A 142,241-nucleotide genomic window follows, 5' to 3' on the forward strand; every position below is an offset into this window, starting at 1 on the left:
ATGGGATAATTTGATTCAGAAAGAGTCCAAGGCTTATGAATTTGTGATTGGATAAGAGAGATAGACTCACGTTGGAATTCATAAGAAGACTAGGCAAAGAAATTTATTAAAAAAAATAAATATAATAAAAGTAGGTTAGAAATTTATTTAATTTTGTGTAAAGGAGGAAAACCAAGTAAAAATGAGTTTAAAAAATAATTTATGGATTCTAAGTATATTTTTTAGTCAAAACAAAATTGGTGGAGGTCCGTAAGTGAGACGCGCCACAAAGACAGGTTCAAAATTCAAATGCGCCTTAGTTTGGTTCATTTTCAACGGTTTCAGCCTTCCCAGAACTAGAAGAGCCTGCCAACCTCATCTACCACTACATTGACTGACCAACAAATATGAAAGCAAGAAAACGTAGACAAACAAAAAGAAAACATCTGCCCTCCATTTCACAATTTATTATTCTTTGCTTTTTAAAGATAAAACGGCTTTTCTAGCTAATTCAGAAAAAATTTTAAAAATATGTTCCAAAATAGGTTGATTTTTAAAACAAATTTTAAATTATTTTTAAGTAATAATTGAAAACATGAAGAATGTTTATTTTATTTTTATTATACATAAAAAAAATATCTATATTTTATAATTGAGTTGTTGAATAAAATTTTATTATCAAAAACTGTTTTGCTACCTATGAAACAAGCTTAATTTTTTCACACATATTTACTTTAAAATAAAATGATTTTACGTATTAAAAAAAGGCACCTGACAAATAATGACTTCACCAGAACATGACTTAAATTATCTTCGTGAATAATTGTCGTGCAGACAGTAAACATTTCACAAAAATATTAATTTAAATTAATAGAAGAAGTTGTAACCCTGTTGTTTGAGATACGCATTTTATCAGACTTATTATCTAAGGTGGTTAGTAGTTTATTATGATGTCAGTTGACGTAAAATGATATTATAATTTCATCCATTACTTCAGATTAATCATTAGCCAGTGAATTAATTGTTGTCACCTCGCGTATCCTGTGGTCCACGTTGCTGCTAGATGGATGGACACGCGATTCTCAACACACAAAGGGTTCTTGATTCAGCGGTTGTACCTGCAAAAGGCATCCGGACAGGGTGTCCGGACACACCCTCCGATGATTTTGTTAGCCATGGTAAGAGAGAGAGATATAAATCAGTTGGCCTTTTACTAGGTCTCAAGAGGTTACCAGAGGATCCTTTTCTTCTTCGTGCGAAGGCATATATATACAGCTTCAGGGGTACTGTTCCTCTCATTAATGGTGAGGAGATATTTTATGTTGTGATGATGACAATAGGTGTCAGTAGGAGCATTATCACCCTACGAACAACTGTCAGAAACCATGGTAGGTGATGCGGCTGTCAGAGATTGTGGGAAGGTGATCATGTAGAATGATCGTGGGAAGTGACTTGCTATCACTTCATCTTGTCTTCTCTCTCTGCAGGTGACAAGATGTGGGCCATGGCTGCTTGTTGTGATTGCGTGTAAGACTCGCTTTACTTTAATTGACCATCCAGACGATTTATATCTGGATGGCTCATGCTGATTATCCGGATGTGTTGTGGGGACTATCCGGATGTCTACGCTCTGCCAGCGTTATTTGCTCTTCCTTGGATAGGAGAAGCTGAAACGTCGTTTGCCTTTCCTTGAGGCGGTCCGGATAGGATAACTGCACCATGCATATCCTTAGGGGAATCCGGATGATGAGGGTCCGGCTGATAACACGTGTCACGCGTCACCATGAGTTGCGTGTCACGTGTTTCCCAAGGGGAGGGGTCCCTACATTAATGTGTATTAATTTATGGTGCATGGGGTTGGCACATGCCCAGCTAGCCCACAACGAAAAGTAGATGGGTGACACCTTCTGAATCTGGTTTCAGATGAAAGATTCAAAATCTGTTTGCTGACCTTTTAAAAAATGGTTTTCACAAGCTCATCATGAACAACTGAATTTATTAAAAATAATAATATATTTTTAGAACAAATTTTCAAAAAATTAAACTAAAGTTCATCAAATATCTTCAACTTGTTGATGCCACAAATGTCCGGAGACATAAATTTCCCCATTTATATTTTATATTGAATATCCCGCAACAAAGGGAGCAAATTGTATTTTTTAAATTAAAATATTATTTTTTGTTTTAAAAAATAAAAACTATTTTCAAACATGCTCTGGGTTTTCAAATCAGGCAACCGGATTAGAATTTTTTTATGAGTAGTGCTCTTGTATCAAATTGAGGGTGCCTTGACTAACTACAATTCCTATTCAGACGTCGTTCTCTAGATTGGTGGCTTTTGTGGGGGAGGTTGTTCTTGACTTCTTGTCAAGGCATACATGACAAGAGTGGTTCAAATTCAATGGGATAGATAAATTGACTTTTGAATTTATTAATTTAATTCTAAGATAATTAATGAACAAATATATTAAAATTTTCAATTTGGCATGACTTATCATTTTTATAAACTTGTGTGATATTTTGTTCTTTTTTTATGTAAAATTTGAAAAACTTTTAGTCTATTTAAAACCTAAATAAAAATAGTTGTAAAAGTGTTAATTTAAACTTTAAAAGCACATAATGAGATATCCAAAGCCTCTTTTAAGGTTCGTTTAAAAAAATAAAAAATCCTTTAAGACTATGTTGTTTATTTAAAATTTTAAAGTAAAATGTGGAAAAAAAATTTAGAGGAAATAAGTTAAAATTAATAAATGATTTTTGTATATTTTTTCAAACATATTTTACTTATTTTTCTTTATTTATATAAAAATTAAGTGCTTTAAAAATATATGGATTTTAATTAATTTTAATTATGTTTAATTTTTTAACTTATAAATAAGAAAATTATAATTTTTTCCTTCCCTTATTATTTTATAGTAACCAATTATTGTGTCCCGATGAATGTCTTGTAAAAATGTAATTATTATTATGAAATGATATTAAAAAATGTACCATAAATTGTTAAAAAAAAATCCCAAACATGGATGGGTCTATATATATTTAAAGGCTTTTATTAAAAAAAAATGTTTGCCTTTTTAACTTTAAATTTTGGGTAGCATTTAAAGATACAAAACCCATCATGGAAAATAAAATGATCGTAGGAAATAAGGAACCATCACCATAATGATGACGTAGGATGAAATTATATAATTTCATACCAATTGATCCGTGTTGTGCTTTTCACCTGACGCCTCATTGTAACACATGCTCAGTGCTCCCCTTCCATTCTCACCATAAAAAAAAATATGGGTGATAAATCCGCAGAAAAAATAAAAATGGGTCGTTGTATGATATTTGATTAAAATCTCTTCATTTTTTTTTTTAAATTTACATATAAATATTTAAAATAATTTAAAATATTTATATCAAAAATTAATTATCCTTTAAATAAAAACATAAAAAATATTAAATCCACCACTAAATCATAAAAAATATTAAATCCACGAATATTTAATCAACGTCATCTAATTCCATTTAAAAATATTTATTCAACGACATGCTTTTAAAAATACTTTTCTTTTTTGGGGTCAAAATCCCAGAAAGTGGCATCATATGAAAAGCAATTAAACGGTGCTGGTGGATACGATGATCTAAAAAATCCTGAGGTTTAGATTCTCACATACATAATTAATTCACAGAATGAAAAATTCAGACTTGTGCAGTCACTGCAGTGTCGTTTCACTTTCCCTATATTTTTCCTGCCTTCCAAACAAAACTAGTAGAACCCGTATATGGCCAGAGCAGTTGAGGCTACTATCTCCTTCTCCCATATTTCTCTTTCTAGAAGGAACGCGTGACATTCTCTCTCTAAAAACGCGGCAGAAGCACACCGTAGCATCCACTATGATTTTATTGCACAGACCCAACAGTCAGGTATAATGAATATGACCCTTTAACCCCACGTTTAAGCATTGCTGTTTCACACCACACAGCAACCCCCAGATTTGTAATAAGGCTGAAAAAATCAGTTTGAAAATTGGGTTTAGGGTGGTTTTGCTTTTTGACATTGAAAATTTAGAAACAGCGGCTGTTTTCGCTTAACTATAAAAAGGGGTGCTGTGGGCTTTTGTTTTGGCACACCAAGAGGTTGAGTCTTTGTTTCTGTTTTCTGGGTTTTTGGCTTTTCTTTTTTGTTGTCGTTTTAGCTGCTCTCATTGGCAGGGAAAAGCCTTGCTCTGTTGGTGAGTGGAGGAGGAGAAAGAAAAGTCAGGGTTGCAATGGCGAGTAATGGTGTTTCAGGGCTTGATATGGAGAAGAAATCCGGTGGTGGTGGAGGTGTTGAAGACATTTACGGTGAGGATAGTGCCACGGAGGACCAGCTTGTCACTCCCTGGACTGTTTCTGTTGCTAGGTGAGCTACTGATGATAAATGCTTTAGGAATTGCTTATTATTATTATTATTTTAAAAAAGAAAACAATTGAACCTACCTTTTCTTTCAATTGATGTATTTTAATTACATCTTCTGATTTTGCTCAGTCGGATTCAGATGTTCATTATATATATATATATATATAATCGACGGTTTATTTTTCATTATATTATTGGGGAGTATATTGGTTTTTTCTCAGTTTGATTCAAGTGTTTTTGTGATTTTCTCATTTTCAAACACATCCATTTTATTAGTTGTTTTATGTTAATTAGCAGCATTTTTCATTATGTTCTTTCAGGGTATGTTGATTTTTGCTGCGTTATATTCTTTCTTACTGTTTTATGTTTTCTTTGGTTGTATATTTCACGTGGGGTTAGTTGATTTTTGCTCAATTGGATTGGATCAGGGATGGGTTTGGCTTTAGATATTCTTTGGTTTTGAAAGCTCTTTATTTCATACCTGAAAAAGATAATACGAAAAAGGAGAAGACTTACGCGTTGCACTGGATTGTAAACCCTTATTCGCCGTTCTGTGCTCATCTTATTTTTGGGTTGATTTCCAAAACATGAGAAGGAAAGAAGGGAATGATAATTACTTTTTCCTCTCTTTTTTTTGGTATTTCTGTTGAAACTTCTTCTGAAAAAACAAGTTGTATGGAAGTGGATAATGATCTCTTTTATATAATGCACGTGTCATCATCCAGTTGATGCTGTTTCTGTTGGAAGATATGGAACTAATATTTTGTCCATCTTGTGATTCAATCAGTTTGTATTATGCTTATTCCTTCCCTTTAATTTCAGCTTCCAGGTTTACTAAGCACCCATATAAAGTAATAGCACAGCTTCCCAAATTTTGCTTGTCATTTTATGATATTTAATTGTTCATTTCATTTTTAAAAAATATGGTTGGCTCTTCCCCTGTTGCTCGTCACCATACTGCTGACCACTATAAATTTTCTCAATGGAACTTGTCATTTGTTACCTAAAGGATTGATAGTCTTCTTTATTTGTGTTTCAGCGGTTATACCCTGTTGCGGGATCCACACCACAACAAAGGGCTTGCCTTCACTGAGAACGAGAGAGATGCCCATTACTTGCGTGGACTTTTGCCCCCAGCAGTCCTGAATCAGGATCTTCAGGTAATTTTTAATGACATTGCCTTGAGACTTGAGAGTTCAAACCTATATATTTAATCATCTTCTTTTCATGCTTGACCATTCTTGCTCACCATTTCACAATTCTGGAACTCAGGAGAAGAGATTGATGCACAATCTTCGCCAATATAAAGTTCCGTTGCAAAGGTACATGGCTATGATGGATCTTCAGGTATATGTTAATCTATACTAATTATCTATATATTCTGGAGTTGGTATATGTACTGAGTTTAGTGAAGCAGAGCAACTCCCCTTCAACTTTGCCTCCGTTTATATTTTGCAGGAGAGGAATGAAAGGTTGTTTTACAAGCTTCTTATTGATAATGTTGAGGAACTGCTCCCAGTTGTCTACACTCCAACAGTTGGTGAGGCTTGCCAGAAATACGGGAGCATTTTCAGGCGTCCTCAGGGTCTTTACATCAGTTTGAAAGAGAAGTAGAGCTCTGATTTTGCATTATGAATTTTTCCTTTTGTGGGAAATTGGATAGTATATTACTTGCATGTTATGCAAAGGAATCTGAATAGTTGACTTTTTCAGGGGAAAGATACTGGAAGTGCTGAAAAACTGGCCTGAGAGGAGTATTCAAGTTATTGTCGTAACTGATGGTGAGCGTATTTTGGGGCTTGGGGATCTTGGCTGCCAGGTATATGCTGGTTCCACTAGTTTTAAAATCTGCTATTGTATTTGACTTGTGAGATAAACACCTAAGCAACTATCACTTCTGCATTCATCACTGAGTTGACTGGTGAAAATGTTTGAAATATTGTCAGGGAATGGGAATACCTGTGGGAAAACTTTCTTTATATACAGCACTAGGTGGACTACGTCCTTCAGCAGTAAGGACTATTACAATCACTAGCCTTTCTTATTTGATCAATTCCTTTTCTTGTTTTTATGCTGTCTGTTTTATTTTTATTTTTAGTAGTCTGGCACAACCTTTCCCTATTTTTAATCGAAGAAAATTTACAATCTTTGTTTTATTTGCAGTGCTTGCCTGTAACGATAGATGTTGGCACAAACAATGAGCAGCTGTTGAAGGATGAGTTCTACATTGGACTCAAGCAAAGGAGGGCAACTGGGCAGGTTTGATGGTTTTATTTTACATTTTCCCATATTTGATACCTGTCATTTGTCTTGCTGGCAAGATTGCAAACTTTTTATGGTATGAACAATGTAATTATCTGTTATATTTGGATGGTTATTTGTTTGAAAATTTAGGAATATGCCGAGCTTCTACATGAGTTCATGTGTGCAGTTAAACAGAACTATGGGGAGAGGGTCCTTATACAGGTCAGTGATCAGTCTGAATGTGCTAATGATTTTGGTTTCCTAGCTTTCCATTTTGTTCCTCATGGTTCTCTCTAATGCACTCTTCCATATTTTTCAGTTCGAAGATTTTGCAAACCACAATGCATTTGAGCTGCTCGCAAAATATAGCAAAACTCATCTTGTTTTCAACGATGATATTCAGGTAACACAAGTTTTAATGTTACTTCCTCAGCAATTATATGTGCATTTTTTTATATATATTTTGAGGAATACTTTTCCAATTTGTGAACTCTTTTCTCCATTGCAGGGTACAGCATCTGTGGTCCTAGCAGGGCTAATTGCTTCTCTGAAACTAGTAGGCGGGAGCTTAGCTGAGCATACTTTCCTGTTTCTCGGTGCTGGAGAGGTGATGCTCAAGTACCATTTGACTCAGAAAGCTTTCTTTTTGTTTCATATCTTGAAAAACTTTCAAATAACAAATAAAATCAATTCAGAAGGATATATTTGTTGTTTTTGTGCACTTTGATTCCTCATTCTAGATTGGTATGTACCCAATCTAGGCACAACCTCAATTGAAGCATCTCCTATGGAGACTGTCCCTCCTCTATATAATCTGCAGCAATACCAATTCTTTTGCAATACTTGTTTTTTGAAACTCCACATTTTCTACAATCTATCAATTTGTGAGGATGAATGAGCTGTGTTTAGTCAACATGCATGATTATTTATTCCTTTGGTATTTCTATATTTCCATTTTTTAGTCTCCGCATTGTGGTTGCCTTTCATTTTCTTAGGAGCCACCTTTTAATATCTTCAAATTTTCTTGTTCATATGCATTATTTGGTGTGTTTTCCTTTCTCATGTTTTAATTTTGGTGCTTGAAGGCTGGAACTGGCATAGCAGAGCTCATAGCTCTTGAGATATCAAAACAGGTACCTGCTTACTAACTTTAATTGGTTTCATCTTCTGTTTTCTTCAGCTGAGCTTTGTGATTAATCATGTAATTTCTTTCTTGGCAGACAAAAGCTCCATTGGAAGAGACCCGTAAGAAGATTTGGCTTGTCGACTCAAAGGTAGTAGAAACTTGATCTTAATTCCATACTGGGCAAAGAATTTCAACCTCTTGGTTGCAATCTTTTCTTCTTTCCCTATATTTTCTTTTTTTCATTGTTAATGTTTGTTTAATTTTTTTTTTGCAGGGACTGATTGTTCACTCTCGCATGGAATCACTTCAACACTTCAAGAAGCCTTGGGCTCATGATCATGAACCTATTAGGGCACTCTTAGATGCAGTCAAGGTTTGGAAATTCCATCTTAGACTCCAATTTTACAAGAAAATTCAAGTAAATATTTGTGTGGTTTTCTCACTATTTTTTCCCAATTTTTCAGTCTATCAAGCCGACAGTGTTGATAGGATCATCTGGAGTAGGGAAAACATTTACCAAGGAGGTGGTTGAGGCCATGACATCCTTCAACAAGGTTCTATCTCTTTCTATCACAGATATACACATACCATCCAACCAAAGCATATGAAATTAACTTGCATAGTTTGGCTGGCTTGTAGAAACCTCTGATTCTTGCACTTTCCAACCCAACCTCACAATCTGAGTGTACTGCTGAAGAAGCTTATACATGGAGCAAGGTAAATGTAGTGTCTTTGAATTTATAAACCGAGATACCTCATGTTGCCATCTGATGTCTAAAAAAAAACAAAAGAACCTCCTCACTGAGCATCTTTATTTGCATTTTGTTTCAATCTGCAGGGTCGTGCAATTTTTGCTAGTGGAAGCCCATTCGACCCAGTTGAATACAATGGCAAACTTTTTGTGCCTGGCCAGGTCCTAATTTGTCTAGAGCACTTCTTATTGTAAATCTTCATCCTCTTTAGTTGAATTCATTCAACAGTAGAGACTGACTTCTGCTCTCTTATCATGGCATTCAGGCAAACAATGCTTACATATTTCCTGGATTTGGTTTGGGTTTGATCATGTCCGGTGCAATTCGCGTGCATGACGACATGCTTTTAGCTGCTTGTGAGTATACAAATCAACATATTTGAATCGGATTTAGTGATTTTTGGATTGAGTTTTGACCATTTCATCTGAAAAGTAATTGGTGTCTAGTAGGGGTAGGTCAAGCCTTTTATGACACATCGCCGTCATTTGGATGACTCGTCCAGATGAAAACCAATTGGTGTTTGTGGAGGTCAAGTCTTTTATGGCACTAGACATCATTAACATGAGACCACCATGAGCTGAACTCATGATCTTTGACTCTGATATTAATTCTTGAATCTAGTTTTGATCATCTCATCTGGAAATCAATTAATATCTCCTTTTATAATAGTGGACATTACTATCATTTGGGTAACCTATCCTTGGACTTAGTAGCAGCATTGTTGCACCACAACAATGAGTTTAACCACAATTCAGTGTTGAAAACCTGTCTGAAAATTCATGGGAATTTTGTCATAAAGCAATAACTCACATCTCAAATCCAGTGTCCTCATTGATCCTATTAATGGCTGATATCAATGGGATGAATACCCGCTGCTCATTTACTTTTTCTTCTCTTCTTATTGATGGTAAGGAACAAGGCACTAGGCTGTGGTTAACTAATTCATTCTTGTTCCTCTTGCTGCAGCGGAAGCTTTGGCTGCACAGGTGACACAGGAAAACTATGATAAGGGACTGATTTACCCACCATTCTGTAATATCAGAAAGATATCAGCTCACATTGCTGCTAATGTAGCTGCTAAAGCTTATCAACTTGGTGAGTTCATATCTTAAAAGTCCCAATCCTTAAAACAATGTTTGCTAAAATTTATTCATTCATCCCTTTCGTTTTTTCACTATTACAGGTCTTGCTAGTCGTCTCCCTCGACCTGAGCATCTTGTCAAGTATGCAGAGAGCTGCATGTACAGCCCTGTCTATCGCAGCTATCGCTGAAATTGGGTCATAGTCTTCAACAATCCTGAAGTTTTCATTTTAAGCTACTAATCAATTTTTTATCCTATGTATCACTTTTTATTTGATTGTTACAAATTGTTTAAATTTACTTTAGTACTCCAAGTTCTAGCATGCGTTAGGAGCCTGGTTCTGTACGAGGATGCTTGGAGGTCTTTAGCTGAAAAAATATCGTCATTTGAAATATGAATCTTAATATACAGATTTCCTTTCACTAGTTCAAGGTCCCGCTACAATACCAATTAAGTACCTATCAAGAGCACACCATCACTTAAAAGGATGCCACATGTGTTAATTCAGATGCTACCATTGCTTTACGCCTAAATCACGTTGTTGATACCATTAATTTATACCCAAATCGTGTTGTAGATCCCATTACTTTATACTCAAATCACATTGTATTGTTCTACAATCCAGATTCCACGTATTCAGATTTAAACTCAAAACTATCGATTCAGTGGTTCAGATTTTTACTTTCCAAAGATCAAACTCTTCAAATAGTTAAAGATTTTTTGAGGTAGACAGGTATGCACTTCCTGACCTTGACGAGCTAAGCAACCAAAGCAGGCGAAATCATGTGATTATCCTGCAAACCGTTGATTATGCAACAACCTTCAAACATTCCCTACAGATTATGCGTTAGTTGTTATGTCCTTCGTATCTTTCAAACCAGTGCCTGACCAAGGAGACAGCAAAATCTCAGAGGGTAGAGAGACCATTATTCCCGCTTGATTTCTGGGCAATCTTTGCAAAAATTTCTACCCCTGGGTAACCTTTGCAAAAATTTCTACCCCAGCACACAAAAGCTGCCTCAATTTAGAATTAAATACACCCAGAAATAAATCTCATGTATTTTGTGCTTGCCTTCACTTTGGCACTGAGACGGACTTCCATAGAAAATTCACTGAAGCAACCTAGTAAAAATAAGGCCTCTTATACTTAGAATGAGTACAAGGAAGAAAGGCCAAAAATGCTACTTCAGAACTACCTTCTAAGATGTGAATAGTTCTCCCAAACTGTTGAAACACGAGCATAATTTCAATATGTAATTACCACACACTAGCATAATGCCTAGATGTCATTACCACAGTCAGCACTGAGAATTATCCATGGGTTAAGATGCAAATAGCCATATACAAGTAAATTGATCACATGGTGACTGCAGGTGATTGAAATCAAAAAGTTTAATTTCAGCGCATGTCATCAGCAACTTGGGAACTCCGAATGCCCCAAAACAGGGAAGGCTTCAATTTCTTGTTTGTGGCTGTGAAGAGCCAACCCATTTGGGTTTCGCAAGTGGCACAGTTTGAAATTGTCCATGCATACCTGCAAAAACAAGGAAGGAAAAAGGAATTTGATACAATCATGATCTCTCTAAGAATAGCATCACATAATTATTGACCCAGATACCTCTCACAGATATTTTTTTTTTTTTCTATCTTGATCTTTATTTTTTTGGTTAGGCAGTCGGCACTCTTACAGCTCAATTGACTGAACACAGTAGTAAAGACATCAAAAGCAGCCAAAATAAGAGAGTCCAACTCATCACCAATTATAGAACATGAGTAATAAAAAAATTCTTGATTCTCTTTTGTTATCTGGCATGCTTAATCCAATTCTGTAGCATATAATATTATAGTACCAAGTTACTCCTGGATAATGCAAACTATTACTAAATTATCTTTCATTTTCTAATCTGCATCCCATTTCCCCTGCTAATTAATTCTCGAATTTTCTGCCTTATTTGAGGTGTCTATCTGTTCCTAAATTTCTAAATTGTTTCCAACTGAAAATAATTCTGGATTCCAAATCAGTACTGACAGCAAATCCTAAAATATACAGGTTCCTTGAGTAATCTTTCTGAATTATCATATATAAACATTAAAAAGTATGATTGGTTGGACTATCCAACATGTTTTTCGCTACTATGGTTTATTTTTAGCCAATCATCAACTGTGCAACTTCATTCCATCTTCAAGCCCCAAAAAAGAGCTTACCTGAGCTTCAACCAAACAGAGAGAAGAGATGGTTCTAAGGAGTTATAGGATAGCATTTCATCAGATAGCCATATGGTCAACATAGACATGGTGAACTCAAGAAATCTTGGTATCATCAAATGGAGAACAGTATCTAATTAAATGGAGTGATTCTGCCAGATGAATACCCAAAATCGACAGTGGGCACCTCAGTAAAAAGCAATCTAGGTCAATCTGTTAGATATCAACACTTGCCTACTTACCTTCTAATTTCCAGGAAAAACTTAGAAGTTCTTGCTCACAATAGAATCACTTCGCTAATGCGAGGAAGAATAACACTTAGTTCAGATTCTTCAGAAGAGTCACAGGTTCAGATAGAGAATGACGGTAAAGGACATACCCGGGAAACCAGCTGTATTCTTTAATTGGACGCCCAGTTAGTGCTAAGCCATTTGCCTTGTAAAGAGTCATTATTTCATGTACATAACCACCTGGGTTCACATAAGCACCAAGAGGACCTTCACTAGACATCATCAACATATCACTTCGCTTTGCAATTACAGTCTGCAAACAAAAGGGAAAAGGAAAAAAGGTAAATAGATAGGCTTTTCAGTTTTTATACGTCATATTAACAAGCCTGAGTATTACCTGACAATTCTTACATCGAATTCGATCAAAACTTTCAAGTAACTCAATTTCTCGACGTAATCTATATGAGGTACCATCAATCTCAAGAAGCTCCTGTCTAATAGATTCAGACAAAGGAATTTTGCTGCCTATGTGAAATGACAATAGATCAGGCTTCTTCACAAGTTCATCCATGCTTGGTGCACCAACTATCTGTTTCCACATACCTGGGAAACATTAAAATGTTACCATTTCTATAACTGACAGATTAAGGACAGAAATAGCAACAGGTCCACATGTAATTGACTAATTTCCTAGAAAAGAAATAGAAGAAGAGTTAGTTCTACATGCTCCAACAACAGAACATAAGCCTAGTAATCACCAGAATATTAACAAACCGATAGGCTTGCAAAAATTGGGGAAAAGAAAAAAAAAAAAAGAGGTTAAACTACCTGCAGCCCTTTGAGCAAGATGGTAGGAATCATACATTCGATAAACCCAATAGGGCCAGAATGCTCTAGGAACTCCATATGACTGGTTTAACTTGGTAACCATCTGTCCCTCTTTCAGACCCTTCCCTTTGCAGGATTGACTTCCTGAAATGGATTTGTTCCTAATTCCCAAGTTGGCTTTTTTGTTCCTTCTCTCACAGTCTAGATGCATTGACCCTATTGGTTCATTTAGATGAGATCTTCCCAACTGGAGTTCTGACTCACACACAAACTTGTCATCATCACTGCTTGTTGATTCATCAATTGTATCATATCCATAACAAGAATCAATTGCAGATCGATGCATTCTCATTTCTGCCAGAGAGAGCTCACTATCAAAGCTTTCCTCTGAATTTGACTCCGAAGCACTGTCTTTATCCCCATATCTAGGCCGTTTAGCATGAGAAGTATTTGACTGTGATGTATGGGGGTGACTAAAGCTTCGTAAGTTACTTAATGGTGCCAATTTTCCAAATGCATCCCGTGGAGTTCTTAATGGCAAATCTTCCTGGATAATTTGAACCTCTCCATATGGCTGAAAAATGTAAAATTCATGGTCAGCCTTAACCTAAGGTAATAAAAATGGTATTAACATTATTGAATATCTTCAGAACGTAAAATTATGCATAAAAGATGGTATTAATATTTTTGAATATTCAAAATGTAAAATTATGCTAACCACTCCATCATCATCAATCCAACCACGTCTCAAATGGAATCTCTGTTGGCCTCGAGTAACCACATTTAATGAATGATCCTCCAACCGTCGGTATTGCCGAATCTGTAACATTGCACTTATCAAGTTTGGCGAGCTATTGTTAACAAGAGATAAAACAAACTAAAACCCTGATTCATCCAATTATAACGGAGATTGAAATTGCAAATCATGGAATAACAGAAATAGCCAAAATACACAAGTGAGATCAGACATCACTCCTCTGTTGGTGAATTACATGCTCAATTTGACAATCCTTTAGTTTTCATAAACACCACTTGAACAGTCAAATCTATGTTTGGCAATTTGCAAACCTCTAGCTCATAAGTTCAAACCAATGGGCAAAAACTAATCTGATAGCTCAGCAATGAGTTTTTATGAACAAGAATAAGAATTGTTTCTATTCTTCATGTTACCAGACCTTTGCCAGCAGGCTGTAATTATTAGCCTTGCAAACTGCATTTAAACATTTTAAGTGTTGCTGGTTCATATCTAAAGTGATGGTTGATGAAACAGATCATTATCATGTAAACCCTCATGCTTTCATTCACAAATTTTTAACTTGGGAAATTTCATAAGTGTGGATCATCCAAAGGTTTGTTCAGATGTCTTGCCTCTTGCCTTTGAAAAAGCTAAAAATCTAGCTAAATTAGAATAACCTCTAAGGCTTGACTCTAGTGGCAAGGAGTTAGAATGGGATGATGGAGATTCTTTGTTCAGTTCCATGCAGGAAAAAGAAGTTACCTATAGAAAAACATGATTAACAAACATGGGTCGAGTAATTAATAATTTTCTTTTTTACTAAAAATGTGAATTTACAATACAAACACAAACAAAAAACAAGATGTAAGACTTGCCATTTATAAGAAAAAGGTCCAATCATTAATTAAAGCACGATATGGAATCTCCTTCATGCTTTATTCCCAAAGGCTCATGGAAAAGTAAGAGAAAGCACCTTATTAGCCATAACTATGTTTGCATGACTAATTCAAACACTTTTTTCAATCCTAACTCATAAAAATAATGTCCTCCACACTTACACGGGAAAAAGGGGGGAGGGAAGGGAAGGAAAAAAAATCTCAACTCTTCAGCATCACAGTCTATTGTGGAGGTTCACAAATTAATTGACATCTGAATTCTAAAAGATAAATGTCACACCTAGGGATTTACATATACAACATATATCACTGTCAAGGGTGAATTTATTATCATTTACATTTAGATATTTCGATTCAGAAAAAGAAAAAGTAAGGAATTAGAAACTTGAAAAACAAAGATTGGGTTGTGCCATACATATGACAAAGTATAAAATAATAATGTACTTGGTGAATTAAATACCATGATCTAATAATGAACCATTCTGATTAGTTGATAATATAAGTTGAGAATTTTGTGAAAGATTCTTGTGAAAGGTTTCATTAACACCTAATTCGGGTCGAGTAGATCTTATTTTGTTGTTGTGAGAATTCTTAATTCATGAGTTAACATACTGTCTCCGGACCTTGTTATATTGCAGTTACTATTTTTTCGTAAGGATGCTTCTCTATTGCTCCACTAGTCCATTCAAGCAACTGGTTTTAGCATAGAAACAACAATCTATGAAGCAGCCCTGTGTTCGGAAGAAGTCACTTCTAATATGTTTTGGGTGTACAAACCTAACCAAATAGAAGCATGTTTATACTAGAACTAACCTATACACTAAACTTCTCCCAAAACATAATTTGGCTGTGCAGGTTGGTTCTATACAACAGAAACTATTAACTAAAAGGGCTTTGTGCCTGAGTTTCATTTAAGGCTTAAAAGCAGATCCATGGACCATTTGCATATCATCTGCTCAAATTGCATTGCCAACAGATTAAATTTGTTGAATATAATGTATGTATAGTATACTATCTTTCCTTGTTAATATAGGTCACATGTATGGTAGTTAGGACTCCTAGCCTTGTATATATATATCTCTCAATTGTAAGTAGAGATTACAATGAATGTGAATAAGGTTTTTCTCCTTTCTCTCTCTCTCTCAACATGGTATCAGAGCCAAGGAAGAAAACCTAATTCTTTCCTGTTTTCCGTATCATCAACTCCGGGAAACCTTCCGGTGACCGTGTTTCTTTCCGGTCACCTTCCCCATCTCCCAATACTTTCCGGTCAGTCGGATCGTCATTAGAAACCACTCACCGCTGGCAAATTTTCCGGCAAAATTTTCCGGCGAACTTTCCGGCGAACTATTTTTCCGACACCGACCATACCAGAAGGAGCGCCTGGAGGAGATCTCCAACTTTTGTGAAGGCACCAGCACCAAAAGAGCAGCCACGCGCCGGCCACGCGCAATTTTCCGGCCGGCGGTTGAATCTCACGCGCCGGCGCGTGGGGGCGCGTGAGAGCTTTTCCGGCGACGCGCCTCCTCCTCCAGCTTCGCCTGACGCCGATCAGCCTTCCCACCTCCCTGGTTCTCCCATCCGAGCCCTGCACGTACCTCTTTTGGGGATTTTTGTCTCCGTCGGCCCTCCAAACAGTCTTTCCGGCGAAGCTCCGACCACTTTTTCTCCACTCCAATCCCTGCACGTTCCTTGGGAAGTGTTCTTCTCCCTTTCTGGTGGTACCACACCGCGATCTGAGGCCGTCTCCCTTTTTCGGTAGTGCCACGCTGCAATCTGAAGCCGTATTAGGGCTCTCTTCGATCCAAACATACTTCATTCTCCAGATAAGTGGATATGGCTACTAAAGCTTCCATTTTTTCCTCTGTCATATCTGGATCTCCTATGATTACTTCGGAGAAATTAGTTGGGAGTGAAAATTATCTTTCCTGGTCTGCCTCTGTTGAACTTTGGTTTATGGGTCAAGGATATGAGGATCACTTGATTACACAGGAGACAGATATCACTGAGGTCGACCGCGTACAGTGGAGGAAGATAGATGCACAGTTGTGTAGTGTATTATGGCAATCGGTTGATCCCCGAATTCTTCTTCATCTTCAGGCCTATAAAACTTGTTTTAAATTTTGGACTCAGGCCAAAGGATTATACACGAATGATATCCAGCGTCTTTATAAGGTGGCTTCTGCTATTGTCCATCTCAGCCAACAGGACTTGGATCTATCTACTTATATTGGCCAGATTGCCTCTCTTAAGGAGCAGTTCTTGACTGTGATGCCTCTTACTCCTGATGTTGGGGCTCAACAAACACAGCTTGACAAGTTCTTCATGGTCCTTACTCTTATCGGCCTCCGTCCGGATCTTGAGCCTATTCGTGATCAGATTCTTGGTAGTTCATCAGTTCCGTCCTTGGATGATGTGTTTGCTCGCCTCCTCCGTATCTCGTCCACTCAGACTTTGCCATCTGATAGCGCTTCAGATTCTTCTGTGTTAGTTTCTCAAACTACCTCTCGAGGAAGACGCAGTGGTACCCGAGGTAGAGGCCAACGTCCTCATTGCACCTATTGCAATAAACTTGGCCACACTCGCGATCGTTGCTATCAGTTACATGGAAGACCTCCTCGCACTGCCCATATGGCCCAGTCCTCTGATTCTCCGCTGCCTCAGCCTCCGAGCTCCTCCGCATCTCAGACATCTCAGGCTTCTATTGCCTCTGTTGCCCAGCCTGGTAATGCCTCTGCCTGCCTTACCCACACATCTTCTCTTGGACCCTGGATTCTAGATTCTGGAGCATCTGATCACCTATCTGGTAATAAAGATCTTTTCTCCTCTATTACTACTACCTCTGATTTACCTACTGTTACCTTAGCTAATGGTTCTCAAACTGTGGCTAAAGGTATTGGTTTGGCCCTTCCTTTGCCTTCTCTACCTCTCACTTCTGTCCTTTATACTCCTGAATGTCGTTTTAATCTTATTTCCATCAGCAAAATCACTCGTACTCTTAATTGCTCTATTACCTTTTCTGATAAATTTGTGACCTTGCAGGACCGGAGTACGGGGAAGACGATTGGCATAGGACGTGAGTCTCAAGGCCTCTATCACCTCACCTCAGATTCATCTCCTGCAGTTTGCATTTCCACTGATGCTCCTCTCCTCATTCACAATCGTCTGGGCCACCCTAGTCTCTCCAAGTTCCAGAAGATGGTTCCTCGTTTTTCCACTTTGTCGTCGCTTCCGTGTGAGTCATGTCAGCTTGGGAAACATACTCGTGTCTCGTTCCCAAAGCGTTTGAATAATCGGGCAAAGTCTCCTTTTGAGCTTGTCCACACTGATGTTTGGGGTCCTTGTCGGACTGCGTCTACTTTAGGATTTCAGTATTTTGTCACTTTCATTGATGACTATTCTCGATGTACTTGGTTATTCTTAATGAAAAATCGAGCTGAGTTATTCTCTATTTTCCAGAAATTTTATACTGAAATCCAAACCCAGTTCAATATTTCTATTCGTGTGTTACGCAGTGACAATGCCAGGGAATATTTTTCAGCCCAATTTAATTCGTTTATGTCTCATCATGGGATTCTTCATCAGTCTTCTTGTGCTCATACTCCTCAACAAAATGGGGTAGCTGAACGCAAGAATCGACATCTTGTTGAGACAGCTCGTACTCTCCTCCTCCATAATCATGTTCCTTTTCGTTTTTGGGGGGACGCTGTTCTTACCGCTTGTTATTTGATTAATCGTATGCCCTCCTCTGTCTTACACGATCAGATTCCTCACTCCCTTCTTTTCCCTGACCAACCACTTTATTTCCTTCCTCCTCGTGTCTTTGGTTGTACTTGTTTTGTTCATATTCTCACTCCTGGACAGGACAAGCTTTCCGCCAAAGCCATGAAGTGCCTCTTCTTGGGATATTCCAGACTTCAGAAGGGTTATCGTTGTTATTCCCTTGAGACTCATCGGTACTTTATCTCCGCTGATGTCACCTTCTTTGAGGACTCACCATTCTTTTCCACCACTTCTGAGTCTCTTCCTGTTTCTGAAGTCTTGCCCATTCCCATTGTCTCCCCACCTGATGCTATGCCCCCTCGACCACTTCAGGTTTATCATCGTCGCCCTCGTGTCGTTGCTCCTCTCCCTTTTCCTGAGGCACCTGCTGACTCACTTCCTATCCCTTCGGCTTCACCTGCCCCGGCTCTGCCTTCTCCTAATGACTTACCCATTGCTGTTCGGAAAGGTATTCGCTCTACTCGTAATCCTCATCCTATTTACAATTTTTTGAGTTATCATCGATTATCTTCACCCTATTCTGCTTTTGTTTCTGCTATATCCTCTGTTTCTCTTCCAAAGAGCACCCATGAAGCTCTTTCCCATCCAGGCTGGCGACAGGCAATGGTGGATGAAATGGCTGCTCTGCACTCTAATGGCACTTGGGATCTTGTTGTTTTACCCTCTGGTAAATCTACAGTTGGTTGTCGTTGGGTCTATGCAGTTAAGGTTGGTCCTGATGGTCAGGTTGATCGCCTTAAGGCCCGCTTAGTTGCTAAAGGCTATACTCAAGTTTATGGTTCTGATTATGGTGACACATTCTCCCCTGTTGCCAAGATTGCTTCTGTCCGCTTGCTTCTGTCCATGGCTGCTATGTGTTCTTGGCCTCTTTATCAGTTGGATATTAAAAATGTCTTCCTTCATGGTGATCTTGCTGAGGAAGTTTATATGGAGCAACCTCCTGGTTTTGTTGCTCAGGGGGAGTCTGGTTTAGTGTGCAGGTTACGCCGCTCTCTATATGGCTTGAAACAATCTCCTCGAGCATGGTTTAGCCGTTTTAGTTCTGTTGTTCAAGAGTTTGGCATGCTTCGCAGTACAGCAGACCATTCAGTTTTTTATCATCATAACTCCTTGGGGCAGTGTATTTATCTGGTTGTTTATGTGGACGACATCGTCATTACAGGCAGTGATCAGGATGGTATTCAGAAACTAAAGCAACATCTTTTTACCCACTTTCAGACCAAAGACTTGGGGAAACTCAAGTATTTCTTGGGAATTGAGATAGCTCAATCCAGTTCTGGTGTGGTCCTTTCCCAAAGGAAGTATGCTTTAGACATCCTGGAAGAAACCGGTATGTTAGACTGTAAACCGGTAGACACACCTATGGATCCGAATGTCAAACTTGTACCAGGACAGGGGGAGCCTTTAGGAGACCCCGGGAGATATCGACGGCTCGTAGGTAAATTGAACTATCTCACCATTACTCGTCCAGACATTTCTTTTCCTGTGAGTGTTGTTAGTCAATTCCTACAGTCACCATGTGATAGCCATTGGGATGCCGTAATCCGTATTCTTCGATATATCAAAAGTACACCAGGCCAAGGTGTATTGTACGAGAACAGAGGTCATACTCAAGTTGTTGGTTACACAGATGCAGATTGGGCTGGCTCACCCACAGATAGACGTTCCACTTCAGGGTACTGTGTTTTTATTGGAGGTAATCTAATATCTTGGAAGAGTAAGAAACAAGATGTAGTGGCCAGATCTAGCGCTGAAGCCGAGTATCGAGCTATGGCTTTGGCAACATGTGAACTCATATGGTTGAGACATCTTCTTCAGGAGTTGAGATTTGGAAAGGATGAACAGATGAAACTCATCTGTGATAACCAGGCCGCATTACATATTGCATCCAATCCAGTCTTTCATGAAAGGACCAAGCATATTGAAGTTGACTGTCATTTCATTAGAGAGAAGATCGCATCAGGATGTGTTGCTACAAGTTTTGTCAATTCAAATGATCAACTAGCAGACATCTTCACTAAATCTCTCAGAGGTCCTAGGATTAAATATATTTGTAACAAGCTTGGTGCATATGACGTATATGCTCCAGCTTGAGGGGGAGTGTTGAATATAATGTATGTATAGTATACTATCTTTCCTTGTTAATATAGGTCACATGTATGGTAGTTAGGACTCCTAGCCTTGTATATATATATCTCTCAATTGTAAGTAGAGATTACAATGAATGTGAATAAGGTTTTTCTCCTTTCTCTCTCTCTCTCAACAAAATTTAATACTATAGGATGACACAACTACAGTATGAGATGTTGGAATATTTGAAGAAAAAAAAAAGAATCCATATATTAAATGAACAGGAAGTTAGGCTTTAGTCATCATTAAAGCAAGAAAAACTAACAAGCATTAAAGTTCAGTACCTATACCTCTGCAGTTGTCCCAATGGTTGAGAACCTTATCCTCCCACTATCAGGATCCCTTTCGACATGGACCTGAACATTTCAAGTTGCATTGAAGCTTTCAAGTAAAGGACTAGTTAAAGAGGCACCGGATATGGACAAAGCAAGTGACCAGCTGTCAAGAGGAATTTACTTACAACACCTATAGTATAAGGAGCATCAGCTTGGTGCAATGCTTTTTCAACAGCAGCTACAAAATTGGACTTAATAACTCTCAGAGGAAGGGTGGCCTCTGGGAATAGAACAGCTCCTGACAAAAATATAAAGAAATTCAAATCTCCCGTTATTAAGACTATAACACTACTAACCAATATCATTACAGAAATTGCATAACTCCCATTACAAATCCATCTTACTTATAATGACAACAAATTTTTCGGGGAATCCATTTTTCATTATTTTGGATAAGTGCAGAATCTTTTTAACAAACAACAGACTGTCATTCGCCCAGAACAACAAGAATTGTACCAGTTAAACTTAGATGATGATGAATATATGCACGGGCAAGCTATCAAAACTAAAAAGCAGTGCCAAGAACAAGAAAATGAATAATATATACCTTCAAGATAGAACAATGGTAAGGCCCAGACAGCTCCTCCATCTAAGAAAGCTAGCCTATGGTGAGTGTCTTCAACCTCTGTTATAAGCAAGTGAGATCATTAAACCTTTGATAGTTTTGAGTTCCATAAAACATCAAGAAATACCATAAAACACCATGTGCCTACCACCAAGGTATGTATGCAAGGAAGCCAAACAGGTGTCGAAGGTAAATTCACTGGATGAGGCAGCACCTCTATAGCCATGATCACTTTACCAGTAACAGAATATGAGCAACAATAATGAAAACAATATTAGTTTTATTGGAAAAACTACTAATAAAACAAACACGACATACATATATTATAATTTTCATATCATATATTATAATTTTCATATCCTTCTTCTTTTTTGGCCTTGGGTAACTTGTATACATCGTGCATATTTTTGTGCACCCTTCGCTAGGTGCTTTTAATACAATTGCTTTTACCTAATATATATACATACACACACATATTGGTGGCCTATGTTAGTTGATCCATCATCATCTTTTAATGTTTTTTGGAAACCCAAAAACATTAAACATGATATTTCTTATTTTTCTTGAAAACCTAAGAGTTATAAGATTAAATTATTCTAATTGTACTCATAAATCTTCAGTTTTCTTGACAACCAAACGAAGTTTTAGAATCAAGTAAAAGATGAGTGTCATATCAATTTGCAGCAACTTAAATTACCAATCAATAATTTACATTTTCATTCAAATGGAAACTATAATACCAAGGCCTGTTTGGTTGCTGCGAAAACTGATTATAAGGAAAAAAATGAAAATAAAGAAAAATAAATTATTCCATTTTCTATCGTTTGGTTCGTTCCCCTTAAAGTACAAGGCTACAAGTTTTCTTCTCTTTCGTTCTTATTTCGTTTCCCTCCATTTTCTCCGTGGCCAAACAGCACATACACAAGGAACCAGATTTAATTAAACAAACAATAGAGCTTTAACAGCTAGTGCAGAACTGCAACTACAATAAAAAAAATGTTGGACAGAAAACAACTCCGAATTCCACAGTAAGGCATTTCTTATTTCGAATGATTTTAAAAAACCATAAAACCCAGAATTAAATAAACAAAAACATTAATTAATTAATAGAGCGGATGAGACTGGATAACGAATATGATTGATTACGTGGCAGCATCGTCGTCTGATTCGTTAAGGTCATCGACTTCCTCGATCTGTAATTCCTCAAATTCCAGCTCTCGAATCTGCTGGATCTGATATCTCTCTCTTTCCAGTAAACTATCGCGATCCATCCCCTTCTTCTTATTCTTCTAGGGTTTGGCCTGAATATGAAACTATTTTTATGATCAGGCCGAAGCTCTCTCGCAGATCACAGGTGGATCGGGTGAGTGCCAAATGGCAAAAACAAAATTGAGTCAAATAATGGACCGGACCCGAAAGATTGGAACCATCTGCAGATCCGACCCATATGCCGCTGCGGGGAAGGGAAAATCCAAAATCGTGCTTTGGAGATAGATAGACTTTACAGTTGGGTCAATATACACGCAACTTACGAATTTGGCCTCAAACGGTGGAGGATGAGGCAAAATTGTAGGGGAAAGAAAATATCAAGTAAAAGTAATTAGGATAGAAAAAATTAAGAAAAATAAAAAATAGGTTAAAATTGATAAATTATTTTTATTTCTTTCTTTAAATTCATTTTATTTATTTTAATTCATTTATATAAAAATTAAATAATTTCAATATACATAAAATTTTAATTAATTTTAATTATATTTTATTTTTTCATATTTTTTATAAGACAATCAAATATGAAAAAAATATTTTTCTTTCCTTAAAGTTAAAATAACTAACTTATACTTATGAAAATATAGCATAAACATATTTTAATTTAACTTTTTTTTGAACACATATGAAATTAAAATATAAGATTGCTTTCCATAAAATAAAATATAGAACTTTATGAAAATATATTTATTTATTTATCTATAAACTATAGGGAGAATTTTGTTTTGGGCCCAAAAATTAACATTTGGTCCATATAACTTTCATAATTGATGGAAATGATATGAGATGTTAAAAGACCAATATATCCTTCAAATTTCTATACATTATCTTTTAAGGATATAAAATAGCGATGGACTAAAATACCCAATGACTTTTCACATAAGCTTTTTGTTTGTCTTTATTGCACCACTATTCATGCAACCATAATAATTCTATTTTAACAATTTGGATTTTTCATTATTTAAATTTTTTTATATATAAATAATTGAAAATCAGCATTATTTTCTATTTTAAATTATAAATAAAGAAAAATTATGTTCAAAAACTATTTTAAAAAATACTTTCTAAAAAATAGTAATATGATTTATATTTTTTATATTTTCTTTTTGAAAAAACATTTAATTAAAAAATGAAAACTATTCTTAAAAATAAAAATTGAAAACCTTATTTAGTACTATTTTTTATATGAAAATAATTAAAAGAATTAAATTTCATTCATTGATTATCCATTTTTATTTTTTTTCCATTAGTTATTTTAATAATAAAAAAAATATAATATGTTTACAATTAAACAAAGAAATTGATCAATTATGTGTTTTTTGTGGGACTATCTTTTATATGAAAAATAATTAAATAACTAAATTATATATATTTATTACTCTTTTTAATTTTATTTTCTTTATTTTTTTTTTGTCTAATAAAATTTTTTAATATATCCATAATTAACAAAGTAATAAATCAATTGTGCACATTTTAATCTATTAAAATAAATTACTTTCTAATTTAATAAATAAAATGAAATAAGTAAATAAATTTGGGGTTATTTCTATTTTTTTAACATATCTTATATCGATATTTTTTATGATTAAATAAATTTTTTATTTTTTATTTCTTTAATTCCAAAAATAAAATGAAATAAATAAATAAATTTGAAATTTTCCAACTGATCTTATATTCATATTTCTTATGGTTAAATAATTTTTTTTTTCTTTATTTCCAAAAATAAAAGGAAATAAATAAATAAATTTGGCTTAAATAATAGTTTTTAAGTAATTTCTTTGTCTTATTTTTAATTATATTTTGCATTGAAAATAAAATAAAATAACGTTTTATTTGAGTCACTGTACATGGTATTTACACTAAGTGTACATGACAAATATATTAATTGTACAAGAGTGTACAAGACTATTATTTGTGAAGGATTTTAAGTGATTTTGAAAAACTTGTTTGTTTATTTCCCCTAACCGATGATAAATGACATTCCTTACACACATTATTAAGCATACATTCATCTCATGCACTTTATCTAACTTGTATATGGTCATTTTAATAGGTACCTCACTTATGATGATTGTAAAACAATATTATACAACAATTTTTCTTCTTTTTTAAAACCAAACCAATGCAAACATGGTTAACCGACCTATTGTCAGATATTCATGAGATGATGTATAAAATTTGAGTTATTGTACAAGGGTATTACACTAACTGTACAAGACAAATTTACTAATTGTACAAGGGTGTACAAGACTATTTTTTGTTCAGAATTTCAAGTGATTTTGAAAAACTTTCCCATTTTTTTCCACTCAAATATTTTTTTCCCACTCAAATTCTCTCACTCAAGAATTGTTTTGAATTTTATTTTAAAATTTCATCATCAAATTTTTGTAATTGCATATTTTGTTTCTGTAGTTTTAGCAATGTTCTTTCTTTCCGCAAATTTTTTTTTTTGTGAAATTTTATCCAAATTAATCTATATTTAAAATTATAATCATATTTATCAAAATTTTTACTAAGATTATCTTTAATTTTTTTAATATATTTATACTCATTTATTTAAAAAATGAAAAACTAATTTTTTTTTGTAAACATGTTCTATTACCTTTCAAGTAAAAAATTAGAGAAGTTTGAAAGTCAATAAAAATAAATAAATACCACTTTCAATAATTTTTAGATAAAATTTTATATAATATATTTTATTTGAAATTTAATTTATAAAATTTTACTAAAAAATTGTACTGACAATTTTCTTGTTGTGAATCAAAATACTTTGCATTAGTCTATATAGATAAGAAAAATTATTAATATAATATTAGAACTTCATATCTTAGTTATTTTTTTCAATAAATTTATATTTTTTAAAATTTTAAAATAAAAACATTAAAAATTAAAAAGCTAAAAGGATTTTAATTTTTTTTAAAATATGGTTAATGTAGATAATAGAGTGAAGTGATAGTCAATTTTAATTTTTTTTTTAAATATGGTTAATGTAGAAAATATAAAAAATAATTAAAAATAAGAGAAAAATATAAATGAAAGGGTAATATAAATTTAAAATAAAAAATAAAAAATAAAACTAAAAAATAAATACAAAAAGATAAAAAATATTTGGATGAAAAATCCCAAAATTTTTATCATTGCTTATAATAAGAGCAAAAAGATTCAATATATATATATATATATATATATATATATATATATCAAATAGAGTGAAGTGATAGTCAATTTTAAATTTTTTTTAAATATGGTTAATGTAGAAAATATAAAAAATAATTAAAAATAAGATAAAAATATAAATAAAAGGGTAATATAAATTTAAAATAAAAAATAAAAAATAAAACTAAAAGATAAATACAAAAAGATAAAAAAATATTTGCATGAAAAATCCCAAAATTTTTATCATTGGTTATAATAAGAGCAAAAAGATTCGATATCTTTAAAAATGAAAAACAAAAAAATATTATTACTTTTTATTTGACATAAAATAGAAATATAGATTGGAAGAAAAAAAAAGTTAGAAATAAATAATACTTAATAGGGAATAGAAAAAGGAAAAAAAAACACAAAAAAATTGAAATTCACACTAACTTGTGCCTATGTAAGGGTTAAGGGTATTTTAGGGATTAATGAAGGACAATATCCTTCATCTTAATTTTCATACTTTGTTTGGGTCTTAGACTTAAATATGCATAATATATGGACCAAATGTTAATTTTTGGGCCTATCTAGGCCCAAAACACAATTCTCCCAAAACTATATTCATTTCAATATTATTATAATTTTAAATGAGGCAAGTTGTATGGGTATATAAAATTCCTTAACCTCTTCAAACACATCTTAATACAAGTTGAGGGATTGGGATTTAATGAATTTTAGATAATGGAGACTGCTCTTGATGGGATGAACTATCTTAACGATGTTAACAATTCTTATGCATTTTTTTTTCTCTATATATATATATATATATATATTAGGCAGGTTAGGTTAAGTGGACAAGTCAATTAATTATATTGGATTATATTTGGGTTGAGGCAAAAAACAAATCATATAAAAAAAAAAGTTGACAATTGTTAAATTCGGATATTATGAACTTTGACATACATATGATAACATTGATAAAGAGTTAGGTGGTGTTTGTTTTTTTAGCTTTTTGCTGAAAACCATTTAGTTTTAGAATTTAGGTTGTTTGTTTTTTTACTTTTTCATGACTTATTATAAACTTTTTACTAAATAGAAAAAGCCAAAATATGTGACTTTTTTTAAATAGAAAAAAAATAACACAATGGTTTTTTTTTACTTTTTAATACTTAATAGAAATAAAATACTACAAAAACAAACAACCTAATATTTAATACTATTAAGTATTAAGGTTCTATTTAGAATTAAGTAAAAAAACAAATACCACCTATAGTACCATAAAAATGCAAGAAATAAAGATCACCGTATGGCTCGAGGGGGGGAGTAGAGCAAACTTCAAAGGAGAGTGGAGAGAAACAAGTGTTTTCAACTATAAAGCATTTAAGAGAAAATATCTAAAGATGTACTTGATGATTTGAGCTCTTCAGTATCATAAACCAAATATAATGTCAATTTTTTTCTTCTTGTTGTATTGGATATAAAATAAACCTTTGTATCCTTTATATAAAGACCTAGAAGTTAAACCTGATTGGTTGGTGAGACCCAACCAATGAAAGGTTTTTGCAAACTTGTACTGTTCAACTTTTAAATCGACACTCTCATGCTTATTATGCTACATAACATTTGATGATAGTAGTCCTTCACATGCTATTGCAACCAAAACCCTTAAAATATCTCAACAACTTGATGATGGGAATGATGGGCTTACAATTAATATAGCTCAAGTCTTATAAACCATCATCACTTGAACAAACAAGATAGTATAAAGGAGTTATACCCTATGCGAGATTTTTTTAAAAGAATTTGAAGACCAAATGGAGAGGTCTTTAAATAATATAGACTTAAAAAAAATGTATTTATGCCTTCATAAAATTAGAAGTGTGTTTGTTGGATACCTCCCATACAAAAGGTGAGTTTGACACCACCTCATAATAGATAAAACAAATACAATCTTAGATGAGAAATTATATTAACACCACTCTGTGGGAATAAGTTAAACAACCTTGTGTGACCTCACATGAAAGGGATGAACCGCTCCCCTCATATAAAGCATGATTTATTTAAGTATCTTCCTAATAGTAGTTATGCTTTCTTAGCATACATCATAGGGAAACTGAAGACGGTCATGTAAACTTAATATTTATATTGCTTTCATTAAATATTTTATTAATCAATCCATTTAACAAATAAAAAATTATAGGGAATGTACATCTACTTGAAGTTTAAAAATTTTACAAGTTAACATAATAATATGTTACTTTATAAACACTATTTGATTAATCAACCTAATAACAACAACTCTATTCTATAATCAATTGAATAAATTACAAGCACCAAAATAAAAATAAAAGTACATATTATTACTAAAAATATATATATAAATATGTAATTTAAATTTTACCAGCCCAACCCAAAACCCTACCAATCAAGTCATCAGTGTCTGACGGCTGCAAATTCGGAGTAGTGCAACACAACGTGCACCGCGCTGTAGGCTGTCAGAACCCTGGATCACGTTAAACCCCTGTTCGTGCATCTAGCATAGTGCGTCGGATAGAGTCATACGCTGCAAGGCCGCAAAATCGTAGAAGGATGGGCCGTTCAGTTCTCTCTCACTTTCTCAATCTCTCGAACCCCTCTCCACGCTTCACATCTTCACTGTACTCACTCTCTCCCAATCTTGAAGTTGCGTTTGGTTGTCGAGAAAAGTCGGAAAGAGAGAGAAATCAAGGTTTTGAATCCCTGGACTTTAAATGATTTTTGGAACTCGAGGAAACAAGGAAAACAAGTATTTCAGTCCTCAACCTTGCGTAGTAGTAACTATTTGGAAGCTATAGCAGTATAGCATAAAATTCAAAATTTTACTTCCCTCAAAATTTCTGGCAACCAAACAGTGGTGCTCTCTCTATTTCTCTTTCTCAAAAATTTGGTTAAATTTTACATTGTAGTGTAATTTCAAGCAGGTCGTCTGGCGCAATTCCAAGTAAATTATTGAAAAAATCTGGATCAATTGATCAGCATTGTCTTCTAAACAGACAAATCAGGACAGGTTTTCGATGCTGTTGCAGTATCTCGGTTTCGCAGCCTGCTGGCCAGGAGAGTTCTTCAAGCCCTCTGAGGTAATCTCCACCTTTAATTGCTTGCTAATATAAGATTATTTCGTTGAAAATTCCAGTTGTATTTTAGCTGCTAAATATATGGATTTATATTTTACCGTTCAATTCATCTGTCCGGTGCTTTTTAGAGCATTGATATCGTCAGCCAATTTAGTCGAGTTATTTTCACTTGAGTTCATTTAGAATATTGCACTCTGCCGCCTAATTTTGATATGAAAAGAGCAATTTAATCTCCTAAGAATCCCCTTCATGGATTTCATTAATGTTAAATTATAAATTTGCCAGTGCCATAATGGCACATCAAATTTTGTTGAAGAGGATTTTTAAAGAAAATTATGCAAAAATGTTTGTTGTTTCTTTTTAAATTTCAAATTTTGATTTATTATTTAATAATCCATGCATATTATATTGAGCATGATTGTAGAAAATGCAGGATGTGTGGTTTGTAAGCATGGTTTTCCATCTACATACACACGTATATAGTGCATAGTTTTCTGCAGTCTGGTTGGGTTTTGTTTGTATATTGCTTGTATACATAGGGTTCACCCCCTGTTTTTAGGCATTTATTAATTCAATCTGCCTTTGTCTATCAAAAAAAAAAAAAAAAAAAAATGTATATAATAGTACATAGTCTCGGTTGTGTGCATGCTTATTAGGTTGTGGGAATTGGGAACACACTGATAGTACTTCGAAGAGATACTCCACCTTGATGAAATACAGTTTTAACGAATTTATTTATTTATATTTTTTATTCCATTGGGATTTATGTTCTTTTCTTAACTTCTTGTTTGCAGGAAGAGGATAGTGTCTGGGGTTCAGCCAACTGGGACTATACACCTAGGAAATTATCTTGGTGCTATAAAAAATTGGATCCCACTTCAGGTTGTTTTGGCTTTCCATATCGTGTTGTATAACCAACCATGTTATAACTAAGTTTCTAAGATAGAATTTGTAATTCTGTAGCTCTAATGATACCATATTGATGAGGTTGTCACTCTCTGGATTCATTGCTTGAACATGAATTTGCATTTCATAGGACATGATTTTGTTCTTCTTGCTGTTGCACTCAGTTGTACTTTGATGATCAATTTTTTCTTGAGTCTTATTTCATTGTTCTATAACTTCTCTTGTAATGTTGTATGATTAGGAACAGCTTGCTGCTTTTTTTTTTTTTAAATTTTTATTTTTCATTTTTGTTCTCTGTCGTTATTGGTCATTTTTTACTATGTACATGCCTGATATGATAGTATTTAGAACTGAACCTGTTGGTCTAAATCCTGATTGGTTTAAGGTTTAAACCAAATGAATTAGTATGGACCAATTGTTTTTTTTTTTCTTTATATTTTTTACATCTTATGTTGTCTCAGTTGAATTGGCAATCAGACTTGTTTGAACCAACATGTCTCTCTTAGTGGTCTGACCTTTGCTTAGGTTTTAAGACATTATGTTGCAATGATGTTTTACTGTATCAATTGTGGCCATATTGGAGCTTATCTTCTGCTACTTCGTTGCTGAGATATAATTATAGGTCATGAGATATGTGAACTGATATCATGGACTTGCATTTACATTTACGTTTGGCTTATGCCATGCCATGCACCTTAACCAAACACACCTATGCACTTCTGCCAGAGTTTTGAGCATAATGGGATTGATTCTCCCCACCTGGGAATTCTTTTGCTAGTGAAACACCTGTCATCTCATCTTTCGGGTTGTTTACTCTTTTATCTCTCTTATCACTTGCAGTTACATTTCTGTCAAAAAAATTTTCCCCTCTCCAAGAAAAAAGTATTGCCATTTCAATCAAAATCAATTAAAGTGGGAAGCACAGTTTTCTCTATGATTGCTAAGATGATTGCATCCCTTCCTAATGTGGAAGGACTTGTTTTTATTTGAGGTGCCAAATTGTGTGATCAGCTCAAACACCACAGAGACACACAAGCATCTTTGACAAGTATGATGTAGACATATCCATAATTGGCAAGCATCAACATGGAATACTTTCAAATAAAACAATGCCCTTTAGTTCCTAGTTTAATGGCTTTATATCTGCTTTACTTTTCTTTAATGGGATAGTTTTGGTTGAGGAACACGAACTGATAATACACAACAGGGGAAGGAATTTAATCAATTCACATACAACTTAAAATACTGACTTTTCATATTTTCACATGATTTAATAATCCATGCTCTGGTTTCCCTTTTGCAGAATACATATGATACTTTCTTCTTTATTGTGGACCTCCATGCGGTAGGTTTATGAGCTCAGTTGATGGTTTAAAGTTCAAAATTCATTTATTGAAGCTATCTTTTTTTCTTGCTTCCTTTGATATCATGGTACAGCATTAATTCAAAACCATTTTCCTTAATGCATAAAATTAGAAAAACATCCTCAGCTTTTGTGTCATTGACATTCTTTGAACTGGCTGGATGCCAGTCGATAGTTTTTATAGCATGGTGTGCTTTACTTACAATTGCTTTTTGGTTCTCTTTGACTTCTTAAGTTCATTTCACACTGGACATGACTGAGATGGGTTCTTATACATTCTGATCATGAGAAGGGGTCACTCTAGCATGCCTCAATGCATAACATGCCTTCGTAATATCTTTTTTGCTTTTATTTTTTGGGGGTAGGATTGGCATTCTACTTAGAGAGAGGATGAGTAGTGAGACCCATTTAATTTGGAAATCAGTCTTAGGAACTGGGAATTTGAGATAAATAGCATCATAGCATGTATGGTTGTAATTTGTAATTGTCAGTGACAGGAAAGATTGTTAAAGGAGTTTATTAGTAATCTCTCCTCATTTGAAGTGAGATGATGAAGACTACTTGTATGAGTACCTAACTATATTTGGTTATGACTAGTTGAAATCATTCAGCATTGCAAAATTTGTGATTGCCAGTTGTTTCTAACAAATCCAAGCTTGTGGTGCATATTTATGTATAAAAAGGATGTCAGATATCACATTATGATGGCATATGGTGTATAATGGAAATGTTTTCATGTTTGTTGACCCAATATGCTTTATGTGTTGGTGCTTACTTCGCATGTATTGTTTTGCATCCATTGGACTTGCCGAGAAAGAAGTGCTGATGTGGAGGCTGAACTTGTTTGGTGAAAAGGGGTATATGAACATTTTTTTGTGGGGTGGGGAAGTAATTCCTTGCTCATTTTGGTTTTCCCTTTAAACGTATATTTTACAAAAGAAAATAAAATTACATGAGTGAAAACAAGAAGAAAGCCTTGAATCTGAACCATCCCAACTATTTTGAGTTGACTACATGAATCCTTGTCTCCCATTCATCTCTGAGATTCAATCTAAGGTCATGTCCTTTGTTAGCAGATGCCCTGATAAGTATTCTACAGAGATTCATGCCCTCATTGGTATGACAAATGGTTTATGCTGACTGTCAGCTACTTAACAGGATCCTTCTCTTTTCTCTGGGCTTGGGTTTGGCTGTATGAAAGTTAAGACACTATGCAACACGTAGGTAAAAGTTACAAGAAAAGAAAAGAAAAAAAATGGAAGAAATCTGTTTACAGTTATGGTGCTTTTTCTAGCAGGAATTTCAATTTGTTTTTTGTTTATGTTTTGTTTTGTTTTTTTCCCTATTTAATGAGTTTTGTTGTATCTAATAATTTTAAGCATTCTGAATTGGTTCCGATATTTCTTTCCTCACAGATAACATTACCTTATGAAACACAACAATTATTTAAAGCAACGAGGGATACAGCAGCGATTTATTTGGCATGTGGTGTGGACACCTCCAAGGTTTAGTTTAACTATTCATTCTTTATTGTGTGCCAAGGTTTATATGCATGCTTGTTATGACTCAGATCTGTATGGGCAGGCCTCTGTCTTTGTTCAGTCTCATGTTCGTGCCCATTCAGAATTGATGTGGTTACTGAGTTCTGCTACTCCAATTGGTTGGTTGAACAAAATGATTCAGTTCAAAGAGAAATCCCGGAAAGTGGTGCGTTTTTGCTGTATGCTGTTCCATTTCTATTTAAGTCTTCCTTAGAGTTCAGCTCCACAAATAGGATTTCTTAGTCAAGATACTCTCATGCAAGTGAACCAGGTCTTTGTTGACCCTACCATTCTGTGGGTCCAACCCTGCATTTTCAAACCAAAAACTGATAGAAGAATCCAATTGATTAACTTGTTTTTTGGTCTCTAAAAATGAATCAAGTCTCGTATATAATTGTACTTGAACAACCTGGACGTCCATGTAAGTGTAGAAGTTATATGAATGGTTTTATATTTTGTATTCTTAATTGTCATTACCTATTTACCACCCATAGTTCTATTTTGCACTTGTAATGTTCAATCATGGTTTGAGAATGAGCATTCTTCTAACTTTTCCAGTGCCATTACACAAGATGTTCTTCAATTTCTGTTTTGTAGGGAGATGAAAATGTTGGGGTTGCCCTTCTGACTTATCCTGTTCTCATGGCTTCTGATATTCTTTTATATCAGGTATACATACAGTTTTATGTAGTACAACTTGCTGAACATTTATTCTTTTGGGATTCATTATTTGGTTCTGTAGACATGCCTATACACTCAAGCTCATATACAGTATAGATGTGTGTATGTATGGACACACATTCATATTAGACTGAGAAAAGAAAGAGTCAATTATTGCTGATGTTGTTGTTTTTGTCTTTTGCTTTGAGTGAGGTTATCACAACAATTAGGAGACAATTCCAAATGCTCTAATGATTATTAACAGTTACAATTCCTTACTAAAGGTTTAACTGCTCTGAAGTCTCTTTTAAGATCAATTTCACAATTAAGTTTCAGATTTGACTCCGATCCTTAACTGATCATAGTTTGTAGTTCCCAAAACCAAAAATGAATTTAATAAAAAGAACTAATGGCAAAAAATGGCAGTATAGTTGTCGCCACTGGGATTTGATTAGCTAATTCCAAGGCCTTTGAATGAAATTTACTGAAAATTGATGATTAAGCCCTAGTCACAATCGAAGAACACAAAATTTTATGATTTTGAAAAGATATTTGAGTGACTTCAATTGTAAAATACAGATAAAAATGAATGAATCTGAGGTAAAACCCAATCCAGATGGATTTGTGTCCTTGGATCAGATCTTAACCTAAAGTCGGATTCCTCCTCAAGACAAACTCATTTGCATTCTTCAGAATTCTGGATCTCTAGAATTTTAGGAGCTAATTCATCCTATGATCTAGTCAAGAGACTCAAGACTTTGGTCATAAGTGATCTAAGCGAAAATCATTGAATTCTATATCTTGAACAAACACTCAATGAATCCACGAAGCATCACCTAGGCCTCATTAAGAGGAATTTCCAGAGAATTCTTCCTTAAGATAAAGAAATCTGTGAGAAATGCACTTTTTAGACTTGGTCATCACGTTGGAGCGCTCCTCCTCTGGACTTGATCATCACCTTGGACCACTCCTCTGGATGTAGAAGTGTTTAGCCACTAAATATGGAGAACTTAGCCTTCATCCCCTTTAATTGGCGGCTGAGGAAATGATGAAAAGTAGAGAGAGAATGAAAGAAAAAATATTCAAAAATTGAAAACTCAATCTGATTGTAACTACAATGATCCAAAAAGCTCCCTACTTCTAACAACCTAATCTATTTTTAGTATCGCATGATCCAAGTGGCAAGATCTCATGATGCTATGTCATCCAACAGTAAATCAAAGCCTAAGTGTTTAAACTTAGTAAAGAAAATTACAACAAATAACAAATCTCATCAGCTTGAGTTAAAAAATAGGCAGTAAAAATGCCCTAGTATGGAAGCACTTCGATACCACAGTACAAATTTCAATGACATCTCGACATTCAGCTTCAGAATCCAAGCAAGCCTTCCATTATTGAATCATTTCGACACCCTGACTGAATGCATTGAAAATGGTATTGATACTCTGTTGATCCTATACTGCAGCTGTATTGAAACCTGGTTCCTTGTATCAAAACATGGAACTGAGGTTCTCCACCCTTTTGACAAAAATCGATACAATATTTTGGTATCAAAATGGCTTTGATGTGTCCCATGTTTAATCAAAATCAGCATCAAGCCTCCTGAAGCCTGCTATTGATGCTCTGTTGAATTTGGTATCGAAATAGAGAACATATTTGACTACATGCTCAAAAATCCTCTCTCTAACACCTGCTCTGTTGCTTTCTCTCTGGTTCTGACTATTGCCATTCTCTCTAAGTTCAAAATCTTGGGTTTTTACATCCCTTTGCCTGCAGAGACCCTTAGATTTCTTCATTGGCAACCTAATAAGTACTATCAAGAATATAAGCCAAGTAGAGTAATTTGTGCTCTATTTCATTGTAATTATAACAACCAACAAAACTTGATTTGTGCTAATTAACTTTATGCCTTGATAATGAAATTGATAAATATGCTGGGCATGATTCTTACAAATTGCAGTGTGCCTCTGCAGTCTGATTTTGTCCCAGTTGGGGAGGATCAGAAGCAGCATCTGGAACTGACCCGTGAGCTGGCTGAACGTGTTAATTATTTATATGGAGGAAGGAAGTGGAAGAAATTGGGAGGGTGAGAAAATATTTTTCCTCCTAAAATATGAAAAGTATTTTCTATGAGACTCAATTTTGTTCAAAACTTTTTTACCTAATTTTTTTCTGCATCACTGACTTGATTGCATCTTTTATTTTTTTCACAGGCGAGGAGGTGCAATTTTTAAGGTTGATCCTATTACTTGATACTTGGCTGAGACCCCTCATATGGGCTCATGGAACTTAGTAACCAATCAAAATAACTTATACTTACATGGATTTATTGATGTAGGTTCCTGAGCCCCTTATTCCACCAGAAGGAGCACGTGTAATGTCCCTTACAGATGGTTGTTCCAAGGTTTTTGACATTTTTTTCCTACAGATTATAATAGTGTAAACTTATTGTCCGTCTCTGAACAGATTAAAGATGGTAAGCAAAGATGTTTGATGGGTTGTAGCCTCTCAAACATTTTTTCTTGTGTTGAAGAGTCCATGCAGTAATTTTTTTTTTTTTTTTTTGATAGGCAAAATAGAATGTATATTAAAAGTATCTAAGAGGAGGCATAGCACAGTGCACATGAAGTACACAAAAAACACCCAGTATAGGCGAAAATGTTAAAAAACAAAAAACCCCTCTCCTTACTTTAAGATCAACCAATCTACAAAATCCAATATAGATGTTGTATGGTCCTCTATATACACCCTAACCTAATTCACAAAAGTTTTGATAATATAAGATTTGGTTGCTTGGTTGAACCGCTCAACGTCATTAAAAGTCCTTTCCTTCATGTTTTTTTTCCGTTTTTTTCCAACAAAAGAGCCATGTCAACCTAATAGATTCCTTCTAACGGAAGAATGTATCACCCAAACTACTCCAAAAAGAGAATAAATCAAATTTTACACCATTCTTGCTTTGGAACATTGTAGAAGCAAGTGGTTTGACGTTTCCTTTTCACCTTTGCACAATTAACACTTATTTGGGAGAGTCTAACCCCTCTTTTTAAGCTGGTCAAGAGTTAGAATTCCATCCCAAGATGCTTCCTAGGCAAAGAAATTGATCTTCACTGGTCACTACACTAGCTAGGAAGACTCTCCTATATCTCCTAGAAAAGGAAGAATAAAGGGACCTAATTGAAAAATTGCCGCTCTTGGATTCATTCTAATTGAGTTTGTCCTCCACTTCTCTTTTAATTAACAACAACTATTATTTCCAAAAGAAAATCTCCACTTCATCACGCTCCTAATCATTAAATTGTCTTGAAAAACGGGGGCTCCAACCACCCCCTTCCCTAACCTGCTCCCATGCCTCTATCACTCATCTATCTTTATTAGAAGCAAAAGAGAATAAGTTCAGGAAGGTTTCTTCCAATGTTAGATCCTCACACCACGAGTCTTTCTAGAATTTAATCTTTCTCCCATTCCCAACTGAAACGCATGACTTGTTTTTTATCCCCTCCCATTTGTTTTTGATGGCTTTTTACACCCCCAATCCATTCCTGTCTATTGCCTTCTTGAACGTTACCCCTCTTCCTCCTCTCTGAACTTCTCTATTATGATTTGCTTTCATAAGGATTCTTTTTTTATATAAGATCTCTAATTCCACTTACCAAGCAATGGCTTGTTTAAGACAAAGAAAGTAAGATTTGATTGAAATTTGTTTCTTTTTCTATAAGGTTAACTTGACTTACTTCCTGATTTATTTCCTGTAATTAGGGGCTGATTAAGCAACTAATTTCTTTCATGTAACTAGTGACTAATTTAGTGGAATTGTTCTAGGCGTAAAATAGAGTAACTTCCTTTTCCTTTTTCCATTGTTAAGATTATAAATGGGCTGTAAATTTACCTAGTGAATATGCAAATATTATTTGGAAATCATTCTCTATTTTTATGGTATTAGAGCCTTGCACTTAGTAAGTCCAAAACGCATTTTTTGATTTCCTTTTTCTTTTGATGTATGCCCTCATTACAGTAATCTCATCTCCAATCAGATGACAAATTTTGATGCCTCTTGCATTGTTACTCAAACAACCATAAACACAAAAAATCCAGTCTTAATCCTAGGATAACTCCAGAGTCTTCTGCACACACTTAAACTGAATGGAGGGAATTACCTAGAGTGGTCACAATTGACAAAAATGTACCTAAAAGGAAAAGGGAAATCGAATCATTTACTCAGGTTAGAGATGAGTAAGGAAGACTTGAAATTCAATAATGGGGATGAGGAAGATTCTCAAATAATGTCTTGGTTAAGGAACTCAATGCAGTTGGAGATTAGTAGAACTTATATGTTCCTCTCTATAGTAATAGAGATTTGGGGGGCCATTCATTAAACTTATTTAAAGGTTAGAGATGCTACTCAGAGTTATTAACTTGAGACTAGAATTCATAGGAATTCTAAACAGGGTAATCTTTTAGTACTTGAATGCTACATTGTTAGATCGGTATCGATATTTACAAAATAGAGTATGAAAAAGATGGCACAATGTATCAAGAGTTTATTGAAAAGAAGAGAGTTTTTGATTCTTGGTTGGATTGCATAATAATTTTGATCATATCATAGTCCATATTAGATTAGAACCCTATAGATGGCTTAGCATTAGTTATTACCTAGCCCAAAACCTATGTTGTCACCATTGCTAGCTAGACCATATGTACTACTATTGCTACTTTAGCTACAAGCCCGAGAAGGAATGAGATAGAGGATCAAGTGACAAGGACTCTTGGTGGTGTACTTACTGCTAAAAGCTGAAACATACCAGAGAGTCATGTTGCTAATTCCAAGGAAAGCCTCCAAATGTTTTTTGAAGAGGAAATGGAAACCGAGGAGGAGACTAGGGGAAAGATCCTCAAGCTAATCTTGCCAACATTGGTGAAACCCCCTAGACAACAATGTTAGATGAGGGAGAGAATTGAATAGAGAAGATATCAAAAAATTGAAGAGACTCCTATCACGACGTGAGAAGTTAGAGGGAATAACATGTTTTTCTTAGACTAGTAAGTATTCTCCTCACCTAAATGTCTTAAAAGTAGAGTTTTTAAGCCCCTTGGTCATCGATTCAAGAGCTTCAGACCATATGACCAATTCTTCAAGTTGCGTTATGACCTACAATTCATGCCTGAGAAATCAGAAAATTAAAATAGCAGATAGAATGTTTTTCACCATAACTAGGCTAGGAAATATCTCTTTAGCTGAAGATATCATCATTGAAAATGTTTTACATGTTCCATTGTTTTCTATTAACTTGTTGTTCATTTCTAAAATCACCAAAAATTTGAATTACTTTGTGAATTTCTCACAAATTTGAATTGCTCTGTGAATTTCTCACCTTCTAAGCGTGTTTTTAAGGAACTTCATATTGGGAAGATGGTTAGGTGTGCTAAAGTGGACTATACCTCTTTGAAATTGAAAGTAGAATAACGTGCTCAAGTCCTCTCTCTTATTTATCCAAGAGTTCTAGGTCCAATAAAATTGAAGTTTGGTTATTCCATCTTTGTTTTGTTTATCTACCATTTAGATTATTAAAAAAATGTTTCCTAATTTGTTTGAAAAATTAGATATCTAGAATTTACATTATGATGTCTATGAACTTGCTAAGGACCATTGAGTATCTTTTCCTTTGAGTAATAAAAGGTATTTTATTCCTTTCAGTTTAGGATGTTTAGTTAATACTAATGTTTAGGGACCTACAAAAATCCAAGTATTTCTAGGGCAAAGTAGTTTATGTCTTTTATTGATGATGCTATAAGAGTTACTTGGGTCTACCTTATGAAATAAAAGTTAGATGTTAATACTACATTTCCCGTTTTCCATAAATTGATGAGCACCCAATTTAACTCAAAAATCCAAACTTTGAGATTTGATAATCGAAGGGAATACTTTAGCCAATATCTTTTACCATAAAGGAAGACATTTTTCACCTATCTTCTTATATTGATACCCCACACTAGAATGAGATAATTGAGAGAAAAAACAAAGATTTGCTTGAAATTACTTGACCTTGATTTTTCAAAGCCTATTGGGGGAAGCTATCCATATTGCTATTCATCTTATTAATACTTTACCGTCTTGAGTTCAACTTTCAATCACCCATGAGTCGACATTGTAAGTTGTACCTCAAATTTGATGGCTACAATTGTGTACCTCCTAAAATTTTTGGTTGTGTAACCTTTGTTCATATTCATGCTCACTAAAGAATAAAACTTGATCCTATAGGCCTTAGGTGTGTATTTGTAGGCTATTTACTTTAAAAAATGGGATATAAGTGCTATTCTCCTTTGTAGGAATTTTTTTGTGTTTATGAATATTACCTTTTGTGAGAATAAGCCGTTTTTCCCTTAACCTTATCTTCAAGGGGAGCCATTTGCAGGAGTTGGGGAATTTTTTTTCTTTTGAGTTTCTTTATCCCATATGCTAAAATTGCTTTTGAGTCTAACTTTGGACCTATACTTGTTCTTGTATCAAGCTCTCCAAGTTGTTCTCTAAGTCATCCTTAAGACTTACTTGAGCTTACTGACTTTGAACTTGTTGTTCCTCAATTCGTTATCTTAGTTCTATCGTACAAAGGAGAAAGGGGAAAGATATGCTATATTACTCAAGGTTTACTCTAGGAGAATACAGTTTGCTCTTGAACCTTTGAGTGTTGCTCCAACTATTAACTTGGAAGAAAGTATTGAAACTCAATTTGAGTCTAGTTCTAATGTGTGAATGATCTTCATTTACCGATTGCTATTAGAAAAGGCAAAAGACATTGTACTCAATACCTTTTGACCAATTTTGTTTTATTTGATAACATTTTTGCATGTTACAAAGCATTTGTTACCAAATTGAACACCATTGACATAGCCTAAACTATTCAAAAGGCATTAGGGGATGAGAATTGGAGGAAAACAATGCAAAGGGAGAATGAGTGCTTTGAGAAAAAAATAGTAACTGGGCGATTTTTGATCTTCCTGTTGAAAAGAAACAGGTTGGGTGTAAGTAGGTATTTATAGTAAAATATAGGGCATATGAGATACTTGAGAGGTATGAAGTAAAATCAATAGCTAAGTGATATACTCAAACTTATGAGATAGATTATAAAAAAACTTTGCTCTAATGGCAAAGATGAATACTATTCATATATTGCTATCCCTTGCTACTAATTTTGATTGATCTTACAATAGTTTGATGTAAAGAGTGTATTTTTCCATGAAAATTTAGAGGAAGTTTATTTGGAGATACCACATAGTGTAGAAGAAAATTTCAAGGGGAATAAAGTCTGTTGATTGAAGAAGGCTTTGTATGAGCTTAAACAGTCTTCCAAACCAAGCTTTAGAAGATTATTTTATTCATTGATTTATTTATTTTACCTACAAAAAAAACAGCCTTCTGAAGCTTGGTTTGGAAATTTTGCCAAGGCAAGGGGATTATACACTATTTATTAAACACTTTGGAAATGGGAAAATAGCTGTTCTTATTTTGTAAATTGATGATATTGTTGTGATAGGGGATGATTTAGAAGAACGAGGAGATTAAAAGAAAAGTTGGAAAAAGAGTTTGAAATTAAAGACCTAGGAAGGCTTGAATCCTTTATAAGGATTGAAGCTGCTTGATCAAAGGAGGGAATTGTGATTTCACAGTAGAAGAAGATTTTATATCTCTTTACAGATTTGGGTTGTTGGGGTCTAGGTTGATAGATACACCCATTGAAGCTAGTTATCAACTTGATGAAAGAACTAGAGAGTCCTTCGGTTGAGAGAGAGAAGTATCAATGCTTGGTAGTTAAATTAATTTACCTATCACATACTAGACCTGATATAGCACATGCTATTAGAATGGTGAGCCATTTATGCATAATCCTAAGGAGGTACACATGGAGGAAGTTATTAAAAAACTTAGATGTCTGAAGTTAACTCCTAGCAATGATATTTTGTTTAAGTAATCTAGGAGGATGACACTGGAGGTTTATATAGATGCTGATTGGGCAGAATCAGTCATTGATAGGAACTCAATATTTAGGTATTGTACTTTCTTGGTAGGGAATTTGGTGAGGGGTGAGAAGCAATCCATGGTTGCTAGGTTGAGTGTTGAAGCAGAGTTTTGAGCCATGGGGTATGGACTATGTGTGCTTCTTTGGAAAAAAATTATTCTTAGTGATCTTAAAATAAATTGGAAAGGTCCTATGCAGCTTTATTGTGACAACAATTTGGCTATCGGGATAGCCCACAATCCAGTTCAACATGACCAAACTAAGCACATTGAAGTTGATTGTCATTTCATTAAGGAGAAATTGGATAGGGGGTTAGCATGCATCCCCTATATATTCTTAAAAAGACAGTTGGTCGGCATAGTGACCAAGGGACTTACAACTCAACCATTCTAGTCAATCACAAAAATACTGAGAATTAAGATCATTTACTCACTAGATTGAGGGGAATGTTGGAGAATCGGACCAATAATTGTTGGATTATACAACCTAAATAGGCTAAGATTTGATTGGAATTTGTTTCTTTTTTTGTATAGTTGACTTGATTTACTTCTTGATTTATTTCTTGTAATTAGGGATTGTTGAATTAATTGATTTATTTCCTATAATTAGTGGGTGCTTTAGTGGAGTAATTCTAGGCCTAGAATAGAGTAATTTCCTTTCCTTTTCCCATTGTAAACATTATAAATACACTATAAAATATAATTGAAGAATATACAAATATTATCCATAAATCATTCTCTATTTTCATCCTATTTGATTGGAAAGAGGTTCAATGAAATATGCAAGAAAATTACCTAATTTATCTTGTCTTTCCATTTGTATGGTGGCATTGAATAGAATCCGATTTAGGATAGCACACATATGATGTCCACACCATTTCATTGTTGTGCTTTGGCTGAGGAGTTTGATTTGGAACTATTATTTTGCTTCACTTAAGCAAGAGTTTGAAGTGGCCAAGTAGAAGCTAGGTCATAAGTAAAGAAGTATATGAATTGGCTTAATAAAATTTTTCTAATTTTCCTATTTACAGATTTTTAAAGATGGGTCCTGAATATATCTATCTTTATAGCTATAAACACACATACGCACACACCCACACACACATGTTAACTATTTTGGCTACCAAATTCACCAACATTACACTTCTGATGTCTATTAGACCTCTCTTTATTTCTACTTTTGTAAATGGGTTTCTTTTGTTACCGAATGACAATTCCTTTTTCATTTTTCGTTTGTCTGTAGATGTCCAAGTCTGCTTCTTCAGATCAGTCTCGTATCAACCTTCTTGACCCAAAAGATGTGAGTCGATGACATTTCTTGTCTTTGCTGTCACTATTTTTTGGTATCATTTTTTTAACCTTCCACTTGGGTAGATAGTTTAAGTTTATCCAATGCAAAACGCAAGGTGGGTGGTGTGTAGTATGCACTTTAACTACTGTTGATATTATGGAGTGGAGAACCAACATGATAAGCTCATCTAGTTTGATGAAGTCAATTATATAATTAATCCTGATTGGTTGGTTGCTCCTGAAAAAACTGTGATTAATTAATGATTAACTTACTGCTTACTTGGTCAATTTGCTTTGATCTTCTTGTGTAATTATGCCTCTCGTTTAGTTGATTACATGTCTTTTGATATTCTAGTATTCTGTTCATGTATTGGCTAGCTTACCAGAATTCAGAATTCTCCAAGGGAACTATAGTGCAATAGAATATTAGAAACAAAAGGAGTGAATCTAGATCACAGGTTTGATTAGTGAGGGAAGAGATGGGACCAGAATGTTTCAGTAATTCTTTTTTGGTTTTGTGGTTATCCACAGTGATTTCCTGTTCTCCTGAGTAAATGGGGCTTAAAACATTGATGACCAATTTATTTGTATGTTGTTCACATCAAATCAAGTGAATACAGAAGTCCCAGCAGTATTAGCTTCCAGTTGAGCAATGTAGCAAGAAATTAGTACTGGATATGAGCTCTGAATTTACTTAAGCATCAGCCTATATTTGTATTTGAAAAGTTTTGGTTTTGGTTTTGATTTTTAGTGGAGTTCCATTGTACATGAACTAGTGCCACTTCTATTCTTAATTAGTGAGTTTTCTGTGCTACTAACAAAGAATTAAGTGACTCTGAGATTGGGGAAGGGGTGTTGAATATTTTTCTAAGTCTTCTATTTGACATGGAGGATTGGAGGCCTAGCATTAGTATTATGTCTTTTGAAGCCAAGCTGGACTTTCTATGAGGCTGTCCAAGATTAGTTATTATATCTAACTGGACTTACATGTGGTTTGAAGTTATTTCTGGATTGAAAATCAATATGGAGAAGATTGGGTTCCTATAAAAAATATGGAGAAGAGTGAGTTAATACTAGTTGGGATGGTCGATAGTGTGAAGGAGCTAGTTTCCTTAGTACATTGTAGGGTGGGGCGGCTTCCTTCCACTTATCTAGGTCTGCCTTTGGTGCCCCCTTTAAATAGTCAACAATTTGGGGTATGGTGGGGGAAAGAATTCACAAAAGGCTTGCTATATGAAAGAGGTGATATTAGTCAACAGGTAGGAGGTTAACTCTGATCAAAAGCTCCTTGTCTAATTTGCCTATTTATTTTATGTCTTTGTATGTCATCCTAAGGAATGTGAATTTGAGGCTTGACAAGATTCAAAGAGATTTGGAGGAGGGGAGTTCTTGATAAAAAGCCCACTTTTGGTTAATTGGTTGATTGCTTGCATGGAGAAGCAAAAATGGGGTCTTGGCATTAGACATCTCATTATTCTCAACAGTAGGCATCTTGGCAAGTGGAGTTGGAGTTTTGCTCTAGAAAGTGAATCTTTTTGGAAGTGGGTTATTATTGGGAGGTTTGGGGTAGGAAACGAGGAATGATGTTCTTGTGAAGTGAACGATGAGTTTGAGGTGGGGTGTGGAAGGCAATCAAGAGACAGTGGGACATTTTCAAAAGTAGAACCTGTGTCTTCTTTTGAATCTTGAATCTTAGTAGTTTAGTAGAGTAAGTGAGACTCATAGACAAGTGACATACGTTAGAAAAGAAAGCAAAGACCCTAGTTTGTGCGCTTAGCTTCTAGAAGGCACAACTCACAAGCCTTGTGTTGAGAATCTGAAATCAAATCAGATCATACAGCTTGGAGGAGTTTGTTGTCAAGATAAGAAGTCAAACTTAGCTGAATAACCTAAAATTCTGGGATTGATTAGGCTGATTTGTTCCTGTGTTTAGATGTAGCTGTAAATTATCTATAAGAATTTTACATATATTTTCCCATTTTTTCTTCCTACTTTTTAGCCTTGAAGCTAGCCTTACTCATGTATTTATTTAATAGCAACCATGTACACAATTGAATGAGTCAGGTTAATGGAAATTTTTTATCTTTTCCCTCATGGTATTGAAGCTCCTTTTTGAGTTATGGAATTTTTTTTAAGTGGCTCTCATTGTTGGTGTTGCTAGAGGATAATGTCTGAAGCTATGTCTAAGGGGAAGTCTAAGGGGAAATCAGTCACAATGGAAATAGTTTCTGGGTCCACAGAAAGTAACACTATTCAGATTACAACTCATTGGCTTAATGACCTAAATTTTTTGCCTTGGGCGCAATCGATAAGGTTCTTGATTAGAGGTAGAGGCAAGATGAGATATTTGGATCACTCAAAGAAGGCTCCAAGTGTGACTGATCTTGATTATGCTATTTGGGATGCTGAAAATTTCATGGTGATGTCATGGCTATTCAATTCCATGGATACTGAAACTAGGATGGATTGTGTGAGTGGTTAGTCATGCTGTTTGGACTGACCAATGCTCCAAGTACCTTCATGCGGGTTATGATGCAAGTATTGGAACCTTTTATTGGACAGTTTGTTGTTGTCTATTTTGATGATATTCTTATCTATAGTTGATCTTGTGAAGATCATGAGGAACACTTAAAGCAAGTACTGCGCACTCTTAGGGCTGGAAAATTTTACATTAATTTGATAAAATGTACTTTCATGAGCCCTAGTGTTGTATTTCTAGGCTTTGTTGTGTCTTTTAAGGGTGTTGAAATAGATTTGGAGAAGATCAAAACTATTGTTGATTGGCCAGTACCAACAAATATCCATGAGGTGCGAAGTTTCCATGGAATGACTACATTCTATCAACGATTTATTCGAAATTTCAACTCTATTATGGCCCCGATTACTTAATGCATGAAACCTAGTTTATTTATTTGGACCAAGGAGGCCAACAAGGCATTTGAAGAAATCAAATCCAAGATCGTGAACCCTCCTATCCTACGTCTACCAAACTTTGAGAAAGTATTTGAGGTGGCCTGTGATGCTTCCCATGTAGGAATTGGAACAATTCTTAGCCAAGAGGGACATCCTGTGACTTTCTTTAGTGAGAAGCTTAATGGGGCAAAGAAAAAATACTCCACATATGATCTTGAATTCTATGCAGTGGTGCAGACAATTAGGCATTGACAACATTATCTTAGTTACAAGGAATTTGTTTTGTATTCAGATCATGAAGTCTTGCGATATCTTAATTCTCAAAAGAAGTTTAACTCTCGACATGCAAAATGGAGTAGTTTTCTTTAGCTGTTTACCTTCAACTTAAAGCATTGTGCAGGAATTGAAAATAAAGTAGCCAATGCCCTTAGCAAAAAGACCCTTCTCTTAGTAAACATGTTAGCCACTACAATTGGATTTGAAGAATTAAAGCATTGTTATGACAATGATGCTGATTTTGGAGATGTTTATTCCTCTCTTTTGAGTGGTTCAAAAGCAACACATGTTGATTTCTAGATTTTAGAAGGGTACTTGTTTTATAAAAATCGTTTATGCTTACCAAGGACTTCCCTACGTGATCATGTCATATGGGAACTTCATGGAGGCGGAATGGGAGGACATTTTGGACGAGATAAGACCATTGCTTTGGTGGAAGATTGCTTCTTTTGGCTTAGTTTAAAGAAGGATGTTTGGAAGGTTATCAAACAATGTCAAACATGTCAAGTAGGAAAAGGTTCAAAGCAAAATACAGGGTTATATACACCATTACCAATTCCATCCAAACCTTGGGAGGACTTGAGCATGGATTTTGTACTTGGATTACCAAGGACACAACGGGGCTTTGATTCTATATTTGTTGTGGTTGACAAATTTTCCAAAATGACACATTTTATCCTATGTAAGAAGGCTTTGGATGCTTCTTACGTTGCTGCCTTGTTCTTTAAAGAAGTAGTTTGATGGCATGGATTACCACAATCCATTGTTTCTGATCGCGATGTCAAGTTTATGAGCTATTTTTGGAAAACCTTATGGGCCAAGCTAGGTACTCAATTAAAATTTTCAAGTTATTTTCATCCTCAAACTGATAGACAAATAGAAGTTGTTAATTGCAGTCTTGGTAATCTTTTGAGATGCATTGTGAGATATCAGTTGAGAAATTAGGACAATGTCTTACCATAAGTTGAGTTTGCTTTCAATAGCTCCACTAATCACACTACTGGGTACTCACCTTTTCAAGTGGCATATGGGCTGAAACCTAAGCAACCTGTTGATCTTATGCCATTACCTACTTTTTTTCGCACCAACTAAGATGGTGATGCATTTGCACGTCATATAGGAGATATACATGAAAAGGTACGAGTAAAAACCAAAATAAGCAATGAGAACTATAAAGAGGCAGTAGATGCACATTGAAGATATATTCAATTTCAAGAAGGTGATCTAGTGATGGTTCATCTACGTCCAAAAATATTTCATCCGAGCACATATCAAAAGCTTCAAACTAAGAAAACGGGTCCATTTCGGTTACTGAAGCGGTTGGGTGAGAATGCTTATTTGTTAGAGCTCCCTTCAAACTTGCATTTTAGTCCAATATTTAATGTGGAAGATTTGTGTATCTACCACAGCCATCACAACAATGTAAGTGAAGAGTTGGATCTTCAATTACCACCTACTCTTAGCCCACGTCTTGAGATCGAGTATGTTCTTGATGATCAACTTATGTCTACTCGACAAGGTGGATACCAAAATTTTTTGGTGAAATGGCAAGGCAAACCACACTTTGAAAATACATGGATTACAACAATAGATTTTCGGAAGCTTAACCCCGATTTTTATGAATTGTATCAAACATCTAACTCGTTGGAGCCGAGTTCTTTCAAGCCGGGGGGAATTTATGGGGGAAAGCCTTTTAAAGTTTATTCAAGGAGGAAAGAGAAGACCTAAGTAAACTTTAAGTAAGATTAATATTAATTAGAATTGAATTATGATTGGTATTTGTTGGAGTCTAATTAGGATTAACTAGTTGAGTTATAATATAATTAGAATTTGAATCATGATAGGTTATTAGAGTCATAGTAGACTTTGGATGTTATAATTATAATTAGAATCATAATAGGTTATTAGAATCCTAGTAGACTTTGAATTTCTTAGAAAAGCCTATAAATAGGCTAATCAATGTAAATCAAAGGGATGATTGATATTAATAATATTAAGTTTTCTTTCATTGCAAGGTTGCAATCCTCAATGGTGAGACTCCATTGATCTTTTAGGTGAGACTCTTAGAAGGCCTTAGTGAGACTAAGGTTTTTGATCTTTTTTTCGTTGTTTTTTCTTTCTCTCTATTTCTTATCTTATATTTTTCTCAATCATAAAATTTATTCCTTATTTCTCTTCTTACACCCTAAAAATAAAACCCTAGTCCACCTACCCTTGAGTGTAGGCAACCATCCTAGGGTTGTCCTACATCAGAAAGTCTGTCATAAAATTATGAAATAAAATTAGAATAGGAAATACAACTATATTACTACTGTGACCGATGTTTTTCAAAATCAGACCGGTTATTGAATCAGAAAAGTTACTGGTTTACGATTCACTGGTCGGACCGGCGGTCGAATTGGTAACATCATAAATATATATATTTGATATATTATTAAAATTTAAAATAATTATAAAAAATTAAAATATATAAAAATAAATTAAAAATCAATAATATTATTTTTTTATCTTTGATATTATCAAATTAAATCATGCATAAGTATAAAAATATTAATATTTTAAATTTTATTAAATGACACATGTATAATATTTAAATGTGAATATATTGAAAATGAAAGAAAATTCAATTATTTTATTTAATATTATATTTTTTTTAAAAAGAATATATTTTCTTTTGTTTGTTGTATTAAGCATAAACTGGCATGTAGCCGAGTGGTGCCTATATGCTCTCCTTAACTTGAGATCCAGGGTTCAAGTCCTTTTGGGTGGGTTTTATCATTTGTGATTGTTTTTCATTAACTAACATCATCAATCCCACATTGGAACTTGATGAGAATAAAGAGGTCTATAAAAACAAGACTCAGATGTCTTCCATCTAGGCTCAAGATGCAGCCTAGCAATTGGGTCAAGGTAAGTTGGGCTTTTGTAGGGTTAGGCCTTTTGCCAAAAAATTAATTTGTAAAGTGGGCCTAGTTTGAAGGTGGTGGGTTTAAATGATAAAATTGGAGGCCTAGTGGTGGGCTTGAATCACAGAATAAGGGGGCTCAGTTCATCAAGAATTGCCCGGTTCGTTCGGTTTACTGGTCCGATCGCCGATTCAGGTGGTTCGTTACCGGTCCATTTGTTAAACGGTTCAATATGGAGAACCGGACCGGAAATGCCGTTGGTTGGTGGTTGAACCGGTCCGGCCTTTAAAACTATGGCTGTGACACAACTCTAACACAACTATACATTCCAGATTTCCTTTGGGTTTTCACAAGAGGACTTCTAAGCAGTCTTCCAATTATTCTTGGAGAAGGTGGCCCATCTAACGTGACAAAAGGGGAAGCTGCAACTCATGTTGATGAGGATAAATCTCCAAAATATATATCAAGATAGAGAATGAGTATTAGTTGAAATTAAATTGGGATTAGTACTAGTTATAATTAGATTAGGATTAGTATTTATTGGAGTTAAGTTAAGACTAGACTTTGGATTTCTTAGAGAAACCTATAAATAAGGCTAATTGATGTAAACCAAAATTGATTGATGATTAATATTATTACGTTTTTTTTTTGCAAGTATTGCAATCCTCAATGGTGAGACTCCATTGTTTTTTCTTCTAGGTGAGACTTCTAGAGGACCTTAGTGAGACTCTAAGGTTCTTATATCTTTTTTTTTGTATCTTCTTTCTCTATATTTTTTTATTTTATTTTTCTTTATCATAAACTTTATGCCTTGTTCCTCTCCTTAAACCCTAAAAAGTAAAACCATAGGCCAAGTATTTGATTGTAGGCAACCATCCTAGAGTTGTCCTACATCATGTGTCCTTTTAGATGGTAGCATTTGATGGTGTCTATCACCTACTAGCTATCCTTTCTTCGTTCTTTCACTTTCTTTCTCTGAGATTTTCTGCTCCTTCTGCATTATTCCTCAATAAATTTGTGGTTCTTATCTTAAACCTTGATGAATCTTACATCAATGCCTTCTTTCTTGTATCTTTTTTATTTTTTCTGAAATTTCTTCCTCCTTCCTATGTTTTATTCCTCAATAAATTTGTGGTTTTTATCTTTAACCACAATGAATCATACTTCAATCAATTAAAAGTTGATTCTAGTTGTTAAACATGAGGGTTGCAAATTCTAGTTCTAGTTCTTATTGAAAAGGAACTAAAATGTGAATAGAACTAGAATGTATCTAGTATGTTATTTTCTCCCTCATTTTTTTGTTCCCCTTCTTCAATTTGATAATTTGAGTTTGTTTATTTGTTTGTTTTGTAGGTAATTGCAAACAAGATCAAACGTTGTAAAACTGACTCATTTCCTGGGTTAATACTCGATCTTTCCACGCATAAACTCATGAAGTTTTTGTTCTTTTGATGCTTTCCTGTGCTGAAATTCTGCCGTTCAGAAAATTTGTTAAATTCCTGCTTCTTCTAACAATTTTCCCACTTCCTTTCCATAATATTTGATATGCTCTGCCATGTTATTTTCTACTGTTTTCTAAATTTTCTTCTGGAAATTCTTACAGCCTGGAATTTGACAATCCTGAGCGACCTGAATGCAACAACCTTCTTACAATTTATCAGCTAATGTCAGGCAGGACAAAAGAGGTAAAGTGAAATTACATATGGCCTCTTTGGTTTTTAATGCCTATCCCTATGTCATATTGCTGTTACCACATGCATATATGACTTTATGTTTCTTTATTTTATCTGTAATAATTCAACTGTATCCATGTGAAAAAGGGGAAAAAAATTAATTATCTGAGGTTTCATGAATTTTTATGCACTAATTATCATTGGGGATGGTTCTATGTCGTTACTAGATTTTGTGGATTGGTTAGGTTCTTCTTAGGGTATGGTTGCTAGTTTTTGTGTATTTGCACCTCTTTGGTTGCTTGGTATATGTCATGTATACTTTTTATTTTTAATACAATTGCTTTTACCTATCAAAAAAAAAAAAAAAAAAAAAAAACAAAAATCATTACTTATTGATTTAACTATTTCATACATAACCTAGGTTTACACTTTATAGAGATGCTCTGATGTTTCAAAACTCAACCCAGAAATCTAGCCCTTGAGGGTTGTTCAGAAAATTGTCAGTTTGTGTGTACCCAACCACATCATTTCTCACAATGGTCTTTCCTCCAGTCTCCTGCTACTGTAACACATGTATTATCCAAGAAGGGGTGAAGACTTGATATATCCTCATACTTGTGTGTGTTGTTATTATCTAACACATTCTGAACTTAAAGGTGGCAACCACACATCAGTTCCACTTCACCCACAAAAACATAAAAGCACCTTCTGGACGACAGTCATATGTTAATTTACATGTTAAGTAATGTATTCTAATTGATATTCTCTACCTTCATTAGAAGTATCATTCTAAAATCCTTCACAATTTGGAGCTTGATGTAAAGATTCTAAGAAGTGCTTCCAGTGTGGCATTGGCTGGCTATTCTAATATAGCAGATGAAATTTTGAATTTGAACTTCTATTATACAAACCTTCCTATTAGGAATACTAACCATAATTTAAACAATTGAATGATCATACAGTAATTATTATCTGTTAGCTCTAATATACTCCAAGACAGAAAGTTTGTCTGCTGAACATTTTTGTACTGCAGGAAGTTGCGCAGGAATGCCAAGGTATGAACTGGGGTGTGTTCAAGAGAATCCTAACGGATGCATTGATTGATCATCTACATCCCATCCAGGTTTCTCCTTCTAAATATGATGTCATTTGAATAACTTTATGGTGCCAGAATAGCTAATGTAAATTTGTTATGCTGATTTACCTACATTCTTCTTTCTATTTGTTACCATAAATCATACATCTGTTGCTCTACCTATCTGATACCCTGATTAGACTTTCCATATTAAGTGTTTCCCTTGTCATTTCAAACTGTCTAAGCTCCTTGGTGTTGCAAGTGGGAAGCTGTTTATAAAAGTTTGGAATGACATAGGTCACAGTTCTGTTGATTTCTTGGGGCTAATCTTAATTCAAGTTTAGTCATATAAGCCATGCTTATAAGCCCTTTTTATGTTTGGCAACTCAAAGCTCTTAGTATGAGTCAAAAAGTCTTGAAGCATTCAACTGTGCTTATATGCTTATGGTCTGTATTGGAAATCACAGAATGCAATAATTCTCCAATTTTTGCTACAATATTCTTTAGAATTCCCTCTTACAATATGAATACTAACAATAGCTCCTGAAATCACTTACCCTTTTTTATTTTTTACTTAAAACCAAAACCTGTGCTGCAAGTTGTAGCTGCTAATGATTTTTCATAAGCTAATCCAACCATGGTTTGGTTGTACCTGTTCTTGTATGGATTTATAAATATACAATGGGGCACAAGAAGGTAATTTACGAGTTTGATTGTGCAGTCTAAGCACATATTGATGTTAATCATTACTGATGTGATTGAATTTAATTAGTATTGGCCTTGGCCAGTGTGTCAGTTAGCAATGTGGTCTCCACTGAGGTAAATGAATTATCAATGACTGACTCTTGTTTGACAAAGCTTCATAAAATTGTACTTGAATATTCCTGAAAGTTTGCCTTCATTCTATATTCCAGCATGATGAGCCCATATTGGAGCCTGTTAGAAGCTGAAAATAAAGCAGCTCAGCTGCACCACCAACATGCTTGATTAGATTTTATCCTTGACAATATGCATACCTGAGCTTGCTTGTTGTGCATGCGCTGCATGCTTGTCTATGCATTTGTAGGTGTGTCAAATATTTACTTAGCTTTATGCACATGTTTGTATAGCTGGCTTTGTGCATGATGTGAATGTGTTTTATACCGAATCATTTCACTGATTAGCACCTCCACCAACTCCGCAGAAATGATTGTTTTCTGTATCAGAAAGTATATATTTTCTTTACTGATGTTCAATTTTTGCTGATTATGGTGTCCCAATCATGAATTTGGTTTTCTACTTTTGCAGGTTCGCTACGAGGAAATTATGTCTGATTCAGCTTATTTGGATAGGCTCTTGGCAGAGGGTGCCACAAAAGCTGCAGATATAGCTGATGCTACTCTCAATAATGTCTATCAGGCGATGGGATTCTTGCGAAGATGAGCAGAACTGATGCTGCAATAAGAATTTATGTGGAAAGACCTCTAAGAAAGTGACCTTAAAACTAACTTTTGGATGATCCATTGTTGCCCACAAGTTTTGGACTATATACATAAGCATATTCTTGATGAGAAAAAAGGTTATGTGATGGGTTGGCCCGATAAATTCATTGATGCAGTTGCCTCAGCCTCTCCTGTCTGGACAGGTGCATTTTTATATTCCTTTTTGTTAACTGAATGAATCTGGTAGTTGTAACTTTTTCACTCCTATTTATGTAATACAAATTGGCTGTTTCATAAAACTGGTTCTGATTTTTATGTTTTTTGGTAGATTCATCTTTCACTTGCCCTGCCAAGAATCACCAGACTGTTTTGTATTTCCACTCCCATATCATAGGTTAATTTGCTCATCATCTCTCATGTTGTTAATATTTAGTTGCAGGCTAACTAATTTAGTCAATTTCTCAGTTCCTATTCCTGGGAATAGTTTTAATGATACCATAATCAAAACAAAGTTAATAAAATTTTGGACAAACCATTGTAGATGGGTACAGCATTTATATTGAGTGAGGCTGACTGTGGCACTGTATTAACCTCTCCAGATTTTCTTAATCTGAACTGGATTTCTTGAATCGCATTGGTCCTGCTTTATTCTTACTAGATATTGAATGTATAACATATATTTTAGAACTTAGATTTTCCCGGCCCAGGTTTGCAGAATGGACATCGCTGGAAATTTCTTCTGTGCTGCTTGCCTGTGAATTAAGCTGATTCATGGAATTATTAGGATATTCTGATAAGGGCATTCGCTAAAGAGCATGCTGACTACTGGCAACATGTGCTAGAACATTACATCTCAAAACTCTGCTGAGATCTGAGACCACTACACAACCCAACCCCCCAACACCCACACCCCAAAACAAAAATAGATAGAGAAGAATCTAAACGAATCTTTCGTCATCTGGTGGACACTCAGGAAATTGGATTTATGAAGAATTCTATCTAGGGACGGTAACTGAAACCCATTTAGTTCTAGGTGTCGTCATGTCCATGGTTGGATTCTTATCAACATGGAAGAAAGTGATAGGAAGAGGGAATATCTGTCCATGAAATGAAAGAAAAAATATCAATTCATATTCTCATCCAATTGCATCCACCCACAGCCTTTCTTTCTTTTACAAAGGAAGAGATGTGACCACATATTTGTGAAAACCATGGGAAAGACAGTGAGAGGTCAATGGCACCGTGAAATCCTTTCCTCTCCCTCCCTCTCCCTTTCTCCCATGGGTGGGTGGCAAAGGAATAAAGGGTGCATCTCTTCTCAATGCTTCTCTCTTTTAACATTTTCCTGAAAATTAGAGACAGAGAGTGATGGTTACAGAAAGACAAGGCAGAGTCTGCTGTCTGCTAATTTAAAGGTATTGTTCTCATTGCAATCATTCATATTTATATTTTTTTCCCTCCTCTTTCCTCTTTTGGTTAATTCATGGTTCTCTCTGTTCTCTTGTGATATTATTCTCCACTCAGAAGAACTCTGCTTATCACAAATATAAAGATTCTTCAGGTTTTAGAATAAAAGTTATTGAATTACAAGGACTCTTGTTATTCTGCTGGAATAGCATCTAGTGTAGGGATTTTGCAGTAAAACTCATGTATGAACCATCTTTGAAGTCTTCAATCTGCTTTCACTTTATTGATATCATCACTTCTGCATCTTTTGGTTGTCTATAAAATTTAGTTGTAGCTCACCTGAAACTACGTGAAACTAACACTTGTCTGGGAATTGCAGATGTTCAAGCCAATTCCCATTAATTGTTGAGCTTGAAAACAGATATAGCTATTTTGTCTAGGTTTTGGCTACTGGTTTGCCCTTTCCAGTCGGGTTTTGACATGAAATGGCCATAAATATTCCTGCTGATTGTTGTTTTGCAGATGGGCATGTAGTACTTGGTTTGAGTGTGGGTGTTTACTTGATTTATTGTTAACAATGGTGCCTAAGCTACAAAAGGTTAAGTCTTATAGTGTCTGAAGCTACATCACAATTATGATTATGAGATCTCTTTACCAGAAGAATTTGTTTCATAGGCAAGCAGTTGCAGACAAGATAATTTATGATAGCTCCCAACCCTAATCTCCCATTAGAATTTCAGGTTTTTTAATTTTGTGGAAACTTCATTTGCCTAATGGGTAATAGTTTTGTGAATTGCTCATCTCATTGTCTGCTTACTCTTCAGGTTCTTTTTACCATTTGTTTCTTTATTATATATATATTATGGATTCCATTTCCCACTTATTGCAGGTGATTTCTGTACTTGTTTTTTCAGTTCCTGTTTGGGTCAAGAAAGTTTTAAGGGAAAAAAATAAAATAGAAAAATGTGAAGAAAGAAAAAAAGTTAATAAAATTCGCGTTTGGTAATTTGTGGAAAAGTAGAAAAAAATCGAATTATTGTGGAGTACACTTGTATGAAAATTTTCTCACTATTATTTAAGAAAAATAAAGACAATCTTTTTATATTTATCATCTCGTTTCTTTTCTCATATTTTTTTTACAATATTAAACACAAGAAAATCATGAACCAAAAAGTTGCCTGAAAACTCGAGGGTTTTTCCATGGAAACTGTTTCTAGGAAAAACAATGCATGGGTTTTAAACGCTCTGCACAAAACCCTTTGATATATTCTGAGTTCTGACGTGTGGAGCTGATTGGAAATTTGGGCATGCCACAAGAACTCAGGGCGCCTACACGTGCTCTCTCCAGGCTGTCTCCGTCTGCCACGTGACCGTTCCTCTTCAGTCCAAAATTTTATCAATTCTGAAATCAGTCCGAAATTTTCCAGATTTATTTTTGAATAAATTTATGACTTCATGGCTAAATTTTAGAACTTGAATTTGACATTCACTTCCAACATGTTTCGTTCAATTGTCCAAAAATATTCATCAATTCTTTCTTTCAAAAAAAAAAAAAAAAAACAGGATGACACAAAAGCACTACAAAATCCTTAAACAGTAAAACGATTGAGGTAATGTGTGAGTAGCTATAGAATCTGCATGTATTTGCTTTCAGGACAGAGATGTTTATAAAAGAGTGTGATATTTTCTTGCCACGTACCCCTTAACACTTTTTTTCTTTTTTCTTTTTTATTTTTATTATTATTATTTATTTATCTATCTCTCACCAATCACCATAAAAGTTCGTCCTCACTCTATCCCTGCCCTATATATAGATATCCTTTACCCTTAGGCTTACATATAATTGTGTCAAAGCCTTCAAGCTTCGCCACACTTATAAGAGAAGTCCTTCCTTTTTCATTTTCATTATTATTCTCATAGTTGGTCACATTCCGTCACTTTCACAAGAATGGAGAGAAACCCATTGCAACGCCAAGTTGCCTACATGAGGAGGTCCCTCTTTGATCAGGTTCTCCTCTCTTCTCTGAAAATTTTAATTTTCAATCCAAATTTTACTTGTGCTTTTATGAAATGGGGTTGGTCCTTTTTAGATAATCCATTTTTGTTTTTCGTATGCATATGGTTTTAACTAAAAAAAAAATGGAGTAAATTATAAAATTCACCCTTACAATGTCATCCGTGTTTGAATTTAATTTCTTTTGTTTTTTATTTTTTAAAGCAACATTAATCATACATTATACTCAAATATCAAATATAGGATTTTTTTGTAATAAAAAGTTGATAAAAAAAATTCATTTGACGAGCATGTAAACAAAATCGACATATCCAAAATATATCACCTAAAAGCTCATGCAAATGAATATATAATTTAAATATCAGTATTAGTATCAAATTTTGACGAAAACTCTTAATATAACTTAGGAACGACAATGCTTTGAAAAAAGGAAAAGAATAAGAGTGACTTTTCCAATTTATCCAAAAACTAAAATAGTGGTTTTACAGTCCTCGAAGTGTTCCACCCAACCAATCACATCGTTAACTCGATTCATGCATATTTGCGACGGCCCAGTCCATAATCTGGTTTGGGTCAAGCCTGGAGAACCCCAAGGAGGCCTTGTGAGCTGTGTTCTTTCAACTGGTTTAGACCCAGAACCTGATAATGGGCTCTGAAGGACTCCATATTAGATCTGTAATCCAACCCAATAATCAATTTTCATGGCCTAGGAAAACACATTACTAGATCCTGGAATAAGTTGATAATGGTAAATAAAATGATGTGCGGGTTATGCAGGGGTACCTTGACGAGCAGTTTGTTCAGCTAGAGGACCTTCAGGATGACGCTAACCCTAATTTTGTGGAGGAAATTGTGACGTTGTTTTATACTGATTCTGCCAGACTCATTCATAACATCGAACAGGCACTGTAAGAACCACCATTTTTACTACTACCACTAATAATATTAATGGTGACGATGACAATTTTAATTTTAATTGGTTGATGCAGGGAGAGCAGACCTCTCGATTTCATCAGGCTAGATGATTACATGCACCAATTCAAGGGTAGTAGCTCAAGGTAAATTGAGAAGAAAATAAAATTAAGTCTATTTGAGAGTGATTCTGATTGAAGCGTTTATATAATGTTTTTATTTGTAGCATTTTCAAATAAAACCACTGAAAACCCGTTTGAAAGTGATTTTGTGAGGGTTGGAAGCGCTTAGAAATGTTTTTTTTTGAACAATAATACTAGTAACAAAAGTCCTCAATACTAAAAGTGTTTTTAACGAGAATCACTTTCGAACGGCTTCTACTAAGAATGCAATTTTGATGTTATCTTGTGTCTGATAACAAAATTCCGCTCCCTTGCAGCATTGGAGCAAAAAAGGTGAAGAATGAATGCACACAGTTCAGGGAGCATTGCAGTGCAAGGAGTGCAGAAGGGTACACTCCATTGCATACACGACTCAGTGTGTTCATGGAAATTAAATTATTTGAAGGATTAAAGAAACAAAAAAGAAGTTAAAGGGCATTTTGCATTTTGTATCTCCATGTAACTTGCTCACTAAAGGGAAATAATATTACTCTAGATTAGTCATTAATTTGTCGGTCATATCCTAACCCTTAAGCTTTTGGGTCAACTTAGTAGCTTCATATGGTATTAAAGCCTTTTAACAAAGGTGGTGAACTTGTGACAGATTTTAACCTTAGGTTTTGCTTACCATCCTATTTTATGAGCCTCAGGTGGAACTCATATGAAATTTATATTGTTTTGGCTGATGATTACCTAATAACTTAAGGCTTAGATTTATCATAGTCACGAATATTTGAAAAAAATTGTTATAGATGATTTTGCATGATATTTCACAGGTGTGTTAGGACTTTCCAACAAGTGAAGCAAGAGCATACAATCCTGAGGAGGAAACTTGAAACTTATTTCCAGGTCTTTCTCTCTCTTTACATAGATATCTATATACACATATATCCACCAAGTGGTACTGTGAACTAATTAATTCACTGTTGCATACATGTATTTCAGTTGGCAAGACAAGCTGGACTAGCAAACTAAGTCTTCCTGAATTAGCCTGACAGATAGCCATGAAGAGGACTCATTGGTACTATTTGGTGAATCGGTAGTGCTGATATGTGACTACTGTTATCGGCTAAAATGGAAAGGGTCATATAGATTTTATATGTTATCCATACCCAGTACTACCATGTCAATCTTAATGCTAGTAATGTCATTTTAATAAACTCCTCTATACTTTTAGTTACTATTTTATGGTTTTCTCACCAACTTGTTCATGGTGTTTCTTCGTTTCTGAGAAAGATTCCAATTAATTATTATCATCGATCATTAAAGGAAAAAAAAAAAAAAAACCAAACTCGAGATAGTTTCCCCGTTGATCCTGGCGATGCCCTTGTTGTATTATGATTTGAATTAATTAATTAAATTGGTAAATTGTTCATTGGAAGATCATGATGCACATATGCAATATCCTCTTGTAGGGACCAGCTAGTAGCACATTATTATTCTTGAAGGCAACACCACCAAAGAATCATTCAACTGATGCCAGCGGCCGGCTGTGAACAAGATAATAGCTAGGAAAACAGAAGGAATCGGACAAAAGCAGAGAGTATTTAAATATATTTTGTCATAGGAAAGTATCTTTCCTAAATGCAATTTATAAAGTATGATAGGGCCCCAACTTGCTATTATTGGACTGTGGGAGGACTGAGGAGCAATCTTAATCATCAAGGCCATAAAACCCTAAACATACTATTGTTTTTATGATCAACAGATGAGAGGGAGAGAGGGTTGGTTGGTTAGAAGGCATAAAGTTAATGATCATAATAATCAAGATGAGAAGAAAGACTGACGAAAAAGAGCAAAAAGCAAAAAGGTCCAAAAGAGCTTTGGAAAAGTGTAAATAAGTAGGGTTTTATCAAGGCAGTGATGATCATATATATGAGATGAGTGGAGAGTTGGGGTCCTCCACAAGTGATGGCAAGTGCAAAAAGAGGTAGTTATGCTGCTGATGATGATTACAACGACGATGACTCATGTATCTTTTGATGTATTCATTGAACAATTCCACTGCCCCCATTGAAAATTTTGAAAAAGCAGCATACACTGAGACGCAAAATGCAGGCTTCCCCACCCACCCATTAGACGCGGATCGCTTCAGCGTGCACGAGGAAGATATGACTCAACAACTATTTGATGTGGCTTGTTATACCTTTCCTGGGATTCTTTTAGTATATGCTTGTCTTGACAACATAAATTTTTATACCAATCTTGATGGTAGAATTTTATTTGGATCTAAAATTTTGACAATGTATAATTTTGATAATTAGACCTATGACGGTGCTGATTCATAAGCTGATTTTGACCTAAGCAACTAAAAATAGTAAGCAAAACAAAACAATGATTGAAGCACAAGTCCTAACAAGCATTATAGAAAGAGTCAACATGTTTCCACAAACATCAAGGTCTGAGTGGGTTTCCTAGGTTGGTGGTGGAGCTACCACATTTTTAGGGTGATTTTGGAGGTCCTCCAAGAACAAACTTAGCAAAGTCACTGCTCTCACACGCTTTGCTACTTCTTTGAGTGGACCCAAGTCAAAAGCATTTGATTCTTGCATTTCATTAACTCTTTTTCTTTTCCTTTCTGCCCAATAATGAGGTGACAGTCTTTTGGTAACAATATTCAATAGACATATTCTATGCCTAGGAAAGATTTGCTTATGGTGATGAAGTTGAGAAAAAAAGGTCATTTTGTAGAAATCATGGGAGTCCACTAGTGCCTCCACTATGTATCCACCCACCTCTTATAAGAGAACCATTGGCTAAAGTCTCATAGGATACTTTCATCTTGAGATATAAAGTCCTGAGTAAATGTTGAAAGTGATATTTAAAGATCAAAAATAATTTTTGAGCAAACCTTATTCTAAATAAGGTAAGGCTGTATAGAGAAGGTATACCGCGAATTGATTACTTTTATATATGAAAGATGATGTAAAGAACTTTTTTGGTTAATATTTTAGTCAATCAAGAGTGATTGCGGTGATGTAACTACAATAATTTAGAACATAAGTGGATATGTTAAGATAGGATTGTTTTAATAAATTGAACTTAATTGATCAGCTCTCTAGGTAGCTCATTAATTCAAGCTCAATCATTCACACATAAATAAGTGAAATATGACTTGTTGACATACACGAGTTTAAAAAACGTTTTAAGGGAAAAGCTAAAATGTGTTTGAAGTCTAATATTATACGATTTTTCCGCTTAAATTAGTAAAAAAATCATATACATGTCAATAAGTCATTTTATAGAAGAAAATTTTGAGGTGCCGAATGGACATTGTATCAAATTCAAAATTTATAAGGTTGAATAAAGATAAAAGAAACTATATCTAAACATAAAATAATGAAATTGTTCTTGAGGCAAAAAGGGGTGAGACTTTTTTATTTTTAATTTTTTTAATTTTTATTTCTTAAAAATTTTGGACACGTTGATTGATGAGGGACATAATGACAATATAGAAAAAACCCTTAAGTAGTAAAGTAAAACGGAGAAAGGGAACAATGTTTCTTACATATTTGACGTTCGTGTAGTGGTGTGAATGCAGCATAGACTTTTGAGGGAGTAGGAGCCTAGAGATTGCTTCTTGAATGCAACAACAAACAGCATTGTTGTCCACTTGCTGTATATGTCATGTGTCAATTGGGAGTCGTATATGATGAGCAAAAGTCCATGCATATTCTGCTAGTTTCTCTTTGGCGTGTGTAAACCTCTATTCCCTTTCTAGCGTGGCTTTGAGCCAAGGAATCTTTCTACATGTTCCTCTATGTTGTTGCTCTACACTCTGACTCCAACAAAGGAGTGGAAAAAAAGAGAAAGCCCAAACAACCCCACTTGCCACATATATAGCCACTGCTCCAACAACATCCTTCCAATTACTACACCATCCTTTCTCTTTGTGCTCTTTTCCTCTTTTTCTTTATCTTAGTGGTAACGAGGTTTCATGTGGGCTGCTGAGACTGGAGAGAATGTTTGGTGTCTGGGAAGTTTGAGTTGATAATTATTAAGGACTGAAAAGAAAGAAACTTGTATTCATTTCATTTTGGCATGGAGTTGCTTTGAATTTGCTTCTAGGTGGAATCAAGTGGTTTATTTTATTTTTTTGTAAGTCGAAGACTTGGGGGTTTTCCGTGTTATAAAGCTTTGATTGAGGTCTTTTCTAATTTTCTTGTTGGTTTATTCATTTATTTGCCTTGTTCTTTTCCTGACTTGGGTATCTCCAAATTTCCAGGGAAATTTTCTTCTTGCTCATTTTCTAGGGAAGAGGTTAAGCAGAACATAGTTTTTTATCCGGGTTTCTTCAAATTTCTTCCATTTTCCCAGACCAACAATCAAAAATAAAATGGAGGAGTCTCCTCAGTGGCTTAATATGATTCCAAAGGATAGAGAATGGCATGCAAGAGAAAGTAAAAGAAGGCATGGTGTTTCAGAGGACAAGAAGCTGGAGCTGAGGCTTGGCCCTCCAGGAGAAGACCGGTCTCTTCTCTCTCTCAGCTATTTGCCATCCATGGCTTCCATAACCCACCTCCATACCAACTCTCATGGAGCCAAAAGAGGATTTCAGGACACACTTGAAGCAAAACCATGGCCTCGTGTCTCTTTGTCCTCATCTTCTTCCGCTTTTGAGAAGCAGAATCACCAGCCAAAGTCCTCATACCTTCAGTACCCCGTGGTACCCCAGACCTTGGGTGCCATAGTCGATGAATCCTCAAAGCCACGCCCCACAAGTATGGCAGATCAGGCGCAGCAGTATAAGGATAAGATGGCATGTTCAGTTGCTGCTGATGCCTCAGTTTCTGCAAATACAGCTGTGCCCAACTCCTCCCAGAAAAGGTTCACCACTTTTTCTTGTCTTTTTTTCCCCTTGCTTTTTCCTCGTACCATAGAAATTTGAAAAAAACAAACTCACATTTTCCCCTTAGAAATCAGAAATTATATCTCAATCATGGTCTCACAGAATCACTCTTGAGAAAATGACACCCTTTTATCACTCTCTACTAGGCATGATAATGGAGTTAGTTTTCTTAATATGAATGTCTCTGATTATTTTAAAAATTATGAATCCATCCCCTTAAAAAGTATTATACTGAAGTTCTAACTAATAATTTCTTTTCTCCTCCCTGATTGATCCAAAAATTCAGAATTGAACATGCTCCAGTGGTTGGGTGGCCTCCAATCCGTTCATTCAGGAAGAATCTTGTGAATAGCAGCTCCTCAAAGCCTGAATCAGAGTCACCAAACAAAATTCCTGAGGAGACCGGCTATGGAAAATCTGAAAGTTCCAAAACTGGATTGTTTGTAAAGATTAACATGGATGGTGTCCCAATTGGAAGAAAAGTGGATCTCAAAGCCTGTGACAGCTATGAAAAACTCTCATATGCTGTAGATGATCTCTTCAGAGGTCTTCTTTCAGGTTATCTAAGCTCAATCTTTGGATGACACAAAGCTAAACTACATCCATAAATTCAACCTTAACTTCTGTTTGTTTCTCTCTTTAGCTCAAAATGAATCATCTGCTGGCACTGGAAATGAAAACAAGATGGAGGAAGCAAAAACCATGGCAGGATTATTCGATGGAAGTGGTGAATATACTCTAGTTTATGAGGATAATGAAGGAGACAGAATGCTTGTTGGAGATGTCCCATGGCAGTAAGCATCTACTACCAAACCTACGCCTCCAAAGTCCAAACATTCAAAAATCAAACCATTTTCGACCCAATAAATATAAGCATGATAGCTGGGCAATCTCTCATCTGAATTTTAATATATTCCTTGCAGCATGTTTGTATCTACAGTGAGGAGATTGCGCGTGTTGAAGAGCTCTGAACTTGCCATCCTCTGTGGTGAGTACACTTCCTGCTAAAATTTGAGTAATGTAACACTATTTTCCTAGCTTAACCTCTTAGCATTAGACTGATGATGGGTTTTTTGTTTGGAGTCATTTCAGTGAGTAGCAGCAAGCAAGAGAAGCCACCCCCTGGTTCTGCAGTTGAATTTGGAAAATGAGGAAATTTGAAGTGAAGAATTTCCATACTATATTTGCTTTCCTCTTAGTTATTTGGTATGCCTTATTTAGTGAAGATAACCGAAGCAAAATGTAATATTTGGTATAATTCTCTTTTCTTGGAGGTTTGAATCTCTTTCTTTTATTTATGTGTTAAGGCTTTTGTAGGATAAGTTTGTGACATTCGATATGTGAAGCATGTAATATTTTTGAGGGAGCGTGTCTTAAACATTATGCAAAGGAGTTAAAAGTATTTTGTCTTTGTATAATTTTGCATAAAATTCCTAAGCATCTAACTTTAACCAAATTTTAATTAAAGATTACCATGTAATATATATGGTAATCTTGTTTTTTTATACTCCCAACTAAGTTTTATTGTGTGGATGTTGCTGTTACTATTTTATCCATTGGTTCCATTTCTTTTTATTTAGTTGTAGCACAAAGGTATGATGAATATTCACCCTTATAAACTATCATCTTATAATCATAGATATATTGACACTTTTAGAATCTTGCAAGCGTCATCTTCTTACAACATCAACATTAAGGTTGACTTTTTTCATCATTATTTACTTATAGCAACCTTGACACTTGATAAAACGTCATTGTTTGGTCTTAAGTAATAAAAAGAAGCATTATCCCATGATAGTCTTGTGACACTTAAAAAAGCATAATTTTTTTTGTCAAATGAAATAATGGAATCCACAATTTAATATTGATTTCTAAAACAAAATAATATATGGAAATTAGAAGATACTATGTGGGTTGAAAGAAGCTTTGATAAATTAATGCCAATTAATTTTTTGTTATCAAGTGTTTTTTTAATGCTCATCAACTAGGTGGTGTGATATATTTAATTTCATTGTTTTATATTCTATTTTCATTACTTTGTATTTGACATTGGATTTTATTGTTTTTATGTCATGTGTGGTCCCATCATATACTTTGAAGTTTGAAGGGTCTAGATTAAAACTTCATCGAGCATCAATTCAATGTGATTAAAAAAATAAAAAATTAAACAGTTTAATCCGGTAATAGTGTAGAGAATCTCTTTCTCTATATCTTATAAACAGCATACAATACGCAAATGAAAGTAAAATTTCTTTTCTTAATTCCGACACTTTCTAAACTGCAATAAATAAGGGGAATTAATGAGTGGTCAACTCCCCTCTTCCACTCAGGCTGGGAAAGAAAACCTAAGGGAGATTCCACTAGGAAATGAATTGAAACCGTCAACACACTGGGCCACACAAGTGTGTGAAGCCTGAGAGTTATAAATTAAATTACTTTAGCTCTGTCTGCATTCAGCCCTCTGATACACTGATTCAGTTACTTTTTTCCTTTTTTCCTTGATCCAACAATTTGTAAACCCAAGGGCAGCTGCTTGGTGCAATCATATAATGCCAAAAAACCCTTATTTTTCCTTCTCCCAAGAGTGATACAAAAGAGACTATAAATAACTCTAAACATATAATACAAGAAGAAACAAGCAAGAGATACAGAAACAAGGCGTTTCTAGGCCATGTATTCTCAGCTTTGCCTTTTTTTTTTTTTTTTTTTTCTTTTTTTCCTCATCTGGGTTTGCAATATTGTTTCAAAGCTAAGTGGGGTTTTTTCTTTGTGCAGATAAGAGAGAAAGAGAACGATGAAGATTGAGGTTGGTGAAAGTATGGAGAATGAAGTATGTGAGAGTGGTTTGGATACTGGGAAAGTCGCAGATGTTGGAGAGGTAGATGATGATGGGAGACCCAAAAGAACTGGTACTCTATCTGTTCCTCCCATTTGTTTCCATTCATTTCTGCATATTCAAGCTTCACACCATGGTGTTTGGATTTGAGGGCTTCAGTGTTCAAATTCTACCTCTCCTTTTCCAGGAAAGAAATCATGAATGCTATTGTCCCATATATAGGAAATTTTGGCTTTAAAAATAAAAATAGCGAGTGAGTTTATATTTTTAATCATTTTCCAAAATTTTACTAAATAACATAAAAAATAATTTACCAAGAGAAAATAAATAACATAAAAAATAATTATATATATAATATTTGAAAATCTTCGGGTTTGAATTTGATTTTTATATAATTTTAAAGGGCAGATTTTTAATAATTTAATATGTTTTATTTCTTATTTTTTTTAATAAAATATTTTAAGAAACAATAATGGATAGACAAAGAAAAAATTAATAATTTTTATATTATATATAAGCCTAAGACTCAAAATTAAGACCTATTTTTAAGAGCCTTCTTAAAAATAGGTTTTTGAAAATCAGTTTTCAAAATATTACCAAACAATCATTTAATTTCTTTTACCATACCAAGAGCTGTTGATGCATGATAAGCACATGGATGTTAAATGACATCTTGATCATTTAAGTTCTCTCGGGCATCTTCTTTCTCTCTTATATATATATATATATATATATATATATATTAATGACAGACCACTATTTAGTCAAATGCAATATTTCTGTTATTATTTAGGAAATTTTATGTGCTAATATTTTATTGTTTTGCTAGCATTAATGCAATAGAAGTATTTAAATTCCTAAATTCAATGAGCATCAATAAATATAGAACACAGGTCTCAACTCCATATTTTCCTCCGAAGATATCTCAATGTAAGCTATATATTTCAACGTTTGTTCTCCCCAGCTAAGATGAGGCACCATATGCTAAAATTTGGCCCTTTTTAATGCAATTTTTAAAAGAAAAGTATACAAGAATATACTGTCACAATATCTTTTATAAATTTATATTTTGTAATAAAATAATACATCAGTTTATTTACTAGCATTTAATTTATAATAAATCACACTACACTACATCTGCCCTTTGTGATTTCATGCATTCTCTTTAAAATCTGTCTCCTCCCTTGGTGTTGCCTCGGAAGAAAAATTATTAGGTATGCCCTAATGTTATTAAGTGTGAAAATGACATGGAAAAATGGCTATATGAAGAGTGTAAGGTCAGAGATGATTAGGTTTTGCTATAAGCCTCGGATGAATTAAGGCTCCGAGATGGATGCGTTATTGCCCCATTAATATCATTGAAATGATTGTAAATTAGTATGACATTGAAGCATGAGAAAAAGGATTAATTGAACCATGGTGACAGCCAATTAATTTTTAGATAAATGAACAAGTCCTCCGTGGAAACCACTCATGTGCTGCTGATGCATCTTGTTATGTCAAATATTGGGAATGGGTTTTAATTTTTAATTTATCATACTCCTTTCAATTATCATTTAGTACATTTTCATTTATACATAGTGTAATTAATTTTCAGGGACTTTGTGGACAGCAAGCGCACATATAATAACGGCTGTTATTGGGTCCGGGGTGCTGTCGCTGGCGTGGTGTGTGGCTCAGCTTGGATGGGTTGTGGGAGTGGCCACTCTCTTAATATTTGCTTGCATCACACTCTATACCTCCAATCTCCTAGCAGAGTGTTACAGGTCTCCGGGCACTGGCAAGAGAAACTATACATATATGAATGTTGTCAAAGCCAATTTAGGTATTTTTGATGCATATCCATTACTTAAATCTCTTACAAATCATATTTTTGTTGGTTTATTTTGAAAGAAACTGATGGCCATCTTTGTGAAAACATCAGGTGGAAGAATGAATATTGCTTGTGGATTGGCTCAGCAAGCCAACCTCAATGGGCTGGTGGTTGGCTATACTATTACTGCTGCAATAAGCATGGTGTAAGCTACCAAAAAATAATGTAGTATTATACTCCAGGTTTTTCTAATATTTAGGAATATGTGATGGTGATTTTATGGTATGGAAATGTGTACTTCAGGGCTATACGGAGATCGAACTGCTTCCATGAGAAGGGTCACCAAGCCTCATGCCAGTTTTCATCTAAACCATATATGATAGGAATTGGGGCCTTGGAAATCATACTGTCTCAGATGCGGAACATTGAGGAGCTGTGGTGGCTCTCAGTAATTGCAACAATCACCTCTTTTGGGTACTCCTCCATTGGAGCTGGACTTGCCTTGGCTACTATAGTTTCGGGTAATTTACATTTTTCTCAGTACTACACAGTAATGGACAAGTTGAATTAAGCATATATATATATGAGCTCTCTTAACGGTAACGAAGCTGGGATTTGAGCAGGACATGGAAAGAGGACGACTGTGACCGGAATTGAAGTTGGGCCAGGATTAACTGCAGCTCAGAAAATGTGGAGGATGTTTACAGCATTTGGCGACATTGCAATAGCTTACACATATACCCCAGTTCTGATTGAAGTCCAGGTTAATTATAATCAGATACATATATATTTACTCATGATTGTTGTTTAATTATTGAGTTTTGGAAGTCTAGTGTATTAATCATACAACATTTTCTTTCTTCATAATGTATATATTCTTCTTGTGAGTTTTCAGGACACAATAAAATCTTCAGAGCCTGAAAACAAGGTGATGAAGAAGGCTAACATTCTATCAGTGTCAGCCACAACAGTATTCTACATGATGTGTGCATGCTTTGGCTACGCTGCATTCGGGAACTATGCGCATGGCAACATGCTCACCGGCTTTGGATTCTACGAGCCCTTCTGGCTCATCGACCTGGCCAACATCTTCATTGTGCTGCACCTTGTGGGAGCATACCAGGTTAATTTCCTAATAATTCTCTCCATCAATTCCTAAATCCTAATTCATATATAGTTGATGTGGTTTGTATTTCCTGGTATATACAGGTAATGGCACAGCCAGTGTTTGGCACGGTGGAATCCTGCATCAAAAGAAGATGGCCTGAGTCTAAGTTTGTAAACAAGGAGTACCCAGTAAAAATTGGCCACAAGAGCTTGAATTTCAGCATCAACTTCTTAAGGCTGACTTGGAGAAGCATGTATGTGGTGGTAGCAACTTTGGTGGCCATAGCACTGCCCTATTTCAACGATGTGCTCGCCCTGCTTGGAGCCGTTAGCTACTGGCCTTTGACGGTTTATTTCCCTGTCACAATGTACATAGCCAGAAAAAAGATTAATCGAGGAACAATTAAGTGGTTTGCGCTGCAGTTACTGACCTTAGTGTCTCTGCTCCTGGCCATGGTTGCAGCATGTGGGTCAATTGAGGGGTTTGGTGAAGCTTTCCGTATCTTCAAGCCCTCTCTGGTTGAAGAATAGTCCAACGGTCAAGTGACTATGGAAAAAACCACATGTTTAGGGTTAAGTTAATGCTGGATAAGTATTAATATACTCACAAAATAATGAAAAATCGATGTGGTTGGGGCTGAAGAGCCACAGCATCATATATATTTGGTTCTGATGGAGGAGTTAATTAATTGATATTACCATGAAGGAATTTTTAGAAGTTTTAATCTGTTTAATCATACCATCTAATTGAAAAGATGTTTTAGTCCTTTTCCTTTTATTTTTTAATATTTCTTTGTTAAAAATTTTAGACATTACACGTATTTGTAATTGAGTTAGCTACTACAAAATTATAAGTGCTCATTTCATTCATCATCTCAAAATTATGTCTAGTGGCCTCAACTTTGAGTCAATCATTGAGGGGCTTATTTTATGAGAAGAATTAAAATGTTCTCTTCTTTTTCTTCTTCTAAATTTTGTTTTATGTTTTCATTTTTCACATCATTAATCTTAAAACATACAAAATTTTGCATTTATAAAAGTCTTAAAAATTTAAAATGATATTGTTAACATTTGTTGAAATTAATGACTTATTTTCAAAAAATGTTTTGGATTTAAAAGCATTTCTTAAATCAAATATTGCTATTCAATTATTTATTAATGTCGATAATTTAATATTAATAAAAATTTATCCATTAGATAATTTTTTTTTGTTAGTGATGTCTTTTTATGTTAGGCTTCTGACATGTGCGTTTCATTATGTTGCAACCAATTATAAAATGTTATGTCATATGTTTAAGATAATTAATTTGCACGAATAGATATATCAACTCCTTTTCTCATGGCCTAGATGCAAGGATGAGTCCATATTCTATCTTATACTCAAGTCTCAAACTCTCAGCGTTTCATCTTATTCTACAGTATCACTATATCTTTGAATTCTAATAACTATATATCCAGACATTAAATCTAATGCTGTGTCTTTCTAAGGTAGGATTAGATTGGTATTTCAAATAGACCCGACGTTTTTTTTTTATCCATTTTTCAAAATAGATCAAAATAGTTTAATGAACCAAAATAGATTTTTTGGTGGCACATTGTCATCTCATATAAGTATTAACACATTTTATCTTTTCTTTTATTACATTTTTTCACTTAATATTTGTGCAAATGATGATAAATCTTATAAACATAAAATGATTGGAGAGACAAGACTAAGAACCTTTTTATATGATGTCAAATGACCTTTTATCAGTAGTCACAAATTTACACTTTCTATTAAATAATATGAATATGTTTTTTCCAATTTCATGTAGGTACCTAGTATTCATAATATATGAAAATTTTAATGGAAGTACATGATTTTGGTCATTATACTTTATACATAATTTAATAGGTTCATGATTTTGATTTTGATACTTTGTATTTTTTCATATACCTTATACATTTAATCTTCACATATACATTGATATATAATATGGGAAATGAAATACATTATGTTCATAACTTTGATCACGAATCCTTAAAATATGGTGATCAACTTCATGTGGTGATGAAGGGCACAATAATATTTCCCAAAAGTGTCACTCAATTTGTCTCTACAAAATTAACAAATTAAACTATACCATTTTCGTAATTAATCAAAGCTAAACATTGATGGAAGTGCATCCACTATCCACAACATTGATTTTTGATTGAAATATTTACCTTATTTCATCCTGGAAGTAGGTGGAATGTAATTAAAAGCAAAGAATAATGAGTCCACCATCCACAGCATTGATTTTTCATTGGTAATTTCTTTTTTACCTTATGTAGACTGAAATAAATAGAATGCTATTAATTTAGAGAAAAAATTAAGTACAAGGAATCCACAAAATCTGTCTGAAGAACATTTATTAAACATCTGTCCTTTCCCTGCTCAAAGAGATAAAGATGCTCTATAAATCTGGGAAACTTTTGAGAGTTTCTCATTCTCAGATATTGCTTGATTTCTTTCTTCATCTCTCTGTGGAAGAAACAAGAGATCTTAGAGCCATGTAAACTCTGGATTTCACCTCCGTTTTCATATGGGATTTTGCTTGCTTCAAAGCTAAATGGACTTCCTTTTTTTTCTTTTTTTTTTGCAGCCTTGGTTGCTAAGTAGAGAGAAAGGAGAAAGATGGAGGAGGTTGATGGACAAGTTATTCAGTTTGTGGAATGTGAATCTGGTTTGGATATTCACAAAGTTGTAAGGGAAGATTTGGATGATGATGGCAGACCCAAAAGAACTGGTACATACTCTTATCTTTGCTTGGTGTTTGATTTTGGAGAACTCTTTTTCTTATTCTTTATTATACAAAAAAAAATAAAAAAATAAAAATAAAAATAAAAATAAAAACTTAATAATTTAAAAGTTAATTTTCGATTTATAAGGCACTACTTGAAAGGAAATATTTGAGTGGCTTACGAGAATCTGAAGCATGTTCTAGAAGTTGACCATGATTTGTCATTGTCAAAGCATTCAATAAAAAGTTTATAAAATTTTGGTATCCCCTGTAAAACCCATCTCATTTCTCTTATTTAATGCTTTCTTTTTAGTGGTTTTTTTCCCTAAAAAATTTGAACTCTTCCATTTTTTATTAGAAAGATGTGCATTTGAAAGCAAAGATTTACAAAGTCTATATAGAGTTATAAGAAGAGAAAAAGATTAGCTTTCAATAAATAGTACTGTCTTGTAATTTACAACAATGACTGATATTATATTAATGAAAGATATGGAGAGAAAAAAAATGAAATTACTAAGCATTAATTAATGAAACATAACATTTGTGTGTAATTGAAGAAAGAATATAGGAAAAAAATGGTTTCTGGACTCCACTTTGACAATGGGTAATATGCAGGGACAATGTGGACAGCAAGTGCACACATAATAACAGCGGTTATAGGCTCTGGGGTGCTGTCACTGGCCTGGGCTGTGGCACAGCTTGGATGGGTTGCAGGAGTAGCCTCTCTACTAACATATGGCTGCATAACGTTCTATACTTCCAATCTCTTAGCAGAGTGTTACAGATCTCCAGGCACTGGCAAGAGGAACTACACTTACATGGAAGCTGTCAAAGACAATTTAGGTTTCTTTGATGCTTGATTACCCATTACTTATATATGTTAGAAATCACGCTTTGGTGATTAGTTTTGGTTAAAACTGATGGGAGTTTTTGTGAAAAAATCAGGAGGAAAAATGAACTTTGCTTGTGGAATGGCTCAGTATGCCAATCTTAATGGGCTGGTAGTTGGCTATACTGTTACTGCAGCAATAAGCATGGTGTAAGCTACCATAAACTAAGAGGCCTCAAAATGATGAATTTTTGCATATGGGATAGTGATTTAATGCTGTGGAAAATATGTTTCAGGGCTATAGAGAAATCGAACTGCTTCCACAGAAGGGGTCATGAAGCCTCATGCGAGGTTTCCCATAAACCATACATGATAGGACTTGGCCTCTTTGAGATCGTTTTGTCTCAGATACCCAACATTGAGCAGGTCTGGTGGCTCTCCATTATGGCATCAATCATGTCTTTTGGGTACTCCTCCATTGGAGCTGGACTTGCCTTTGCAATCATGCTTTCAGGTAATTTACATTTTTCTCTACATTATGGGCAAGTTGAATTAAGGATATGAACTTTCTTGACCGAAACAAAGCTGGGATTGGAGTAGGTCATGGAAAGAGGACCACTGTGACCGGAGTGGAAGTTGGGCCAGGCTTAACTGCAGCTCGGAAAATGTGGAGGATGTTCACAGCACTTGGAGACATTGCAATAGCTTACTCATATTCCCCAGTTCTGATTGAAGTCCAGGTAATCACATACTGATCATGATTGTTTAATATGAATTTTAGTACGAAAAGTATGATTCAAATGCAATTTTTTCCTGCAAATTTCCAGGACACATTAAGCTCTTCCAAGCCTGAAATCAAAGTGATGAAGAAGGCTAACATGATATCAGTGGCTGCCACCACCGTATTCTACATGATGTGCGGTTGTCTCGGCTATGCTGCATTCGGAAACAGTGCACCTGGCAACATGCTGATTGGCTTTGGATTTTACGAGCCCTTCTGGCTGATTGACTTGGCCAACATCTTCATTGTGTTGCACCTTGTGGGAGCATATCAGGTCAGGTTGATTAAAATTTAAAACCACGTTTCTAAAACCATCTGGATTCAATGGACTGATGACTAATTCAGGTATATTAATTAATTCTGTGCAGGTAATGGCACAACCAGTATTTTGCGAGGTTGAGTCTTTGTGTAGAAGAAAGTGGCCTAAGTCGGAGTTTGTAAACAGAGAGTACCCCATAAAAATTGGCAGAAGAAACTTGAATTTCAGCATCAACTTGTTCAGGCTGGTTTGGAGAACCATGTATGTGGTGGTTGCAACTGGGTTGGCTCTAGCATTGCCCTTTTTCAATGACTTACTGGCACTCATTGGAGCAGTGAGCTTCTGGCCCCTCACAGTCTATTTCCCGATCACAATGTACATTTCCAGAAAGAAGATCAATCGAGCAACAATTAGGTGGTTCATGCTGCAGTTTGTGAACTTGTTGTCTCTCCTCATTGCATTGGCTGCAGCATGTGGCTCCATTGAAGGGTTGGGTGAAGCTCTCCGTATCATCAAATAATACAATAATTCCCAAATAAATGTGATCAAACTTTTGTTAAGGTTAATGTTTGATCTTAATTCGGAGCAAAGTTTAAGTACTGCTTAATTAATGAGCGATAGACCCGCCCTTGTATGCAAAATGAACTTGCACTTCACCCAGCGAGTTGCTAGAAACATATATATGAGATTGGAAAAGATTTTCCATAACCATGTGGATTTGATGTAAATAGGCAGATATAGAAGCTGCTTATCCAGATTGACCATCTCCATTGTGGCTAGCTTATCACGATGCTCCATGATTCAAATCCATGACCTTAATTTTGATACCCCAATTCTTGAATCGGATTGATTATCTCATTTGAAAACTAATTGAAATCCATAGAAGATAGGCTAAATCTTTTACTAAGATTTGAACCGTCCTTGGGTTTGTTGCACTCAACATATAAATCATTGGAAATGTTGTGATGCAGCAGGTTGGTAACGGTCTACCTCAATCCGTAGGGTGCATTTATGAAAATAGATATATATGATAGGCCATCGGTGGGTGATTAATGATTTTATTAGCAGTGAAGGCATGTGGATTGATTTTTTTTTTTTTCCACTGGGGTTTTCGCCTATATATAAAACACAAGAGATAAAAGCATTTGAAGGGTGCTTGAATTAACACATGATACCCACGAGACATTAATAAACCACCGAATATCATCTAAGTTTCAGTTGACTAGAGAAACTGATCATATATATATACGTTGAAATATATATATATGCATTGCCTATCAGAAAAGCTACTTTTTAATGTTGTGGATGAAGTCGAATTTAGTATAGTAGGACAAATTTCTTCTGCATGAGACAACATATCACATAAATTGCTTTTGCTTTTGCTGTTAGGGGAAGCTGAAAAAGATAACCGATAGTGGAGAAGGTGAGAGTCTTACCCTCAAAAACAAACATTGGGGGGGAGTACAACATATCCTTTTTGCCCATTGCCACTCTCTCCATTCCAAGGCCAGTGAACCACCATCCACCATCAAAAACCACCTCAATCTACAGTTCCTTGCACCGGTTACTTGTGCTGCTGGGATAGCAGCACTTGTTGGGTATAATCTCTCTCTCTCTCTTTTTCTCATTTTCATAATCTGGGTTATTGTTACCATCTACAAGACCGTTGGAAGAACAGGAAGGGTGTGAGAGAAATTGATGATTGTTTTTTTTTTTTCTTTTTCTTTTAGTGCACATTAATTTCTTGCCATATATATGAAATTAATGACAAGTAATTGTTTAAAGTGGCTGGGTCAAAAAAAAAAATGTTTGGTCTTTCCTCATCTGTATATGTAGATGGATTTGCAATAAAGAAGGGCAGATTCTACGAAAGAGACCACACCAATGTTTTTAATGATAATAATAATAAAAGATCGTGCTGTTACTTTGATTTATGGATATTGAACATAATTTTCTTTCCCAGAGGGAAAGAAAAAAGAGAAGTGCCTCATTCTCAATCAAAACAAGGGAGAATTACTATTCACCTTCGTTGGAATTGAAGTCCCTCTCTCTCTCTCTCTCTCTCTCTCTCTCTCTCTCTCTGTCTATCTCTCTCTCTCTCTCTATCTCTCTCTATCTAAATATATATATATATGGGTTTTACTGTTGAGTGTTAGATGGTTTTTTTCTCGTGCAGAGAAAGAAGAAAGAAAGAAAGAAGAGGAAAGAGAAGATGGTGAACAGGGTGGTTGGTGATGAAGATATCATTCAAAATAGCGAATGTGATTCTGGTTTGGATCCTCAGAAAGTTGCGGATGGAGATTTTGATGAAGATGGCAGATCCAAAAGAACTGGTTTTTTCTTTTCCTCTCTCTTAATTGTTTGGTTTTTCTTAATCAGTTCCAATGTCCATTTAGCAAGTAAAGAGAAGTATTTTCTAAAAGTTAATTCTGGAGTGTTTGATGTTTGTATTTTGGGTTAGTATTCATTTTATAGGGTATCATATTGAATACAAAATTTTTATGGTTTAAATATACAATAAAATCTAGATATATGATATATCATTGAAAGAGGATAAAAAAAAAAAAAGTCAAAAGATACAAAGAAAGGGATAAGATCTAAAAATAAAATAACAAGACTATTTATAAAATATAAATCACTAAAATCTAAGATAAAATGTAAAAGGCCAACCTATTCCATAATCATATAATATTTAACAATTGGTTGAATTAGGTCATATTGGAGTTATCTCAAAGAAAAAGAAGAATATTGATTTTGCAATTATTAATTATGCATTCTCATACCTTTTTTTTTTTTTTTTTAATTTTAATGGATTTTAAATGTTTTATTACCTATCATTTTGTGAATTAAATTTTATTTTAAAACATTAATTTTATCTACATATAAAAATAATATTTTTAATTTTTATATAAACCATCACGTTACATTAATTTTTCTTCAAATTTTAAAAATTGAAACCTATTTAGACATTGGGGCGTGTGCCAAAACACTTGGAAAAATATATATTATATATTATATATTATAAATTATAAAATGAAAAACAGAGTTTTACTTTTGGCAAATAAAACGTAAGAACAAACGCAATTAATATTTCATGATCTTCATGCACATCATGAAATAAACAAATACTCTACTTTTGGCAATGGCTTTAAGCGTTGCCTATTTTTCCGTAACTACAAATGATTTTATATTAATCATTCTCAATAAGTTTATATTATTTATAATTTTTTTTAAATAAAAAATATTTTTGACCGGTTATAGTGTCAATTAACCTTAAAAAGAACACGTATATTTGATTTTTTTATTATTAATAATTCTACAAATAGTTTTCAACTATTTTTAGAAAATAAAAAATTATTGAAAACTTAAATATGAAAAACAATTTAAGTTTGAAAAACACAACATTTTAGATTTAGATTTAAATTTGTTCTAAAAAAAAAATTACCTGAATTTATTTTCAACAAAAAATTTACTAAATTTGTTTGAAAATTAGAAAACAATTTTCACGAATAGGCAGATTTCTTTTATTTTAAAAGCCTCCGTTTGAATATATATAGAAAAAATCATTTGAAAAAACATTTCAAGAACGATATTAGAATTACTTAGTTGAAATGAATCATTTTGCCCGTCAAAAACATTAACCACTGCAATAACTTAATTTCACTCTGAATGACACGTAGGGACTGTGTGGACGGTAACCGCACACATAGTGACAGTGGTGGTAGGCTTCGGGGTGCTGTCGCTGCCCTGGGGTGTGGCTCAGCTTGGATGGCTTGCTGGTGTTGCAACTCTACTTGTATTTGGCATCATCACATTCTACACTTCCAGTCTATTGGCAGAATGTTACAAGTCTCCTGTTACTGGCAAAAGAAACTACACTTACATGCAGGCTGTCAAAACCACCTTGGGTATTTTTACTTCAATCCAGACCCACTACAGAATTTAATTTAGGCCTCGTGTTTCTGTGATATATAGTTTGTTGAAACTGTTATGTATTCAGGTGGAAAGATGTACATGGTTTGTGGATTGGTTCAATACGCCATCGTGACTGGGTCGATTATCGGCTTTACACTCACGGCATCAATAAGCATGGAGTGAGTTACTGCAAACATGATTTCTTTAATAATTATTGCATTTTGTCAGTAAGGAATGATGCGTGAAATCTAGTTTGTATTTCAGAGCCATACTTAAATCAGATTGCTACCACAAAAGCGGTCATGATGCCTCGTGCCAGTTCTCTCATAGACCATACATGATAGGTATGGGAATCTTCGAAATCTTTCTGTCTCAGGTACCCAAGATTGACCATGTATGGTGGCTCTCCATCATGGCAACACTCACTTCTTTGGGGTATTCCTTCATCGGAGTTGGGCTTGCCTTGGCTACAATCATCTCGGGTAAAATTTTTTTCCATTATCAGACTTGAATTAAGGTTGATTTCAATCTTCCTTAATCTTGTTCACAACAATTAATGTGTTGGTGGGACGGGTTGAGATTTGAATAGGGCATGGAAAGAGGACTTCTGTTACTGGAATTGAAATAGGGCCGGGTATAACTCCAGCTCAGAAAATCTGGAGGATGTTCAGAGCTCTCGGAAACATTGCATTAGCTTACTCATATTCTCTCGTTTTGATTGAAGTCCAGGTACATATGAAATGTTCCGTGTCATTAATTTTTGAAATGCATGCTTGGTTTCTCACTGCAAAAATAATAATTCTAAAATTAATGAAATAATGATAATCATGAAAACATGGATAGTTAGAAAACGCTTCTGTTTTTTTGACAGAATATATATATATATATATTCAGAATTTGTAAGCAGATTACTTCATTTTGAGAACAAATTTGAGGGGTTTTCATTGCATTTTTTTTTTGTAGAATGTTTTGGGTAACAATTAAAAAGTTGGCATTGTAGCACCAAAACTGCTTGTTATGTTTGAGTACTCAAACTAAATTTTATTCTTGAAAATATTTAAAAACCTTTTTTAATCTTAAAAAACTATATTTTGATAACTGTTTCTGAAAACCTTAACAATCAGACCCTTAGATATATATACTTCGATTTGTTTTAAGTTCATGCAAGCACAGTAAAGCTATATCTTAAAAGCCCTCTTCTTGTGAATTTTGAAGGACACAATCAAATCTTCCAAGTCCGAAATTAAAGTGATGAAGAAAGCCAACATGGCAGGGGTGTTGATAACAACAACGCTGTACTTGTCATGTGCATGCTTTGGCTACGCTGCATTCGGGAACTATGCACATGGCAACATGCTGACCGGCTTCGGATTTTATGAGCCCTTCTGGCTCATCGACTTGGCCAACATCTTCATTGTGGTGCATCTAGTGGGTGCATATCAGGTTCAGAAACATTTCTTATGATTCAACTTCAAAAATTAGATATCAAAATGAAAAATACAAAACCTTTCATTGTGGTGCATCTAGTGGGTGCATATATATCAGGTTCAGAAACATCTCTTATGATTCAACTTCAAAATAAAAAATACAAAACCTTAAATGATATATATAAGATGTGCAGGTACTTGCACAACCCGTATTTAGTGCGGTTGAATCACAAGCCAGGCGGAGGTGGCCTATGTCCAAGTTTGTAACGGCGGAATACCCAGTTGGAATTGGCAACAAAACCTTGAATTTCAGCATCAACTTCTTAAGACTAACTTGGAGAACCGTCTTTGTGGGGCTTGTAACTTCGGTTGCTATGGCATTCCCCTTCTTCAACGAGGTACTTGCACTCCTTGGAGCCATTAGCTATTGGCCGCTAACAGTCTATTTCCCAGTGAATATGTACATTGCCCAAAAGAAAATTAGTCCAAGAACGATTAGGTGGTTTGGGCTCCAATTACTGAACTTTGTTTGTCTTCTTGTGGCCTTGGCTTCAGCATGTGGCTCAGTTGAAGGGTTTGGTGAGGCTCTCCGTATCTTCTAAGTCCCCTAATTGAGGAAATATGACATAATGATCAAACAGCACGCAAATGTATATTTGCCTTAATAATTGTAGGTGTGCTGTCTGTTGGGTTAAAAAATATGCTATAAATAGTATTTTCATGAGAGAAAAGAGACACACCTCATTACTCCACAAGTAATGCATAGTCGCATTTGTATTCAGAAATTTAACTTGAAGAATCATGTCCACTGGAAATATTAATTTTTTAATCCTAGCTCTTGATAGGTATGATTAAAATTTAAACGGTTACATAAAAACATAATGAAATGAGACTTACATTGATAAGGATAAATGAGATAATAATTAAAGAAATGAAATTCATATATTTTTTCTGGAATTATAAATAAATTAATGACAACTATGTGGTTAGGTGATCTCTTTTAATGAATACCTATTAAAAAGTGGCTATCCATAATGCTATTGAAAAACCCTAATTTTCGATATATCAAACCCTCCATATGGCAAAAAAGCTCTTGAAAAAGCCTAAAATCTTAATATCATATACAACAAGTCACGATATTAATTAATCTAGTCAACTAAGTCCGATAAACTCTCAATAGGGCAAAAAAAGCTTCTGAAAGCCTAAAATCTCAATATCATATACAAGAAGTCACCATATTAATTAATTTAGTCAACTAAGTGTTTGTTTTTTTGGCTTTTTGCTGAAAACCATTTAGTTTTAGAATTTAAGTTGTTTGTTTTTTTACTTTTTCATGACTTATTATAAACTTTTTATTAAATAGAAAAAACCAAAATATGTGGCTTTTTCTAAATAGAAAAAATAACACAATGATTTTTTTTACTTTTTAATACTTAATAGAAATAAAATACTACAAAAACAAACAACCTAATATTTAATACTATTAAGTATTAAGGTTCTATTTAGAATGAAGTAAAAAAACAAATACCACCTAAGTCTGGTAAAGGATAAGTACTCGATACTCTCTCTTTGTGCTGATATTTTATGAATTAATGGATTTTTCTTCTTTTATGAATAAACTAATAATAAACGTCATGCAATAACACTGCCAAGGATATAGAATTAACTTATACATATATATATATATATATATATATATATATATATATATATATATATATATATATGATGTATATGTTTTTACTCTTGTACATAAAAAATATTTGTGTGCTGACAGATGTTTTCTTCCCCAAAAGGAGAGATGAAGAAACAATAAATAAGGGGATAAGTCTTGAGTCTTGATAGTGGTTCCGCTTCCAGAGTTGGTTCACAAAACAAGTGAGATATTAACTCAACCTTCTGCTCTTTTCAACCTCATTTCCATATCGGTTTTTAATTTCACTGTTTCAAAGCTAATTAAATTGTCATTTTGTTGGTGCAGTTTGGTCGGTGAAAAGAGAAGGAAAGGGACGATGGTGAGAATGGTGAATGAGGGTGATGATAGAGATATTGAGAAGGAGGGGTGTGAAGATGGCTTGGGTGGTAATGAAGTTGCAGATGGAAATTTTGACGAGGATGGCAGACTCAGAAGAGCTGGTATAATGAAACTTGTCCATGGCGCCTTTTGGTTGCTTATGCATTAAGCAGGTTCAACACCCCCTAAACCCCCGGCCCCGGCCCGGCCCCTCTTTTTCTTTTTTCTCCTACTGAAGTATAATTTTAAATTAACAACTTAAATAGTTTTGTTCTATAAAATATTCTCAAATTTTTATGCTTCAAAATCTTAATTTAGTATATAATTTAATTAATAGCAACATTAATTCATATATAAAAAAATCTACTACTTTTTCATGTAGAAGTTTTAATTTTTAAAATAAAGAATTAATAATACATCTATAATTAATATAACATAAAGTTTTCAATTTTTGCTGACATTGAAGTTTAGAAATGATACTTTTTTTTAAAAAAATTCTTCTAAACTAAGTTTGATTCTTTTATCCTACCATTATTGAATGATTTAAATTAACCTATACATATTAAGAGCTCAAACTCAAAGTTCTGTATAATCACTAGCTACCTTAGGGTTTTATTTATTTATTTACTTATTCATTTTATGTTATATATATGCACTGGGGACTTTGTGGACTGCAAGCGCACGCATAATAACAGCGGTAATTGGCGCCGGAGTGCTTTCGCTGGCATGGAGTTTCGCGCAGCTTGGATGGGCTATTGGGGTGGCAACTCTCTTAACATTTGCAAGCATCACATTCTACACCTCCAGTCTCTTGGCAGAATGTTACAGGTCTCCACTTACTGGCAAAAGAAACTACACTTATATGCAGGCTGTCCAAGCCACCTTAGGTATTTTCAATGCACACTCAGTACAGATCTATTAGATATCACGTATTGTGAATAGCTTTTTTCTTGGAACTAATGGCTACTCTTTTGAAAAATTCAGGTGGGAAAATGTATGTGGCTTGTGGAGTGGCTCAATATGCCCTCCAAATTGGGCTGATAATTGGCTATACTATAGCTGCGGCAATAAGCATGGTGTAAGCTAAAATCAATATGGTAGACTAGAGCTTCCATTATGAACATGTGATAGTGATTTCAAGCTATGGAGATGGTGTTTCAGGGCTATACAGCAATCACATTGCTTCCACAGAAGGGGTCATGAGGCATCATGCCAGTTTTCTCATAAACCATACATGATAGGAATGGGACTCTTTGAGATGGTCGTGTCTCAAATACCCAACATTGGAAAAGTGTGGGGGCTCTCGGTTATGGCATCAGTTATGTCTTTTGGGTATGCTTCGATTTGAGCTGGACTTGCATTGTGACTGTTGTCTCCGGTAAATTTTATTGCCAATGACTTGAAATCTCAATTTGTCCTTGCATTGAAATGTATGTCCATAAGAGTTGTAGCAACAACCAGCAAAGATGAGATTTGAGCAGGGCAACAACTTTGACTGGAATTGAGGTTGGGCCGGGCTTAACTGCAGCTCAGAAAATGTGGAGGATGTTCAGGGCATTTGGAGACATGTTGATATGCTGTTCATATTCTGCAGTTCTGATTGAAATCCAGGTATAGATATTTGCATATATATTGTACCAAGCTCCATTAAAACCCTCTGATTGCTACCTGAAATGCAACGAAACAATAGGGTTATCTTAATTGCCCCTCAAAGTGCGTTGAATTGATTTTAGTTAATTTAGTGAAGAACACTTTTGTATATAAGGGATTTTCCTTGACAATGTTCAGGACACGCTAAAATCATCCAAGTCAGAAATCAAAGTGATGAAGAAGGTTGACATGATGACTGCGTTAATCATGACATTTTTCTACTTGTTATGTGCTTGCTTTGGTTATGCTGCATTTGGGAACAATGCCCATGGCAACATGCTGACGGGCTTTGGATTTTTTGAGCCCTTCTGGCTCATCGACTTGGCCAATATCTTCATTGCCATGCGCCTTGTGGGAGCATATCAGGTCAAGAACCATTTCCAAAAATTATTTCAACCTAATGCTTTTGTTTTCTTTTCTAAAATGCCATTACACTGGATGTAGGTACTGACACAACCAGTGTTTGTTGCAGCTGAATCACATATCAGAAAGAGGTGGCCTAAGTCCAAGTTCATAACCCGCGAATATCCAATAAGCATTGGCAAGATAAACTTGAACTTGAACATCAATTTCTTCAGGCTGACTTGGAGAACCATGTTCGTGGTGATTGCAAATTTACTTGCTCTGGCACTGCCCTTCTTCAACGAAGTGCTAGCATTCCGTGGAGCCATCAGCTACTGGTCTCTCACAGTTTATTTCCCAGTGAATATGTACATTGCCCAAAACAAAATTAGTTGAAAAACAGTAAGGTGGTTTGGGCTCCAGGCAATGAATTTAGCTTGTCTCCTACTTTCCTTGGCTGCAGCATGTGGCTCCATTGAAGGGTTTGGTGAAGCTCTTCATATCTTCAAACCCAAGTGATGAAGATGCTCAAACACTTGTACTTGTGAACCTTAAAGCAATAGCTTGGTTTGTACATGTGCACTTGAAATTAATGCTCTAAGGGTATTCTTCATCCTGAATAAATTTTACAAGTAATTTGATAAAGAAACTCATGGACTATCTCCATTTTATCTACCATATATGCATCTTTTTGGTGAATATATGAATTGGCCAGCAGCTTGCTTCAAAATACAGGGGCATGGCTTTTCCTAATGTTAGCTAATTTTTATATCCCATTTATATATTTTAGTTTATTTTTAAAACATATTATAACCATTTTTATTGGAATTAGTTAATGCAATATTAATTTATCCTAAAAGCAACTTACATATAAGTTCAGAATAGATGAATAATTAAGGGACATGTTGACAATATATCGTGCTTAACCCTAGACCTCAGACTTTGGTATTGAGTAACCACTTTCTACATCTACTGCTCCTGATAATATAGACCCATTAGAAATGCTGCACCAGTTTTTCTACATCCTTAGAATTAAAGGTATTGAGTGCTGGGCTCAAAGTACTTTTGCCAGGAAAAAAGGGAGTATATTTTTGTTGGTGTGACACCTTACCATTCAGGAACCGAATTGATAAAAACTATGGAAGGAAGAAATTGGATGCTTAAATTGACAATGAAAAGGCATGACTTTCTGTGGACCCCGCATTTCGGCTCATGCGCTTCCCATTCGATGGCGAACTTGATTTTTATTTGAAAAATTGATTTTTATTGATTATTTGAAAATGATTTGGAGTCGCCACTTATTTTTGTTTTATTTTTAAAGGGTAAACAAAATAAGAAAGAAAAACCTTAAGTGTGACTCCTTGTTTTGGAAAATGTTGGTCTACGAAAAAAAAACCGGATCGGGTTCGGGGGTCAGGTTACTTGTCAGGAAGGTACGGTGGAGACCGTAGCACCCCTCTAAGTCCCTAGAAATGAGTCTCTACTAATAAAATGAATCTGATGTGACAATGATGGGGAAATCAATGAATACTCAGAGTGATCATACACATGAGAAACAAAACAATGCATAGAAGATGGCTAGAGTGAAAGTGGGTACGTACCTGAGCAACGAGCCACCATGCGCTATCAAGAAATGAGGTTAATGCACAATTAATGAATATAAAATATAGCCCGTGAGTCAATAAACATATAAAGAACTATCAACAGCACACATGGAATTTCACTCAAATTCAGTTTTATTTGATGAAAATTCATTTGATGTTGGGCCCCTACCAAAGCCCTTTTATTTTGCATGAATCAATTCCATAAATTCCATCACTTGGAATTACAGAATTTAATTCTTACTTATTTTAAAAACATTTTAAAAACAAAGAAAATGCAAAAGTGGGTTGCCGGAAGGAAAATGACAACCAAATTTTATTGAAAATGGTATTTTGGATATCTAAAAAAAATTCTAAGGATGGAAATTGGGAAAATTGGTATTCGTTTAAAAAACCAGAAGCTGAAAAATCACTTGAAAACGAGGTTAGGAAATTATTTTTGAAATTGGGAAGAGAAAATAGAAGATGGCACGTGGCCCCTTATTGCATGCCAAAAGTGGCCATGCAAGCTAATATCATACCAGTGGGTCTAAGGAGTCACTGATAGGATAGAACATGAGAGGTTGTCCTTGAAGTGAAGAGTGAGAACCATCCACCGTAACTGCACCAAATCCCAGCACAAGAACATCCACCAGCTATTTCTTCAAATTTCCATGATCGAGGTGAACAATGATAGGAGTATCAATCCTGTACTGACACAGCAGAGAAGAATGAAGTCCATTGCCAGTGACAGTCCTCAACAAACTTTACCGCAATGTGAGAGGTGTAGCAGCCAAGGACTGGGACATAACCATTTCCAATTTGGCCATGGTGATTCTCGATAATGACCTGGCTGTGAGGTTGGCAGCTTCCTTGCAGGATCATCTTTGGAGTTAGATGCAACAAAGCCACGTCTTAGATCCTTGACAGCAACATTCCTCACGTTGAAACCAACATTGTCACTAGGCAGACCTCTGCCAAAGACTCATGGTGAATTCCAGCTGACTGGACTGTAGTAGTGAGTCCACTTGGACCCAAAGGTGACAACCATACGAAGTTTAATGATACCAGTTTCAACGCGACCCACAGGAATAGTGCCAATGCCACCAATCTTGTAAACGTCCTGTAGCGGGAGATGAGGAGGCTTATCCATGAGCCTCTTGGGCTCGTGAATCCTGTCAAGAGCCTCAAGGAGGGTAGGGTCCTTGTGTTGTAGTGTCAACGAAAGCTTTGATGCCAACAATGTTAGTTCAAGAACACAAAAATAAAACAATCACACATACGGTACACGAGGTTTTAACGTGGTTCGGCCAACCATGCCTACATCCACGGATGAGAGAGAATAATTCCACTATACAATAGAGAATATTACAGAGGATAAAACTAGATACAACTATTGGGTTCCCGAAACATCCCATGTTTCCCCACTCCTTGTATCCATACCTTACTACGAGCCCTCTCGCTCCACCAGGTACCTCCTGTTCTTCCTCACATCTCTATCCACCTCGTATAGTCTCTATAGGCCCATCTCCATCTCATAACTTTTTCCCCTCATGACCTAGAATATTTATAGAGATATTTCCAACAACCTTCCTTATTCTATAAGGAAGTCTAATATTACAATAATATATCAATCTAGAAATATTCTATACAATATTCTTTACAAAAAGGAATCTATACTAATTAGGAAATTGGGACACTTCCCAACAATCTCCACCTTGGACCAAATTACATGAAGTTAATCTTCAATCTCTCTATGACACAAACCTTTTTGTATCATATCACCACGAAAGAGCAATCGACTCCACCTTCAGTGAAAATTCCTTTGTTTTCATCTTGTGTGCTTTGTGATCTTTTACTCTTCCAGAAATCTTCAACCCAAGCTCTGATACCAATTGTTGTGCCAGCGAAAGCTTTGATGCCAACAATGTTAGTTCAAGAACACAAAGATAAAACAATCACACATACGGTACACGAGGTTTTAACGTGGTTTGGCCAACCATGCCTACATCCACGGATGAGAGAGAATAATTCCACTATACAATAGAGAATATTACAGAGGATAAAACCAGATACAACTATTGGGTTCCCGAAACATCCCATGTTTCCTCACTCCTTGTATCCATACCTTACTACGAGCCCTCTCGCTCCACCAGGTACCTCCTGTTCTTCCTCACATCTCTATCCACCTCGTATAATCTCTATAGGCCCATCTCCATCTCATAACTTTTTCCCCTCATGACCTAGAATATTTATAGAGATATTTCCAACAACCTTCCTTATTCTATAAGGAAGTCTAATATTACAATAATATATCAACCTAGAAATATTCTATACAATATTCTTTACAAAAAGGAATCTATACTAATTAGGAATTTGGGACACTTCCCAACACCTTGTACCAGTCAAGGTTCGTTGTCCGCTCAATCATGCTGGCCTTGGAGTACTTCGGTGTTGTCGCATCCATTCAAACGAATATTATTAACAAAACCACATTTTTGCTCGTTTGGGAAAGGAACAGGAAAATGGCAGTCTTCAGGAACTCCCCCAGCTTCAAGTGCAATTTCCTCTTGACCACGACGTGGATCTGGCCTAACAAACCCATTTCCAACTGATGTCGGTGAAGAAGGTCCATCAAATGGAGAATGGCCTTCAGAGTACTGTGGCAGCTGATGGTATTTTTCCTGAGTATTACTCCCACTGCCTCTGCCAGAATTCTGAGTTGTATTGAAGATTCTGACACCTGTGATTTAGGATCATTACGAATTCAGTCCATTGACTTGAAGGTTGATCATTTCCAATCATTTGTAGCAAATCCTCAACCCGAGACTCAACAATGTCACGTTGCTTAGTCAACTCTCTTATCTCTTTCTCCATCTTGTCAATCTGAAGATCTTTCTTTCACAGTAATGCTGTATGATCACAAGTTGAAGAAGCAGGGATTGGACTTCTCAATTCACTCGGTGCAAGGCAAGCTGTGCACCCTTTTGTCATGGCATCCGCCTTGATTTCATCAACTGTTAAATCGCACAAGTACCCAAGGCATAATTTGCATTTTCTTCCCAGCAAACAGTTCAACATTTTCTTGATACAAGAAACCTCAGTCACAGCCAAACCGCCACGTCTTATGGCATTCTCTATGCTTTTGGAGTCAGCAGCAAGGACATCTTGCCAGGTGGGAAAAGCAGACCTTGTCACGTGCCTCTCATCGTCCTGTATATCCAATCTCCCCGCGCTGGTCGCCGCCGGCAGACCAGAGATGACGTTGACGTCTCTGAGGCATCCCATTCTCATTTCGAAACCGCCTTCCATATGGCAACTCTTGATGACATGCTTGCATGTCTGGGGTTTTCCGAAGCGATGAACGACGGAACAGACATTGAAGAGCGGCACGTGGACACGCTGAGCGAGTAGGGAAGAGCACTGACCTGGATCAACTTGGTATTCCCACTGGCCTGGCATCACTTCTCCATTGATTCCACTGATGTTGATGTCAGCATAATGGCACGTTTTCTCCAATGATACCTTCTAGGAACAGCAATTGGTGGCTGGTAGTTGATACCACACTTGAATCCAGTAGGGCACCAATCAACAAGCTGGATAATGCGTTTTATCTTGACGGTGGCCACAGCTGCATTCACGCCCTTGGGCGCCACATTACCTCGGTATATCAGACAGCTTGCTATGTACTTGCCATGGCGTGGGTCACATGTAGCCGTCATAGACGAAGGCTCAAAGGCACTGTTGACGATTTATGAGCGGAGGGCATAGGTGTGACATGTGCAGGATGAGGATAAAGAGAATGGGTACAGACGGTGTAGGAAGGTATGGGTACGAGATTAATGGAATGGGTAGTGGGATAGGGGCATGAATGGCATTGGATTTGTTCATGGGTACAGTGGTTAAAAGAGTGGTGAGAAAAAGTGTCCATGCAAATAACAATTATACATGGGGACCCGCAATTGCAAACGAGACTACATTACTGCATCTCATGCTTGTTGATGTGTAGCGTGTTAAGTGGATATTCAATCCTTCTGCATTGAACCTGAACCTGGGCTTCTAATACTGCGACCCATACTCGTGGATGACACAGGCCCAGGTAACACTGATCGCGGCTTTGCTTCTGGTTTCTCACTATATTTTCTTTTCTTCTTGCTGATAGCCAGATCCCATAGAAGGGTAAGCAGTAGATAATCATCCTGATCCTGGTTGCTGGTGCCTTCAAGCCTGAATTCCTTCTGGGAAAGGTACCTTTTGACTTTTCACTGATTGCGGACTCAAGGACCTCTCATCACCCGGTGGACGATCTGCAAGCACAGCTTGAAGTACAGACTGCTTGGCTCCATTGCTTGCATAACCTTCACGAATTGCATTTATGCCCATCCTCAGCAACAACAGTAGGGGTATCGAAATCAGGTTCTCTTGCCGCTAACCACATAACTGGAACTCCAGCTTGCACAAGCGCAGTGGCCAAATCAGTTATAACAATTGTTTTTGAAGGCTTCACAGAATTTACTCTTAGACCCAATGAGATATCAGCCTCCGCTTGCTTGGATATCCAGACGGCCGAAGCCCACCTGATACATTTCCTTGACCTTGCACTCCCGGCCAGAACTGGTCTTCTCAACAAGCAAAGCTATGGCTGCTGCTGATACCAAACAGGTTTCAAACAAACTCACTCCCTCTGGACCTCACACAAGTAAGAGAGAGAGATGGGCTATGGAGTAGCTTCCCTGAATATGGCAATCACCCATTCTGAGCAAAATATTCAAGCGATTCTATGAGCAAGGCCACGACATCTTCCCAGATTCACAAAATGTGCCCATACAAAAACCACTAGCAGTACTAGCCAAGACTCTTCTCCTTGAGCGTACGAGTGACCACCGAGAATAGAGGGTAAACAACCATGAAGCAAGGACCAAAACAGAGTATAAAATGAATCCCCAGAAAACAATGACCCGAGCCCGTCTTATATTGAAGCCATAGGGATTATGCATAGGTGGGAAAAGAAACCAGATGAAAACGAGATTTAAACCATATGGGAATGAGATTAAAGGATCTCACTCAAACACACAAAGGATATCAAAAGAAGAATTCTCATTTTAAATCAAACCTCACATGAAGAACAGGGAGCGGATATGTCACAACACAGTCACAGCAACCCAAAAGAAACATTAATGGCAATCAAAATGAGGTCTAGCAAACGTACCTGAGAATGTTCCCTTTCTTTCCTCTGTTTAAGCTCTTCCTTCTCTGGATAACTCTCTCTAGCAGCTTTCCCCTAAGCTCCAGGGATCTCCTCTCTCCCAAAGCTCTCTGCTACTACTCACAATGCTCCCCTTGTTCTCTCCAGAAACCTCCTCTGTTTTCCTTAGCCTCCTTCTCCAGAAACCTCCTCTGTTTTCCTTAGCCTCTTTCTCCAGAAACCTCCTCTGTTCCCTCTCTCTCTCGTTCCCTCCCTCAACTATCGCCTCTGTCTGATTTTTCTCCCTTTTCTCCCTTGCAGCATCCCCGATTGTATATCCTAACCAACTCTGAAAAGCACCACCACCCTCTGTAACAGAAACCCTGCCTCCAAAAACTCCTAACCTCTTCCTCTGTAACCAGCCTCCAGGAACCTCTCACTCTCTAAAACTCGCCTCTGTCACAGAAACGCTGCAATATCTCCTCACAAACACGTCCAAAAAGCAACCTGCCCCCTGCAGCTGCCCGACGCTCCTCCATAACGGCCTGGGGATTTTAGAATATCCTATTGACAAGTGTCCTCTTCTAATTGCTTCTACCAGCTCCCTCTCAATGGCAAGGTGTGTTACCTGGTGACCAGTCTTCAAGCTCCACGTGGCTCCCTGAAATCCGGACATTTGGCAAATCAGGTTGTCTGAAATGCACCCCATCATGGGGTCTACACTTTCCTATTAATACCATAAAAAGGGTATTTGATAAATCAACTCAATGAGTTACTATCATTCAACTCATTAAATAAATCAATCATTTTTTTTATAAAATAATTTAATATCAAGATTTAAATTTTATTAAGCCCACATAATTAATTTATTTTGATTTTTAGATAATTTTTTTAATCTTATTTTACTTACATTTAATGAAAGTTTCTCTTTTATGACTCCAAGTTCATAATTCCTTTTTTAATTGTGAATATTTTGCAATTATTTTATGTACTTATAATACTTTTAGGTTTAATAAACAAAATTTATTATTTAAGATTAATGAAAATAACTATTAATTAAAATTAATAAATTTAAATATATTAATTTTATAAACTAAAAAAATTAAATAAGTTTAATCATAAAGTAAAAACCAAGTAACAAGTAATAAGTTTAATTTATTGAACACCTTCTAAGTCAGGAGAAAACGACTTCTAATAGTAATCGTGTAATACCACTTGCATAGACCAAAGATGAAAAAGGAAAAAAGATATTTTGAATGAAGTGTTTACACAACACAATAGGTAAATGTGTTTACAGCCTGCAAGTAAATTCAAATGCTTTTTTCACTTTTAAAATCTAGACGGATTTGCAATAAATAAATGCTAAATCATACAGCAGACAAATATAACTAGTGCTTGGCTTCTTAGAAATGGCATATGATATAAATGTTTAATTAAAAGAAATTTGCTTTCTTCCCCAAAGAAGCCATAAATGCAGAACTCATCTTCTGAGTCTTGAGTGTGTTTTCATTTCCAGACTTGGGTCGCAGCACAAGTGAGAGATTTACTCAACCTTCTGTTCCTTTCCCCTCTAATATTTTCAACCTTTTCATATGGGCTTTGTAGAGTTTCAAAGCTAAACTAATGACCCTTAATTTTCTTGGTGCAGATTTGGTTGCTAAGTAGATAACGGAAGGAGATGATGGCAAGTGAGGTTGATGATAATAGAGGTATTCAGAATGAGGTCTGTGACTCTGGTTTGGGTTCTCACAAAGTTGCAGATGCAGATTTGGACGATGATGGCAGACCCAGAAGAACTGGTATGCTTTTGGTTGCTTGTACATTAAGCAGGGTTTCTTTCCCCCCCTTTTTTTCTTAATCCAAGCTGTATTTCTCTTCTTCTCAACAATGGGCAAACTTCTTTCTCGTTCTAGGTGTGTTACTGGTTTGGATTGATAGGATCTCATTAATTGACTTTTATTCATCTTTCTTTTCTCTCTCCTGTAATTAATTTGATACTGCTAATTTTTTTGGAACAAAAAATAGCGAAGTATGTCACTGTGTGGATCATAGATGAAGTTAATTTCAATTAATAACACACCCTCTTCGAGCATGATTTTGATTAGAGTACTTTTACCTGATAACACTTTTGTTTAGTAGTAGTTTCATTAAAAATGCTTTCAGTGAGAATTGCTAGTACTTGATCATATAAACCCAAAAAGTGTTTACTAATGTTTTTGGTGAGGTTTTCTAAAACAAAAAAAAAAAAAGAAGTAATTTTTGGAAGAATCAGCTGTCTATAAGTGCTTTCAAAAATTTGAAAACGCTTAAACCCTCTCAAAATAACTCCTAAATATGCTCTAAGCACGCCTGATAATTATCATTTTGATGCATATATTAGGGTCTCTGTGGACAGCATGTGCACTCGTAATAACAGCTGTTATAGGCGCTGGAGTGCTCTCGCTCGCCTGGAGCCTGGCGCAGCTTGGATGGGTTGGTGTATTAGTTCTCATAATATTTGGCATCATCACATTCTACACTTCCAATCTCTTAGCAGAATGTTACAGATGCCCAGTCACTGGCAAGAGAAACTATACTTATATGCAGGCTGTCAAAGCCAATCTAGGTATTGTTAATCCATACTCTCAATACACATGTATATTTAAGTCATTTTGTAAATTTTTTTATTAAATTTCTCTAAAATTCAGGTGGAAAAATGTATATGGCTTGTGGGTTGGCTCAATACAGCCTCCTAATTGGACTGGCAATTGGCTATACCATCACTGCAGCAATAAGCATGGTGTAAGCTCTCCATAAATAGAGTGAAGGCCATTGCATTTATGAATGTGTGAATAGTGATTTTATGCTAATTAGGAAATGTGTGTTTCAGGGCTATACAGAAATCGAATTGCTTCCACAAAAGAGGCCATGAAGCCCCTTGCGAGGTTTCGCATAAACCATACATGATAGGGATGGGACTCTTTGAAATTGTGGTGTCTCAGATACCGGATATTGGTGAAATGTGGGGGCTGTCTGTCATAGCAACAGTTACATCTTTCGGGTATGCCTCAATTGGAGCTGCACTCGCCTTTTCAACTGTCATCTCAGGTAATAAAATTTTGATTATTGCCAATGATTGGAATTTGGAAATTATTTCCTTGGCCTTGTTCTTCCACTTAAATCTGCCACTAAAACAGGGCATGGAAAGAGGACCAGTGTGACTGGTGTTGAGGTTGGGCCGGGCATAACTGCAGCTCAGAAGATGTGGAGGATGTTCAGAGCAATTGGAGACATGTTGTTATGCAGCTCATACTCTGCAATTCTGATTGAAATCCAGGTAAACAGAAACATATTATTCAAAGCTTTAGTTGGGCTAAAATGCTTTGATTAATTTCCACCTAAAAACCAAGGAACATAGCAACCCCGTAAAGAGTATATTCATAATGGATTTTTGTTAATTAACTTAGCAATTTTCAGGATACATTGAAATCTTCAGGGTCAGAAATCCAAGTAATGAAGAAGGCTAACATGATAAGTGTGTCAACAACAACCTTATTCTACTTGATTTGTGCTTGCTTTGGCTATGCTGCATTCGGGAACAACGCCCATGGCAACATGCTAACTGGCTTTGGATTTTACGAGCCCTTCTGGCTCATCGACTTGGCCAACACCTTCATTGTGATGCACCTTGTGGGAGCATACCAGGTGAAAACACATTTTCCAAAACCATTCTTCTAGATGGAACTGTTGGATTAGTAATATGACAAGCAAAAACGAATGAAATTCTGAATTAAAATTAAGCCAAAAACAAGTGGACCATGCTAAGATTGAAGCCCCCTAAATGGAACATGTAACTTGTTACAGGTGGTTTCACAACCAGTGTTTGGTGCAGTTGAATCACAGATGAGAAGGTGGTGGCCAAGGTCCAAGTTTGTAATTGCTGAGTACCCCATAAGAATTGGGAAGAAAAACTTCAACATGAGTATCAATTTGTTAAGGCTGACTTGGAGAAGCATGTTTGTAGTGATTATAACTTTGCTGGCTTTGGCATTGCCCTACTTCAATGAAGTGCTGGCACTGCTTGGAGCTATTAGTTTCTGGCCACTGACAGTTTACTTCCCAGTGAATATGTACATTGTGCAAAAGAAGATCAGTCGATGGACAATTAGGTGGTTTGGGCTGCAGTCACTGAACTTTGTGTGTCTGCTTGTGGCCTTGGCTGCAGCCTGCGGCTCCATTGAAGGGTTTGCTGAGGCTCTCCATATCTTCAAGCACTCCTAATTAAACAATAATGCAACAGTGCCTATGTAGAAACGATCAAACAGCTTATGCTAGCGATGTACTGGCTTCTTGCAAGCATACATAAAATTGGACATGTTCTGCAATCTTGAGATGCTATACTTAAATAATTAAGCGCAGAGGTTGTTCACACTAAGCAGAGGCTTGTTCAGTTTATTTATTTATTGGGCCCAAATATTTTTGCTTTAACCCAATCTGTTCGCTGTAGGCGAGAAGCAAATATATTAATGAAAGACCACAACAATATAACAATTCACACACAAAGATATATAAGGTTTTTTTCGTGGTTTGACCAATCATACATATCTTAATGAACCACTATGCCTATTGTCATGAATGAGAGATAACATGTCACTATTCAATATAAAATATTACATACGATAAAAATAGATACAATTAATTTGAAAAATCTCGCATCCCTGACTCTTTGTATCCCCACCTTAAACCACATATTTTTGTTCTATTAGACATCTCTCACTCTTCCTCATATTTCCATTATGAATTATGAGTCTTCTTCTTTTACTTTTTTCCTTGCGTCTCTTTTATAAACTTTTTAGCCTCAAGGACTAGAATATTTACATAGATATTTCTCCTAACCTTCATTATTTTATAAAGAATCTAATTATAATCACATATAAGCTTAGAAAATATTTTATATAATATTTCTTTTACAAAAAAAAAAAAATCATATTTCTAGACTAAAATCATTGAAACGACATATCATATCTTGATTGGCGTAGGATGTGGTGTGATATGTTACATTTTTGTGCCAATCTAATGTATAATTAAGAGTGAAATAAAATAAAAGAGACGAGATATTGTATTCACTCTCTCTTACTCATGTCTTTTACACACACCATATCTTCTATACACATGCACAATATTTAATTTACGACACGCATTTGAGCCCCAGAGACACTTTGATGAGATATGTATTTCCCCTCTGATTATGAGTTCTTTTCTTTTATCCGTTTTTTTTTCTTTCTATTTTCATGATAGGCTGAAACCAATAAGAATTCAATTAAAATTTATGGTGTCGTATAAATGCCATTCATTTATTTTTTAATTTTTTTTTAGAAAATAATAACAACTTCTATATAAAATGTAGAAACTTTTATTTTTTATGGATGATAAAATATAGAAACTTTTAGGGAGAATTATGCTTCACACCTACTTTGGGCGTGATAATTAATAAAAAGTTCTCCAAACACCCATAATTGATTACAACGATTTGAGATATGAATAAACAAAAATACCCATTTAACTTATATATACCTATCATTTTTGTTTTTATACCACCACTCTTTACATGCCACTTCCATAAAATTTTCTCTTATTTAATAATTTTTTATATTTTTTATTTTTTATTGTTTTTTTTAAACTCTTTTAAAAATAATCGAAAAATCAACATTATTTTCTATTTTTAAATTATAAATAAACAAAAATTATATTAATGATTCAAAAACTATTTTGGAAAATACTTTTAAAAAATATTAATTTAAATGAATAAAAATTATCTTGTACATTTTAGAAGTAAATAATTTAATGATTAAAAAACCATTTAAAATAAATATGTTTACTATTTTTTTCTTTTATACTAAAAAATATTTTAAAGTTTATTTTTTTTGCTATTATAAAATAAAATGATTAATTTTTTTTTAATCTTCTTTCTTTCTTATTTTAATAATTTTTTGAACATAGACTTTTGGTAATATAATATATGAAATGTTGCAAATTTGTTTATTAAAGATTTTTTTTTAATGATTTGAATTAATTGAAAATTTATTGAAATAAGAAAAAAAAAAAGAAAAAGAAAGAGGATGGATGAAGAATTCTTATTTTAAATATCCAATTAAAATGTTTTTGTATTTAGAAATGGATTATATCAATACATAGTATAGCAGAGACTGATTTTTTCTCATATAAAAAGGACATGTTTACATATTTTAAATCAAACTACTGAAATCATGTTTAATTGGTGCCACTGTACAAAGGTATTCACTAATTGTATAAGGAAAATTCATTAAGAGTACAAGGGGTGTAAAATATTACAATTTGTAAAATATTTCAATCGATTTTGAACCACTCCGTTATTTTCCTTGTCACCCATAAATTACATGTTCATGTTATGCACTTTATTTAACTCTCACATGAAAATTCCAATACTTTCCCCAGTAATGATGTTTGGGGAAAAAAATTTAACCCTAATTCATCCATCATTTTCTTAGTTAAACCATTAGAAATATGGTTAATATATGTTTGTGAACACATTACTTAGGAGAGATATATTACACCATTGTACAATGGTATTACACTAATTGTACAAGGAAAATGTATTAAGTGTATAAAAATGTATAAGGCTACCATTTGTGAAAGATATTAATCGATTCTGAATCACTTCTTCATTTCCCTTATCACCCATGGATTGCATATTCATGTCATGCACTTTATTTAACTCTCACATGAAATTCTGATACTTTCTCTAGTAATAATGTTTGGAAAAAAAAACCTTAACCCTAATTCATTCACCATTTTCTCAACCAAACCATCATAAATATGATTAATAGGGTCTACACATACCTATGTGGACACATAACTTAAAAGGGATATATTACGTCATTGTATAATAGTGTTATATTAACTGTATAAGGGAAATATACTAAGTGTATAAGAGAAATGTTCTAAGTGTACAAGGGTGTACAAGATTATCATTTGAGAAAGATTTATATCAATTTTGAATCACTTTTTTATTTTTTTTTTGTCACCTAAGGATTGAACACTTTTCCCCCACACATTCCTTCACCTAAAAATTGTTTCAATTTGAAATTTTAAATTTCATCATCCAAAATTTGTAATTACATATTTTGTTTGAGTAGTTTTAACAATATTTTTTAAGATGTTTAAAAAATATTTATTATATATTTTATAAGTTTGAAAAAAAAATATATTTATGAGGTGTTTAAAAAATATTTACTTAAAAAATGTAGTAATAACAATTTTTAACCATGGATTTCCAATATTCAATTTATTAGTCATGGTTTTTAGGAGAAAAATAATTGGTGGAAATTGTGACACCTCATTAGCTAGGAATTAATTTACATGGTCTCACCAATTAATACGTGAGAAAAAGGTAAAGTGAATGAAGAGAGAGAAAAATGGAAAGAAAGAATGAGAGAGAAGTAGGAAGCCCCATTGTTTTTTTTTTTTTGACAGCCAAAGGCATTTCAAGAAATTTTAAAAGGTAATATCCTTCAACTCAATTTTCACTCTTTGGTCTTGAACTCAAATATATGGGATATGAGGATCTTGGGCCAATTTTCAAGTCCAAGTAGGTATAAAGCACAATTCTCCCAAACTTTTATGTAAAAAATATGGACTTTTCTTATATCCTTATACATTTTAAAATTTTAAGATAGCAAAATTTTTAAATTAAGGTAAGTCTTTCAAAAGTTTTATATTTTAGTATAAGAGTTATTACTATTTAATAAATAAATAAAAGTGAAGTGCATCCATGTATACAACACCAACTTTTTTGTTTTTAAAATATAATATTGTTTATTTACAAAACTTTGAATATTTTAATTATTAATAGTATAAATGAAGAAATTAAAATTATGTGTTTAGAATAAATTGGGGAGATATCTTCAAAATAAAGCTAAATATAAGAGAGATTTAAATATTTAACATGTGAAAGTATATAAAACTTGTAGCCATCTTGAGAATAGCAAGTTATAGCAACCACCAAGAATTAGCAAAACCCCCCTCATTCCAGGCGCGCGACAGTTTTGAATCGATAGGATTTCAATCTGACTTTTATTCATCTTTCTTTCCTCTCTCTTTTGTAATTAAATTGACACTGCTAATTTTTCTCAACAAAAAATTGTAATTAAAATGTCTTTGTGCGGATCATACGGTTAATTTCAATTGGTTAAAAGCCACTTTTAGTTGATAGTGTTTTTATTTGCTAATGGTATCATAAAAAATGATTTTAGTGAGAATCACTAATTTAGTATTTGATTATATATCAAAAGAGTATTTTATTAATGTTTTTGGATAACAAAAAAGATGGTTTTTAAAACAATCATCCATCTATAAAAATAAAAAAGTGCTTCCAAACATTTTAAAATACTTATTACTTTCTTAAAATTGCTTTCAAAGGGAGACTAAGCATTCCTAATAAGACTTGTTTGCAAGCATGAACTCTAGGTTTGTTGCGTATATTTTGGAGTACTCTTCTTCACCCAACCTAGAATATTTCTTAATTTATTTTGTAATATCATGTATTCAAATTCCCAACCCTACTTTCCTATGTTCAAAATTCTTTTTTTGGGTCTTTCTTTTTCTTGCTTCATTTTCTCGGAGGGATAGAAATTCCTGCAAAATGTCAATTATCTGACTAAAACCATGTCATTATTTCAGTGTTGAAGATACCATTATGCAAAAATTAGAATTGTAGTCGGGTGTGGTTGGGTGAGAATGAATTTTTTTTCAACAAATTTGTAACTTATATTCACTCCATTTTTCTACTTTCACACTATGTATCATAATTTATTTTACATTATTGAATGCATTTGAATTAAATAAATTATAGTTTTAATATTAAATATATCATCTTTTATTTTATTAATCCTATTTTGAAAAATTACTATCGTTTCATTTTTAATTTTTTTTATATTTATCCTTTTAATTTTATTTAATTTTGAATATTTTTATTTAAATTATTAAAAATATAAATTTATCAAAAATTACTAAAATATAAAAATAATAATAATGAAGTTCTAATATTTTATAAATTAAAATTAATTTGGTTAGATAAATTATTAATATAATTTTACATAAATTAATATCAATAGCAAAAAATTGTCACCACAAGTAATAAAATTTTAGTAATTAAATCTCAAATAAAATATTTTATATAAATCTTAAAAAAAACTTTAATTTTTTATTTAAAATGTAATAAACATGTTTTAATAAAAGTAGTTTTTGATTTTTAAAATAAATGAAGATAAATATATCAAAGGAATTTGAGATAGTTTTTCTAAAAAAATTTGATAAATATTATCCTTGACCATACCTACGTCAATTACTCTTACAAAACAACTTGAACATATATATTATTTATTATTTTATTATTTGAAGTTTTTTCAAGTATTTCCATAAATTTTGAACTATTTTTGTCCCATCAATATTTCTAATATATTTGTGAACTCCAAAGACCAATACATCCCTATTTACCTATATTTTCATCCTTGTGTATGAGCTAGTTCCGCTCCACTTTGCTATCTTTATTTGGCTACCTTAGGTAGTGAACCAAGGTAGCGAAATTACCTAAAATTGTTTATCCTTTTTTTATTCTTTCTCTCTCACTTAACATCTCCTCATACAAAGGTCTTCAAGACACCAAAAATAGCCAAGTCATCTTTTCAGCCTAAGAGTAAGAATTATTCCACATCAAAAACACTTGATTTGCCATTCAAGATAGCATTCATGACATATGAAATCAACGGAGGAAGAAGCATTACAACCAATCAAAGCAATGATTACTATATTAGAATGATATCTTTAGTTATTATATTAAAATTATTTTATTAGTATTATTATTTTTGAAGTAAGGGTAAAGTAATTTTTATTTTTGTGTTATCTTTATTTAAATTCTAATGGTATTGTACCTGCTTTCAAATACTTAATAATAAAAAAATCCTAAATTTTCTTTTCCTTTTTTAATCTTTGAATTTTTTTTGAATTTCAACATGATCTAGGTTGGTTGGAGGAGTGAATTACTATGTAAAAAAATTGTCCAAAAGTACGACACCTATCCAGCACTATATGCACAAAGACCCATCTAGGATTCCCCCCTTCTCCACCCATTTAATTTTAGATACCCATTTAATGTCTTTAGTTCCATTTTTTTTTTAAATTTTCTATCTATACAACATCAAAATGCCAAAAAAATAAAATAAATAAAACAAGAATTTTTTTCTCAATCATTTTGTGCAATATATTTATGAATTTGTTCTTGAAAATTTTGAAAAAAAATGATTAAAATTTGAATATTTGAGCATTTATTTTTCCTTTTTTTTTTATATATATATATAAAGATAAATTATTTATTTATAAATTCATTTTTATTTTTCATGATAAATCAAATGTAAAAATAAAAAATAAAAAATCATTTTAAAAATATTTTTTCCTTAATTATTTTGGAATCAAACCTTGACATAATAGATGTGCGGTCTGTTTTCCTAACTATCTATTATTTTGTTGTCATTTTTCAACGATAGTCTATGGATACTACGAGTGCATTTGAGAGTGATTTTATAAAACGTTTTTAATATTTTTGACATTTGAATAATAAAATTTTTTAAGTATCATAAATATTAAAAATGTTTTCTGAAACAGACTTGAAATTTTAGCTCCATGTTGACCCAATCCCTTCTTTCTATTCCCCACTTTATTGCCCTAATGCTATCCGCAAAAGGAAAATAGGAAAAAGGAATTCACATTTTTCCCGCCGTGTAAGGTATGCAGGGGTATAAAATGAATGAAACGTCGTAAAATGGGGCCCTTGGAGTAGTACTAACTAATATTTGAGCCCCTCATACACGTCTTGCACGTTATTCTGCGTATGCTTTCTTACTTAAAAAAAGCCAATTATTTGAATTGAAATTCAAACGGGTAGTTGGAGGAAAAAGCCAATTATGTAACTTGAACTTCAACAAGTAACAGGAGGTTCTTTTTCTAAGTTATGGTTGAATGCAATGTTTTCGGCATCCAATTTACTTTTGAATCGAATGATTTATTGGTCGGATCAATAGTTAAACAAGTGATAGTATAAATATATAATTTATAATATTTAATTTTATTATATTAATTATTTATATTAGTTTTATGATTATCCTGTTAAATATAAATATTTACAGCTTTTATATGAGGAAAAATTGGAAAAAAAAATCAATATTACTTGGTTTACATTAATTTTGGGTAAAGATGTTGAATAGCTCAATGGTGCAGCCTTTTCTTTTGCAACTGGAGGCCTCCAGCTGTTTCTTCTCCTGACCCATATTTAATCCCACGTCAAAACTCAATAGCGTGTTGGACCGATCAGGATTTAAAATTAAAACCTTGGCTGAATATTGAAAAATAAAATTTAAAAATCAATTTTATTTGCATAATATTATGACTTATTTCATTTTGATCATATTTTCATTTCTGTTTTTGCACGAGAAATACAATATAGCTGTGAGCCTGTGAGGACTGAGGACTGAGGACTGATCACTGAAGTGGCCATCCCAGACCTTCAATACTTTTATTGGTTATTTTATTTTATTCAAATTTTTTTTATCATAGTCCCTGTGATGCTTTTATTAGCCTCTTTGTGTACCTCCCCACTCCTCCCGTCAAACCAGGGGTTGTGTTCATACTCAGAAAGCAGCTTTTTGACCGAGAAAACTGGCTGCAATGCTGCATAGGTATTAATTCTCAGAAGTGATATTTTTTTTAAGTACAGAGGTGAAACCTTTTTATATTAAATTAAAGTCATATAATAAATTTGTGGCCTATATTCCTCTTTATTTTCTTCTTTTTTTTTTTTTTTGTTAAATAAAGCCGCAGGATGAAATAAAAAACAGTTCGGATGTTCGGAGCAAAAAACAGTTTTCTGTTTTTTGTTTTTTCTCAGACTGACACAGTACATGGATCTTCTTTTGCATAACGGTGCTGTGTGGAAATGAATGCGGCCAACTTCTCTGTTGTAAATTGGACGGTGGATTTGCCCATCTTTTTCCAGGCAGTCGTCTTTAATTCTCTCCACCACCCAACGGAAACGGCTAAATGATTAAACTACACGTTTTTATTCTTATAATTCCACCTCCCCTTCTATGCTTCCTGCTCATCACTTTACCCTTGCACGTAATTTCACAAAATGTGGATGCTGAACGATCGATTCTATTGCACCTTAAACAACAACTGGGCAATCCACCGTCACTCCAATCGTGGAATTCCTCATCCTCGCCCTGTGATTGGCCGGAAATTACATGCACCCATAATACTGTAACCAAAATTTCACTCAACGGCAAGAGCATCACTCACAAAATTCCGGCCAGAATTTGTGACCTCAAGAACCTTACCGTACTTGACGTCTCTAACAATTACATTCCCGGTGAGTTCCCGGATATTCTCAATTGTTCTAAGCTCGAATATCTGCTCTTGTTGCAAAACTACTTCGTGGGTCCAATTCCAGCTGATATTGATCGGCTTTCACGTCTCCGGTATCTAGACCTTACCGCAAACAACTTCTCTGGAGATATTCCCCCAGCAATTGGGCGGCTACGAGAGCTGTTCTACTTGTTTTTGGTTCAAAATGAGTTCAACGGCACCTGGCCAACGGAGATTGGTAATTTGGAGAATCTTGAACAATTGGCCATGACCTATAATGACAAATTCCGACCTTCAGCCCTTCCAAAAGAGTTTGGCGCATTGAAGAAGCTGAAATATCTGTGAATGACGGAGGCGAATTTGATTGGTGAAATACCAGAGAGCTTCAACAATCTATCGAGTCTGGAACTCTTGGACCTCTCACTCAACAAATTGGAAGGTACGATCCCGGGAGGCATGCTTACGTTGAAAAATTTGAACTATTTGCATTTATTCATTAATAGATTGTCCGGCCACATTCCTTCATCCATAGAAGCTCTCAACTTGAAACAAATTGATCTTTCCGACAACCATTTGACGGGGTCCATACCAGCGGGTTTCGGGAAGCTACAAAATTTGACGGGTTTGAATCTTTTCTGGAATCAGTTGTCAGGAGAGATACCAGCAAATATAAGCCTCATTCCTACACTGGGAACCTTCAAAGTTTTTAGCAATCAATTGAGTGGAGTTTTACCTCCAGCATTTGGCCTTCATTCGGAGCTCAAACTCTTTGAGGTTTCCGAGAATAAACTAAGCGGGGAATTACCTCAACATTTATGCGCTAGGGGGGCTTTGCTTGGAGTGGTCGCTTCCAACAACAATCTCAGCGGGGAAGTGCCCACGTCCCTCGGAAATTGCACAAGTTTGCTCACCATTCAGCTTTCCAACAATCGTTTTTCAGGCGGGATTCCTTCCGGCATCTGGACATCCCTGGACATGGTATCGGTGATGTTAGATGGAAATTCATTCTCAGGGACACTTTCAAGTAAATTGGCAAGGAATTTGTCTAGAGTGGAGATCGCTAACAACAAGTTTTATGGTCCAATTCCTGCTGAAATCTCTTCCTGGATGAACATCTCTGTGCTCCATGCCACCAATAACAATTTTTCTGGTCCAATTCCTGCCGGGATATCTTCTTTGGTGAATCTAGTTGGGTTATATTTGAGCAATAACAGGTTTTATGGTCCAATTCCTGCCGGGATATTTTCTTTGGTGAATCTAACTAATTTAGATGTGAGCAATAACAGGTTTTCTGGTCCAATTCCTGCCGGGATATCTTCTTTGGTGAATCTAGTTGAGTTAGATGTGCGCAATAACATGTTGTCTGGTTCAATACCTGCTGGAATATCATCTTTGTTGCTTCTATCGGTGTTCAAGGCAAGCAATAATCTATTTTCAGGAGAAATTCCAGTGGAATTGACTAGTCTTCCATCCATATATATTCTGTGGCTTGATGGGAATCAATTGTCAGGCCAACTTCCTCATGATATAGTCTCCTGGAAGTCACTATTTGCTTTGGATTTGTCAACAAATCATCTCTCTGGCCCAATTCCAAAGGCCATTGGATCTTTACATAGCCTCGTGTTTCTTGACCTATCTGAAAACCAATTCTCAGGTGAAATCCCCCATGAATTCAGTCATTTCGTGCCTAACACCTTTAACCTTTCATCCAACAATCTATTTGGGGAAATCCCACCCGCCTTTGAAAAGTGGGAATATGAAAACAGTTTCTTGAACAATTCCAATCTGTGTGCCAATATTGAAATTCTGAAGAGTTGCTACTCTAAAGCCAGTAACTCTAAATTGTCAACCAATTACCTAGTCATGATTATATCTTTCACCCTAACTGCTTCCCTGGTTATTGTATTTCTTATCTTTTCCATGGTTCAAAAGTATCAAAGGTGGGACCAAGGGAGCAATGTTGAAACATGGAAGATGACATCCTTCCAAAAGTTTGATTTCACTGAATCCAACATATTGTCGAGTTTGGCACAAAATAGTTTAATTGGAAGTGGGGGGTCAGGGAAGGTATATCGTACCATCATTAACCATTCTGGTGAAGTGGTCGCTGTTAAATGGATTTCGAATAATAGGCAACTAGGCCAGAACCTCGAGAAGCAATTCGTAGCAGAAGTCCAAATATTAGGTATGATACGCCATGCCAATATAGTGAAGTTGCTATGCTGCATTTCGAGTGAAAGCTCAAAGATTCTTGTTTATGAGTACATGGAGAACCAAAGCTTAGATAGATGGCTTCATGGTAAGAAGAGGGCAGTGTCCTCAGTGGATTCAGCAAGTGATATTATCTTGGACTGGCCGATGAGGTTGCAAATTGCCATTGGAGCTGCTCGAGGCCTATGCTATATGCACCATGATTTCTCTCCCCCAATCATTCATCGAGATGTGAAGTCCAGCAACATCTTATTGGATTCTGAATTTAATACAAAAATTGCAGATTTTGGATTGGCCAAAATGTTAGCAAAGCAAGAAGAAGACCCTGAAACAATGTCTGTGGTTGTAGGCACTTTCGGATATATTGCCCCAGGTAAAGATATTCCAGAGTCTCAAAATGTTCTTTATGTTTTCTCATTCCGATGATTTTAAAAACTTATCAAACAGTTGTTTTTCTTTCGGTTATTACAGAGTATGCTTATACAAGAAAGGCGAATAAGAAGATCGACGTCTACAGTTTTGGAGTTGTGCTTCTAGAGTTGGCCACTGGAAGAGAAGCCAATAGGGGGAACGAGCATATGAACCTTGCTCAATGGGCATGGCAGCACTTTGGAGAGGGAAAATCCATTGTGGAAGCACTGGATGAGGAGATCATGGAAGAATGCTTCATGGAAGAAATGATCACTGTCTTCAAACTAGGCCTCATGTGTACTAGCAAAGCACCTTCTGACAGGCCTTCCATGAGGGAGGTATTGCTAATTCTTGATCGACGTGGTCCTCACCAAGGTCATGCTACATAAAAAACGAACCCATCACTTTTCATGAAGTTAAATGTAGTTATTTAGAAGAAGGTGTGCGTCATACCAAGTAATCAACTCTACCTCTCTTGATATTGTCCAGGCCAACTATTTGGATAAGTTGATTTTAAAAATAATTTTTTATTTTGATTTTGTAAAAAACAGAAATTATAAATTTAATTTATATAATGTAAACTAAATTTAATTCACGTCTTGTTGAAAATAAAAACAAAATTTTAATTACAAATAAATTAGACATAAATAGTTTTTAATAAAATATGAATATTAATAATAAAAATAAAATCATAAATTATATTTTTTATCAATATTATAAAAATATAGATATTAACATTAATTGATTTATTTTGTAAATAATAAAGAATACTTATTCAAAATTAATAATTATGAATATTATTTCATTTTAAATGAATATAAAAACAAATAAAAGTTAATTTTTTTAAGGTATAAATGAGTCGATTTTTTCATAATATGCATATGTTTATTACTCAATTATGAAGATGGCATTTTGAATTATTTAATTTAATTTATAATCAATTAATCAGTTTTTTAATTTCACATTATTCTTAAAAAAATACAAGATTTATTAAAGAACTTAAAGTATTAATTATGTCTATTATTTTTTATAGGGAAGAATAGTTATCTATTTCACTTTATTTTTTAAAATTGTTTCTAAAGAACAATAATAAATAATGGTATAAATTTTTTTAAAAAAATTTGTTTTTAAGTTACACATCCATAAGTTTTTATTATTTAGTAAAAAAAAAAAAATACTCTCAAAGATTTTTTAAAAATGAAAATAAAAAATTATTTCAAACTATATACAATGCGAGATTTTTTTTTAAATAATTTTTTTTTTAACTATATATATAGACATTATCGAAGAATTCTAGATGGAAGTATTCTCCTAAAGTGACAGAGGTGGTGAGCTTCTGTACCAAGAAGTCATCAACCTGTACAATCTCTTGTTTTCTTTTTCGGATATCGATGAATGTTTTGCTTACGTTGTTCCTTCCTAGGAAGATTTAGGTATGGATCGATGAAATTCTTGTTTCTTGTGAGGTCTTTTTCGTGTCACCAATGTCCAACTTTCTTCGCTATACGACATTGATTCATTATCAGAGCAAAAGTGAAAAAGAGTGTTTTGACATGACACTCGTGTTTGCTTTGGTTTCAGTGACTCGCATTGGATAGTACTAGCTCATGCCCCTAGTGTCTTAGGTGGAACATGTAACGAAACAGGATTGAAAGACCCAAATGTAACTATAACATGATTTGACTTTGCTACTTCATCCAAATCCAGATGAATTCTTCCTTGCTTTGCAAGTTTCATTATGAGATTTTTGAAAATGAAACATTCCTCTATCGGTTGACTAACAATTTGATGGTAATGACAGTAGTTCGGATCATTAACATGACTCATTTCTTCTGAACGCTTGCACTCAGGTAGCTCAATAACCTTTTTATGGAATAGGTCTTCCAACATGTTAGACACATCAGAGTCAAGAAAATGATATTTCTTATCCTTTAATTCCTTCAAAGTGAATCAACGCCTCTCATTTTCCTGGATTGGTCCAGTCTCTCTTACTTCCTTTTTTTTATCTCGTGCTAAGATTTTGATGGGCATTGTATTTACTGTCATTGACTCATGGATGGGTTTTATTGAGGTCCGATCACTTGTTTTCTCATCATGTCTCTCTCTTTACCGGTCAGCAATTAATAAGGTCTTTTTTAGCACCATGGTTGGCTATGTTGAACTCCATGTCATGTGTTCAAGTAGTTAACTCTTCAAAAGTGTGAGGTCATATCCCTTGGAGGATGTACAAAACACCCCAATGCAATCCTTGTATGCACATTTCCATGGCTGATACCTCAAATAATCTATCTTTGTAGTCAAGGCTTAAGGAACGCCAACGATTGATGTAGTTACAATCGACTCATCTTTCCATTGCTTAGTATTAGTAAGCTCCATCATGCTTACAATTTGTTGGGTGCTATAGAAACAATTGAGGAATTAGTGTTCCATTTGGTCCCAACTATCGATACACTTAGGTGTAAGGTCTATGTACTAATGAAAGCATTCCGTCAGAGGGAACGAATGAATTGTTTAACTAACAAGTCACTATATGCACTTGCATTGTTAGAAGTTTTAACGAAATGACATGTTGTTTTGGATTTCTCTTCCCATAAAATGACTGAAACTTTGGAGGTTGATAACCTACAGGCATACGTAGGTTATCAATCCTCTTAGTGTAAGGTTTAGAGTACATAAGCGTACTCTGTGAGGGTCCACCATACCGCACTCTAATGGTGTTAGTTATCATGTCCTGAAATTGTTGGACAGATAATGACGCCATAGAGGCAAATTCCACCATTTTTCTTTCAACTTGCATTGTCCTAGATGCATGTGGTGCATCATCTAGAAGAGATGCAACATTCAAAAGGTGGTTAAGTCATTGACTTGACTCACCTGTATTTTGTATTTGTGTCTCAACCTTGTTTATGAGAGAGACTATCTGCATATCATTCTCCTCGACTATCGTGGTGAATTTGGTAATGGTGTGAGTCATCTCTACCAATTGTTCCTCTACAGATGTAGTACCAATTGTCATTACCAGCATAGTAATTGAGATGGGAGAAATAAAAGAGTCGAAATGATTAGAGTAGTTTTCCTCATTTGACATTCCAATTGGTGATTCGGAGTGTGAGCTGGTGCTAGAGTTAGTATTGGTAATAAAGCAAGGAGACTCATCCCTAAAGTCTTTAAGTGCTAAAGAGAGTTTTCTCCTACTATGAGGACTGTGGCTCTTTGCCCCCGAGGAAGCCAAAGTGATGAATGGTTGGTGTTCATCATGTGTTCTTATCGGTTTTAATAGACAAGTAGACCTGTTTATTTTGTTGAAAGTGAAGATGTTGATTTTGATTTGCTACGAGTCATGGGACCCGTAGCAGTGTTGTGTGTTGATTGTGCAATGACGATCTTGTCATTGTTCTTGTCCTTGTTGACATGCACAACTTGAGTTCTTTTGGGTATCATCGACGTAGTAGAGATCAATCTTCTAACAAAAGAGATCAGAGGCAGAGAGATCCCATCAAACGTGCTAGAAATTTGTACACACAAATTTCATAAAGGTCCTGTAAAATTAGCAAAATAATAGGAAAATAATGTGAACAAAATATTTATCAAAATTAAAAATATTGTGGTACAATATCAAAAATAATATTCTTTACAAAACAATATTTTTTTCTCTGATTTTTTTGCCTTGATCACAATTTGAAAGACGACAATGTCGTTTTCTTAACTTTGAAGATTAATTGAGGGCCACAAGTGGCTTATTCCTAAATGAACTCGTTGAATGACGAAGAACGCATGTAGCAATTCTATCATTTACTAAACTTGTAGAGAGATTCGATGATTTTTTTTTTTTTTTGTAAAGCCTTTTTTCCCATACAAAGTTACTTCCAGATTTTCTTCTTTAGGATTTTCTTTTCTGGATTTTTCTAATTTTTGAGTTTCTCCCACTTCTTGAAGAAATTTGAATTTTGAATTCCCAAATTTTAGTTGCTTAATTCAAGGAATTTAGTTCCTTAATTTTAGCAACTTTTCTTCTTGAGAAGGTTTCGCCATGATGATAATAATAATAATAATATTTTTCTTATTATTATTATTATAGTTTTTATAATTGGAGATTAGTTCGATTTTTTTAGGAAACTTATCCATAATAGGATATTTATTTATTTATTTTGAATATCAAATTAGTGGTAATTTAATCCACTAAAATTTTTATGTCTACGTCCTTATCTACAAGTGTAGAGACAAATAGGTTGTAAGTAAATAAACTATGAATACTTCATTTGAGCTTAAAATAATAAATTAAGCAAATAAGCATGTAGTAAGATTAGAACTCACGACACTCCTACTAAATAAAGCTCTAATAATATGTTGGATAATTAATTTTTTTAAAAGCTTAAACTTAAGATTTGCATCCTGGTGGGTGTGCATCATGTTTTCAAATAATATATCACATACTTCTCTAGATTTTATGTTAGACCTGTGATTATTTCTCTAAATCAAATTTTCAACATATTGTATATATGCATTTGTTAGGATGAATCAATTATAAATCAATGCAGAAATACAAGTACTCCTCATAGAGCCTCTCTGCTTATTTCCACTACAACAGCTTAATTAATTGAACTTAAAAGAATTCCTAAGTGCTTTCACAAAATGTTTTGAACTTCAAACCTACACAAAGATGGAAACCATATCCTTGAAATAATGAAAACAGATCAACTGAAATCAAACTGTTATTGCCTTATTTAAAAATTTAAAGAAAAAAACAAAAATAAATAAAATCATGGGCTTTATGCAAAACTTAACAATAGGGTGCCCAAAGCTCCTTACTCGGAATACTAACAGGTGTCATGTATCAGTTCAACTCGGCACCTTCTTCCATAAATAAATGATATTTGTTTTGGAAGAAAACTTGAGTTTTGAACAAATATAATATATTTGAAAAAAAAATCCATAAAATGGATCTTCAATCAAAATAATTCTCAAAATAGTGTATTTGTACTTGGGCATCCAAATAGTTTGAGAATATTTTTTATGTGATAAAACCCTAATTGATAACTATGATTTTACTTTTTTTTTTAAATATAAAACCGATATTGGTAACTATAGTTTTAACCATTTTAAAAGAAAATTCAAAATCATAATTAACAACTATAGTTTATAAGGTGGATATGTTAGCTCTTTTCCTATAATGTGTGGTCATATATAATTATATTTGTGTAAATATTATTTAAAAATATCAATTGATTGGACATCCAAGAGTCTTATGTATGAAAAACTCAAATGATAAATAGGGAGTTAGGAAATTTAATTTATATGAATGTGGTGTTACCACTTTTGTAACCCCATCATTATGAAATTTATTTTGTATATTATATTTATGAGCAATGGAGGAAAATGGAAAAGTATAACCTATGCAATTATATAGATGTATTCAAATTCATAACCCACCATTACTCATTAATTTGTACATAATAGGTATAAATAATGAGTATAACTCTCTTATAGTCTTTTATGGGAAAACTAAGAGATGTACAACTCTTTATAAGTTAAGGTCCGAAGTCACACTCTCATTCTTATGTCATTTTGTTATTTTATTTTTTAACAACATACACCACACAAGTAACCCATCCACTATATGAGAGTAGTGAGTTGAAAACTTTGACAATACAATTCATAAAATGACTCAATTTCACTTCAAAAGTGATATTTATATCATGGATTAAAGTAAGAATATGATCATTATTTTAGTACTTATATTTATTTTGTGTTATGCATCTAAAATTGTTTTTTTTTTAAATAATTATTTCCGCATAAAGTTTATAAAAGTTTGGTTAACAGGATACCCATGTGGATGAGATGCACTAAAATTATTCTAAGATGGAATCTATCCTGTGGAATTTTTTTTAAAAATAAATTATTTTTGTTCAAAACTCAGAAAAAAATAACTTGTTGAAAACTAAATTCAACTATACACTTTCGTATTTTTCTTTTTATAAGATCAAATCCACATTATCACTTTTCCACTAGAATTCTCATGATTAATTGTAGAATTCTTGAGATGAAATGAAAGAGTGATATGAAATTGTAGACCCCCTTTGAAGAGCCAAAGGGTATTTTAGTTTTTTTATATAGCATTAGAAGAGCTGGCAGCACCTGAGAGGTGTGGGGGGGGGGACCCCTCTCCATGCGTGGGACCAGTTGCAAGAGACAGAGAAGAGAAACGCCATGCTTGCTGAGCGGAGGAATAGTGGGGCAAGTAGAAGCTTGCCAAGGAAGATAGAAACAGGAGACATCCGGATAAAAAGGGAGAGGTTTTCTGAAGAGGATGATGGTTGTGAGGAGAGCGGATGGGAGCTAGAAGGAGAAAAACAGAGAGGAAAAGAGTGAGTAGAAGGCAAGTCGTATCATCTTCGCCTGAAGACTCAGGTATGACCCTTAGGAGCACTTTCATTTGGTATTTCTTGTTTTTCTTCTTTTCACATTGCTGAGTTTAAGCATATTCTGCTGGGTTTTGTTATCATATTCGCTCTACTCTGTTCGCACTCTGGTTCCTATGTTTTCTCTCTCAAATGGCTCAGAATATGGTTTACCTTTTTCTTCTTTTTGAGGTTGATGTTTGAGTAAATATATGAAAGCTGATTGCTCATCCCACTAACTAGCAAGACCCCACCTCTGCAAGCGGCCATAACCCAGAAACAGTCGCCCAAACAGGCTCCCCTGCACGAACCTTGAGTTACACCTCACCAAATATCCAGGATACTCACCCGCTCACCCTCATGCACCTCCATCCTTCATACCCATTTTCTTTCAAACCTGTCATACATGCCCGGCACCACCTTTTCCCTCTCTACGTTTTCCATGTCTCACCTCTTTACGCCATGCGCATGCCCATTATCTCTCATGCACACCCCCACCTCACTCATCCATTATCGTTCCCACCACCTTTTCTCTCTCTAGCCACCATACCCATTCTCTTCTCACATGCATGAAAAACTTGCATGACTGCCCCCCTTGCAACATCCACGTAAATACTCATATTTCCATACCCATCTCCATGCAAATCCCACCCCTCACCAAGCAAGCCTTTCGTTCCCCACGAACCTCGCCGGAGCCGCCTTTGGGGTTCGGCGCCGCTGCTTCAGTTCAGAGCGTCTCTCTCTAGGCCGTCGACGGCAGCCCACGCGCCATCCTCTTCGACTGCTTCCGTGGCGTGGTCGACGGCGCCATCGGCGAAGACATCCATCTACCGGTGTCGTGGCTTCGAAAGCCATATATCTCCACCGTCTCGGCGCCGCTCTCGAAGCCGCCACCCCTTCCCTCTCCTCTACGTCGCTGCTGGTGGAGGTCTCGCCTGAGAGAGCTGCCCAGATGGAGAGAATGTTGTTGGGCTGTGAAGGAGCTATGAAGAAGATGAAGCCCAAGGCCCATTTCCAACCATGTTTAACCCATTTCCAAAGCCCATTGGTTCCTTTTGTTTGTTCTTTTCTAGGCCCATTTTCTAAGTTCCTATTATTATTGTATGGGTATCACTTCCAGGCCCATTTTTGAAATCCATATTATTATTATTACTAGGCCCAATTTTGTGATGAAGCCTAAGCCCAAGTGGAAAGATATAAAAAAAAAGGAAGAGAAGGAAAAGAAGGGCTCAGGCTTTAAGTGTTTTTGCTATTGGCTTTGGGCTTGATGGAGATGGGCTCTTTTTAATAAACTGGACATGGGCTTAGGCTTATAGATTTGGGCTTGATGGAGATGGGCTCTTTTAATAAAATGGACGTGGGCTTTAGGCTTATAGACTTGGGCTTAATGGATATGGATATTATTATTATTATTACTGTTATTATCATGCTTATTATTATTATTATCATTCTTATTATCATTATTATTATTATTATTATTATTATTATTATTATTATTATTATTAATTCATACTTTCAAAATCCTTTTATTATCATTATTATTAATTCAACTTTCAACATCTATTTATTATTATTATTATCATCATTAATCCAAACTCTCAAAATCCTACTATTATTATTATTAACCCAACTCTCAAAATATTATTATTATTATTATCATTAATTCAACTCTTAAAATCTTATTATTATTATTATTATTATTATTATTAATTCGATTCTCAAAATCTTATTATTATTATTATTATTATTAATTCACATTTTCAAAATATTATTATTATTATTATTATCATTAATTCAGATTTTCAAAATCTTATTATTAGTAGTATTATTAATTCAATTCTCAAAATCTTATTATTATTATTATTAATTCAAACTTTCAAAATCTTATTATTATTATTATTATTAATTCAAGCTTTCAAAAAAATATTATTATTATTATTATTATTATTATTTTTATTGTTTTTCAACTTTCAAAATCTTATTATTATTATTATCATTATTACTAATTCAATTTCTCAAATCTCATTATTGTCATTATTATTATTATTATTACTAATTCAACTTTCAAAATCTTATTATTGTTATTATTATTATTATTATTATTAATTCAACTTTCAAAATCTACATCCTCGCAGTTCGATTTCTCAAAGTTCATTTCTCATAATTACTATTATTATTAATTCAACTTTCAAAATCTACATCCTCGCAGTTCGATTTCTCAAAGTTCATTTCTTATAATTACTATTATTATTAACTCAACTTTCAAAACCTATATTATCGCAGTCCGATTTCTCAAAGTTCATTTCTTATAATTACTATTATTACAAATTCAACTTTCAAAATCCATAGTCTCGCAGATCAATTTCCTAAAGTTCATTCCTCATATTCTGTGCCAAAATTCAATTTAAGTATCAGAGCTCTAATCTTTTAAATTTAATTCCAAAAACTCCAATTTTCAAATAAACTCCAAAAATCCAGTCTTCACTCGAATAGTTTTAATTCCATTTTGGTTTCTAAATAATCTTTTGTTTTTCTTGATTTTACGTAAGTAGTAATGAATTCTTCATAATTGTAAAACCCAGAATTTGTAAGACTAATTCATGAGCAATAATTGGGGCTTTGGTGGGGGCCCTATGTCTGATCCCTATTGATTGTCAATTGTTGTGCTTAATATATTTTGCTTGATCTTCATTTTGCACTCCGATATGCATGAGCTATAATTTGTATTCGTTAATTGTGTACTAATCTCATTTCTTGATAGTGCTTTGTAGCTCGTGGCCCAGGTACGCATACACTCTCATTCTGATACTTCACTATACGTGTTCCGATTCTCATATGTGCATGATCATTCAGGATATTCATTGATTTACTCATCAACTGTCACATCAGCTTCATTTTATCAGTAGAGACCCGACTTTAGGGACTTAGAGGGGTGCTATGGTCTTCACTGTACCTTCCCGATAAGTAACCTGACCCCCGAGCCCAATCCGGTTTTTCGTAGATCGCCTTTTCCAAAACCAGGAGTCGCACTTAGGGTTTTTCTTTCTTATTTTGTTTACCCTTTTAAAAATAAAACAAAAATAAGTGGCGACTCCAAGTCAATTTTTCTTAATCAATAAAATCATTTTTCAAAATCAAAATCGAGCTCGCCATCGAGTGGGAAACGCATGAGCCGAAATGTGGGGTCCACAGAAATGCTTGTTGAAACTTCAGTTTTCAATCTTGATCAATGTTGTCCCTTCCCTTAGCTGTGCATTATTCCAATGCCAGTTTTTCTCCAAAAACTTAGTCCACAGACAAGATTAGATTCCGTGTGGAATTAATGTTGGATCCTGTTGTGAGACTTGACCATCAAAATCCTTCTTTCCATTTGTGGGGTACTGCCCACTTGATCACTACTTTGGAAATTTGACTAACACACCTAAATTCTCAAAGACCCAAAATTGGTCTTTATTTTTCATTTGTTTCACTTTCTCCCAAGAATACTTGTCTTTATTGATAGATTAGTTTAATTAGAGATCATCAAAGAAAAAGAATATCACATTTTATATTAAAAAAAAAAAAAGAGTATTGAATATATATATTAAGCAAGATATCATCCTCAAAAAGTTGGAAATGTAATCTAGAAATAAAACAAGGGAGAGTCTTAAATAAATTGTTTCCAAAAGAGACTTGATAACTAATGTTTTAGGGGTGAATCCTTTATGTATATAAATAAGAAAGATAAGGTTTTGCTTTTTATGAATAAATTAATATTTACGTTTAATAGTGATTTTAAAAAGTATTTTTAATAATTTTAATACATAAAAATTTCTATCTTTTTAATATTAAAAAAATTAAAAATATTTTTTAAAATCACCGTAAAATAGACTCTAGCGATGACTTCCAAAAGTTGCTTCATTTTTCTCCTCATTCATGTGCACCTTTTCAAAGTATTCAGTGGAGATTGGCCCCGTCAATCACTTTTTCCATAATGCATAGCTGGATTACGTCACCATCCATTTGCTAAGTTGTCATGCCTTTTTTCTACACCAACTCAAAAACCCCACCCGACTGCGACTGGTATGGTTTTCATTTTTTTTTATTTTTTTTATTTTTAACCAATATAAATAAGGCATGAACACATCCATTTTCATATCTGTACCTAATGTTAATATTAAGTAATTCTACTTAAAAATACTTTTAGTTTATATTATTATTATCTGTAATACTTTTATTATTTAGAGATAATTACTTAATATTTAAATATATAAATAAGAAAAAAAATTCAAAAAAACATCCATCAATATATAATATAATAAATTATTGTCTTTAAAACCTAATTTTTAGTATAAAAAAGGTATTTTATCTCACTCAAAGTTACTCCCAAATCAACTCTTAAGGATTGTTTGAAATTGCAAATTTAACTTTTATATTGATAAATGAAAGAGGTAGAAGTAATTGTTATGTTTGAAAATTATATGTCAAAAATATTGTTATTAAAGAGAAAGATAATTCTAAAATTTTTAGTTAAATAAAAAATTTCTAATATATATATATATATATACACATATTTAATGCATATGAATTTCTATTCACATCTAATCTTCACGTAAAAGAAGCTATAAAAATGTTGTAAAATAATTTTTTAGAACTAACATTTTTATGTGATTTTTTTATTCATAATAAGTTACAGAAAAAAATAAAAATAAAATGCTTAGGTGTGATTAGAACAACTTCGTGTTCAACACATGTATCATCTAATATTCCTATATAAAAATACATTCAATTTAACATGAGTATAATTACTTATTTTATTATTTATTAATATATATTAAAATTATTTTAATTTTTTATTTAAAAAAAAAAAATCTATGAATGATTGATATTTCCATAAAATCAAAACGTGATGTAGACTAATCGGCGCCTAGCGTTGACCCAAAGTCAAGTCTTTTCTCTAGTGTGGCATTTTCCACATTTATTTATGATTACCAAGACTTGCAAAAGCAACATTAGGAATTGGTGCACCCCAATTTTCTGTCATCAGGTTTAAAAGATAAAATAGAGGGTAAGACATGGATTTAAATTTTATAATCAGATTAAAATACCGAAAACAATATCAATAATCAAATAATTTCACATGTGTTTTGAAGTTTTATTGTTTGTACCTTACCTTTATTTATTTATAACATTTTATCTTAGTTTTATTTATTTATAGATTGATTCAACAACCTAAATTTTATTATATATATTTAATGATTTAGATTTTTTATTTTATATGTATATTCTCTCTCTTAACAGTTTCTCTCCATCACTTCATGAGTTTCCCTGAAGTATCCCCTACTCCACTCCATGAAATATATCGTGAAAATGAAGTTGTCCCTTACCTATCCTAAGCTAAGGATAGATCTCCAACCACCATCTCTTGTCCCTTACATTCTTTCCAAGTTAGTCATAAATTCAGAATATTCTACTTTTGACCCAATCATAGTGTGAGTCGCGAGGAACAAGAATTATTACAAAATTATAATAAATAAATAAATAACTTTTTTTATTTTTTGTTAACATTCAATTGTAAGAGCTTCAAAACAATAATCTAAAAAGATAAAACTAACTACAAGTTAAAATAGTGAATAAAGAACTCAAACATTTTATAAGACATCCTTATATAAAAAATCAAAATAATGTTTTAAGAAAAAAATAGTTCTTTCTTTGTGTGAAACAAAGTACTATTATTTTAATATTATTTTACGTTATCCATAAAATAATAAAAATAATTTCAATGGTTTGAATGCTCTCCAATTTTTAAAATTTATTCTCATACTTTCAATTAATATTTACTAAGATGGTGTTTATTTTTTGGTTTTTTATTAAAAGTAATTTGTTTTCAAAATTTAGGTTATTTGTTTTTCTATTTTTTTATGGCTTATCATAAACTTTTTATTAAAAAAAAAAAGTCAAATTATATAACTTTTTTTAAATAAAAAAAAATATATATTGATTTTTTTTACTTTTTAATACTTAATATAAATAAAATATTATAAAAATAAATAACCTAATATTTAATATTATTAAACATTAAGATTCTATTTAGAATTAAGTAAAAAAACAAATATCATCTAACGTTTTATTTTTAATTCTCGAAAAACAATGAAATATGTAAGTTAATGATGAAGATTTGCTTTTAAGGATCCTGTTCCAATACTCTTACAATTTGCACCAAAATACACGCAATGTCTCTAGAAGTAATGATGAAATGTTGTTATGTTGGATTTTACGAAAATATCAATAAAAATACTTATATAAGTATACAAATTTACATGAATATAATTATTTTTTATTGATATTTTGATAAAATCCAACATGAACGACATTTCATCATCGCTTCCAGCACTGGTGCGTGTATTCCAAGGCAATTAGGATAAGTGTCTTTATTGACTATTCAATGCCCTGTCACATTGATTTATTAATTGTTTGGACTATGAGAAGACTTGTGAAAGCAATCTTTCCCCGTTTTGTTCGCACAAGCTGCTACTTCCACGTCCTTTAACAGAGCATGGCAATCACACTAAGCTGTTGTTTATTGTTTAGACTATAAGAAGACTTGTGAAAGCAATCTTTCCCCGTTAACAGAGCGTGCCAATCACACTCAGCCGTTGTCTTTTTTTTTTTTTTTTTTTTTTACTTTTTACTCAAAATAATTTATTTTCAAATTTATATTATTTATTTTTTATATTTTTTTCATAATTTATTATAAACTTTTTATTAAATATAAAAAATTAAAATATATAACTTTTTCTAAATAGAAAAAATAACATATTGATTTTATTTTTTATTTTTTAATAATTAAAAAAATAAAATAATAGAAAAACAAACAACATAATATTTAACACTATTAAGTATTAAAGTTCTATTTAAAATTAAATAAAAAAACAAATATCACCTTAGTGACTCACTTTTTTTTTTATCTTTTTTTAAAAAATAAAAATCAAGTTTAAAAACATTTTTGGATATTATTATTTATTTTTATTTTTGAAAATTTGTGTTCAAATAAGGTAAAAAATGAAAAATACTAATTTGGTATTTTTAGAATTTTCTTACTACAATGTTTTTCAATCAACTTAAAAATAGAAAAATTATCTTTAGAATTAATTATAAAAGTATATTAAAATATTTTTTTATATTATTTTAAAATAAAAACATAATCAAACACAAAACAATAAAATAAAAAAATGAACGATATTATATAATAACATATAGTAGAATATAATAAATAATATCAATAAATAACAACAAATAAAATTGTTATATATTATTATTATTCTCTATTATATGTTATATTTTATGAGTATTATAAGAGTATTTGGTAAAATGATTTAATAATTTAATTTAAATTATTAAATAAATTAAATATTTGATAAAATAATTTAATATTAAAATTTAAAGTTAAAATGATTTTAAATATTAAGTTAAAATAATTAAATTATTTTTAATTTAAAATATTTTTTATTAGATTTTTACTTAGTATCAAGTTTGTTGGGTAGATGAGTTAATTTGTTAGAATTATCAAATTCATATGTTTATATTTATTAATTTTAACTAATATTTTACCTTTAATATTAAATAATAAATTTATTCCATATATATTTGTATTAAATATATTCCAAATTATAAAATGTTTACCTTACAAAAAATGAGTGATGGATATAAGGTCATGCATATTATAGTGATTGCTACTACATATTTGAAGTCATCTACTATTTAGAATAAGTTTAATATTTTATTTAATATTTAAAAATTACTTTTAATTTTAAATTATGATATCAAATCATTTTATGAAATATGTTTAATGTATTTAATAACTTAAATTAAATTATTAAGTTGTTATATTAATTTATCACACACCCTTCCGAATCTTTCTTTCTAGTAAACCTAAAAACAAGACGAATAAAATCATATCATTAGGTCTAATTTTTATTTATTTATTATTTTTTTTTATGTTTCATTTTTAAAAAAATAATTCCTAAACTATTATAGTGGGATAAATAATTCCAAATCTATCGTAGTTTGTGCCAAATAGAAAATAGGAAAATGTTTTAAAAAACTATACTAAAAAATTGTCTTTCCAATATACGATTTTTAAAATTCCCTTTTGAAAAAATGCAAAGAGACAATTTCTTGAAATAATAAGGGGAAATCACAAAAGAGAAAAAAGAAAAAAGAAATCGTCTCTTCAAGATTTCTTGTTGTGTTTATCACACAAATTCCAAATTTTCAACATGAATATATTCATTCAAAGTTACAGACTGTGAAGAAAGAAGATCATGATACCATACAATCTCATCAGAAACATGGATGAAAATTTTGGAAAAAAACATTGAAATTTCGTGTTTCAATGAGAGGTGATACATCGGGGGGATAAATATTAGAAAAAAATCAATAAAATATCGATGAAACTGTGAATAAATCACCAAAATTTACATTTTATCGCCGATTTTTAGTGAAATTTCGATTAAAAAAGAGGTTGAATTTTTCACTGGGTTAACACGCCTTAATTTAATAATATGTGCACTTAAATAAATATATATTAATACCATGATAAAAAAATTTAAATAAACAAATTAATTTAAATTATTTTATTTTTAAAACTTTTTTTATATTATTTATATATTAATTATATATATAAAAATATAAATATTAAAAAAAAGTATACATATATCATCATTTATTTTATATCATTTAATACAATCGAATTAAATACATCATAATTTTAATATTAAATATATTTTAAGATTAAACATATTATAATTAAATATCGCAATAGTATTGTGGAATAATATTTGATATAATTTAATAATAAATATATACTTATAAAATTCATATTTTTTTATTAATGCATACAATATTATTATTAAATATGATAAATTATATCATACATATACCAAATTTTTAAACAAAATAAATTTAAAATGTATATTATATTTCTAATTACATTTCAATAAGATTTTTCTTACATTTTTATGAATTTTGATCAATTTTAGACTTATCGATATATTTTTTTTCAAAATATCCGTGACCGATATATTTGTGATTACTAATATTTTTATTTAGGAGAAGGAAATTCAAGAGTTTTAAAGCACATGAATTCTTCATCCACCACTAGGTTATGTGTCCTGTTACATATTTTGCTTCAACATATCTTAAGTACAAGGCTATATAAGTTATATCACTTTATTCACATTTAGTACCCTTCTCACTTTTTTTTTCTCTTGAGAAAATTGTCTCTTTAAAAGATGATTTCTCACTTTTTTTTTTTAAATAGATGATTTAAAAAATATATATATTTTCCTCCTTCCTACTTAGTAAAAACTATACTATAAATTTAGAATTATTTTTTCCAATATAATAATTTAGGAATTATTTTTTAAACTGACGTAATCTTGTAAAAAATCCTTCTTTCTACGGCTGGCTGCAATAGATTTTCCTGCCCTGCAACGTTGGACACGACAGTTGAAGGAGCGTCGACTTAAAAGTGATGAGAAGATAGAAAAGATATAAAAGGAATATGCGCCTACTGAAAGGCACCTCGGCCCCACAGCCCCACGGCCCACAGCCCATTCATATTGACTGAACTTTCTAGTGGACCAGTCCAATCAATGGCCTACTTAAAGGCGCCTCCGGCCCACGGCCTAATGGCCCATTCATATTGAGTTGACTTTCAAATATACTATTTAACCGTTGGTTTTCATCTTTCCCGCCCATCTTCCTCCCAACTCATAGAGAAGCGGTAAGGAACTCAACGTCACCAAAATGCGGAAACCACCATTTTTATTTACCAAAATTCCATTCCCCGCTCTATTTCTCCTCCTCGTCTTCTCCTTAACCTTTCAAGTAATTTCCCAAAATCTAGATGCTGAACGATCAATCCTACTAGACGTTAAACAACAACTGGGCAATCCACCGTCACTCCAATCGTGGAATTCCTCATCCTCGCCCTGTGATTGGCCGGAAATTACATGCATCGACAATATTGTCACTGAAATTTCACTCAGCTACAAGACCATCACAAAGAAAATTCCGGCCAGAATTTGTGACCTCAAGAACCTAATCGTACTTGACGTCTCCTACAATTACATTCCAGGCGAGTTCCCGGATATTCTCAATTGCTCTAAGCTTGAATATCTCCTCTTGTTGCAAAACTCCTTTGTGGGTCCAATTCCAGCTGATATTGATCGACTTTCACGTCTCCGGTACCTAGACCTCACCGCAAACAACTTCTCTGGAGATATTCCCGCAGCAATTGGGCGGCTACAGGAGCTGTTCTACTTGTTTCTGGTTCAAAATGAGTTCAACGGCACCTGGCCAACGGAGATTGGTAATTTGGCAAATCTTGAACAATTGGCCATGGCCTATAATGACAAATTCCGGCCTTCAGCCCTTCCAAAGGAGTTTGGCGCATTGAAGAAGCTGAAGTTTCTGTGGATGACGGAGGCGAATTTGATCGGCGAAATACCGAAGAGCTTCAACAATCTATCGAGTCTGGAACGCTTGGACCTCTCACTCAACGAATTGAATGGTACGATCCCGGTAGGCATGCTTACGTTGAAGAATTTGACCTATTTGTATTTATTCTGTAATAGATTGTCAGGCCGCGTTCCTTCATCGATAGAAGCTTTCAACTTGAAAGAAATTGATCTTTCCGACAACCATTTGACGGGGCCGATACCAGCAGGTTTCGTGAAGCTACAAAATTTGACGTGTTTGAATCTTTTCTGGAATCAGTTGTCAGGAGAGATACCAACAAATATAAGCCTCATTCCTACACTTGAAACCTTCAAAGTTTTTAGCAATCAATTGAGTGGAGTTTTGCCCCCAGCATTTGGCCTTCATTCGGAGCTCAAATTCTTTGAGATTTTTGAGAATAAACTAAGCGGGGAATTACCGCAACATTTATGCGCTAGGGGGACTTTGCTTGGAGTGATTGCTTCCAACAACAATCTCAGCGGGGAAGTGCCCAAGTCCCTCGGGAATTGCAAAAGTTTGCTCACCATTCAGGTTTCCAACAATCGCTTTTCAGGCGAGATTCCTTCCGGCATCTGGACATCCCCGGACATGGTATCGGTGATGTTAGCTGGAAATTCATTCTCGGGGGCACTTCCAAGTAGATTGACAAGGAATTTGTCCAGAGTGGATATCAGTAACAACAAGTTTTCTGGTCAAATTCCTGCTGAAATCTCTTCTTGGATGAACATAGGTGTGCTCAATGCCAACAACAATATGTTGTCAGGAAAAATTCCAATGGAATTGACCAGTCTTTGGAACATCTCTGTTCTGTTGCTTGATGGGAATCAATTCTCTGGTGAACTTCCATCCCAGATCATCTCATGGAAGTCGCTCACTAATTTGAATCTCTCAAGAAACAAACTTTCAGGCCTAATTCCCAAGGCATTAGGTTCTTTACCTAGCCTTACTTACCTCGACCTGTCAGAAAACCAGTTCTTAGGTCAAATTCCTTCTGAACTCGGTCATTTGAAGCTTAATATCCTCAATCTTTCGTCTAACCAACTCTCTGGGTTGGTCCCCTTTGAGTTTCAAAATGAAGCATACAATTACAGTTTCTTGAACAATCCCAAGCTGTGTGTCAATGTTGGCACTCTGAAACTCCCTAGATGTGATGCCAAAGTCGTTGACTCCGACAAATTGTCAACCAAATATCTCGTTATGATCCTAATTTTAGCTCTATCTGGTTTCCTAGCTGTTGTTTTCTTTACCCTGGTCATGGTTCGAGACTATCACAGGAAGAATCATAGTCGAGACCATACAACTTGGAAGCTTACTCGATTCCAAAATCTGGATTTCGATGAACAGAACATATTGTCCGGTTTGACAGAAAATAATTTGATCGGACGTGGTGGGTCAGGGAAAGTATACCGAATTGCTAATGACCGTTCTGGTAAAATCTTTGCTGTTAAAATGATTTGTAACAACGGGAGATTGGATCACAAGCTTCAGAAACCATTCATAGCAAAAGACGAGATATTGGGCACCTTACACCATTCCAATATAGTGAAGTTGTTGTGCTGCATATCAAATGAAACCACAAGTCTTCTTGTTTACGAGTACATGGAGAACCAGAGTTTGGATAGATGGCTTCATGGGAAGAAGCAGAGAACATTGTCCATGACAAGTTTAGTTCATAACTTCATCTTGGATTGGCCAACAAGGTTGCAGATTGCCATCGGAGTTGCAAAAGGCCTACGCCACATGCATGAATACTGTTCTGCCCCGATCATACATCGAGATGTAAAGTCCAGCAACATCTTACTAGACGCTGAGTTCAACGCGAAAATTGCAGATTTTGGATTAGCCAAGATGTTGGTCAAGCAAGGAGAGCCTGACACCATGTCAGGAGTTGCAGGCTCTTACGGATATATTGCCCCCGGTAAGACCATCCAAGGCCTTCCTGTCCACATGTTCTCATTTCCATAATTTATAGATAATTTTTATCAAATAATTCTCGTATGCTTGGATGACAGAGTATGCTTATACAACAAAGGTGAACGAGAAGATTGATGTATATAGCTTTGGAGTAGTTCTGCTTGAGCTGGTGACGGGGAGAGAACCCAACAACGAGCACATGTGCCTTGTAGAATGGGCATGGGATCAGTTTAGAGAAGGGAAAACCATTGAGGAAGTGGTGGATGAGGAGATCAAGGAACAATGTGACAGAGCACAAGTGACCACTCTCTTCAATCTAGGCCTCATGTGCACTACCACATTACCATCCACTAGGCCAACAATGAAGGAGGTTTTGGAAATTCTTCAACAGTGCAATCCTCAGGAGGACCATGGAAGAAAGAAAAAGGACCATGAAGCTACACCCCTGCTTCTAAATGGCACTTAACCCACCAGTTACAAGCATAGCGACAAGGGATTTCTATTTTTATGTCATTACTATAGTGGGATTTCAAAGAAATGGGCTTCATTTTTTAAGCTTCTCATTACCAGCAGGAGTCCCACTGCCGTTAGCACCTTTGTTAGTAGTTCTTGAGTTAATCCCTCATTGTTTTCATGCATTAAACTCAGGAATGCATTTATTTGCTAATATGATGGCCGATCATAGTTCAATAAAGATTTGAAGTGGGCTTGTGTCACGCCCAAAATCTGGTTAACCCAAAACTCGACTCGTGACCTCAGTTCAAAAGTTTGACCCTAAGAGTTACTCCTATCCACGTTGGCAATCAACTAAAATATCCTGAATTTTTTTTCTATTTTTCAATAAAGCGTTTAATCCCAAATAAATTTATTAAGTTAAGATTTACTGTAACATATTATTTTATTTTTCCAAAACCAACTATCACACTATCTCCTGTTCACAAGTATAATAAATCCACCAATCATCTTTCTACCCAAAAACTCAAATATTTATAATAATCTCCAAGTAAAAAAGAATATTTCCAAAAATGTTTTACAAACTAACAAAATATAATTTAATTTACAAAAGTCCATATAACTCAAATTAGCACATGTCAAAAAGGTAATATACATCTAAAAACAACCATTATTATGGTTCTTTTGCTTTCTGGAACACTTCCTAATCTTCCTGTGGCCCCTCAAAAACTATATTTGCATATAAAAATTTTAGAAAATAAAAGAATGAGCATTTCCACGTTGCTTAGTAGGGTGTTTTACACCCAAATGAGTTACACATTCTAGGTCAATAAAACACAACTATATACCAAAATATAATGTTACATTTACATTATACACACTAAAAGAAACCTCAACTATACAAATTTAAACTAATCAAAATTATCATTTTTCTTATTCAATAATATGCCAATAATTCTAAATTTACAAAATAAATAAGCCATTTTAGTCTTGAATAATATATTCAAACATACACTTGATAAATAATACAAATCCTTCTTCCAAATGCAACCATGATGCAAATGTTTACACGCAATCACGTAATACACTGTCATTCTCGAGCTTTCACCGAAAGATACGCATCCGTACCCAAATACACTCTCCATTCAGAATTTTCTCAGGGTAAACTTTTGGGTCTTTCACCCTAAGGATCTCACTCTCTTCTTAATTCACCATCTCTAGGGTCATTCCATTTCTTATTTTTCTTTTCATTTCATTTTTGCCATCTTCGGGGTCTTTTCATTCTCATTTCCCTTTCACACAACGATTTCTTTAATTTTTCTTTTTCTTCACACAACCATGATGCATATGAAATGCAATCAAATCATATTTTAACATCCATAAATTTCCAAAACATAATTTTATTTACTCCCATTATGTTTCATAATTTCCAACAATTCACACAACGATTTTTCTTCACTTTAATCACCACAAACATCAAAGAAAATTCATAATTAATTTATATAGTATCAAAACATAGTTTTAAACCTTAGCCACATAAATTCTATTTATTCTTGACATGCTTAATAATTTCCAACAACCAATATAACCATTTTTTTTTTCAATTAAATAACCACATATAACCAAGAAAATTCCCACTAATACAAATATTAACAAAAACGTAATTTATGTCATAATTTATTTATCTTCAATAATCTCAATAATTTTAACACTCAATACAACAATTTTCCACAATTAAGCCACCTCAACATTCGGGAAATTTTTTTCAATAATTCAAATATTAACAAAATCCCAATTTATACCATCAATTTATTTATTTCTAACAATATTAATAATTTTAAAACAATAAATTTAACCATATCTCAATATTACAAAATTTCAACAAATAAATTCCATTATTTTCAACACTAATATATCATCAAGAAATTTATATAATTTCTAATATGATAAAAATCACAAAAAATATATTAACCAATGTTCCAAATTAGCAAAGTTTCATAACCACAACAATCCGGTAAATTCTATCATAAGGACAACAATTAAATACCAACAATTCTAATATTTTTATCTTGAATTAAACTTTTATCCACTTTCCATTTAACATTTTCAAAGCAAAACCAAATCATTTCATATATTTAGAGTTTCCAAAAAATAACTTAATGAAAACTATATGACGATCTACTATAACTCAACAACTCACCCATTTTCATGGAGTTTTTTGAAAGTAAATAAAAGCAAAATGAAATGCCCTAAAAAATTCGAGAGAGAAATTTAGGAAAAACACACCCTTACCTGTACAATAAAATCCAACCGTCAATGATAAAAATAGATGTCGATTTAATACCTAAACTTTTTCTAACATTAAAGTAAATATGATTTCATGAATTTCACATTTTCTATCATCTTGACCTAAATCCAATGGGATTGATCACTTTTTTCTCATTCCATAATTCAATCCCATGAAGATGATTCGGTCACCAACCATTTACTAAGTTGTGACACCCATTTTCTACACCAATTCAAACACTCCACTTTTGTTAATAACTTTTAGCCAATATAAAAAAATGAACCTACCATTTGATATATAAAGCATGCATTTTCTTTTAATGATGTCATATTTTGAATTATTTTTTATATAAACATCATTAAATTCATTTAAGAGAAGTTATTTTATGATGGGATATACTTTCTACTTTTTATTTTTAAAATTAGAAACCACTATATACTCTCTTTTATCTTTCTTTTACACTTGAATTCTTTAAGGTTTTAGGAGCTTCAAAAATGTTATATGCACACCTTCCACATAATCTCTAGAGGGTAAAGTGGATATATAATAGGTATAAAAAGCAACTCTATCAAGTAGCATGTAAACAATTTATGACTTAAGAGAAGATATTGTTACGACAAAAGGCATATTCCAGCTTATTATTTGAAAAGGCTTTAAAGAGGATATTCAGTGGAGAATAAATGATTTGTAGATTTGTGGTTAGCTAAAATGTGTTCAAGGTAGTATATGCATACCTTTAGTGAGTTAAAATGGCTATTAAACACGAGTTCCCTAGGTAGATCAATCATGAGTTTAATTAACCACGTGACTAATAAGTATAGTATTAAATACATTACAATTTACAAGTAACCCTTGGAGGGAAAAACTACTAATATGGTGAATCACATGTCAAGAAAGTAGTTTTTTTTTTTAATTTATTTTTTATTCTTCTTCATATTTTCAAGTTTTCAACCAAAAAAAAAAGTATTACGCTCAACCACTTGTCCAGTGGTTCTACTTTTGTGACCACCTAAGCTTTATTACAGGAACTTTTGGGTATCCCGAACTCTCTTAAATTATGAAGCCACCTTTTTTTATGGACTTCAACCAAGTTTTAAGCATAATTTTCAAGTAAAATATATCTCAATTTAATCTTTTAAGCTTTTAACAACTTTAGAGTACTTTTCATAATAAAAATGAGGCTCATGGTGGTATCAAACTAGGATTACCCAATTCTTAAGCTAAATAGCTCATAATATTTAAGAAGTCTTCTCATACGTGGTTTTAGTTCTACCTCTTTAAAACTAATTGAGATAGTCATATTTGTTATTATAAGCTCCTTGGGTAAATTATGAATAAGTTAATTTCAGCTTAAAATAATAAATTGAGCAAATAAACATGTAATAAAGTTGAAACTCATGACCCTCCTACTGAATGAAGTTTTAATATTATATTGGATAATTAATTTTTTTTAAAGCTTAAACTTAAGATTTGCATCCTCGTGAATATTGCATTATGCTTTCTAATAATATATCACATACTTTTTTAGATTTTATGTTAGACCTGTGATTACTTCTCTAAATCAATTTTTCAGCATATTGTATATATGTACTTATTAGGAAGAATCAATTATCATTGAATGCAGAAATACAACTCCTCATAGTGTCTCTTTGCTTATTTCCTCTACAGCTTTGATTAGTTGAATTTAAAAGAACTCCCGGGTGCTTTCACAAAATGTATTGAACTTCAAACCTGCACAAAGATAGAAACCATATCATTGAAATAATTAAATAGATCAACTAAAATCAAAGTGCTATTGTCTTATTTAAAAATAAATATAAAAAATCATGGGCTTTATGCAAAAACGATAGTTGCGCAAAACTCCTTATTGGGAATACTAGATAGGTGCCATGTGTCATTTCATTCGGCACCTTCTTCCATAACCATCAAAAATGATCTTTGTTCCGGAAGAAAACAAGAGTTTTGGGCAAATATAATATATTTGAAAAATAAATTCATAAAATAGATTTTCAATCAAAATAATTTTCAAGTTAGTGCATGTGTTTTCAAAATTTGAAATTTTCCACTGTATGTGAAAATTGTGGAAAGTGTCTTTTAAAAAGACACTTTCAGTATAAACCCAATTTTTAAAAAATTATGAAAGACATCCAAGTATAATTCCATTTTTTTTTTTTTGGAAATTATGGAAGGTGTCTCTTCAAGAGACACTTTCAGCATAAATTTGAAATTTTTCACTGTTTGAATGAAAATTGTGAAAAGTATCTCTTGAAGAGGCACTTTCAGTATAAACCCAATTTTTTTAAAATGTAAAAGAGACACCTTTCCCAATTCCTAAAAAATGGAATTATACTAAAGGTGTCTCTTGAAGAGACACCTTTCATAATTTTAAAAAAATTGGGTTTATACTGAAATTGTCTCTTGAAGAGACACTGTCCACAATTTCCATACATAGAAAAATTTCGAATTTATGTTGAAGAGAGATATCTTTAACTTTAAAATTATTTTCACAATTTTATGGAATTATGGAAAGTGTCTTTTCAAAAAACACCTTTAGTATAAATCTAATTTTTTGGAATTGTAGAAATTGTCTCTTGAAGAGGCAAATTCATGAAACATTCAAATTTATCAAATTATGGAAGGTGTTTTTTCAAGAGATACCTTTAATGCATATTGGATTTTTTATCATATGAAAGGTGTTTTTTCAAGAGACATATTTAATACATATTGGATTTTTTATCAGGTAAAAAGTGTCTTTTCAAGAGATATTTTTAATATAAATTTAATTTATAAAAATGATAGAAGGTGTTTGTTAAAGAAATACTTTATATTAAATTTAATTCTTTTAAATATATATATTATGATTTTGAAAACGGTGGAAGATGCTCTTCAAAAGACACCTTTGGCAAAAGTTAAGAAAGCCCAACTCACGGGTAATTCTGCCGACAGAAAAAATGATAGGACGTGACCTTTGATGTGATAAATGAAAAAGGGTATGTTGGTCCCGTACCATTGCCATCAATTATGAGCGCGCAGCAGGTCCGCAAGTTTTTTCCAGTCAACGGATATTTTCCACATTCATTTCGTATTCCACGCAGACTTACGAAAGCAACCTTAGCGAGTATGGGTGGACGCATTTTCCTGATAAGCTTCATGGAATCTTTAAGATGAAGGAGGATGCTACTTCCACATTCTTTAACCGAGCGTGCTAAACACGCTCTCTAATTTTTCTATATTCTTAATTTCTAATGTTGTATATATAATATTTTTTAAATATAATAGTAAAAAAATTATTTTAATTTATTATAATTTTAAGAGTCAAATAAAAAATTAAAAAATACATAGACAAATAGACCTTTAGCAAAATAATTTGAGCTTAAAATAATAAATTGAGCAAATAAACATATAGTGAAGTTAGAACTTATGACCCTTCTACTAAACTAAATGGAGTTCTAATATTATATTGGATAATTAATTTTTTTAAAAGCTTAAACTTAAGATTTGCATCCTCGTGAATGTTGCATCATACTTTCTAATAATATATCACATACTTTTTTAGATTTTATGTTAAACCTGTATTCACTTCTCTAAATCAATTTTTCAGCATATTGTATATATGTACTTGTTTGGATGAATCAATTATCAATGAATGCAGAAATACAACTCCTCATAGAGTCTCTCTCTGCTTATTTCCTCTATAGTTTGATTAGTTGAACTTAAAAGAACCCCCAAGTGCTGTCACAAAATGTTTTGAACTTCAAACCTGCACAAAGATAGAAACCATATCATTGAAATAATTAAATAGATCAACTGAAATCAAAGTGTTATTGTCTTATTTAAAAATAAAAATCATGGGCTTTATGCAAATACGATAGTTGCGCAAAACTCCTTATTGGGAATACTAGATAGGTGTCATGTGTCATTTCACTCGGCACTTTCTTCCATAACCATCAAAAATGATATTTATTCAGGAAGAAAACAAGAGTTTTAGGCAAATATAATATATTTGAAAAATAAATTCATAAAATAGATTTTTCAATCAAAATAATTTTCAAGTTAGTGCATTTCAACTACTTGGACATCCAAATAGTCTTAAAATGTTTTATTTTTTTAGCATAAATTTAAAACCGTAATTAATAACTATAATTTTAACCATTTAAAAAAAAAAAGAATTTCTAAGTTGGTATGTTTCAACTACATGAACATCCACATGGCATGATAATAATTTTTTTTTAAATGTTTTTTACATCACAAAATTGTAATTAGTAACTACTATTTTAAATTTTTTTAAAACATAAAATCACAGTTGGAGACTATAATTTTAAGTATATCTTTAAAATTTATAGTTAATAATCGTAGTTGCCGATTATGATTTTAAATTTAAATTTAAAACCATAATTGATTATTATTATTTTAACCATTTAAAAAAATCAAAATTATAGTTAGCAAGTACAGTTTGTGACATGGATACACATGTAGATGAGACACTCTAGTTTGAAAATTATTTTGAAAGGGTCTACTTTGTAGAATTTTATTTTTGCAAATAAATTATTTTTCCTCAAAACTCAAATCTAACTTGTTTAGAAATAAATTCAATTATACACTTTCCTAGTTTTTCTCTTCCCTAATATAAGACCAAGTCCGTGTTATCACTTTTCCACAGGAATATTCAGTTTCAGTCTTCATCAATGCTGTCCATTCCCTTAGCTGTGCATTATTCCAATGCCAGTTTTCTACCATAATTTAGTCCAGGATGTGGAACCACTGCTGGATCATGCTGGATCCTGTTGTGAGACTTGACCATCAACATCCCTTCTCTCCATTTGTGGGGTCCTGCCCACTTAATCACTACTTTGGAAATTTCGCTAACATCCAAATCTCAACAACCCAAAACCACAGACTTCTGCATCCTTCCATCCATCTTTCTTTAAGTAAAATAGACACCCATTTGGTCTTTCTTTCACTTTCTCCCAAGAATACTAATCTTGTCTGACTGATTAGTTTCATCAGAGATTATTCAAGAAAAAGAATATCACATTTTATATTTGAAAAAAAAAAGTACTGAATATATTAGAAAGATATCATCCACGAAAAGTTGGAAATGTAATCTTGTACAAGGAAAGGAAACAAGGGAGAGTCTTAAATAAATTGTTTCCATAAGAGACCTAATGACCAATGTCATTAGGGGTGTTTAAAAAAAATTAATTAATGGTGATTAAATGTTTAAAAAATTATATTTAATGCATATTTTTATGATGACGAAGACTTGCAAAAGCAACCTTTGGAATTTGTCTGGACCATTTTTCTGATAAGCTTCATGGAATTTTAAGATGGAGAATGCTACCTCCACATTCTTTAACCGAGTGTGCAAAACACGCTCTCTCTAATTTTTCCATATTCTTAACTTTTAATGCTATATATGTATAAAATAATTTTAATTTATCATGATTTAAGAGGAGTTAAATAAAAACTTAAATATTTTTAAAAAGAAAATTTCAATATGATACATCTATTTTAAAATTATCTTTTGGATAGATATTTTATAAATTATTATAAATTTTAAAATATTTTTTCAACTATTATACATCTCAAATTATTTCTATCATTTTTTTAATTTCACCTTATCAAGTTTATAAGATAGAATATAGAGTATGACATGGATTTAAATTTTATAATCATATTAAAATATTAAAAAATTATCAACAATCAAATAGTTTCATATATATATATATATATATATTTTCAAATCTTATTCATTGTAACTTCATTCTATTTATTTATACCCTTTTACCTTAGTTTCAATGCTTATATATTCATCAAACAACCTAAATTTTATTTTATATATATTTAATGATTTAGATTTTTTGTTATATATATATATATATATATGAAGGGTTTATCCCATCACTTCATGAGTTTCCCTTACTCCACTCCATGAACAATATCTTGAAAGTGAAGTTGACTTTGCTCATCCTGCAAGACTTATCCTCAAGAGTCAAGAACTTGAACCTGAACCTTAGGATAAATCTTAGGATAAATCTTATACCACCATCTCTTGTCCGGGTTGTTCCCTAACGGGAGACATTATTAGTTTTTTTTTTTTTTTTTTTTATCAAATTATTATTCTAACACCATTTTTATTAATGTGAAATTATCATCCCTTATTACTTTTCCCTTTCTGTCCTCTCCCTTCTCTCCTCCCCAACCTCATTTCCTAATTGCACCCTATTTTTATTTTTCTTTCCTAACCCCCACCCCACATTTTAGCATTATTTTTCTTTTATTTTTATCTTCATTTTCATCTCTACCCATCCAACCCCCCACCCCATGTAAACTTTGTTTTGTTTTTCTTTTTATTTCTTTTATTTTTTTCACACTCAATTATTTTTCATATTCTTCTTATATTTTAAAGCAAAATAATTTCTTTAAATAATAAATTATAAAATGATTTTTTCACCAAAAGTATATTATGTAAAATGATTTTATTATATTCAATGTTTTAATGTGAAATTCATAACTCAATTTTTTAAAATAAAAATTATTATTAAAATTTTAAAATAAACAATATTTAATTGGAATGGTCTTTTAAAAAATATGTTTGTTTATTGTGTTCAATATGATTTTTTTTGTAACCTAAACAAAAATATTGCATATAACTAGAGCTTGATTAAGAATATGAGCAATGTAATAATTATTTGTGTTAGTAAAGTAAAGACTCATAAAACAAAGTATGTAATCAAGAGCCTAAAAAAAAGTCAAACCCAGGTTGTTGAATCCCCACCTAGGCCGCCGATTTTTCTTTTTGATATATATATATATATATATATATATATATTGTCATTAGATGATTGAATTTCATCATTCATTGTATTTCGTATGTGATTTGTAATCTTAATCAACTAGAATTTATGTTCAATATGTTGAGAGGAGGTTAAAGAGAGTTCTTTATTAAAAATGGTATATGTGAAAAAAAAAAATATGATAAAAAAGTGTTACGTTTAACAAAAGAGCTATTGCAAATATCAACCTTTTTTTATATTCTTTAACCCCACTTTAACCAAAGGATAATATAAACTTATCACAAGATTATGAAAAGACTTGTCTTTATTCATGATATTTTTCTTTAACAGTTCAACTCGGCACCTTCTTCCATAAATAAATTATATTTGCTTTGGAAGAAAACTTGAGTTTTGAACAAATATAATATATTTGAAAAAAAAAATCCATAAAATGGATCTTCAATCAAAATAATTCTCAAAATAGTGTATTTGTACTTGGGCATCCAAATAGTTTGAGAATATTTTTTATGTGATAAAATCCTAATTGATAACTATGATTTTAATTTTTTTTTTTTAAATATAAAACCGCTGTTGGTAACTATAGTTTTAACTATTTTAAAAGAAAATTCAAAATCATAATTAACAACTATAGTTTTATAAGGTGGATATGTTAGCTCTTTTCTTATAATGTGTGCTCATATATAATTATATTTGTGTAAATATTATTTAAAAGTATCAATTGATAGATAGGTGAATCAATTGATTGGGCATCCAAGAGTCTTATGTATGGAAGACTCAAATTATAAATGGGGAGTTAGAAAATTTAATTTATATGAATGTGGTGTTTGTAACCCCATCATTATGAAATTTATTTTGTACATTATATTTATGAGTAATAGAGGAAAATGAAAAAGTATAATCTATGCATTTATATAAATGCATTCAAGTTCATAACTCACCATTACTCATTAATTTGTACATAATAGGTGTAAATAATGAGTATAACTCTCATATAGTCTTTTATAAGAAGACTAAGATGTTGTTTGTTTTTTGGCTGAATAGAAAAAATCAAATATTTTGGCTTTTTTTATTAAGCTAAAAGTAACTTGTTGATACTATCCAACATAGGTAAAGTGAACTTATTATCAATAAGTTTAGTTTAATGATGTTGGTTGATGTCAATAAGTTACTTTTAGCTGAATAGAAAAAGCAAAAATATTTGATTTTTTCTATTCAGCCAAAAAACAAACACCACCTAAGAGATGTACAACTTTTTATAAGTTAAGGTCTCAAATCACATTCTCATTCTTATGTCATTTTGTTATTTTATTTTTTAACAACATACACCACATAAGTGACCCATCCACTATATGAGAGTAGTGAGTTGAAGACTTTGATAATACAATTCATAAAATGATTCAATTTCACTTCAAAAATGATATTGGTATTATAAATCAAGGTAAGAATATGATCATTATTTTAATATTTATATTTATTTTGTTTTATGTATTCAAAATTGTTTTTTTTTTAAATAATGATTTCCGCATAAAGTTTATAAAAGTTTAGTTAACAAGATACCTATGTGGATGAGATGCACTAAAATTATTCTGAGATGGAACCTATCTTGTGGAATTTTTTTTAAATAAATTATTTTTGTTCAAAACTTAGAAAAAATAACTTGTTGAAAACTAAATTCAACTATACACTTTCGTATTTTTCTTTTTATAAGATCAAATCCACGTTATCACTTTTCCACTAGAATCCTCATGATTAATTGTAGAATTCTTGAGATGAAATGAAATGGTTGTTGAAACTTCAGTTTTCAAACTTGATCAATGTTGTCCCTTCCCTTAGCTGTGCATTATTCCAATGCCAGTTTTTCTCCACAAACTTAGTCCAGAGACAAGATTAGATTCCGTGTGGAACCATTCATGTGTGGATCCCGTTGTGAGACTTGACCATCAATATCCTTCTCTCCATTTGTGGGGTACTGCCCACGTGATCACTACTTTGGAAATTTGACTCTCAAAGACCCATAACTACAGATTTTCCATAAAACCAAAACGTGATGTAGACTAATTGGCGCCTAGCGTTGACCCAAAGTGAAGTCTTTTCTCTTGTCTGGCATTTTCCACATTTATTTATGATTACCATTTACCAAGACTTGCATAAGCGACATTGGGAATTGGTGTACCCCAATTTTCTGACATGGATTTACAACACTCATATATTTATATTTTTATTGATTCTCATTTCTCAATGTCAAGAATAGATGTTAATATTTAATACCTAAACTGTTTCTAACATTAAAGTAAATATGATTTCACGAATTTCATATTTTCTATCCTGTGGATGAGATGCACTAAAATTATTCTGAGATGGAACCTATCCTGTGGAATTTTTTTTAAATAAATTATTTTTGTTCAAAACTTAGAAAAAATAACTTGTTGAAAACTAAATTCAACTATACACTTTCGTATTTTTCTTTTTATAAGATCAAATCCACGTTATCACTTTTCCACTAGAATCCTCATGATTAATTGTAGAATTCTTGAGATGAAATGAAATGGTTGTTGAAACTTCAGTTTTCAATCTTGATCAATGTTGTCCCTTCCCTTAGCTGTGCATTATTCCAATGCCAGTTTTTCTCCACAAACTTAGTCCAGAGACAAGATTAGATTCCGTGTGGAACCATTCATGTGTGGATCCCGTTGTGAGACTTGACCATCAATATCCTTCTCTCCATTTGTGGGGTACTGCCCAAAGGCAATTAGGATAAGTTTCTTTATTGACTATTCAATGCCCTGTCACATTGATTTATTGTCCGCCCCAGTGCCCAATGGCCCATTCATATTGACTTGACTTTCAAATACCATTTAACCGTTGGTTTTCATCTTTCCCGCCCATCTTCCTCCCAACTCATAGAGAAGCGGTAAGGAACTCAACGTCACCAAAATGCGGAAACCACCATTTTTATTTACCAAAATTCCATTCCCCGCTCTATTTCTCCTCCTCGTCTTCTCCTTAACCTTTCAAGTAATTTCCCAAAATCTAGATGCTGAACGATCAATCCTACTAGACGTTAAACAACAACTGGGCAATCCACCGTCACTCCAATCGTGGAATTCCTCATCCTCGCCCTGTGATTGGTCGGAAATTACATGCATCGACAATATCGTCACTGAAATTTCACTCAGCTACAAGACCATCACAAAGAAAATTCCAGCCAGAATTTGTGACCTCAAGAACCTAATCGTACTTGACGTCTCCTACAATTACATTCCAGGCGAGTTCCCGGATATTCTCAATTGCTCTAAGCTCGAATATCTCCTCTTGTTGCAAAACTCCTTCGTGGGTCCAATTCCAGCTGATATTGATCGACTTTCACGTCTCCGGTACCTAGACCTCACCGCAAACAACTTCTCTGGAGATATTCCCGCAGCAATTGGGCGGCTACGGGAGCTGTTCTACTTGTTTATGGTTCAAAATGAGTTCAACGGCACCTGGCCAACAGAGATTGGTAATTTGGCAAATCTTGAACAATTGGCCATGGCCTATAATGACAAATTCCGGCCTTCAGCCCTTCCAAAGGAGTTTGGCGCATTGAAGAAGCTGAAATTTCTGTGGATGACGGAGGCGAATTTGATCGGCGAAATACCGAAGAGCTTCAACAATCTATCGAGTCTGGAACGCTTGGACCTCTCACTCAACGAATTGAATGGTACGATCCCGGTAGGCATGCTTACGTTGAAGAATTTGACCTATTTGTATTTATTCTGTAATAGATTGTCAGGCCGCGTTCCTTCATCGATAGAAGCTTTCAACTTGAAAGAAATTGATCTTTCCGACAACCATTTGACGGGGCCGATACCAGCAGGTTTCGTGAAGCTACAAAATTTGACATGTTTGAATCTTTTTTGGAATCAGTTGTCAGGAGAGATACCAGCAAATATAAGCCTCATTCCTACACTTGAAACCTTCAAAGTTTTTAGCAATAAATTGAGTGGAGTTTTGCCCCCAGCATTTGGCCTTCATTCGGAGCTCAAATTCTTTGAGATTTTTGAGAATAAACTAAGCGGGGAACTACCGCAACATTTATGCGCTAGGGGAACTTTGCTTGGAGTGATTGCTTCCAACAATAATCTCAGCGGAGAAGTGCCCAAGTCCCTCGGGAATTGCAGAAGTTTGCTCACCATTCAGGTTTCCAACAATCGCTTTTCAGGCGAGATTCCTTCTGGCATCTGGACATCCCCGGGCATGGTATCGGTGATGTTAGCTGGAAATTCATTCTCGGGGGCACTTCCAAGTAGATTGGCAAGGAATTTGTCCAGAGTGGATATCAGTAACAACAAGTTTTCTGGTCCAATTCCTACTGAAATCTCTTCTTGGATGAAAATAGGTGTTCTTAATGCCAACAACAATATGTTGTCAGGAAAAATTCCAGTGGAATTGACCAGTCTTTGGAACATCTCTGTTCTGTTGCTTGATGGGAATCAATTCTCGGGTGAACTTCCATCCCAGATCATCTCATGGAAGTCACTCACTAATTTGAATCTCTCAAGAAACAAACTGTCAGGCCTAATTCCCAAGGCATTAGGTTCTTTACCTAGCCTTACTTACCTCGACCTGTCAGAAAACCAGTTCTTAGGTCAAATTCCTTCTGAACTCGGTCATTTGAAGCTTAATATCCTCAATCTTTCGTCCAACCAACTCTCTGGGTTGGTCCCCTTTGAGTTTCAAAATGCAGCATACAATTACAGTTTCTTGAACAATCCCAAACTGTGTGTCAATGTTCCCACTCTGAACCTCCCTAGATGTGATGCCAAACCCGTTGACTCCTACAAATTGTCAACCAAATATCTTGTTATGATCCTAATTTTCGCTCTATCTGGTTTCCTAGCTGTTGCCTTCTTTACCCTGTTCATGGTTCGACACTATCACAGGAAGAATCATAGTCGAGACCAAACAAATTGGAAGCTTACTCCATTCCAAAATCTGGATTTCGATGAACAGAACATATTGTTCGGTTTGACAGAAAATAATTTGATCGGACGTGGTGGGTCAGGGAAAGTATACCGAATTGCTAATGACCGTTCTGGTGAAATCTTTGCTGTTAAAATGATTTGTAACAACGGGAGATTGGATCACAAGCTTCAGAAACCATTCATAGCAAAAGACGAGATATTGGGCACCTTACACCATTCCAATATAGTGAAGTTGTTGTGCTGCATATCAAATGAAACCACAAGTCTTCTTGTTTATGAGTACATGGAGAACCAAAGTTTGGATAGATGGCTTCATGGGAAGAAGCAGAGAACATCGTCCATGACAAGTTCAGTTCATAACTTCGTCTTGGATTGGCCAACAAGGTTGCAGATTGCCATCGGAGCTGCAAAAGGCCTACGCCACATGCATGAATACTGTTCTGCCCCGATCATACATCGAGATGTAAAGTCCAGCAACATCTTACTAGACGCTGAGTTCAACGCGAAAATTGCAGATTTTGGATTAGCCAAGATGTTGGTCAAGCAAGGAGAGCCTGACACCATGTCAGGAGTTGCAGGCTCTTACGGATATATTGCCCCCGGTAAGACTATCCAAGGCCTTCCTGTCCACATGTTCTCATTTCCATAATTTATCGATAATTTTTATCAAATAATTCTTGTATGCTTGGATGACAGAGTATGCTTATACAACAAAGGTGAACGAGAAGATTGATGTATATAGCTTTGGAGTAGTTCTGCTTGAGCTGGTGACGGGGAGAGAACCCAACAGCGAGCACATGTGCCTTGTAGAATGGGCATGGGATCAGTTTAGAGAAGGGAAAACCATTGAGGAAGTGGTGGATGAGGAGATCAAGGAACAATGTAACAGAGCACAAGTGACCACTCTCTTCAATCTAGGCCTCATGTGCACTACCACATTACCATCCACTAGGCCAACAATGAAGGAGGTTTTGGAAATTCTTCGACAGTGCAATCCTCAGAAGGACCATGGAAGAAAGAAAAAGGACCATGAAGCTGCACTCGAACATACATCGAGATGTAAAGTCCAGCAACATCTTACTAGACGTTGAGTTCAACGCGAAAATTGCAGATTTTGGATTAGCCAAGATGTTGGTCAAGCAAGGAGAGCCGGACACTATGTCAGGAGTTGAAGGCTCTTATGGATATATTGGCCCCGGTAAGACCATCCAAGGCTTTTCTGTCCACATGTTCTCATTTCCATAATTTATTGATAATTTTTATCAAATAATTCTCGTATGCTTGGATGACAGAGTATGCTTATACAACAAAGGTGAAGGAGAAGATCGATGTATATAGCTTTAGAGTAGTTCTTCTTGAGCTGGTGACGAGGAGAGAACCCAATAGCGAGCACATGTGCCTTGTAGAATGGGCATGGGATCAGTTTAGAGAAGGGAAAACCATTGAGGAAGTGGTGGATGAGGAGATCAAGGAACAATGTGACAAAGCACAAGTGACCACTCTCTTCAATCTAGGCCTCATGTGTATTACCACATTACCATCCACTAGGCCAACAATGAAGGAGGTTTTGGAAATTCTTCGACAGTGTAGTCCTCATGAGGACCATGGAAGAAAGAAAAAGGACCATGAAGCTGCACCCGAACATACATTGAGATGTAAAGTCCAGCAACATCTTACTAGACGCTGAGTTCAGCGCGAAAATTGTAGATTTTGGATTAGCCAAGATGTTGGTCAAGCAAGGAGAGTCGGACACCATGTCAGGAGTTGAAGGCTCTTACGGATATATTGCCCCCGGTAAGACCATCCAAGGCCTTCCTGTCCACATGTTCTCATTTCCATAATTTATCGATAATTTTTATCAAATAATTCTCGTATGCTTGGATGACAGAGTATGCTTATACAACAAAGGTGAACGAGAATATCGATGTATATAGCTTTGGAGTAGTTCTGCTAGAGCTGGTGATGGGGAGAGAACCCAACAACGAGCACATGTGCCTTGTAGAATGGGCATGAGATCAGTTTAGAGAAGAGAAAACCATTGAGGAAGTGGTGGATGAGGAGATCAAGGAACAATGTGACAAAGCACAAGTGACCACTCTCTTCAATCTAGGCCTCATGTGCACTACCACATTACCATCCACTAGGCCAACAATGAAGGAGGTTTTGGAAATTCTTCGATAGTGCAGTCCTTAGGAGGACCATGGAAGAAAGAAAAAGGACCATGAAGCTGCACCCGATCATACATCGAGATGTAAAGTCCAGCAACAACTTACTAGACGCTGAGTTCAGCGCGAAAATGGTAGATTTTGGATTAGCCAAGATGTTGGTCAAGAAAGGAGAGCCTGACACCATGTCAGGAGTTGAAGGCTCTTACGGATATATTGCCCCCGGTAAGACCATCCAAGGCCTTCCTGTCCACATGTTCTCATTTCCATAATTTATCGATAATTTTTATCAAATAATTCTCGTATGCTTGGATTACAGAGTATGCTTATACAACAAAGGTGAACAATAAGATCGATGTATATAGCTTTGGAGTAGTTCTGCTTGAGCTGGTGACGAGGAGAGAACCTAATAGCGAGCACATGTGCCTTGTAGAATGGGCATGAGATTAATTTAGAGAAGGGAAAACCATTGAGGAAGTGGTGGATGAGGAGATTAAGGAACAATGTGACAGAGCATAAGTGACCACTCTCTTTAATCTAGGCCTCATGTGCACTACCACATTACCATCCACTAGGCCAACAATGAAGGAGGTTTTGGAAATTCTTCGACAGTGCAGTCCTCATGAGGACCATGGAAGAAAGAAAAAGGACCATGAAGCTGCACCTGAACATACATCGAGATGTAAAGTCCAGCAACATCTTACTAGACGCTGAGTTCAACGCGAAAATTGTAGATTTTGGATTACCCAAGATGTTGGTCAAGCAAGGAGAGCCCGATACCATGTCAGGAGTTGCAGGCTCTTACAGATATATTGCCCCCGGTAAGACCATCCAAGGCCTTCCTGTCCACATGTTGTCATTTCCATAATTTATCGATAATTTTTATCAAATGATTCTCGTATGCTTGGATGACAGAGTATGCTTATACACCAAAGGTGAAGGAGAAGACCGATGTATATAGCTTTGGAGTAGTTCTTCTTGAGCTGGTGACGGGGAGAGAACCTAACAGCGAGCACATGTGCCTTGTAGAATGGGCATGGGATCAGTTTAGAGAAGGGAAAACCATTGAGGAAGTGGTGGATGAGGAGATCAAAGAACAATGTGACAGAGCACAAGTGACCACTTTCTTCAATCTAGGCCTCATGTGCACTACCACATTACCATCCACTAGGCCAACAATGAAGGAGGTTTTGGAAATTCTTCGACTGTGCAGTCCTCAGGAGGACCATGGAAGAAAGAAAAAAGACCATGAAGCTGCACCCCTGCTTCTAAATGGCACTTAACCTGCCACTTTCAAGCATAACGACAAGGGATTTCTATTTTTCTGTCATTACTATAGTGGGATTTCAAAGAAATGGGCTTCATTTTTTAAACTTCTTATTACCAGCAGGAGTCCCACTACCGTTAGCACCTTTGTTAGTAGTTCTTGAGCTAATCCCTCATTGTTTTCATGCATTAAACTTAGGAATGCATTTATTTGCTAATATGATGGCCGGTCATACTTCAGTAAAGATTTTAAGTGGGCTTGTGTCACGCCCAAAATCTAGGTAACCCAAAACTCGACTCGTGACCTCAGGTCAAAAGTTTGACCCTAAGAGTTACTCCTATCCACGTTGGCAATCAACCAAAATATCCTGATTTTTTTTTTCTATTTTTCAATAAAGTGTTTAATCCCAAATAAATTTATTAAGTTAAGATTTACTGTAACATATTATTTTATTTTTCCAAAACCAACTATCACACTATCTCCTGTTCACAAGTATAATAAATCCACCAATAATCTTTCTACCCAAAAACTCAAATATTTATAATAATCTCCAAGTCAAAAAGAATATTTCCAAAAATGTTTTACAAACTAACAAAATATAATTTAATTTACAAAAGTCCATATAACTCAAATTAACACATGTCAAAAAGGTAATATACATCTAAAAACAACCATTATTATGGTTCTTTTGCTTTCTGGAACACTTCCTAATCTTCCTGTGGCCCCTCAAAAACTATATTGACATCTAAAAATTTTAGAAAATAAAAGAGTGAGCATTTTCACGTTGCTTAGTAGGGTGTTTTACACCCAAATGAGTTACACATTCTAGGTCAATAAAACACAACTATATACCAAAATATAATGTTACATTTACATTATACACACTAAAAGAAACCTCAACTATACAAATTTAAACTAATCAAAATTATCATTTTTCTTATTCAATAATATGCCTAACATATCAATAATTCTAAATTTACAAAATAAATAAGCCATTTTAGTCTTGAATAATATATTCAAACATACACTTGATAAATAATACAAATCCTTCTTCCAAATGCAACCATGATGCAAATGTTTACACGCAATCACGCAATACACTATCATTCTCGAGCTTTCACCGAAAGATACGCGTCCATACCCAAATACACTCTCCATTTAGAATTATCTCGGGGTAAACTTTTGGGTCTTTCACCTTAAGGATCTCACTCTCTTCTTAATTCACCATCTCTAGGGTCATTCCATTTCTTATTTTTCTTTTCATTTCATTTTTGCCATCTTCGGGGTCTTTTCATTCTCATTTCCCTTTCACACAACGATTTAATTTCTTTAATTTTTCTTTTTCTTCACACAACCATGATGCATATGAAATGCAATCAAATCATATTTTAACATCCACAAATTTCCAAAACATAATTCTATTTACTCCCATTATGTTTCATAATTTCCAACAATTCACACAACGATTTTTCTCCACTTTAATCACCACAAACGTCAAAGAAAATTCATAATTAATTTATATAGTATCAAAACATAGTTTTAGACCTTAGCCACATAAATTCTATTTATTCTCGACATGCTTAATAATTTCCAACAACCAATATAACCATTTTTTTTCTTCAATTAAATAACCACATATAACCAAGAAAATTCCCACTAATACAAATATCAACAAAAAAGTAATTTATGTCATAATTTATTTATCTTCAATAATCTCAATAATTTTAACACTCAATACAACAATTTTCCACAACTAAGCCACC

The 142,241-nt window shown here is 33.9% G+C and overlaps 13 protein-coding genes and 1 pseudogene across 23 annotated transcripts; 13 read left to right on the forward strand and 1 right to left on the reverse strand.

Annotated features, from left to right (window-relative positions):
- The first annotated feature begins 3,661 nt into the window (after window positions 1-3,661).
- Window positions 3,662-9,995, forward strand: LOC100249166 (NADP-dependent malic enzyme). Of its 3 annotated transcripts, none has more exons than XM_010649976.3 (20): window positions 3,662-3,891; window positions 4,164-4,369; window positions 5,406-5,526; window positions 5,639-5,713; window positions 5,825-5,976; window positions 6,080-6,185; window positions 6,313-6,378; window positions 6,530-6,625; window positions 6,761-6,832; window positions 6,930-7,013; window positions 7,119-7,217; window positions 7,696-7,743; window positions 7,831-7,884; window positions 8,011-8,109; window positions 8,201-8,290; window positions 8,376-8,453; window positions 8,575-8,649; window positions 8,754-8,844; window positions 9,455-9,583; window positions 9,672-9,995. In XM_010649976.3, the coding sequence occupies exons 1-20, from the start codon at window positions 3,862-3,864 to the stop codon at window positions 9,758-9,760; spliced, it is 1,860 nt and encodes a 619-aa protein (XP_010648278.1). In that variant the 5' UTR covers window positions 3,662-3,861; the 3' UTR covers window positions 9,761-9,995. The 3 variants fall into 3 exon arrangements, with proteins under 3 accessions (XP_010648278.1, XP_003631773.1, XP_059592101.1); XM_003631725.4 differs by having other exon boundaries at window positions 3,663-3,891; window positions 4,180-4,369; XM_059736118.1 differs by lacking the exon at window positions 3,662-3,891 and adding an exon at window positions 3,943-4,104 and having other exon boundaries at window positions 4,180-4,369.
- An 800-nt stretch (window positions 9,996-10,795) lies between these two features.
- On the reverse strand, window positions 10,796-22,782 carry LOC100268165 (uncharacterized). Of its 2 annotated transcripts, XM_010649978.3 has the most exons (10): window positions 22,425-22,782; window positions 21,427-21,509; window positions 21,261-21,338; window positions 20,839-20,951; window positions 20,669-20,734; window positions 13,552-13,653; window positions 12,834-13,407; window positions 12,403-12,608; window positions 12,155-12,318; window positions 10,796-11,104 (listed from the first exon to the last, which is right to left on the reverse strand). In XM_010649978.3, the coding sequence occupies exons 1-10, from the start codon at window positions 22,547-22,549 to the stop codon at window positions 10,969-10,971; spliced, it is 1,647 nt and encodes a 548-aa protein (XP_010648280.1). In that variant the 5' UTR covers window positions 22,550-22,782; the 3' UTR covers window positions 10,796-10,968. The 2 variants fall into 2 exon arrangements, with proteins under 2 accessions (XP_010648280.1, XP_059592102.1); XM_059736119.1 differs by lacking the exon at window positions 10,796-11,104 and having other exon boundaries at window positions 12,176-12,318; window positions 12,417-12,608; window positions 22,425-22,759.
- Window positions 22,783-28,101: 5,319 nt separating this feature from the next.
- Window positions 28,102-55,123, forward strand: LOC100262715 (tryptophanyl-tRNA synthetase-like). Of its 6 annotated transcripts, XR_002029973.2 has the most exons (16): window positions 28,141-28,339; window positions 28,628-28,798; window positions 29,590-29,677; window positions 31,005-31,046; window positions 32,480-32,569; window positions 32,649-32,771; window positions 33,203-33,274; window positions 35,239-35,351; window positions 35,479-35,500; window positions 35,604-35,669; window positions 42,523-42,579; window positions 50,018-50,064; window positions 50,268-50,349; window positions 51,371-51,460; window positions 52,700-53,036; window positions 54,763-55,123. XR_002029973.2 is itself a non-coding variant. In XM_002272993.4 (15 exons), exons 1-15 carry the CDS (start codon window positions 28,272-28,274, stop codon window positions 52,832-52,834), a joined length of 1,251 nt encoding a protein of 416 aa, XP_002273029.1. In that variant the 5' UTR covers window positions 28,102-28,271; the 3' UTR covers window positions 52,835-53,148. The 6 variants fall into 6 exon arrangements, 5 of the variants coding, with proteins under 5 accessions (XP_002273029.1, XP_010648284.1, XP_019075117.1 ...); XM_002272993.4 differs by lacking the exon at window positions 54,763-55,123 and having other exon boundaries at window positions 28,102-28,339; window positions 28,643-28,798; window positions 52,700-53,148; XM_010649982.3 differs by lacking the exon at window positions 54,763-55,123 and having other exon boundaries at window positions 28,139-28,339; window positions 32,667-32,771; window positions 52,700-53,148.
- LOC100252462 (histidine-containing phosphotransfer protein 4) lies at window positions 53,259-58,538 on the forward strand. Its single transcript, XM_010649979.3, has 7 exons — window positions 53,259-54,248; window positions 56,161-56,248; window positions 57,032-57,162; window positions 57,244-57,312; window positions 57,606-57,677; window positions 58,104-58,176; window positions 58,273-58,538. The coding sequence occupies exons 2-7, from the start codon at window positions 56,189-56,191 to the stop codon at window positions 58,300-58,302; spliced, it is 435 nt and encodes a 144-aa protein (XP_010648281.1). The 5' UTR covers window positions 53,259-54,248; window positions 56,161-56,188; the 3' UTR covers window positions 58,303-58,538.
- A 2,474-nt stretch (window positions 58,539-61,012) lies between these two features.
- Window positions 61,013-63,592, forward strand: LOC100247345 (auxin-responsive protein IAA2). 2 transcript variants are annotated; one of them, XM_002277762.5, is made up of 6 exons: window positions 61,013-61,473; window positions 61,553-62,154; window positions 62,463-62,734; window positions 62,820-62,970; window positions 63,100-63,164; window positions 63,269-63,592. In XM_002277762.5, exons 2-6 carry the CDS (start codon window positions 61,664-61,666, stop codon window positions 63,325-63,327), a joined length of 1,038 nt encoding a protein of 345 aa, XP_002277798.1. In that variant the 5' UTR covers window positions 61,013-61,473; window positions 61,553-61,663; the 3' UTR covers window positions 63,328-63,592. The 2 variants fall into 2 exon arrangements, with proteins under 2 accessions (XP_002277798.1, XP_010648285.1); XM_010649983.3 differs by having other exon boundaries at window positions 61,013-61,425.
- A 1,198-nt stretch (window positions 63,593-64,790) lies between these two features.
- On the forward strand, window positions 64,791-68,644 carry LOC100242211 (amino acid permease 8-like). The gene is made up of 8 exons (XM_002277781.4): window positions 64,791-64,849; window positions 64,952-65,085; window positions 66,610-66,837; window positions 66,937-67,030; window positions 67,129-67,346; window positions 67,449-67,588; window positions 67,721-67,948; window positions 68,035-68,644. The coding sequence occupies exons 2-8, from the start codon at window positions 64,971-64,973 to the stop codon at window positions 68,461-68,463; spliced, it is 1,452 nt and encodes a 483-aa protein (XP_002277817.1). The 5' UTR covers window positions 64,791-64,849; window positions 64,952-64,970; the 3' UTR covers window positions 68,464-68,644.
- Window positions 68,645-70,393: 1,749 nt separating this feature from the next.
- LOC100264491 (amino acid permease 8) lies at window positions 70,394-73,304 on the forward strand. Its single transcript, XM_002277808.4, has 8 exons — window positions 70,394-70,466; window positions 70,557-70,700; window positions 71,310-71,537; window positions 71,640-71,733; window positions 71,820-72,037; window positions 72,124-72,263; window positions 72,351-72,578; window positions 72,673-73,304. The coding sequence occupies exons 2-8, from the start codon at window positions 70,589-70,591 to the stop codon at window positions 73,081-73,083; spliced, it is 1,431 nt and encodes a 476-aa protein (XP_002277844.1). The 5' UTR covers window positions 70,394-70,466; window positions 70,557-70,588; the 3' UTR covers window positions 73,084-73,304.
- Window positions 73,305-74,008: 704 nt separating this feature from the next.
- On the forward strand, window positions 74,009-78,654 carry LOC100259319 (amino acid permease 6). Its single transcript, XM_002277829.4, has 8 exons — window positions 74,009-74,161; window positions 74,740-74,896; window positions 76,244-76,471; window positions 76,564-76,657; window positions 76,743-76,960; window positions 77,068-77,207; window positions 77,694-77,921; window positions 78,100-78,654. The coding sequence occupies exons 2-8, from the start codon at window positions 74,776-74,778 to the stop codon at window positions 78,505-78,507; spliced, it is 1,437 nt and encodes a 478-aa protein (XP_002277865.1). The 5' UTR covers window positions 74,009-74,161; window positions 74,740-74,775; the 3' UTR covers window positions 78,508-78,654.
- Window positions 78,655-79,917: 1,263 nt separating this feature from the next.
- Window positions 79,918-81,411, forward strand: LOC132252598 (amino acid permease 8-like). The gene is made up of 4 exons (XM_059736093.1): window positions 79,918-80,038; window positions 80,576-80,806; window positions 80,904-80,997; window positions 81,081-81,411. The coding sequence occupies exons 1-4, from the start codon at window positions 79,918-79,920 to the stop codon at window positions 81,265-81,267; spliced, it is 633 nt and encodes a 210-aa protein (XP_059592076.1). The 3' UTR covers window positions 81,268-81,411.
- LOC100254206 (amino acid permease 1-like) lies at window positions 81,393-82,542 on the forward strand (the record flags this gene model as incomplete). Its single annotated transcript, XM_059736077.1, has 2 exons — window positions 81,393-81,530; window positions 81,708-82,542. Coding segments are annotated over 2 exons (444 nt in total), but the record flags the coding sequence as incomplete, so codon positions are not given.
- A 7,556-nt stretch (window positions 82,543-90,098) lies between these two features.
- On the forward strand, window positions 90,099-93,090 carry LOC100250828 (amino acid permease 8). 2 transcript variants are annotated; one of them, XM_002277944.4, is made up of 8 exons: window positions 90,099-90,210; window positions 90,325-90,475; window positions 91,057-91,281; window positions 91,364-91,457; window positions 91,546-91,763; window positions 91,853-91,992; window positions 92,133-92,360; window positions 92,520-93,090. In XM_002277944.4, the coding sequence occupies exons 2-8, from the start codon at window positions 90,355-90,357 to the stop codon at window positions 92,934-92,936; spliced, it is 1,443 nt and encodes a 480-aa protein (XP_002277980.2). In that variant the 5' UTR covers window positions 90,099-90,210; window positions 90,325-90,354; the 3' UTR covers window positions 92,937-93,090. The 2 variants fall into 2 exon arrangements, with proteins under 2 accessions (XP_002277980.2, XP_059592104.1); XM_059736121.1 differs by lacking the exon at window positions 90,099-90,210 and having other exon boundaries at window positions 90,224-90,475.
- Window positions 93,091-100,580: 7,490 nt separating this feature from the next.
- On the forward strand, window positions 100,581-104,219 carry LOC100245689 (receptor-like protein kinase HSL1; annotated as a pseudogene).
- A 15,593-nt stretch (window positions 104,220-119,812) lies between these two features.
- LOC100262856 (receptor-like protein kinase HSL1) lies at window positions 119,813-123,239 on the forward strand. Its single transcript, XM_003631721.4, has 2 exons — window positions 119,813-122,549; window positions 122,644-123,239. The coding sequence occupies exons 1-2, from the start codon at window positions 119,918-119,920 to the stop codon at window positions 123,009-123,011; spliced, it is 3,000 nt and encodes a 999-aa protein (XP_003631769.1). The 5' UTR covers window positions 119,813-119,917; the 3' UTR covers window positions 123,012-123,239.
- Window positions 123,240-134,888: 11,649 nt separating this feature from the next.
- On the forward strand, window positions 134,889-140,893 carry LOC100257733 (receptor-like protein kinase HSL1). Its single transcript, XM_059736122.1, has 6 exons — window positions 134,889-137,648; window positions 137,743-138,244; window positions 138,339-138,840; window positions 138,935-139,436; window positions 139,531-140,032; window positions 140,127-140,893. Exons 1-2 carry the CDS (start codon window positions 135,017-135,019, stop codon window positions 138,135-138,137), a joined length of 3,027 nt encoding a protein of 1,008 aa, XP_059592105.1. The 5' UTR covers window positions 134,889-135,016; the 3' UTR covers window positions 138,138-138,244; window positions 138,339-138,840; window positions 138,935-139,436; window positions 139,531-140,032; window positions 140,127-140,893.
- The last annotated feature ends 1,348 nt before the right edge of the window (window positions 140,894-142,241 follow it).

This window comes from Vitis vinifera, chromosome 4 (genome assembly GCF_030704535.1).
Source record: "Vitis vinifera cultivar Pinot Noir 40024 chromosome 4, ASM3070453v1".
Taxonomy (NCBI): domain Eukaryota; kingdom Viridiplantae; phylum Streptophyta; class Magnoliopsida; order Vitales; family Vitaceae; genus Vitis; species Vitis vinifera.

Excerpts from the sequence above, each read along its gene's own strand:
- LOC100249166 (XM_010649976.3), top strand. The coding sequence starts at position 3,862 with ATGATTTTATTGCACAGACCCAACAGTCAG. Across the intron at positions 3,892-4,163 it reads TGCACAGACCCAACAGTCAG|CTGCTCTCATTGGCAGGGAA; the intron begins GTATAATGAATA and ends TTGTCGTTTTAG. Across the intron at positions 5,977-6,079 it reads TACATCAGTTTGAAAGAGAA|GGGAAAGATACTGGAAGTGC; the intron begins GTAGAGCTCTGA and ends TGACTTTTTCAG.
- LOC100268165 (XM_010649978.3), bottom strand. The coding sequence starts at position 22,549 with ATGGATCGCGATAGTTTACTGGAAAGAGAGAGATATCAGATCCAGCAG. Across the intron at positions 20,735-20,838 it reads CTCCTTATACTATAGGTGTT|GTCCATGTCGAAAGGGATCC; the intron begins GTAAGTAAATTC and ends TGAAATGTTCAG. Across the intron at positions 11,105-12,154 it reads GAATACAGCTGGTTTCCCGG|GTATGCATGGACAATTTCAA; the intron begins GTATGTCCTTTA and ends TTGTTTTTGCAG.
- LOC100262715 (XM_010649980.3), top strand. The coding sequence starts at position 28,272 with ATGGGCCGTTCAGTTCTCTCTCACTTTCTCAATCTCTCGAACCCCTCT. Across the intron at positions 32,772-33,202 it reads AAGAGAAATCCCGGAAAGTG|GGAGATGAAAATGTTGGGGT; the intron begins GTGCGTTTTTGC and ends TCTGTTTTGTAG. Across the intron at positions 50,065-50,267 it reads AAAACTGACTCATTTCCTGG|CCTGGAATTTGACAATCCTG; the intron begins GTTAATACTCGA and ends AAATTCTTACAG.
- LOC100252462 (XM_010649979.3), top strand. The coding sequence starts at position 56,189 with ATGGAGAGAAACCCATTGCAACGCCAAGTTGCCTACATGAGGAGGTCC. Across the intron at positions 57,163-57,243 it reads CATAACATCGAACAGGCACT|GGAGAGCAGACCTCTCGATT; the intron begins GTAAGAACCACC and ends TGGTTGATGCAG. Across the intron at positions 58,177-58,272 it reads AACTTGAAACTTATTTCCAG|TTGGCAAGACAAGCTGGACT; the intron begins GTCTTTCTCTCT and ends CATGTATTTCAG.
- LOC100247345 (XM_002277762.5), top strand. The coding sequence starts at position 61,664 with ATGGAGGAGTCTCCTCAGTGGCTTAATATGATTCCAAAGGATAGAGAA. Across the intron at positions 62,155-62,462 it reads CCCAACTCCTCCCAGAAAAG|AATTGAACATGCTCCAGTGG; the intron begins GTTCACCACTTT and ends CCAAAAATTCAG. Across the intron at positions 63,165-63,268 it reads TGAACTTGCCATCCTCTGTG|TGAGTAGCAGCAAGCAAGAG; the intron begins GTGAGTACACTT and ends GAGTCATTTCAG.
- LOC100242211 (XM_002277781.4), top strand. The coding sequence starts at position 64,971 with ATGAAGATTGAGGTTGGTGAAAGTATGGAGAATGAAGTATGTGAGAGT. Across the intron at positions 66,838-66,936 it reads TGTTGTCAAAGCCAATTTAG|GTGGAAGAATGAATATTGCT; the intron begins GTATTTTTGATG and ends TGAAAACATCAG. Across the intron at positions 67,031-67,128 it reads ACTGCTGCAATAAGCATGGT|GGCTATACGGAGATCGAACT; the intron begins GTAAGCTACCAA and ends TGTGTACTTCAG.
- LOC100264491 (XM_002277808.4), top strand. The coding sequence starts at position 70,589 with ATGGAGGAGGTTGATGGACAAGTTATTCAGTTTGTGGAATGTGAATCT. Across the intron at positions 71,538-71,639 it reads AGCTGTCAAAGACAATTTAG|GAGGAAAAATGAACTTTGCT; the intron begins GTTTCTTTGATG and ends TGAAAAAATCAG. Across the intron at positions 71,734-71,819 it reads ACTGCAGCAATAAGCATGGT|GGCTATAGAGAAATCGAACT; the intron begins GTAAGCTACCAT and ends AATATGTTTCAG.
- LOC100259319 (XM_002277829.4), top strand. The coding sequence starts at position 74,776 with ATGGTGAACAGGGTGGTTGGTGATGAAGATATCATTCAAAATAGCGAA. Across the intron at positions 76,472-76,563 it reads GGCTGTCAAAACCACCTTGG|GTGGAAAGATGTACATGGTT; the intron begins GTATTTTTACTT and ends TTATGTATTCAG. Across the intron at positions 76,658-76,742 it reads ACGGCATCAATAAGCATGGA|AGCCATACTTAAATCAGATT; the intron begins GTGAGTTACTGC and ends TTTGTATTTCAG.
- LOC132252598 (XM_059736093.1), top strand. The coding sequence starts at position 79,918 with ATGGTGAGAATGGTGAATGAGGGTGATGATAGAGATATTGAGAAGGAG. Across the intron at positions 80,039-80,575 it reads GGATGGCAGACTCAGAAGAG|TGGGGACTTTGTGGACTGCA; the intron begins CTGGTATAATGA and ends ATATATATGCAC. Across the intron at positions 80,998-81,080 it reads GCTGCGGCAATAAGCATGGT|GGCTATACAGCAATCACATT; the intron begins GTAAGCTAAAAT and ends ATGGTGTTTCAG.
- LOC100250828 (XM_002277944.4), top strand. The coding sequence starts at position 90,355 with ATGATGGCAAGTGAGGTTGATGATAATAGAGGTATTCAGAATGAGGTC. Across the intron at positions 90,476-91,056 it reads TGGCAGACCCAGAAGAACTG|GGTCTCTGTGGACAGCATGT; the intron begins GTATGCTTTTGG and ends TGCATATATTAG. Across the intron at positions 92,361-92,519 it reads ACCTTGTGGGAGCATACCAG|GTGGTTTCACAACCAGTGTT; the intron begins GTGAAAACACAT and ends AACTTGTTACAG.
- LOC100262856 (XM_003631721.4), top strand. The coding sequence starts at position 119,918 with ATGCGGAAACCACCATTTTTATTTACCAAAATTCCATTCCCCGCTCTA. Across the intron at positions 122,550-122,643 it reads TTACGGATATATTGCCCCCG|AGTATGCTTATACAACAAAG; the intron begins GTAAGACCATCC and ends CTTGGATGACAG.
- LOC100257733 (XM_059736122.1), top strand. The coding sequence starts at position 135,017 with ATGCGGAAACCACCATTTTTATTTACCAAAATTCCATTCCCCGCTCTA. Across the intron at positions 137,649-137,742 it reads TTACGGATATATTGCCCCCG|AGTATGCTTATACAACAAAG; the intron begins GTAAGACTATCC and ends CTTGGATGACAG.